The 104255-nt window shown below is 39.1% G+C and overlaps 3 protein-coding genes across 4 annotated transcripts; 2 read left to right on the forward strand and 1 right to left on the reverse strand.

The window, feature by feature from the left end:
- Positions 1–11695: 11695 nt before the first annotated feature.
- Positions 11696–23524, forward strand: CTHRC1 (collagen triple helix repeat containing 1). Its single transcript, XM_003408428.4, has 4 exons — positions 11696–12049; positions 17347–17568; positions 19692–19908; positions 23367–23524. Exons 1-4 carry the CDS (start codon positions 11897–11899, stop codon positions 23507–23509), a joined length of 735 nt encoding a protein of 244 aa, XP_003408476.1. The 5' UTR covers positions 11696–11896; the 3' UTR covers positions 23510–23524.
- Positions 23525–42612: 19088 nt separating this feature from the next.
- On the reverse strand, positions 42613–68096 carry SLC25A32 (solute carrier family 25 member 32). The gene is made up of 7 exons (XM_003408265.4): positions 67828–68096; positions 50377–50527; positions 49804–49889; positions 48369–48529; positions 46713–46826; positions 46258–46403; positions 42613–45253 (listed from the first exon to the last, which is right to left on the reverse strand). The coding sequence occupies exons 1-7, from the start codon at positions 67979–67981 to the stop codon at positions 45115–45117; spliced, it is 951 nt and encodes a 316-aa protein (XP_003408313.1). The 5' UTR covers positions 67982–68096; the 3' UTR covers positions 42613–45114.
- A 43-nt stretch (positions 68097–68139) lies between these two features.
- DCAF13 (DDB1 and CUL4 associated factor 13) lies at positions 68140–102580 on the forward strand. 2 transcript variants are annotated; one of them, XM_010588440.3, is made up of 11 exons: positions 68446–68580; positions 75207–75406; positions 75989–76096; positions 78840–78929; positions 80674–80829; positions 84951–85028; positions 87510–87592; positions 91402–91566; positions 95085–95220; positions 96453–96616; positions 97701–102577. In XM_010588440.3, the coding sequence occupies exons 1-11, from the start codon at positions 68511–68513 to the stop codon at positions 97786–97788; spliced, it is 1338 nt and encodes a 445-aa protein (XP_010586742.1). In that variant the 5' UTR covers positions 68446–68510; the 3' UTR covers positions 97789–102577. The 2 variants fall into 2 exon arrangements, with proteins under 2 accessions (XP_064124056.1, XP_010586742.1); XM_064267986.1 differs by lacking the exon at positions 84951–85028 and having other exon boundaries at positions 68140–68580; positions 97701–102580.
- Positions 102581–104255: the final 1675 nt, after the last annotated feature.

Below are 104255 nucleotides of genomic sequence, written 5' to 3' on the forward strand. Positions count from 1 at the left end.
GGACAGATCGGGCACAGAAGAAAGCAGGCACAGATGGAGGAAGATAGATGGGACGCCACGTGAACATCACCAAGGAACTGAGGACAGAAGCTGAAAGAGGCAAGGACTTTCCCCCAGAGCCGACAGAGAGAGAAATCCTTCCTCTACAGCTGGTACCCGGAATTTGGACAGCAAGCCTCCTACACTGTGAGAAATAAATTTCTGTTCATTAAAGCCACCCACTTGTGGTATTTCTCTTATAACAGCACTAGATAACTAAGACACAAACTATGGACAACCGTTATTTCAGAAGAGTGATATTATGTTGTTGTTCGGTGCCGTCAAGTAGATTTTTGACTCATAGGAGAAAACTCCCACTCTCTGCTTTATACACTGAGTTTTTCAAATTGAGCATACGCTATTCCCCACCCTAGCCCAAAATGGGGGAGTGGGGAACATAAAACCTCAAAATGGTAAGAAAGAACAGCACGTTTTGCAACTTGTTTAATTAATTTGACATTTCAGGTAAATGAACACATATTGCAGTTCAAGATATATACATCAATACGAAAATAAGCAGCTTTATGAATTTAATTATCTTCTGTATGTTCTGGAACTTTCTAATTATTGCCTACCAGATAAACATTTCCTTTTTTCAATTATGTAAAAGACACAATATATATGCTCCTGGAACATGACATATAAAATTTTATTAATTATATACATATATATATAAACGTCAAAACACATAGCTTGTTTTACCTCCTACTGTAACTTCGTCTAGAACTTAACTTTGATGAGTTCTCTGTGTCTCTGGATAGGGATCTTAGAAATACATCACAGTTTTAGTCTATACTGAATTCTAAGTTAAATATTCCAAGGCGGCTTTGGTCAGCCAAGCCCGACGGCTGGTATGCAGACATGAACGAATCACTAAAAATAACAATTAAAACCCTTACTCTGGATAGGCAGCTTGGAAGCCAGCGTATCTGCTGAACATATTAACAATGAGTCATAACCACATGAGTTAAACATACTGAGAAATTAAATGTTTAGCTCATGATTCTGGATATGCTGAGGTCTGGGATTATTGTAATTCAAACAGAAAATTGGGATTGAATTAGACATTTTGGACTTGTTGCCTTCTGCCTTCTCTTTTCCAGGACTCTGTCAGGCAAGAGGGAAAAGTATCTTCACAGGAGCCAGTGGTGTGATTTTGCTGATGCAGAATCCAAGTGTCTCAGAACAAAAGGAGAACTTAGTGACAAAATTAATTCAATTTGTTTCGGACTCTGATTTACCCAGTGGAAGCAGCGGGGGAGGAGGGGAGTATGGTGGGTTGCTCACTGGCACACTATCCTCTTTTCTCAGAACATTTCTGGCCTTCTGGGTCATCCTTCTGTAGTGGGAGCACTTGATAGCTCTTGTCCCCTCTGGCTTTCTCTGCTCTCTTCCTACCAAAGCCAGCTCTCTGGAAAGGAACTGATATACTCACTCTCCCTAGACTTTAAATGGCTGATGGCCTGTAATCCTGTCAGGTGAATGGATAAGCAAGCTAAAAGACAACCGTATGTCTTCATCTCCCAGGGCTGCCATAACAAAGTACCACAAAGTGGGTGGCTTTCAAGAACAGAAATTTATTTTCTCACAGTTCTGGAGGCTAGAGAAGTCCAAATCAGGGTCTCAGCCATAGATTCTTTCTGGAGTCTTTGCGACAGGAGCTCTTCCATGCCTCTCTCCTAGCTTCTGGTGGCTGCTGACAATCCTTGCATTCCTTTGCTTGGTATAGATGCATCTCCCTCTGCTGTCACATGGCATCTGTCTTCCCCTTGTGTGTGTCTCCCTTTCTATAAAAAATCACTCAGAAAAGATTAGGACCCGCCCTGCTCCAGTATGATGTTGTTAACTGATAACATCTGCAAAGAAAAACCCTGTTTCCCCAAACAAGGTCACAATCACTGTTGCAGGGGTTAGGACTTCAACACATCTTTCTGGGGGACACAGTTCAATCTGTGACACCATAAAATGCATATCGCTGAGTAACAAAAAGAAAGAAAGAAAAAAACTACTGATACACGGAATAATAGATGAATCTCAAAAACAGTATACTGAACAAAGGAAGCCAGACACAAACAAGTACACAAAGAGTACATAGTCTGGAGGTGAGTGATGAGGCTAGACCTGCTAAGGGGTGAAAGCAATGTATGTCTAGCTTCTCTCTGTAGAATGTGCAGGTACACATCACCTAGTTTGGCTTTATCAAAGTTTTAAGAGGGAATAGGAGCAGTCATCTTTAACATCCTGTTATGCGTATGTTTTCTCAACCAGACTCTGTTGGTTACCAATTCAACATTCATTCTCATCCTTCTTCATTGTCGTTGTTGCTAGGTGCTGTCGAGTCGGTTCCAACTCATAGTGACCCTATGCACAACAGAACGAAACACTGTCCAGTCCTGCACCATCCTTAAAATCATTGTTATGCTTGAGTTCATTGTTGCAGCCACTGTGTCAGTCCACCTCGTTGAGGGTCTTCTTTTCCACTGACCCTGTACTTTGTCAAGTATGATGTCCTTCTCCAGGGACTGATCCCTCCTGACAACATGTCCAAAGCAGTCTCACCATTCTTGCTTCTAAGGAGCATTCTGGTTGTACTTCTTCCAAGACAGATTTGTTCGTTCTTTTGGCAGTCCATAGTATATTCAATATTCTTCGCCAATGCCACAATTCAAAGGCATATCAATTATTCTTCGGTCTTCCTTATTCATTGTCCAGCTTTCACATGCATATGATGTGATTGAAAATACCATGGCTTGGGTCAGGCACACCTTAGTCTTCAAGGTGACATCTTTCATTACAGAACCCCAATTTACTCAAGAGGCAACCTTTCTTCTACATGAGGAAACTAGCTCCAAGAGTTTCTTCTTGATTTGTCTAAGTCAGTTGTGGTTATCTCATTACTCTGGCTAGGGCTTATTTTAAGGTTGGGCATGTGGCCCCACTTTGGCCAATGAGATGAGAAGAGGGTGTGGGGGGCTTCTGGGAAAGATTGTGTTCCTCTTATAAAGAAGACACTACTAGAGATGATCCTCATCTTCCCCTAGACATTACTACATCCAGCAGAGACGCCTGAATCCACTGTGTCCCCAGGGGAGATGACGGCTGGGACAAAGCCAAACCCCTGAGAGTGGCAGAGCATAAAAATGGAAACCAGCCAGAATCCTTGATTAAGTGATGAGTCACTGAAGTAACTAACACTGGAGCAGCCCTCCCTCTGAACTTCTTGTTGAGAAAGAAAATACATTTCCTTATTATTTAAGCCACATTGAGTTGGATTTTAAGTTATTTGCTGCTGAAAGCATCTTAACTGATATGACAGCTCCTTGGGGGGTGATACATATCCTGTAATGCAGTGTCTATCATGTAAAAGGCACTCAATAAATGCTTATTGCAATATTATAAGAATGCATATATCAGGCCCCCTCGTGACCTCAGCTAGAGGTGGATCATTCCACCCAAATAAGCCCAAATTTGATCTCATTTATATTGCAAAATGAGTAGTAAAATAAGAGGACATGGTAGGACTCATATGGAGTGAGTACATCTGGGAATCACTGATGGTCAAGAGTCAGCAACAGTTAACAATCTGTCTGGAGAAATGTGATTTATGCCTATAGGAACTTCAACCCTCATTGTGAAATCCCTCTGTAAATATGGGAGAACGATGGTGGAACAGGATAAGAAAACTTTTCCCAATCTGAGGTCTGCTGAAAACTAATCAGATAGATACTGAGCCTCTACAACAAAAGCTCTGAAGCTAAAGTTTGGTTGTACCTTGAGTTCCTGTACTCTTTTGTACTTAAGAGAAAGGACACGCCTGATGGGTCTGGTTTATACACTGTCACAGCCAGTGATTTCTGCGATGGAAGCAATGGCAATTCCAGGAAGACTTTGCTCAAAGATGAGCCAGAGCCAGGATTTTGTGAAGTCTTTAGTTAACACTATAGGGTCGCTTTGAGTCAAAATCGACTCGACGGCAGTGGGTTTGGTTTTTGGTTGGTTTTAGTCAACACTGCACCATTCCACCCATTCATACTGCATTTTGGTAACAGATTTCAAAAGAGATTGACCCTCTTTCCAACCTGATTCTATCTACCTGTTCTAGATGCTCTGAAACTTACATGACAATAAGGCTAGCATTTCAGTTCCATGCAATACCTATTATTTAACATCTGTTAGGTGCCCAGCACATCGTTTTTAACACATCTAACAATAGAACGTGTATATTTTATGTGATAGTGTTTCCTTCTTTCTTAAAAGCTCATAAGACCATTAAAAAAAATTTTTTTTAATTTTATGGGTCTTAAAAATCCTATAATCAACAATTTCTTATTAAAAGGCTCAACAGTTTTAATAGTTTATTCTTTTTTTTTTTTTTTTTTAACTTAGAGCATAATGAATATACTTATTTACCTACATCAAAAAAAACCCAGTGCCATCAAGTCGATTCCGACTCACAGCATACCTGGGAGTTAAACACCCTTACCTGAACCAAAGCACTTCTACCATGCTGTGGCACCATTTGATAATCACAAGATTAAAAAAAAACACCAAAAACCAAAAATAAGTCTGTAGTATATTAAAATTGCACACTTAAATATATAACATGGTGGAAAGCATCTTACTGTTTTGAAAATGTAAATTTCACCCTTGGTGTCTCCTCCTCTGGATGAGCTTAATGAGTGAATCGTGTTTAATAAAAACAGGATGAAACCAAACAACTGATGACCCTTTGGTGCCTATGTCAATCATTATGTGGCTAATTTACACCTCCCGTTACAGCTACCACCACCACTATCACCCCCACTAATCTCTCCGCTCTGATCTTTTTTTTTATTTCTGGAAACTGCTGCTAAGCAGATCCTTCCCCCCAAGCTATGGTGCACGCACTTGAGTGTTGTATCAGCTCTCTTCCAGCTTTGGGTCATCTAGAAATAGAAAACCATGATTTCTACAGAATTCACAGATAAATGAGGGGTAGAGAGTGTCATAAAAATAGGAATAACTAATTTAGCAAAGAGTTAGAATGAAAAAGTGGTAAGAGGACATTTCTGATAATACTGATAATTCTGATAATAACATCAAATTACCTGATAATATTGCCAAAGGGTTATTTTTAAATCATGGCAAGGGAGTTTGCCTGGACTTATCCATAATTTTATACACAGTGATGAGCAAGTCTTACAGTAGGTAACTTCTATGCATGATTCCAAAAATAGCAATGAAATATTCGGTTAATGCTTATTCTACCCCCCACCCCCCACACCTTTGGATAGTTATCCATTTCTTGTTTTGTATCTATCCATACCTCTTAATCTCTTTCTCCTTCCTATCTCCAGTCAATTCCCTTGTCATCACTTTTTATCATTCTTTATTGGAGATTCTGGGGAGAGATGAAACCGAATTCAGCTTGCTTTGTCATTTGCCAAAAGCACTGGTCAAAAAAAAAAAAAAAAAAGAACAAAAAATCATAGCAACCCTATAGGACAGAGTAGAACTGTCCCATAGCGTTTCCAAGGAGCGCCTGGTGGATTTGAACTGCCGAACCTTTAGGTTAGCAGCTGCAGCACTTAACCAGTATGCCACCAGCGTTTCTAAAAGCACTAGTAGGTGAGGGAAAAGATTAATATTACTCCCTAGTCTTGATTTCCATTGCAATAACCTGATTTTATATCAACAAACAAATCATGTGTGTAGGAGTCAGGAGGAGTTGGGGAGAGAATAACAAGAAACCAGGTTTAGCTGATGGGGCTGGAGATTTCTGGAAGGAGAATGGGGAACTGGATGTATTTAGTAAACCTAAATGTTTTAACATGTAATTCAAAAATCCTGCTTACTTTGGCTTCCTTTTTTCACAAAACAGACTGTTCTTTGTGCCTTAAAGGAGACACATAGGCTGTGGAGAGTCATCTGGACTGCCTAGAAATATCTTTAAATCTTGACCATTTTCAAACAGATTTCCATGGTGAACAATTTTCTGAGAAATTCTTATAATGCAGAGTCTGTTCAGAGGATGCTGATTTAAAAACCTGTGTACACAGAACATAATGAAGGGGGGAAGAAAATGAACAGCTTCCTGTAACTTAATAAAAAGGAAGAAAATTGAACAGGAAATGAAAGACTACCCAGGCTGAAAGCATGTAGCATGCTATGATTCAGAATAAGTGAAATGTAACTCTTCCAGGTCTAATGCAGACCAATGCAAACACTGTAAAAGATGTCAGCTTCCAATAAAAGAGGATGCATGTAGTACATACTTACCACAATCACAGGCAACAGACTTTCATATCTTTTTCCTACCATTTAGGTTCTACAATTTTCCATCAACTTTTATTCTCTTACTCATTGTTATCGAGCTGATTCTGACTCATAGTGACCCTATATGACAGAGTAATACTGCCCCATAGAGTTTCCAAGGAGTGGTTGGTGGATTCGAACTGCTGACCTTTTTGTTAGCAGCCAAGCTCTTAACCACTGTGCCACCAGGGCTCTTAGACTATAAAAATTCCTATTACTCATGAGCTGTTTGTGCTCATGAGAAATCTGTACACAGATCAAGAGGCAGTCATTCAGACAGAACAAGGGTACTGGGTAGTTTAAAGTCAGGAAAAGTGTGTGTCAGGGTTGTATCCTTTCACCATACCTATTCAATCTGTATGCTGAGCAAATAATCTGAGAGGCTGGACTATATGAAGAACAGGATATCAGGACTGGAGGAAGACTCATTAACAATCTGGGTTATGCAGATGACACAACCTTGCTTGCTGAAAGTGAAGAGGACTTGAAGCACTGAGGAAGATCAAAGACCACAGCCTTCAGTATGGATTACACCTCAACGTAAAGAAAACAAAAATCCTCACAAATGCACCAATAAGCAACATCATGATAAACGGAGAAAAGATTGAAGTTGTCGAGGATTTTATGTTAATTGGATCCACAATCAACAGCCATGGAAGCAGCAGTCCAGAAATCAAAAGACACATTGCATTGGTCAAATCTGCAAAAGACCTCTTTAAAGTGTTGAAAAACAAAGATGTCACCTTGAAGACTACGGTGTGCCTCCCTAAGCCATGGTGTTTTCAATTGCCTCATACCCATGCAAAAGCTGGACGATGAATAAGGAAGACTGAAGAAGAACTGATGCCTTTGAATTGTAGTGTTGGCGAAGAATATTGAATATACCACAGACTGCCAAAAGAACGAACAAATCTGTCTTGGAAGAAGGACAGCCAGAATGCTCCTTAGAAGCAAAGATGGCAAGACTACATCTTACATACTTCGGAAGTGTTATCAGGAGGGATTAGTCCCTGGAGAAGGACAATATGCTTGGTAAAGAAGAAGGCCATAGAAAAGAAGACGACCTTCAAGGAGATGGACTGACACAGTGGCTGCCACAATGGGCTCAGGCATAACCATAATTGTAAGAATGGCACATAGGGTTCTGTCGTACATAGGGTCACTGTGAGTCAGAGCTGACTCGACAGCACCTAACAACAACAACAACATGAGCTGGTAAGTGTGGTATATAGTTAATGTCTATCAATACTAACAGAGGAGCCCTGGTTGCTCAGTGGTTAAGCACTCAACTGCTAACGGAAAATTTGGTGATTTGAACTCACTGGCTGTTCCTCGGGAGTAAGATGTGGCAGTTTGTTTTCATAAAGATTACAGACTTGGAAACTCTATGGGGCAATTCTACCCTGTCCTATAGGGTTGCTGTGAGTCAAATCGGCTTGGCGGCAACTTCATTGTCTCTATGTTTACTTCTTACCTCCATGGGTTTGCAAGTCACCTATCCTACTACCTCTGGAATTTTAATTAACGTGGTCCAGCAGAGTTTTTTTGGCCTAAAACTTAGTCCCGTTCTACCATTATAGATGTTAGTTCCAGTTAGGGATTACAAATAGTTTCTGGTTGTTGTTGTTGTTAGCTGCTGTTGAGTCAGCCCCCGACTGATGGTGACCCCGTGTGTTACAGAGTAGAGCTGCTTCATAGGGTTTTCTTGGTTGTAAGCTTTACAGAAGCAATTCACCAGGCCTTTCTTCCGTGGAGACACTGGGTAGGTTCAAATCACCAATCTTTAAGTTAGCAACTGATCAAAAACGACTCGTGCCACCTAAGCTCCTAGTTTATGGTACTGGGCACTATTTCCAGAATGATCCAACCCAAGCCATAGATACACAAACTGAGCCTATCTTAAGGAATTCCAACACATGCCTTTCAGATGGGAATTAGTATTGTAACCCAACACAACAATGTCTCCTGAACATATTTTAGGATGTATTCTTACCTTCCCCACCCCCCCTTTTTATGAACTGCTTTTACAATCTTTAATCATCAGATTAGAGTTGGTTAGCTTGCCAATAAACTCATGCTTTGGGTTCATATATGCAGTGTAATGGTTTGGAAATCAGCATGGAGGAGAACAAACAGTATGCTATTTAAAGTAAAATGGCCCAAGTGTGAGGCTCAGAACTGCTGCTCACTAACAGTGTGACCTTGTGAAAGTCACTTTACCTCTCTGAGCTAACGGTTTAGTTATCTGCTAGCTAGTGCCAATATCACAGATAGAAGCTGATCCAGATTTGGGGGTCCTCTTTATGAAAAAGAATACGAAATTATGTATAAAAGAGACTATTTCAAATTAGGAAAGAAATCACAAGTTATATATTTTTTTAAAAGCTGACAAACCATAAACATTACAAAATCCAGAAAAATGTCATGATATTTTTAATTAACCACCTAACCCACCTCTATAATACTTTTGTTCCTATATTTTTTGGCTGCTTAACCTCCGATTGACTTTGATATGATAATGATTTTATAAGGTCATTTTCTATAGCGAGACTAGAAAGACAATTCAGTCTTTCCTGTAAAATAGTTGATGGAAACTTTTTCATTATTAATGGTTGGGATGGAAAAAACATGTGACTTTACACACTGATAAGCTCACTATTGGTTGTACTATTACAGATTTGTGTCCTAAAAGCACAGAAATTCTGACTGTATTTTGTGTGATTCCCAACAAAAAAGATAAGATATATATGGTGCTTATTATTGTATTCACTGCATTACTGAGTATATTCCTTATAGGACAGGACTTCCATTTTGACTAGATGTTGATGAGAATTCTCTGCTTATATACCTAATGACTGGAAAATTTTTCCACAGACTAGCTTTTGGCTCCACCTATGAGAAACCTTGTTTCTCCTCTGCTACCCACATACTTCTGAGCCAGGCACCTTAGGATACGATCGTATCATAACGCAACCTCTAGCCTTGCACCTTCATGTTAAAAAAGACAGGTGAATTGGCCCAGTAGACAGTAGCAACACCCCTAGAAGCCATCCCTACACCTGGACAACTAGCAGTAACAAATCTGGAATATTTGCAGCAATTCCAGTGCCACCTGAGAGGCGGTGAAATAGAGAAGTGGAAAGAGAGAGCAGTCTTAACAAATTGTGGCTACAATTTTTACTTTTGCAAATTTTATAAAGCAACTGGTAAGCACATGGTAGGACCTCCTTCCAGGGCCTTGGAAAGATACCGAGGAAGTAAGGGGACCTGAAGGTTAAGCTGCATCCAAAAACAAACAAAAAAAATCTGCTATTGAATCAATTCCGATTTATGGTGACCCCATATGAGTCAATTTCAACACATGGTGGCCCTGTGTGTAGAACTGCATGCCATAACATTTTCAAGGCTGTGACCTTTTGGAAGCAGATCCCCAGGCCTCTCTTCTGCAGTGCCTCTGGGTGGGTTCAAATGGCTAAGCCTTACTGTTAGTAGCTGAGCACTTAACCGTTTGCACCACCTAGAGACTCAGCCCCCAGTAAATCTGCCTCAGTGTGCCAGGCTAGCTGAGGGAGACAGGGTATGTGAAAGTCCCCTGCATACTGTAAAGTACTTATATTTCATTATATGTTATCTTTGAGATGTAGCTGATATTTGTTATCTTACAATGTAATTTGATTCATTACGTGAATGTGCAGTTTTAAAATGCTTGGATGTTAAGCTAGGATTAGCTCCTTGCTGAAACCCCTTCTGGACCCCAGATTTACCGAGGAAGTGACCACCGAAGTCACTGGATGACTGTAGCAGCAGCCACAGCAGCAGGAATTGGGTCAAGGCCAGATTCCTGGGTGGTGGTGCCCTCCTCTCCAGCCTGTGAGACTGCTGCCACCACAGTGGTTTGGCTGCAGAAAGGTACCAGCTGGGAAATCTTCATGGGTGTGCAACCTGTGCAGTCACACAGGGCTCCACACTTAGAAGGGTCCCAAGCTTGATTTAATGCTCTGGTTTGGTTTAATTATTAAATTCTTTATAATTTTGGGCAAGGGCCTTGGAATTTTCATTTTGCACTAGGCCCTGTAAATTATAGAACTCATTTGGGTTTGTGCTTCTCACACGCTCAGCAGACTCTGACCTAGAGAAAGGCATGCAACATATGCAGACTTTTTAAAAGACGTAATGGTTTTTGAAATTTACCTGCAGTTAGGTGCTGGCCCAGGAGTGAACATTCCTAGAACTGACCTGTCTTTGATATCCATCGACTGGATCTCACTATAATTTCCGGGAACCTGGCTGGGTCTCCAAAGAGAGCCTGCTGAGTCGAGTTTGACCTCGGCAGCATTGCCCTTCTGTCAGCAGCCTCAGTGTTGTTACAGGTGTGGCAAGACTTCTATTCCACCTGGCTCCACACAATGATGTATAAAGGAGCTGGAGACTCCTCTTGACCCTTCGGTTGGGTGGTCTGGCTGCTGGAAGACACTTTCTTCCAGAATGAACGAAGTAAAAGAGGTGACTTCCCTGTCTGAAAGGGAGCAGGTTCCAGTGTTGACATAACAGGAAAGCCTCTTACACCAGATTGTGACAGAGTCTCTTAGTTCTCTCCAGTTTTGTTAGTCCAAGGAAAAGAGACTGCCCGTTCAACTCTCAAGAGGTACTTCTCACCGCAGGCACTGCCCCATGTCTTTGTATTTAAAACTTCCACAGCAAGCGGAAGACAAGCTTAGAAAAAGAAGATATCCGTTACAGGTCAAGACTGAGTACTCAAAAGTAGACTTCTACTACTGAATGTTGATTAACCTCCATGAGTCTCAGTTTCCTCATGCGTTAGTGGGGCTGCAAAGGAGCTATCTACCCCATGGGATCGCTGTGAGGACAGGGTACACGTAAAAGGCTGCATGGTTCCCCGAGCTTAGTGTGTGTTAGCACTTATTATTAAGAATGCTGTTCTTAACCATTTGGGCCAGTGGCCCTGTGGAGGACATGATGATATCTATGTCCCAACCCCCAAAACGTCCGCCTCCCCGCCCCTCCCCAAAAGGCTTGCCCACAGTTCCAGGGATTGAGGACCCCAGAAGCCGGTTCCTGGGCACAGGTTAAGACACGTGTCTCTAAAAGATTCATTTAGGCGGTGCCCGCTCCACTTTAGTCGCGCCTCCACATGTGGCTCCCCGACGACGGCCACGCGGCTCGGCCCCTCGGGCAGGTCCTCCGCCCAGTCCGCACGGTCCCCGGAGGGTCCTGGAGGGCCGCGCGGCAGCAGCCGCAGGGGCGGGCCCAGCTTTCGGCCCGCCCCGCGCCGGGCTTGGGGTGGGGGCTCCGGCCTATGATAGCACGGAAACTCCGGTGTCCTGGAGAGAGGGAGAGAGGGAGGGAGAGCGGGAAGCGCGGGTGAAAGGCGTATTGATGCAGCGGGCGGCGGGCTCGGAGGTTGGCGGGACCAGACGCTGACCACGTCCCGGCTCCCTCGACCTTCTCCTCCGCCTCCTCCTCCCGGTTCTCCTGCTCCCGCTCCGCGCCCCGCGCCCCGCGCCCGCCGGCCCAGCTCTGCGCTTCCCGGGCGCCGCGCGCCATGCGCTCCCAGCGCCCCGCCGCCACCTCCCCGGAGCGGCTCCTCGGCCTCCTGCTGCTCCTGCTGCTGCAGCTGCCGGCGCCGTCGAGCGGCTCCGAGCCCCCCAAGGGGAAGCAAAAGGCGCTGCTCCGGCAGAGGGAGGTGGTGGACCTGGTGAGTGCGGGGAGGACGCCACGCTGCGCTGGTGGAGGCTACAGAGCGGCGGACGACGCGGGGTGGGCGTCTGTCTGTACGCTGGAGGGATATCTGTAGGGTTGTGTGTGTGTGTGTATCGTGCGTCCGCCTGGGTGTCCTGCTTTTTCTGTGTGTACGTGTAAGAAAGGACCCTGGCAATACGTGTAGTGGAGTCCGGAACTCGGACGGGAAACCAAAATGACAGGGCCCTTGGGAGCAGAGATGGGATATGGATCCGGTGGGACGCCCCAAATTACAGAGTCGCTTAATAGCTTCTGGTCTCAGAGGAACCTCCTTGGAGGGCAGAGAGAGTTAGGGCGAGAATGAGAGTAGGCTAGGGGAGCTTCGGTAGGTTAGAACCTAGGCCTGGGAGTTGCTTGGGAGACCCTCGACTCCTTTGATCCTCTGAGCCAAGGCCATGCTACGTGTCCTTTGTCGGGGGCGGTGGCTACATCTGACTGCAGAGCCCTCACAAAGCGTCTGTCCAACTCTGTAACTTGAAGACTATGAGTCACGTTGGGTCATCTTCCTAGGGAGCATGGGCTGCAATTTACTTAGCTGGACGACCACAGCTGGGGCCAGGAGTGGTTCAGAGGGTTTAAGACCGGAAGGGGAAATGAAGGGTCGGTCCCACTCTAAGTCTCCCAGGACCAGTTTCATTTTTCTATTTAGTCCGGATAGTTGGTCCTTCCAAACAGTGACCTGTGGCCACAAGGAAGGAACATCAAAGCCGAGTTAAGGGAGAAGACAGCTTCCAGAAGAAGGGATAGCCCAACTGCCTTCTGAGGGGCAAATCTATGAGGTCTGTTTGCTTAAAGCTCTTACCTTCTCAAAGTCAACAAAACCAATGGAGGGCAGAGAGCCAGGAAGAACTCCTTTCACAACTACTTATTCCTAGGCACAAAATAAATCTCAATCCTTAGACCAATCTTACCTGCAAATAAATACGGTTTACAGGCATTGCAACAATAAGAAGGAGCGGCATTTTTGATTAAAAAAAAATTGAATTTGTTCAGCTGCCATTATAAACTGAGCTAGTTAGTTCTATGCTGGATTCAAAAATACTGGAAAGAATTTCTGCCGTTTCACTCAGCATTTTTTGGTGATGTGCTGTGTAATTTTGTTCTGCAAAAGTAGACTGTGTTTTCAGGGCTGCAGTTCTATTTTAAGTGTCTAAACTGTTTTAAAAAACCATACTAAATGAGTGTGGTTCATGTGCAGTTTGCATTTTATGAATTTGTAGTTATGGTACACAAAATATCCCTTTTCCCCATAAAGCTAGCATTTTTTTTTCTTTTCCTCCAAGGATTTCCAATACCGTAGTTTCCCACAGCTCTAGCCCCACTTGGAAAAGCTTAGTGTGCAGGCAGACTCAGGTACATCCTGTAGATTGGATTTGGTTTTGCTGAAAGAAAAAGTCCACGTAGACATTACGAAGCTTTCAACAGATCCTCTCAAGCTTCTTTGTACAGGATCTTTCAAAGCGTTCCTTTTACGCTTTCAGCAAGCTCTGCCCCCTGGTGGCCAGGGAAAAGAACAGTTCTGCAGGGGTATAGAAAAGTCTGGGCTTCCTTTTTTTTGTTGTTGTTTTTGGTTCCACAGATATTGATTGAATCCCACTGGGTACTAGGCATGTTCTGGGTTAGCATTTTAGCGTGAAAGAAGACAGATGGAACACCTGTGGAACCGGATCCAATAAAGTTACATAGTGTTTGGAATACACCATTTGGGTGAAAAAAAAAAAAAACAAACCCAAACCCGTTGCCTTCGAGTCGATTCCCACTCACAGTGGCCCTATAGGACAGAGTAGGACTGCACCATAGTGTTTTCAAGGGGCGCTCGGTGGATTCGAACTGCCGACCTTTTGGTTAGAAGATGTAGCTTTTAACCACTACACTACTAGGGTTTCCTTTAGATGAAAAGCTGAATAAAAATTTCAGTTTCTAAACCTTAGCATTATCGATGTTTGGGGCCAGGTAATTCTTTGTTGTGGAGGCCCATCCTGTGTGTGTAGGATGCTTATCACTATCCCTGGCTTCTGCCTACTAGATGCCAACAGCAGTCCTGCCTGTCCCCTCCCAGTTGTGACAATCAAAATGTCTCTAGACATGGCCGAATGTCCCCTCTGGGGCAAAACTGCCTCTGGTTGAAAACCATTGTTAAATAGGAAAATAAAACATAGTCTGTATAGTGTCTTACTCCAGGGGAATAATAATGGAAAAAAAAAATCAAAAAATGCCAGAAGAAACCTTTTTTCTTCTCCCTTTCCACTTTATATGTCCATACATTTCCCGTCTCTAGTGAAAGTGCTTGAAAATACTAACATGAAAATTAAGTCTAAAATAAAACTAACCTGTTTTTAAACATTTTTTTCCTTTGGCATGTCCTCATATACTTTTGCAAATATTAAATACTTTTATTATTTATCTTCATATTATTTACAGTAAATAAATAGTGTCTTTTTCCCTTACAATCAGAAAAAATGGCAATGGTCAAAGTCATAAAAATTATTTATCAAAACAAAGATCAAACTAGTAATGTTAGAAGCCGATTGGCTGGCAAGCGTTAGTCTAGATACATAAAGATCCTTTCTGGGCAGCGCCATTATTGAATTTTATAACCTGACTATTTTCAAACCCGAAACTGAAGTTAAAAGATAAGCTTGAAGATTATTTTAATATATAAGGAACATTGCTTTGTTCTCACTGAATATTATATTTATACAGAATGATGGTATTGAACAATTTACACAAACCGGAAAATGGTTAAATAAAAAAATTAAGTGGATTGTGTTGGGGTTTAAAGGGTCTAATAACTGGCATGCCTGTTCCCACCTGAACTTATTTGGGGGTGGACATGGGAATTGGACAGATGGAGATTAAAATACCACCTTTATCACTGATACAACTATGTTGATGTGTGTGGCTTATGTGTGCAGGTAACAGGCCTTGCTCTCTTTCCCAGGTCTTGTTGCATGCCGTCAATTCCAACTTACAGTGACCCTATATGACAGGGTAGAACTGGCCCATAGGGTTTTTGAGGCTGTAATCTTTACGGGAGCAGATGTTTTCTCCCACAGAACCACTGGGTGGGTTTGAACTACTGATTTTTCTGTTAGCAGCCCAGAGCTTAAGGTCTAGACCCTGGGAAAGCTCACTCAAGGGAGTGGACATACTTACCCAGGATTACTGCCTCCCACTGGTCCTGAAGGAGTAAGAATAATAATGGTTGCCATATGCTGTGTTTACTGTGTGTCAGGCACTGTTCTATGCACATTTTATTTATTACCACATTAAAATCACATAATAAGCCTAAAGGTGAGAATCTTTATTATTATTCCCATTTTACAGATAAGGAAACTGAGGCACTGAAAGGCGAGTAACTTGCCTTATCTCAGATAGCTAATAAATGTCAGAGCCAGGATTTAAATCCAGAGAATCTAGCTCCAGAATCCATGAACACCACCCAAAAAAACAAAACAAAAAACAATCGTAGTTAGTACCTAAGTCTTTTTTTGCACTTACAGACTTTGATAAATTATTGCCACCTTACTGAGGACCAGTGGTCACCCACAACCAGATCACTTACCTCCTCAGGGAGGAGAGGTGGAGTTGGCAATCGGGAGTGCTACCTTAGTGACATGTCCTCCATATAAAAATAGGGAGGGTAAACGGGATACGCGTATCCACAAGAGCCCTGCTGGTGCAGCTGAAAGGCTGGTGGTTTGAACCCAACCAGTGACTCTGAGGGAGACTGACCTGGTGATCTTCCTCTGTAAAGATTACAGTCTAGGACACCCTATGGGACAGTTCTACTCTGTCACATGCAGTCACTGAGTTAAAATCAACTCAATGGCACTTAACAACAACAACTGTATATCCAGCTTACATATATTGCCAGCGTAAGATAATTATTGACTGTTAAAATTTTATAATTATATTCCTAGAAATTTATCTTAGAAAAATAATTCAAAAAAAGAAGAAAAAAGCTATATGCATAAAGATTTTATTACAATAACATTAATGATAGAAAAACAGGAAATAACCTAAGTATCTGTCTTTTATCTGTCTTAGGCTGGGTTCTCTAGAGAAGCAAAATTAGTGAACATGTATATACATATATACAGAGAGAGATTTATATCAAGGAAATGGCTCTTGCAGTTGTAGAAACTGGGAAGTCCCAAGTCTGTGGGTCAGGCTGGAGTTTTCTCCCGACTCATATAGCTGCAGGGGCTAGCAAACCCAAGATCCAGACTGCAGATGCTGATGCATCCCAAGACTCACAGGCAAGCTGCTAGCTCAAGTCCCAAGAACCAGAGGTCAGATGAACAGGGGCCAGCTGCAGGATCCAGAGCCAGCCAAAGCCCATGAGCCCTGCCAGAAAGTTCACCTATATTGGATGCAGGCCACACCCTCAAGGAAGCTCCCTTTGAACTGATTAGCTACTCTCAGCAGATCCCATTGTAGAGGTGATCACATTATATCAGATCTCATCCTGGAGATGATTACATTATTATAGGACTTCCAAACTAGAAAGAATCGTGGCCCAGCCAAGTTGACACACAACCTTAACGATCACAGTGTCCAAAAATAGTTCAATGTTTGCATAAAACTATAAAAGTGTAATTATGAAATCCAAGTCCTTTTATAAGATATAGAGTTAGATGTAAAAAGCAGAACATCAAATTATATCCACCTTAGGAATATAACAACAAAAACAATAACAGGAATATAGCTATTTAAAAATTACATATGCTTGCAATAGAAAGGAGCAAGGCAAATGAAAACATTTTGTCCCCGTGATTGTGTGTGTGTAGGAGCCCTGGTGGTGCAGTGGTTAAAGTGCTCAGCTTCTAACAGAAAGATCGGTGGTTCAAACCCACCAGCTGCTCCGTGGGAGAAAGATGTGGCAATCTGCTTCCGTAAAGATTACAGCCTTGGAAATCCTATGGGAGAGTTCTACTCTGTCCTATAGGATTGTTATGAGCTGGAATCAACTGATGGCAATAGGTTTGGTTTGGTTTTTGTTGTGTGTGTGTATTCTGCAATTAAAAAAAAATGTAGCAAAGAAATCTCAATGTTTTAGTAATCATTTAAAAATGAATTATCTAAAGAAAAAATGAATTATCTATAATAAATCATGTAGAATACCATGGACAAGTGAGATGAAGGGATGCTTGGCTCCAAGGGCTCAAAATAATGCAATTCTAATCAGATTGAGTCTTTGGATCTTACATAAGCGGTGAGAGTTTATCCCCCTTTCCTTTCTCCCTGTAGTATAATGGAATGTGCTTACAAGGGCCTGCAGGGGTGCCTGGTCGAGATGGGAGCCCTGGGGCCAATGGCATTCCTGGCACGCCTGGGATCCCAGGTCGGGACGGATTCAAAGGAGAAAAGGGGGAATGCCTGAGGGAAAGCTTTGAAGAGTCCTGGACACCTAACTACAAGCAGTGTTCATGGAGTTCACTCAATTATGGCATAGATCTTGGAAAAATTGCAGTAAGTAAAGCCTGGTTTTTTTTTTTAAGTTGAATCAAAACTTGGGTTTTCATATTTGACTGTTAACTTTTAGGTGGGATTTCATTGTTTTTTACTGAAAGACTTAAAAAAATAAAATATAGGCTAGGTACAATGTGACTATTAACTTAAAAGTAATTTTAAAAATTGATAACATCTCAGAGTTTCATAAGGGTATTTCTAAGACACATAAATCACCATATCATTTTAACCATGATGCCTATAATAACTTACTCTTTTTTAAAAAACATACAAACAAAAAAGAGAGCATAGGTGTCTGTGTTGAACGGTAAACAACTTTCCTATCTTGTCCTAAAGTGAATGTAAATTTTAATTAGTCTAAGAAACTTGAATTGTGGTCCCAGACGTAAAGATGGGAATAAATTTCCACATGATTGGGATTGTCTGGAAGTGGGAAGCCAATTGGTATTTGCTCTTACTTTAGGTAGCCAAGCTAAAAACAAACCCATTGCCGTTGAGTCAATTCCCACTCATAGTGACCCTATAGGACAGAGTAGAGCTGCTCCATAGGGTTCCAACGAGCAGCTGGTGGATTCGAACTGCCGACCTTTTGGTTAGCAACGGAGCTCTTAACCACTTCACCACTAGGGGTCTGTTTAGGTAGCAGGCCTAGCCTAAAAATGCTGAGTTCGAGAGAAATGAAATGGACCAGATGGGATGCATTACAATGGCCATTCTAGATTATTCTCAACATTCAGGGGAAAAAATTACTTAGCTTGCCTGGCAGTGCATTTTGATTAATGATTCAATCACTTTGACCTTAGCGTTTGTTTCAAATGTAACTGGCAAGTCCACTGGGAAAGGATAGAGTTGAGGTTGGTGGTATTTTTAAGCCTCTTTCTTTTTCTGTGGACTTTACATGCTTCCATATCTACCACATGTTACTTCACTGTTTCAGCTGCCATGATCCCCAGGCAAAATAGAAGAGATTTTATTTTTATAAAATTTGAAGGTTTGAGATACGGTTTGTGGATTGTATCTATTCTTCTCAGCTCCTTAAAGCATTTAGGCCTCTGCTCTATACTCTCTACAAAAGAGCTTGAAACTTTCTTGATTTGATTTTTGTACGATAGAATTTCCACAGTTTTGGGAACTGTGACCTTTTTTATGTTCATGTGTGATTTCTAAGAAAGCATCTTATTAAAATGTTGCCTAGCTATTTAAACAGCTGACGTTGATAGACTGGTAACTTATTTATAGTCTGTCAAAAGTTCCTGAGTTCTTTGTAAAAACTATCGTTATATAGACTCTAAATTGTTCATGTGTTTTCAAGTTCATTTTAGCAGTGGTCAGAATGGGTATGGTAGCCTTCAGCAAGTAAAAGATAAGTAGGACTGTGAGCTAATAGGCAGGGAAATTTTGCAAGGACCAGTTAGAGAAAAAAACCTGGGCCTTATGATTGTGTCATGTACGTAAAGACTAAGAACCAGGTGGGTTAAGAACTCCTGACCCCCACCTATACTTTACCTCCTGATAGTGCTCACTGTTGCTGAAAAAGAAACGCCAACCTATTGTGTCAAGTCAATTTCAACTCATGGCGACCCCATGTGTGTCAGAGCAGAGCTGTGCTCCATAGGGTTTTCAGTGGCTGATTTTATTAGGAAGTAGATGGCCAAGCTTTTCTTTAGAGGCGACTGTGGGTAAACTTGAACCTTTTGGTTTAGCAGCCAAATGCAATGAATCATTTGCACCACTCAGGAACGCCTCAGAAAGAAACAGGTCAAAAGTAAACCTGCATCTGCAGTGTCTAGTACATGGTTGGGGCTCAGTAAATATTTTCTGAATGAAAAAAATGTATAGATTGGTTGGTCTAAGATACTGAAGACTAATTGTTTTGGTAAAACTGAAAGATGCATTCAATGGGTCAAATAATTCTAAGAAAGCTGTAATCTGATTTTCTTAGAGTTCCCATATGAAAGTCTGTTACCTATCTTGCACAGAACCTCTCTCTGTAAAAGTTAAGCTTTTTAAATGTGGAGTGGAGAAAAGGATAGTAAATAAAATTCACAATACAATTTGAAAGCATATTTTAATCAAATAAAATGGAAAATGCTAATTAAAACCTATTTCTGTGTTTGTGATAGGAGTGTACATTTACAAAGATGCGTTCCAACAGTGCTCTAAGAGTTTTGTTTAGTGGCTCACTTCGGCTAAAATGCAGAAGTGCATGCTGCCAGCGCTGGTATTTCACCTTCAATGGAGCTGAATGTTCAGGACCTCTTCCCATTGAAGCTATCATTTATTTGGACCAAGGAAGCCCTGAGATGAATTCAACAATTAATATTCACCGCACTTCTTCCGGTATGTAGCAAAATGACACTGCCTCAGATTTTCGGAGACTCAGGATTAGTTTTGAATTCCACTATCATATTTGCTCACTAGCCTGCTCCAAGGGGAGGTTATTGCAAGTTTTCAGTGCATGATTCTCCACCATGGTTTCACTTTAGAATTACTTGTGGATTCTTTAAAAAATATACCGTATTTTTACACAATTCCAACTCATGGCAACCCCATCTGTGTCAGACAGTCCAGAACTGTGCTCCATAGGGTTTTCAGTGGCTGATTTTTTTAGGAAGTAGAGGACCAAGCCTTTCTTTCCAGACAACACTGGGTAGACTTGAACCTTTCAGTTAGCTGCCAGATGTGTTAGTCGTTTGCACCAACCAGGGATGCCTCAAAAAGAAACAGGTTAAAAGTAAATATGTATGAGCACCACTGGTCTAGAATGTAAGTTCTAGACCACATTATTAGGCATGTTACGTGTTTTTTTTTTTTTTTTTCCGCCAACCTCACAACACTCTCCTTACTTTTGCGTTACATGTGAGGGTGCATTATTTGTGAAAAAATACAGTATATGTATGCCTGGGTCTCATCCCTGACCAACTGAATCAGAATCTCTGGGGTCAAGACCCCAACATCTGTATTTTTTTAAATATTCCCTAGTGATTCTGAGGTGTCCTCAGGGTTGAAAAATCACTGAGTTAGATGAGATGGCAAAATAGTCAATAACACCACAGAGCAGTGGTTCTCAGTCTTGGCTGCACATTGGGCTCACCTGAGGAACTGTAAAAATTACTAATGCCTGGTACCACCCCGCAAGGAGCCTGATGCCATTGGTCTGGGTACAAACTAGGCAAGGGGACTTTCGTAATATCTCCAGATTATTCTAATGTTCAGCCAAGGTTGAAAACCACTAGCTTAGACTGGTAAAGTGATGGATTTCTCTGCCTTTTCCTTAAAAGGGTGGAAACGTTCTGCTGAATTTATAAAAGACAAAATTCCTGTATCATTCCTGCATTGTATTTTTTTCCTACCCAGTATAAGAGAAAAGACATTCAATTAAACCACCTATTTTAAGATTCATTAAAGAAAGTTTAGAAAATACCAAAAAGTAGAAGGGAAAAAAATTCACCCTATAAGAAAGTATGTCTAATGTATGTATTTATATCTATAGCACATTTATCCCTAGGAAATCAAGGGCATCCCTTTCACATTTTTTCTGAAATCCTCACAACATCCTAGAGAATATAGGGAAAATATTTTAACTCTGTTTACACATAGAGATAATAGAGCCCAGGGAAATTAAGGGTCTTACCCAGGAGAGAAGGTGCCCTGGTGGTACAGTGGTTAAAGCGCTCAGCTGCTAACCAAAAGGTAGATGGTTCCAACCCACCAGCCGCCCTGCTGGAGAAAGACGTGGCAGTCTGCTTCCATAAAGATTTACAGCCTAGGAAACTGAATGGGGCAGTTCTACTCTGTCACATGGGGCCACTAGAAGTCAGAATCCATGAAACAGCACACAACAACAACAGCAGGAGAGTAGAATCAGTGTTCAAGAAAGCAGAACCCTACTCTTTTGTCTCCCAAGTCCTCTTTTAATCAGATTTAGAAGCCTTTTCACTACCTCCTTAGGTATATGTACTGAAAAGGAAGACATGCTTTCCATCTGAGAAACAGTCTCTGAAATAAAGGAAGCCTAGATATAAAATATAACATTTGATTAGGAAGTGATACATGTTTAAATAGTAGTTGATATAAGCAACCTATTTTCTGTTATATGATCTTTAAGGTGTATGTTAGTATCTTGCTATAATGTAAGCCCTTAGGGCCAGGAACTGCATCCCGTACATACATATACTTAATAAATTATTCAACGTAGCATTTTTAAGCCATGGTGTGGAAATTCATTTGATGTGATCAGTTGGGTGGAGTGTATGTAATTTCTTAATAGCAGTTTTTGTATTAAGGTGGATTACAGGTTACCCCTATAATACAATCAGTTTCTCTTGCACACTAATGCTCTTTTTTGAGGGAAAGAAAAGGGGGTGTATTTATAGTTAGCACGTCAGAGGTTGACTTAAAACCTTGGATATGCCCGTGGGAGTTTGATGAATATTTGAATGCCATCTGTTACACAGGTCTAGGAGGAAAGCAGGTTGGGAACCCCTAAGCCAACATATCTTAGGTGCTTGATAAGATGCAGTACTACATTGTCCGAGTAAATACTACGTTATGTAATGCAATACATTATTCATTCAACAAACATAATTTCATTTGTCAAAGACCATGAAGTGACCATTCATCTCTCCCATGTAAACCTGATGCTAGACCCAAGCTTGTCTGACTTCTTGAGTCAAAAGGCTGTAGGGTGATGAAGCAGGTTTCTGGGTCACTGATGTTAAGACTTTGGGGACACATGTTTATTTCTGGGCACTGTCATTTGACATGGTATGAGAATGCCAGATTAAATGGGATAATGGGCCCACTGTTTAGCTATCCAAACTTTGGAAAGGGCTTGAACCACAGCCAGGTTGCTGGAATCTGAGGGACCGCCCTACAGCCACTGATGTAATATGATAGCTGATGGAAGCAGATTGCTTCAGCCCTACATCCCTGGGGTTCAACTGGAATGCAGTAACCTCTACCACACAAGAAATCTCACCAGTCACATGAGGTCATCCAGTGTACTCCTCATATGTCAGGATTCATTTTCTTAAAGAGTCTACCAATCTGCACAGTTCCTTTCCTCCTTACAAAGGCATCAAAGGTGCCATATCTTTTTGCCTGTTAAAATGACCACTGGGGAAAATTTGTTTTTTAACATAGGAGAATCACCTTGGTAAAGTGGAATGCAAGTTGTATGTTAGTATGTTAAAGTCCAGAAGACATGTGAAGAAGGCATGTACTTATAAAGCATAGAACACAGAAGGGCAGTCTGTGTTTCATTTTGTTTTATTGTGAGGAAATTCTGTGTAAAATTTGATTCCCAGATTGAAGGTCTGGTAAAATGATTATGCTAGAACTTCTTTGATTGTTAAAAAAGCCTTTTCTTTTAGGAAAGCATCAAGTGTACAAGTGAGTGCTGGAAAGGGCTTTATTTAAAAAGACTTGCATATCAAACCAAAGTCTTGTCTTTTAAAAGAACAACCATCCTTTGGTTTGGTTTAGTCAAATGATTTTTTTTTTTTTAATTTTAGGCTCTCTCTGTAATTCAATAAATTCTGTTTTTATGACTGAAACCTGTAAGCAAACTGCTTAAGTTTATATCATAGAATGGAGAATATATACATATTATATTCATTTAAAATATTTATGTACCAACTAAGCAAAAGAGAATTTACCTTTATTAAACCCTTATAAGCTATTATAATTTTTAATTAGTTATACATTAAACAGATTTATAATCTAGCTTGCTAAAGTACTACAAGTTTTTGCTTTCTCTTCTAAAGAAAGATGTAACTTTGATCTTTGTTTTGCAGTGGAAGGACTTTGTGAAGGAATTGGTGCGGGATTAGTGGATATTGCTATTTGGGTTGGTACTTGTTCAGATTACCCCAAAGGAGATGCCTCTACTGGATGGAATTCAGTGTCTCGCATCATTATTGAAGAACTTCCAAAATAAATTCTTGAAGTTTCACTCCCTACCTCTTTTTTATTATACTATTGAATGGTTTTTCTTAAAAATGACATTCTGTATCATGTTTATGTATGTATCTGAATGAAAATCAAAGCTAAATGTGTTTACAGACAAAAGTGTGATTTCATACTGTTTTTAAATCTAGTATTATTCATTTCACTTCAATCAAAAATAGGTTCAGGATTTTGTAGTTGATTAGAATACTTTCTTCATGTTCTCATTCCTTGGACCTATAATTTGAATTGTCATTGTGGCCTTGAGTTTTACCTATTCTTTTAGTATAGCATTTTAAAAATATTGAAGCTACCAGTCTTTGTACAAGTTGTAAATGTTTAAAATTGTTTTATATCTGTTAAATAAAATGTATTTCAAACAACTTAAACTAATTGGCATTAAAATTAGAATTTATACTACTTTATATCCAAAAAGCTTAATATAAACCTAATTTTCTATTTCTTCATTTAGCCAACATATATTAATTTTTAGTACATGTATAGTACTGTTCCATATTTTGGAAGATACAAAAAGAAAGGGTGCTTACATGTCAGGAAATATATTGGCACTTTAGGAATTTTATCTTTATTTAACAAAGAGTAAAAATACACAAAGTCTGCCCTCAGATTGCTTACCATTTAGTAAGAATATCACATATATAAAAAAATCAGTAAATCAGAGATTAGTGTGTTGATAGGAGCCTGGGTGGTACCAGCAGTTTGCAATCAGCTGCTAACCTAAAGGTTGGTGGTTCAAACCCACCCAGTGGCACCATGGAAGAAAAGCCTGGTGAACTGCTTCCATAAAGATTACCATCAAGAAAACCCTACTGAGCAGTTCTACTGTGTAACACATGGGGTTACCATGAATTGGGGGCTGACCCAACGGCAACTAACAACAGCGACGTGCCGATTGCCATAAAATTGTTGAGGGAGTGGTTTAGTTCAGAGGAAAGGAGAGATCAATACTTCTGGCTGAGGTGGTCAAAAATAATTCAGGAAGGAAGTACAAGTGTAAGACTGATGAAGTCGAATAAATCAGTGTAGTCCTGGACTTGAATTAGAAGTATCAGTATGAGCTCATATTTTATTTTAAACAACTGCAAGACAACAACAACAAAATTTCCTAACTTTGTTTAGTGAAAAGGTCTAGAAACAATGACCAATTCAGTAAAGCCCAAATTATGATCTTTATGTATCATTTCTCACTGAAAGGAATTAGGGCTCTTTGGACAAATGGATGATTTCACCTCTGGGGCAGGAAATGTACAGTATGAGCCTGGAACATCTTGTTATACTGGAAAACAAGGCAACTGAAAAACAACTCAAAAGAATTCAACAGCCAACTTGAACAAGTTCCCATTGGCAAAAATGACACACAATGATTTGAAACCCATGAAATATGTTTAAATGTATGCATACTGAAAAAATTGGTAAATAGAAAAAAAATCATTTATTCAGCTTTCCGTATATGAACTACATGAACTGAATCTCTAGGTAAACAAATCATTAAGGAAGGGAAATTTCTCTTCATAGAGGGAAATGTAATAGCAGAGTAATAGAGTATTATGTTTTTATAGTAATTGGCATATTGATATAGGTAACAAATAGAATGACAGAATTAAAGTATCACCCTTTTGCAACCCCTAATGAATTAAAAAGGAGCCCTGGTAGAACAGTAGTTAAGCACTTAGCTGCTAACTGAAAGGTCAACAGTTTGAACCCATCAACTGCTCCACTTGACAAAGATGTGGCAGTCAGCGTCTATAAAAATTACAGCATTGGAAATCCTATGGGGCAGTTCTACTCTGTCCTATAGGATCTCTGTAAGTCAAAATCCACTCAATGGCAATTTTTTTTTTTTTTAAATGGGAATGAATGAAAGGATCTGGCAATGATCATCACCAACTGGTAACATTCCAAACAGACCAGAGAACGTGCCTCCTGGTGAAAGTATAGCCAAGAAACAATCAAACTTGGATAGCATTAAGCTTCCAGCTCTATTAATTATTAGGAAATACAGGTGATAAAGGAACATGGATGTCACAAAGATATGATCAGCAAAATCCAGACTGGGGAAATTCTAAAGACAACTTGGTGTTTTCAACAGATAAATTGCAAGAAAAGAGAGGAAAAAAAAAAAAAAAGCTTATGAATTGAAAGAGACTTAAGATCATAACAAATTGCAATGTTTAGACTTTATTGGGATGCCAATGTAAGCAAATTAAACACAAAACAAAAACAAAATCTCTTTGAGATAGTTGAGGACATTGGAACACTGAATGCATAATGATACTAAAGAATTATTTTTTAGGTGTGATAATAGTATTGTGGCTTTTTAAGATAGTTCTTATCTTTAGAGATACTGAAATGTTTAAGATAAAATAATATCATGTCTGGAATTTGCTTCAAAATAACCTGGAAAGGGGAAGGGAGTCTAGATGAAATAATAATGGCTGTGGGTAGAAGTTAATCAAAATTGATCAGAGTTTTTGCCAGGTACCTTAAAGATGGCCCCTGCACCATTATTGCAAGTACATACCTGTGGTATGCAGAACGATAGCCCACCAAAGATGTCTATAACCCCAATCCCTGAAACCTTGTGAACATGTTAAGTTACATGATAAAGGAGAATTTAAGCTTCAGATGGAATTAAGGTTGCTAATCAGTAGACCTTAAAATAGGGAGATAATCTTGGATTATCCAGGTGAGACAATGTAATCATAAAGTTCCTTAAATGTGGAAGCAGGATTCTGTTTGACAGGACGTAGTATATGCTTTGAATCAGAGACAATGAAATAGCATTGTCCTTCCCACAGCCAGAATACAAGGAATGGAATTGGGAGTGGCTTCTGTCATTATTACACCTAATTACCCACTTGTAGAATTTTTACTTCCTCTATCCTGGCAACTTTGAGGTGTGCTGGTTTGGAGATCTTGGTTCCCAAGAGAGGAATGCGTCCACCAGAGGACACAGAAGTGGTTTCACTGAACTGGAAGGTTAAATTGTGTATTAGTTTTCTATTGCTGCCTAACAAATTATGACAAATTTAGTGGCTTAAAACAAAACAAATTTTTTTTCACAGTTCCTGTGAGTCAGGAGTCTAGGCACAGGTTAGCTGAGTTCTCTGCTCAGAGTCTTAGCAGGTTGAAATCAAAGCGTCGACCAGAGCTGTGATCTCATCTGAGACTAGGGATCCCCTTCCCAGCTCACATGGTTGTTGGCAGAATTTAGTTCCTTGCAGTTGGTGTGATTGAGGGCCTGTTTCCTTGCTAGCTGTCAGCTGGGGATAGCTCTCAGTTTTTACAGGTTGCCCTCAGGTCCTTGCACTACCATGGCCTCTCCTCTCAAAATATGGCTGTTTTCCTTCCTGACCAGCGGGAGAACCCTTCTGCTTTTAAAAGACTCACCTGATTAGGTCAGACCTACCCAGGATAATCTTCCTTTGATTAATTTACAGTCAGCTGATTAAGGATCTTAACTGAATCTACAAAAGTCCTTTTGCCATATAATGTAACATAATCATGTGGGTGATAGCAAATTATATTCACAGGTCCCAACTACACTCAAAGGGAAGAACTTATATAGGATGTATACACCAGGGGGCAGGAATCTTGGGGTTCATCTTAGAATTCTGCCTACCACAGACTGCCAGCCGGCCATTTGGCATTGCTTATACCACTGAACCAACAGGTTAGGAAAAGGGGGATTATCTACCAGCTGCAGTAACTGACCCTAATTACCAAGGGAAATTGGGTTGCTGCTACACAGTGGAAACAGGGAGGACTATGTCTGGAACCCAGGAGATTTTCTGAGGTGCCTCTTAGTACCTCCATGTCCAGCATAAAGGTTAATGGAAAACTATACCAACTATAAAAAGGTAGGACCCTTCAAGAATGAAGGTTTGTATCATTCTACCTGTTAAAGAACCCAGAGATTCTGGCTGTGGGCAAGGGAAATACGGAATGGATAGCTGAAGATGAAAGCCGTAGATATCAATTATGACCTCATGGCCCGTTACAGAAACAAGATTGGTAGTAGCATTTCATATGTTATTTTTTGCTTGTTTGTGTTTACATATCTAACCATTTTCTTCTTTCCCCTCCCTCCCCTTTTTATTTTATCTACAGTTGTTGGTTGTTAACTTTACAATTTAGTTTTTAGTTAACAGAATATTCGGTGGAACCATGACTGAATTTGAGGAGTAATTAACCTAGCCAGCAATGAATTCAATGACTGTTGGGACTTCGTGTGTCTTCTCATTTTAAGGAAGAGTGAGAACTTTACTGATAAGAACGTATGAGTTGCTTGTTGTTGTACAGCAGTTCAAATGTGTGTAGAAGGATGCACCTGGAAACTAAGTAGCCAAAGGCGTGGATAGAGGCAGTTATCAGTTTATTTCTTCTCAGCTCCAAATTTATCCTTCAGTCCTTGCCTGGAGATAGTGGACTGGACTCTTCAAGCATTTCTCCTTTAGGGTAAGCATGATGTTAAGCTTTGTCAGTAAAGGATGCTGGAGGGACATTGCTGAGGAAGGAAGCTTCTCTTGCTAGTTTAAGTGTGGTGAATTTCGTCTTTTCTTGTCCCTGCTGCGTGATCTGTCAGTGGTATGTGTGGACATCTGGTAATGCTCTTCCCAGTCTCACACCCAGAACAAACAGTCCCTTGACTACCTCGCAGCCCTGGCCCAGGCCTGGTGACCACCTTGTTGCAGCCCTCTTGACACGTACACCACGTGTTCCTGGCCTTGTGCTTGTAGCACTGCCCTATCTTCCTCTGTATACCCAACCAGCAGTCTTGGCTTGCCTGCCTCCTGGAAAGTTGTTCCCAACGCCAGGGGTCCTCTCAACGTGGAGAAAGCCTGCTCTAGGTTTTGTATTTGCAGGAAGGCCTTATTTCCCTCTGCACATCTGCCCACCAGCCTTGGATTGACTGTGCCCCAGAGGATTGCTTCCTGTTTCTGACAAGATTGTTAACCAGCTCTGGCCTGGGCAACCCAGCCAATTTCACCATCTAGTGGTTAGTGGTCTGCAGCCACATCTTCTCCAGTGAAGTCTGGACACCGGGCATAAGGAGGGGGGCTCTCTTCCAAGTTTGTCCTCCCTGGATACTTTCCCTCAGCCTAGGGTACCATTTAGAGTTCTCTTAACATGTTTACTTTTTTATGTAGAGTGGCACAGAGGTTAAGTGTTTGGTTGCTAACCAAAAGGTTGGCAATTCAAATCCACCAGCCACTCCTTGGAAACCCTGTGGGGCAGTTCTACTCTGTTCTATAGTGTCGCTATGCGTCAAAATTGACTCAACAGCAACAGCATTTTTTACCTCCTGATAATACTCTCCTTAACAATTCTTTAAACTTCTGTTTAAATTAATATGTGGTTTCTGTCTCCTGATCGGACCCAGACTGATACAGCGTGATTACTTGATTGATGAACTTAGGGTAAGCAAGCAGGAGTAACATTTTCTCTTCCCCTCCTCTCTATTGGAAACAACTTGTTCACAGAGAATACACATTCTGCCCTATTCCTCCTTGCCATAAATTTTTATAGGAGCAGGCTGTTAAATAGTCTTGGTCCAATGTTGTCTGTTTATGGACAGGTATGTCTGTATGATTCTGGGGCTTGGCATTAGGGAGCCCACTTTTATACAGATACAAGCCACATTCTCCAATTTCAGCTGTATCAGTAACGAAGGAAATATCTCAGGCTTCATTTACCTCTTGTCTATTTCTGAATTAGTTTCAACCTGGGTGGGCAAGAGGTTAATGTGAATCACTTCACAAGAAAAGTCTGTTGCTGTTGCCTTTGACATGCTGAGTGTGAATTGGTTTTATCTTTTTCTAGCTTTGAACAGAACAAGCATAATGTCACAATTAATACATACTGAAATTTAATACTAGACAAAGTTCTGTAATATTTGATCTCAGAAAATACACTAGGGAGAACTTTCAAATCATCCAACTTTTACTGGGCCTTCTATTGTAAGCAGATTTTTGGTTTGTTGTTCTAAGTCCTCCTGAAAATCTTCTTCCTTTTTGTTTTTCATCTTCAGTTGAATAATCACTTTAATTTTTATAGATATTAAATAACTCATTTTCTGTACTACTAAAGACATTTTGAAGAAACTATGTGACCACAGCATACACAAGGGTTCTGAAGTGCTTTTTACAAAAGTGACATCAATTTCCATAGAAACATCATGGCAGCTGATGGGAAAGTGACATGCAGACTTGAGGATCTGTATCATAGATTCTCTGTCACTTAAGAAGCTTTCCATTGTAGCAAGCAGTAGAAAAGCCACACTAAGACTTGCTTTAAAAATAAAGAAAATTTATTAGTTCACGTTCATGTGATTAAAAATTCTGGAGGTAGATGTTGCTGCTGCTGAGGACTGATCCAGAATCTCATATAATGTGACTTAGGACCCAGTTTCTTTGCTTCAATTTTTGTCACTTGTTTCGTGTTGACTCCATTTTGGACAAACTCCTTCAAGACCCTAAATTGGTTTCAAGTAGCTCTGAGAATTATATGAATCCTCATTCATGAAACAGCTCAAGAGAGAATCTGTGTCAGTATTCTCAGAAAATTGTCTTAAGAGTCACTCTGATTGGATGAGCTTACATAATTTTGTCCATTCTAAACCATTCACTAAGAACATGGATGGCATATGCAGACTGGCTCTGCAATGCAGGGCCCATCCCTTATACTGGTGAGGTTTGTTCTATCTAAACTGAAAATGTGAGAATAGAAGGAGGGGCAGTAGGTTCCTAAAAGAAATTCAAGCTACTATTCCAAGAAGCCACCATGTATCACTCAGCTTGTTGTACTTTGATGGCTTGCATGTTGCTGTGATACTGGAAGCTATGCCACTAATATTTCAAATAACAGCAGGGTCACCCATGGTGGACAGGTTTCAGTGGAGCTTCCAGACTAAGCAGACTAGGAAGGCAGTCTACTTCTGAAAAAATTGCTGGTGAAAACCTTATGAATAGCAGTGGAATACTGCCTGATATACTGCCAGAAGATGAGCCCCTCAGGTTGGAAGGCACTCAAAAGACAACTAGGGAAGAGCTGCCTCATTGTAAAGCCTTAATGATGTGGATGGAGTCAAGCTCTCAGGACCTTCCTTTGCTGATGTGGCACAACTCAAAATGAGAAGAAACAGCTACAAATATCCATTAATTATTTGAACATGGAAGGTACAAAGTATGAACCTAGGAAAATTGGAAGTAGTCAAGAATGAAATGGAATGCATAAAGGCTGATATCCTAAGCATTAGTGAGCTGAAATGGAATGGTATTGGTCATTCTGAATCAGACAATCATATGGTCTACTATGCCTGGAATGACAAGTTGAAGGGAAATGGCGTCACATTCATTGTCAAAAAGAACATCTCAAGATCTATTCTGAAATACATGCTGTCAGTGACAGGATAATATCCATATGCCTAGAAGGAAGACTATTATTCAAATTTATGCACCAACCACTAATGCCAAAGATGAGGAAATTGAAGATTTCCACCAACTTCCGCAGTCTGAAATTGATCAAACATGCAATCAAAATGCATTGATAATTACTGGTCATTGGAAAACAAAAGCAAGAAACAAAGAAGAAGGATCAGTGGTAGGAAAATATGACCTTGGTGATAGAAGTGCTGCCAGACATCAAGTGACAGGATTTTGCAAGACCAACGATTTATTCATTGCAAATACCGTTCTTCAACAACATAATGGTGACTATACACATGGGCTTCACCAGGAGAAAACACAGGAATCAAGTTGCGTGCATTCATGGAAACAGACAACGGAAAAGCTCAATATTATCAGTCAGAACAAGGCCAGGGGCCGACTGTGAAACAGACCATCAACTGCTCAGATGCAAGTTCAAGTTGAAGAAAATTAAAACAAATCCATGAGGACCAAAATACCTCCTTGAGTATATCACACATGAATTTAGAGACCATCTCAAGAATAGATTTGACACATTGAACACTAATGACTGAAGACCAGATGTTTTGTGGGATATCAAGGACATCATATATGAAGAAACCAAAAGGTCATTAAAAAGACAGGAAAGAGGTGCCCAAGATGGTGGGATAGCCAAGTGCTTCTGGCAATCCCTCTTATAACAAAGGCCCCAAAAAACAAGTGAAACGATTATATTTATGACAAGCTAGGAGCCCTGATCATCAAAGGCAAAGTTATAAAACGGACTGAGTGGCAGGGGGACAGAGAAACAGTTCAGAAGCGGAGAGGAGTTGCCAGACCTGAATCACTGGGGTCCTTCGGGCACCATACCTGGGAGTGACTGCAGCAGGATGGTAGTAGCATTCGGCCGCAGTTTCCTCAGGGAGAAGCAGTCAGCCGCATAGCCTACTCACACCTCTGGAATCAGAGAATAGCAGAGCTCCCAGCAAAAGCTAAGTACTTGCGTATATTTACTACGCCCCCTGAACCCAAGATGGCTTCAGTGGCTGTTGAATTCCCTGGGCCTGAGATACGTCCTCTTGAGTGCCTTGAGCCATTCTCCCGGCCTTGGAGAAGGATTAAATTCACAACTGGGGGAAAAGATAATTTGCCAGCTCCACTAACCTGGGGAGCTCAGGACAGAAGCAGCTCCTGTCCAGGCATAAACAGTCTGTGGACTTTCAATACTTTCCCCCCGTGCATGGACCTGTGTCGGCCCATTTCAGGAGAACAGGCCCTTGCTGGCAAACTGCAACTGTTTCAGCTGTGTGGTGGAGATGTGGGTCTTTATGATTTGACACTGCTTTGCCTATTAAACAGGGTCCTTACCTACCCACATCAGGGACCTAAGGACTGGTGGCTCCACTTAGGTCACCCAGCCACCTGTGACAGGGGTCCAAAGATAACTGGTACTTCCCAGTCCTTACAACCAAAAGCACTGGGTGCCCATGGTCCATCTGCATGACCCACCCACCTGTACGCTCCAGGGAACAGGGATGTGCTTTCCTCAGAGACACTTGGGAGATGGTTCTCAGCCCCCTCCCTTGTTCAGAGGGTGGCCCCCTGCTGCAACCAGATACCAGTACCTACACCAATCACCCCTGCCCCTCTAAGACTGTAGGACAGAGCCTGTACCACACACTTGATGACCAAATACCTGGGCACCTCAGCTGAATCCATACAAGAAAAGTGAATGGACCCCTATACTGATATACCTGATAACAGCTCTAGCTATCTGGTGACAGGACGTCAGAGCTCCAAAGGAAAAAATAATCAAGCTAGCTAACTCAAGCTCACCCATCTGGGCATATCAAAACAAAACAAAAAGCAAGAAGCTATGATGCAGTAAGCAAAAATAAAATAAACTAATACAATAACTTATAGATGGCTCAGAGACAACAGTCAATATCAAATCACATAAAAAAACAGACCATGATCGCTTCAACAAGATCTCAAAACACAACATCAAGGGATCTTCTGGATGAAGGTGTCTTTCTGGAATTACCAGATGCAGAATACAAAAGATTACTATACAGAACCCTTCAAGACATCATGAATGAGATTAGGAGAAAAGGCAATATGCAGAACAAGCCACTGAACACACAGATAAAGCAGCTTAGGAAATTAAAAAGGTTGTACTCAAGAACATAATGAAAAAATAAGCTGCAAAAATCCATACAGAGACAGCAATTAGAAATTCAGAAGGTTGACAATAAAATTACAGAATTAGACAACTCAATAGAAAGTCAGAGGAGCAGAGCTGAGCAAGCAGAAGGCAGTACTGGTGAGCTTGAAGATAAAGCACTTGGCACCAATATATTAGAAGAAAAATCAGATAAAAAAATTTAACAAAGAAACCTTAAGAATCATGTGGGACTCTACCAAGAGAAATAACCTACGAGTGATTGCAGTGCCAGAACAGGGAGGGATAACAGAAAATACAGAGAGAATTGTTGAAGATTTGTTGGCAGAAAACTTCCCTGATATCGTGAAAGATGAGAAGATATCTATCCAAGATGCTCATCAAACTCCACATAAGGTAGATTTTAAAAGAAAAGTCACCAAGATATATTATAATCAAACTTGCCAAAACCAAAGATAAAGAGAATTTTAAGAGCAGCCAGGGACAGATGAAAAGTCAAAGGAGAGTCAATAAGAATAAGCTCGGACTACTCGGCAGAAACCATGCAGGAAAGAAGGCAATGGGAAGACTTATATAAAGCATTGAAGGAAGAAAAATTTCCAGCCAAGAATCATATATCCAGCAAAACTGTGTCTCAAATATGAAGGTGAAATTAGGACATTTCCAGAAAAACAGGAGTTTAGGGAATTCATAAAAACCAGACCAAAATGACAAGAAATACTAAAGGGAATTCTTTGGTTAGAAAATCAATAATATCAGGTATCGCCCCGAGACTAGAACACTGGACAGAGCAATCAGATGTCAACCCAGACAGGGAAATCACAAAAATAAATCAAGATTAAAAAAAAAAAGCTCAAAACAGGGAGACAGTGATGTTACTATGTAAAAAGACAACATTAAAACAATAAAGATGGACTAAGAAATGGAGAGGAAGATAAAGCGATATAAAGAAATGAAAACTAGGTTTAAACTTAGAAAAATAGGGGTAAAAATCTATTAAGGTAACCACAAAGGAAACTAACTATCCTACTTATCGAAATAAAAGAAAATAAAGAGACTAAGCAGAAACAAAATCAACAATGAAGAAGAGGAAAAGACAATACATAAAGATAAACAAATCAACACAAAAAATTAAGTGGGAAAAAGAAACTACCAACAACACACAAAAAAAGACACTGAACTCATACCTATCCATAATTACACTAAATGTAAATGGACTAAATGCACCAATAAAGAGACAAAGAGTGGCAGAATGGATTAAAAAAAAAAAAAAAGATCCGTCTATATGCTGCCTACAAGAGACATACCTTAGACTTAGAGACACAGATAAACTAAAACTCAAAGGATGGAAATAATATATCAAGAAAACAACAATCACAAAAGAGCAGGAGTGGCAATATTAATTTCTGACAAAATAGACTTTAAAGTTAAATCTATCATAAATGATAAGAAGGACAGTATCTAATGATTAAAGGGACAATATACCAGGAGGATATAGCCATATTAAATATTTATGCACCCAATGACAGAGCTGCAAGATAAATAAAACAAACTCTAACAGCATTGAAAAGTGAGATAGACAGCTCCAAAATTATAGTAGGAGACTTCAACACACCACTTTTGGTGAAGGACAGAGCATTCAGAGAGAAGCTCAATAAAGGCATGGAAGTTCTAAATGCCATAATCAACTAACAAGACCTCATAGACATATACAGAACACTCCGCCCAACAGCAGCCAAGTATACTTTCTTTTCCAATGCACATGGAACGTTCTCTAGAATAGCCCACATATTAGGTCATAAAGCAAGACTTATCAGAATCCAAAACACTGGAATATTACAAAGCATCTTCTCTGACCCTAAGGCCGTAACAGTGGAAATCAATAACAGAAAAAGCAGGGAAAAGAAATCAAACACTTGGAAACTGAATAATATCCTGCTCAAAAAAGACTGGGTTATAGAGGACACTAAGGATGGAATAAATTCATAGAATTCAATGTGAATGGGAACACTTCCTATCAGAACCTTTGGGACACAGCAAAAGCAGTGCTCAGAGGTCAATTTATATCAATAAATGCACACAAACAAAAGGATGAAAGGGCCAAAATCAAAGAATTATCCCTACAACTTGAACAAATAGAAAGATAGCAACAAAAGAAATCCTTAAGCACCAGAAGAAAGCAAGTAATAAAAATTAGAGCAGAATTAAATGAAATAGAAAACAGAAAAACAGTTGGAAGAATTAACAAGGCCAAAAGCTGATTTTGTGAAAAAATCAACAAAATTGATAAACCATTGGCAAAACTGACAAAAGAAAAACAGGAGAGGAAGTAAATAACCCAAATAAGAAATGAGATGGGTGATATTACAACAGACCCAACTGAAACTAAAAGTATCATATCAGATTACTATGAAAAATTGTACTCTTAACAAATGTGAAAACCTAGAAGAAATGGATGAATTCCTAGAAACACACTACCTAAACTGACACAAACAGAGGTAGAACAGCTAAATAGACCCATAAAAAAAAAAGGAGATTGAAAAGGTAATCAAAACACTCCCAACAACAACAAAAAAAGCCCTGGCCCAGACGGCTTCACTACAGAGTTCTAAGAAACTTTCACAGAAGAGTTAACACCACCACTACTAAAGGTATTTCAGAGAATAGAAAAGGACAGAATACTTCCAAACTCATTCCATGAAGCCGGCATATCCCTGATACCAAAACCAGGTAAAGACACCACAAAAAAAGAAAATTACAGACCAATATTCCTCATGCAAAAATCCTCAACAAAATTCTAGCCAACAGAATTCAACAACATGTCAAAAAAATCATTCACTATGACCAAGTGGAATTCATTTTTTTTTTTTTATGCAGAGATGGTTCAACATTAGAAAAACAATTAAGGTAATCCATCACATAAATAAAACAAAAGGATCACATGATTTTATCAATTGATGCAGAAAAGGCATTTGACAAAGTTCAACACCCATTCATGATAAAAACTCTCAGCAAAATAGAAAGAGAAGGAAAATTCCTCAACATAAGAAAGGGCATTTATAAAGTCAACAGCCAACATCATCCTAAATGGAGAGTCTAAAAGCATTCCCCTTGAGATCGGAAACCAGACAAGGGATGCCCTTTATCACGACTCTTATTCAACATTGTGCTGGAGTTCCTAACCAGAGCAATTAGGCTAGATAAAGAAATAAAAGGCATCCAGATTGTTAAGGAAGAAGTAAAAGTATCTCCATTTGCAGATGACATGATCTTATACACAGAAAATCCTAAAAGAATCCTCAAGAAAACTACTGAAACTAATAGAAGAGTTCAGCAGAGTCTCAGGATACAAGGTAAACATACAAAAATCAGTTGGATTCCTCTACACTAACAAAAAGAACATCAAAGAGGAAATCACCAAATCAATACGATTTACAGTAGCCCCCAGGAAGATAAAATACATAGGAATAAATCTTACTGGAGATGTAAAAGACCTACACAAAGAAAACTATACAACACTACTGCAAGAAACCAGAGGAGACCTATATAAGTGAAAAAACATACCTTGCTCATAGAAAGGAAGACTTAACATTGTAAAAATGTCTACTCTACCAAAAGCCATCTATAGATACAATGCAATTCCTATCCAAATTCCAACATTTTATACTCAGATGGAGAAATAAATCACCAACTTCATATGGAGGAGAAAGAGGCCCCAGATAAGTAAACCATTACTGAAAAAGAAGAACAAAGTGGGAGGCCCCACTCTACCTGATTTTAGGACCTCTTATACTGCCACGGTAGTCAAAATAGCCTGGTATTGGTACAAGAACAGATATATAGACCAATGGAACAGAATTGAGAACCCAGACATAAATCCATCCGCATATGAGCAGCTAATATTTGACAAAGGCCCAAAGTCAGTTAAATGGGGAAAAGATAGTCTTTTTAACAAATGGTGCTGGCATAAACTGGATATCCATCTGCAAAAAAATAAACCAAGACCCATACCTCACACCATGCACAAAAACTAACTCAAAATGGATCAAAGGCCTAAATATAAAATCGAAACAATAAAGATCATGGAAGAAAAAATAAGGACAATGCTAGGACCCATAATACATGGCATAAACAGTATACAAAACATTACTAACAATGCAGAAGAAAAACTAGATAACTGGGAGCTCCTAAAAATCAAACACCTATGCTCATCCAAAGACTTCACCAGGAGAGTAAAAAGATTACCTACAGACTGGGAAAAATTTTTAGCTATGACATTTCCGATCAGCGCCTGATCTCTAAAATCTACATGATATTGCAAAAACACAACTGCAAAAAGACAACCCAATTAAAAAATGGGCAAAAGATATGAACAGGCACGCCACTGAAGAAGACATTCAGGTAGCTAACAGATACATGAGGAAATGCTCACAATCATTAGCCATTAGAGAAATGCAAATCAAAACTACAATGAGATTCTATCTCACTCCAACAAGGCTGGCATTAATCCAAAAAACACAAAATAATAAATGTTGGAGAGGTTGTGGAGAGACTGGAACACTTATACACTGCTGGTGGGAATGTAAAATGGTACCACCACTTTGGAAATCGATTTGGCGCTTCCTTAAAAAGCCAGAAATAGAACTACCACAGAAATAGCAATCCAACTCCTTGGAATACATCCTAGAGAAACAAGAGCTTTTACACGAACTGATACATGCATACCCATGTTCACTGCAACATTGTTTACAATAGCAACCAAGGTGCCCATCAACAGATGAATGGATAATAAATTATGGTATAGTCACACAATGGAATACCACGCATTAAAAAAGAACACTGATGAACTCGTGAAACATTTCATGACATGGAGGAATCTGGGAGGCATTATGCTGAGTGAAATTAGTCAGTTGCAAAAGGAGCAATATTGTATATGACCACTATTATAAAAACTCTAGAAATAGATTGAACAGAGAAGAAAATATTCTTTGATGGTTACGAGAGAGGGGAGGGAGGGAGAGACAGAAGGGGGTTTCACTAATTAGTAGATAAGAACTACTTTAGGTGATGGGAAAGACAACACATAACACAGGAGAGGTCAGCACAACTGGACAAAAGCAAAAGCAGTTTCCTGAATAAAGCAAACGTTTTGAGGGCCAGCATAGCAGGGGCAGGGGTTTGGGGACCATGGTTTCAGGGGACATCTAGGTGAATTGGCATAATAAAATCTATTATGAAAACATTCTGCATCCCACTTTGGAGGGTTGGCGTCTGGGGTCTTAAACGTTAGCACGCAGCCATCTAAGATGCATCAATTGGTCTTAACCCACCTGGAACAAAGGAGAATGAAGAATACCAAAGACACAAGGTAATAATGAGGCCAAGAGACAGAAAGGGCCACATAAACCAGAGACTACATTAGCCTGAGACCAGAAGAACTAGATGGTGCCCGGCTACAACCTATGACTGCCCTGACAGGGAACACAGCAGGAAACCCCTGAGGGAGCAGGAAAGCAGTGGGATGCAGACCCAAAATTCTCTTAAAAAGACCAGACTTAATGGTCTGACTAAGACTGGAAGCACCCCGGTAGTCATGGTCCTCAGGCCTTCTGTTAGTCCAAGACAGGAACCATTCCCAAAGCCAACTCTTCACACAGGGATTGGACTGGACAATGGGATGGAAAATGATACTGGTGATGAATGAGTTTCTTGCATCAAGTAGACACATGAAACTGTTGGCGCCTCCTGTCTGGAGAGGAGATGAGAGGGCGGGGGCAGGGTCAGAAGCTGGGCGAATAGATACGAAAAGACAGAGTGGCGAGAAGGAGTGTGCTGTCTCATTAGGGGAAGAGCAATTAGGAGTAGATACCAAGGTGTATATAAATTTTTGTATGAGAGACTGGCTTGATTTGTTAAGTTTCACTTAAAGCATAAAAAAAAAGGACAGGAAAGAAAAAAAAAAGGATGTCAAGAGAGGCTCTGAAAGTTGCTCTTGAAAGCAGAGTAGCTAAAGTAAACGAAAGAAAAGATGAAGTGAAAGAGTTGAACAGGGCATTTCAAAGGGCGGCTTGAGAAGGCAAAGTAAAGTATTATAATGAAATGTGCAAAGACTTGGAGTTAGAAAACCAAAAGGGAATAACATGCTTGACATTTCTCCAGCCGAAAGAAGCAAAGAAAAAATTCAAGCTTTCAGTTGAAGGATTCTATGGGCAAAATATTGAATGATGCAGGAATCATCAAAAGAAGATAGAACGAATACACAGAGTCACTGTACCAAAAAGAGTTGGTGGACGTTCACGCATTTCAGGCGGTAGCATATCATCAAGAACCAATGGTACTGAAGGAAGAAGTCCAAGATGCACTGAAGGCATTCACGAAAAACAGGGCTCCAGGATCTGATGGAATATCAATTATTTCAAAAAATGGATGCTGCACTGAAGATGCTCATTTGTCTATGCCAAGAAATTTGGAAGACAGGTGTGTGGCCAACCGGCTGGAAGAGATCCATGTTTGTGTCCCTTCCAAAGAAAGGTGATTCAACAGAATGAGGAAATTATCGAACAGTATCATTTATATCACCCACAAGTAAAATTTTGCTGAAGGTAAATCAAAAACAGTTGCTGCAATACATTGATAGGGAACTGCCAGAAATTCAAGGTGGATTCAGAAGAGGATGTGGAAGGAAGGATATCATTGCCGACGTCAGATGGATCTTGGCTGAAAGCAGAGACTACCAAAAAGATGTTTACCTGTGTTTTATTTATGCAAAGGCATTCGACTGTGTGGCTCATAACAAATTATGAATAACATTGCAAAGAACAGGAATTCTGGAACACTTAATTGTGCTCATGCAGAACCTGTGCATAGACCAAGAGAAGTTGTTTGAACAGAGCAAGGCGATACTGCATGGTTTAAAATCAGGAAAGGTGTGCATCAAGGTTGTATTCTTTCACTATATTCATTCAATCTGTATGCTAAGCAAATAATCCAAGAAGCTAGACAATATGAAGAATGCAGCATCACAATTTGTAGAAGACTCATTAACAACCTGTGATATGCAGATGACACAACCTTGCTGGCTGAAAGTGAAGAGGACTTGAAGTGTTTACTGATGAAGATCAAAGACTACAGCCTTCAGTATGGATTACACTTCACCATAAAGAAAACAAAAATCCTGACAACTGGACCGATAAGCAAAATCATGACAAATGGAGAAAAGGTTGAAGTTGTCAAGGATTTCACTTTACCTGGATCCACTATCATCACCCATGGAAGCAGCAGTCAAGAGATCAAATGACATATTGCATTAGGCATGTCTGCTGCAAAAGACCACTTTGAAGTGTTGAAAAGCGAAGCACTAAGGTGCATTTGACCCAAGCCATGGTATTTTCAATCACCTCATATGTATGTGAAAGCTGGACAATGAATAAGGAAGATCAAAGAACTGGTGTATTTTAATTACGGTGTTGGCAAAGAATATTGGATGTATCATGGACTGCCAGAAGAACGAACAGGTAGGTCTGTCTTGGAAGAAGTACAGCCAGGGTTCTCTTTGGAAGCGGGGATGGCCAGACTTCATCTCACATTTTGGACATGTTATCAAGAGGGACCAGTCCCTGGAGGGTGTCATGCTTGGTAAGGTGGAGGGTCAGTGAAGAAGACAAAGACCCTGACAAGGCAGAAGGACACAGTGGTTGCAATGATGGGCTCAAACACAGCAACGATTTTGAGGATGTTGCAGGACTGGGCAGTGCTTCCTTCTGTTGTAGACAGGGTTGCTACGAGTTGGAGCTGACTCAACAGCACCACTCCAGAAGGAAGAGGAATGGATACTGGGCAACCAACAACAGGATTCATTACAGGTGTTCCAAAGTCCATTTCCTCTTCACTCTTTAAAAATAAATTGAAGACTTTAAGTAGCCTAAAACTTCACATATTTTCAGCATGTTACCTAACACATTTTCAGAAAACAGGCATAAATTAAATGTTGTCATTTCACAGTATTTTATTTCTGTAACTTATAATTGCTAGAAGAACTTGTTGTGAAAATGGTAACACAATCTTTATGTAAAGGATTTTATGTTCAAGAAAATGTCCACATTCAAAGGAAAATTCTAACTGTTGACTCATAAACTCAAACATGCTTCTTTAGCAGATGTTTTAGTGTAGTGTTTAAAAAAACATGACTTTTCTATATATCGTCAGACCACAAAAGCACATATTGAAATGTAATAGCCTTTTCACAAAGCATGGCGCCCATCATCACCTTTGATCACATTCTACCCTATGTTCTCTGCAGCCTAGCTTCAGCAAGCCTTCCCCCCTCCCCCCATCTTTTTTATCTTCAAGTGTTCTCTGTTTAAGAATTCTGGCTTTCCCTGGGCCAACCCCCTCCTTTCCCACCCCTCCTTCCACTTCCAGTACTTTTTCAAATTCTTCATTTGTTCTTTTTATGCTAAAACCCAGGAAAGAGCCTAGAGTGAAATGAATACTTGCAGTTCACCCCACCTCAGTTGCTTGCAACCTGTCTTCAGCCTCTACAATGTGAGTCTGCTTAAATTTATCAGTAGCATTAGTCTTCACCCTGCTGAAATATTTACGTGGTTCTAACCCCCTCTTTTTTGAGCTTGCCCCTCTTATCTGATTGGTCTTTCTCTGTCATCCCTAAGATATAGTCATGTCTGTTATATTAATTACTCTCATTCTCTTTTATCCATCAAATAAAACCCAAACAGGTTCAGTAAAGCTCTGAAAGTTCTCATTATCTGACTCCAATCTTTCAGCTTTATCATTTCTTCCTTTCATTACCATATTGACTGGCAACTCACTATTCAAGAAATGTCACCTGTGTTTTTTCCCCAAGTTTCCTTCAAAGTCCAGCTCAAATATTTTCCCGTCCATGAACCCTTCTTTGCTTCCCTCAAGCCATAAATGACTACTTCCAACTTCATCAGTAGGTCTAAGCTATCACCAGCTCTTGATTAGACAACTGCAGAAGCTTCTTAACTAGTTGATACTTGATTCTTGCCTTTGTTTCTCCATACGATCACCGGAATAATCCGAACTTTACTTCGACTGATATAATCCTGTCAACAATACTATGAGCTATGGACGTTTTTGGTTGTTAAACATTTTCAGGTGTATAATTTAGTGCTATCAACTACATTAATCACGTTGTGCAACCACCACCCAAAATTGTTGCCAAATTTCCCATCAACATAAATCAACCCTGCTTCCTAAATACTGGGAGCTATGAACTTTTGAAATCTCCATTTGCAGCAGATACTACACTCAGATCCCTTTTTCAGGGCCGGTACACTCATACTCCAGCTGCTGCTAACAGCTCTTGCTTCCACCCTTCTTTGGAGGACTGCCCTGGGCTGATGAGAGGCACCTGCCCACTCCCAGTTCTCCCTGCCCCCCCGCCCCCCGCCTTCAGCCTGTAATCAATGACTAACTGATATGGGAACACACCAACCAAGCCCCCTTGCCTGAAAGGCAGGACAATGTCTGTGGTGCAATTCCCACTGCAGAGTGCTCCGTATGACCAGGCTGAGACTGCATTTCCCCAGAAACCTCTTCCCCTGCCCTATCCTGGTTTTTTATTTTGTTTTGGTTTTTTGCTTCATCGCAGAGTTCTCATAAGAGCATTCCTTCAATAAATCACTTGCCCAAGAATCCCCATCTCAGATGTTGCTTCAAAAGAACTGATCCAAGGCACCATTTATAAATGAGGAAAGTTGAGATAGGGAGATGAAGTGATTTGCCTGAGATCAGACAGCAAATGGGATATTTGAAACCAGACAGTCTGGCTCCCAAACTTGTGTTTTTACCATCATACTGTATTGGCTACTTTTCCAACCTCTTCTCTGGACACTGTCCTCGATTATCCCTTTGTTGTTGCTGTGTGGCGCTGAGTCAATTCCAACTCATAGGGACCTTATGGGACAGAGCAGAACCACCCCACAGGGCTTCATAGGCTGTCATCTTTACAGGAGTAGATTGCCGGTCTTTTCTCTCGAGAACCTCTGAATTGCCGACCTGTCAGTGAGTAGCTGAGTGCTTAACCACTGCACCACCAGGGCTCCTTATGCCCCTCTAGCCAAGTTAATTTGAACCTCAGGGTCTTTGCACTTCTATTTTCTCTGCCTAGAATGTTCTTTCTCTAGCTTTTTGTGGCTTGCTTCCTCACTCCTTTCAAAATGTTTTAAATATCACCTCCTCAAAAAGGTCTTTCCTGATCCCAACCACTAAAACAGCATCACTATCTTCAACTCTGTTTTCATTTTATTTATAACTTTTAGTATCTGAAATTATATTATGTACATATTTGTTGTCTGTCACTCATACCAAAACGAAAATTTCACCAGAGCACAGGTGCTGTCTGCAGTAGTCAGTGCTTGGAGACCTGCCCGGCACAGGGTAGGAGCTCAGAAAGTGTGTTGTTGAATGAGTGAAATGCGTTCTTTTTATCCAGAATCCTAGAGGGCTCTGTAGAAATCTCCTTGCATTTTCTTAATCTAAGCTATACGCATTTAACGCACATTTTATTCATTCTGTTAACTGGCATGCTCTGAGAGGACAGGAATTGTTTTATTAATTGTGGGGTACGAAGGAGGCATTCAAATAATGGTGCTACCTCTGAAATTCCAAATATCAACTGCAGTTTGCCTTTCCATGTAGGAATCAATATCAGGATTTCACATAAGTTATAATCCAGAAATATGAAAAAAAAGTCATAATTTATAAAGCATTCCTATGCATAAGAGATTTTAGAAAAAACAGCTAGGTATTTATCATTTCATCTTTATTTTAAAAACAATATCATTTTCAAAATATAAAAAAATAGACCTATTTTCAAAGAACCATTGAAATATGGCTTTGAAAGCCACAATATTTTATTTACAACAAATAGTAGTGCAACAGCATTCACGTTTATGATAAATAAAAATATAATTATTTTTCTGGCATTCTGGCAGGCCTTTATATTTTAGATATCTACAAAGACTCATAGAAGTTAAATCAATAATGGCCATTAATATAATCTGTATCTAAACCTGAATTTGAGTAACCAACACAGATTTACCATTTATTTGGGATCAGGACCCATATATCTTAAAGAGAGTATTTTTAAAAAGGAATATAGCCTCATTTCCATAGTCTGTCAACAAACATATCCCAAACATTCCAGCAGCTGTATAACAGGATCTATTAGCAACTCCAATCAGTGATTTATAGCCATACATGCTAAGGAAGGGCCAATAAAGCTGGATCCAAGGAGTTCAGATCTTAGATACTTAAAATACACTAAGTGCCTATGTCAAAACACATGAACTAGACCCAGGAATACATTTCAAATTATGCGAGACCCTCTGAAAACAAAAAAATTAGCAATGGAATGACAACAGATGTCAGATATTTTTTAAATTAAGAAATACTATAATTTCCCACATTTCGCTAGTTAGTACACTCAAATGAAATTAAAGCTAAAGCCCATTTCTTACCAAAATTTCCTGATTGTAAAAATGTCTGGATTTGGGCAACAACTTTCCCCCTAATTCTTAAAGCTTAATTTACCCTTGACACAGTTATCTTCTTACTATTGCACAGAGGTCAATTTTAAAGCCAATTCAGGCAAATGAGTTTAGAAAAAGAGGCAAATTCATCTAACCCATTTACTAAATGTTGCAAATCAACTTCTACTTGAACAATGAAATGGACGAATTTATGAAACTCTACGCCTGATGTCAGTTTTAACGTTGTGTTGATGGCACCAATTTCAGGAGGAGGTAGCCAAGCCCCATACACGCAGGAAGACAAAAAGCAGAAGACACTGTGAAAACTTAGCAGTTCTTCGACTTCTTCTACCAATTACAGACAACTTTCAATTTTGAACCATGTTGCTGTGCAGTATTCTTCTGAATTTTACATCTCAAACACAAAGGAAGATGTTACTGCCTTGGGCAGATATACTGGAATTATCCTCTTTTAGCTTACTTTGTTTTCTTTGAGGTCAAGTAAAAAATGTAAGACATTTTCATATACCACAAAGGTAATACAGCAGGCTGGAGTCACTCTAATCAAATTGGGGGCAATTCCCTTGTAAAATCCACCGATGCCTTCTTTCCTTTAGAGGGAAAAAGAGATAGATACATGCTTAGTTTCCTACATGGTTAGCCTGAAAATACAAATGTTTAACTGACACAGGGCATGGAGCAGTCAAACCTCACTATGATTTAAGACCATGTTTTCAAGATTGTGAAATAATGTAGTTTATGACCATTTGGAAGGGCTTACATTCTTTTTGTGCACTGATTGAGAAAGAGAAAGGACACCTCAAATCTGAACTTAGAAGTGCTTTAATGATAACTGTCATTCAAATGCCTTTAACACATTAAAAATCTCATACTAATGCATTAAAAATCCCATTACTATGAGATTTTTAGTGCATATAAATGCTCAACAACACTAAGTACAGCACACACAAAAAAAATACAATCTTATTTTTCCTTAATGCCTAGAATAAAGGATATGGCCTAAGAACCTGTCATTTGGGTTCTCAATAAATATTTTCTGAATTGAACTAAATTTAAACATTTTAAATACTCTGCTCTGGGCTTTTTACAATAAAAGGGAAATACGGGGATGTTTACTTCTAACATTAGAAACCCTGGTAGCGTAGTAGTTAAGTGCTATGGCTGCTAATCAAAAGGCTGGCAGTTTGAATCCACGAGGTGCTCCTTGGAAACTCTATGGGGCAGTTGTACCCTGTCCTATAGGGTCGCTGTGAGTCAGAATCAATTGAACGGCAATGATTTTTTTTTCCTTTTTACTTATAACGGTCTAACTATTCCCATGTTAGATGCTGAAGAACAAACATCTCTTCCATACATGGAAACAAGTGTTCGCAAAAGTTATGATACCAGTAGCAAGTGTGGGCTCTTCTGAAATTTCTTAAACTGTTTTTTTTTTTTTTTTAATTTTAAGGTGTAGTAAATGGGAAACCAGGGACCACCAATCATCTTTTCATCATAGCCCACCGGTCTTTGCTATAAAACAAGTACCAACTAGACAGTGTACAACATGTGAAGTCCCTTCTAAGACCAATCTGGATATACCCCATGCTCTCACCTCCACGTCCTTGTGATTACATCTAATACACCCTTGTAAAAAACGTGTTGATCCTGAAGACGAGCTCTCACGACTTGATATGGGTATGTTGCTGCTACGGCAAATATCTTGGACAATGCTGCAACAGATATATATTCTACTGTGCTCTAAAACGACAACACATGACGTTTCTGTTTTTCTTTAGAAATATAAAAGTCAAAATTATATAGGAAAACATTTAAGTGGATCTTTAAGTGAAAAATACTGTTCCCCTCCCCTTAACAATTAAGGGGTTCTATTTTTTATTTTTAACATTTGTGTATCATTAACCTGTAATATATTAAATTGTAAATTCAATTAGTAGCAGAGTCAGTACTTATAATCATAGCAATACTACCAAAATCATGCATGACAAAATCCCTACCTATAAAATGCCCATAAAAGTTAATGATACCGTTTTTCAAGAATCATCTTACCAACTGGGCTTCTGGTAGTCTATTGATATGCTGATTATACTTCAACTTCAATAATTCATATGCCATAAACTGAAGGGCACCATGTGATGTTCCAAATAGTCCAGGAACAAATCCCTAGAAGGGAACCATTTTTTAAAAAAACAAAAGCTAAACCATGTACTTCCAAAGAAATATTTTCTCTCCCTTCTTAGTGTAATACTTTAAGCAAATTCATTTATTGTTTAACTTTTGCATAAATCATTTCTGTATATGGAATTTTAAAAATGTATTCTTTTCTACTTTAAGGCTTGAATTTTCATGTCTTAGCCTTTCTTTAAACAGAATACATAAAAAAAAAAAAAACCCACACTAAAAGGTCAGGGAGCCCTGGTGGTACAGTGCTCAAAACCAAAAGGTCAGCAGTTCGAATCCACCAGCTGCTCCTTGGAAACCCTATGCAGCAGTTCTACTCTGTCCTATAGGGTTCTCTATGAGTCAAAATTGACTCAACGGCAACAAGTAAAAGTTCACAAAAACTGAAATTTCTAACCTGAACCAGCTCTGGAATAGAAACCATGACCGAGTGTTTTAGATCTGTATTTGCTAACACTATAACAACTTTGAAAAAATTTTCAAGTATCTTCCATCTTTGGTTCCATTATCTAAAAAGTCAAAATGTTGGATTGGATGACCCATTCTAGGAAACCCACCTAGTATACTGAAAAGAAATGAGAACTCTGACTCAAGTGGTTCTCTTGTGCTCATTAATGTTTAAAACATCTTTCTACACTATCAAGAACTGGCACGTAGGTAGGAGATTAACTTCTGGAAAGTTAAGAAAGTAAAGGTAATGGTAATTCAATGGACCAATTATCAGTATTCTAAAAGAATGAGGCAAAAAATGATGAATGATATACTGAATGATGTGTTTCCAAAAGTTCTGCTCATAGGTCAGTAATCCCTAACACTAATCTTATAACGCTAATGATTTCAAAAGCTATTACAAAATTTTTGAAAAACAAACTAAAATTTAATGTAACTAATTTTTATTTTAAACTACGTATGGGGGTAAACAGGAGGTAGGGATAGGAGTTGGAGAAGGGGGAAACAGGGAAAGAAAAAGAGTTATCAAATCAGAAAACAGATCTTACTGCTACTAGGAAGAAATTTCAAAAACACTCTGATAAGCAAGGGGATATTTTTGCTGTTGTTCTTTAATTCATGTAAGACCTGGTCAAAGGTATTCCGTTCAGACAGATTAGAATTGTTAATTATACATTTGGTACACTGACCATGAGGTCAATAAAATCTCCTAAGTTCCTGTTAGACCCACTCATCTCCTCTCCCCATTAAGTTATCCTAAGTTCCCAAGAGACCACAGCTTCCAGGGAGGAGAGTAGAGACTGAATGACCTGGTTGTGTGACCTAGTGAAAACGTCCTGAACATAGTTTTTCTCACACCCACCATTGTCATGATCATATATACCTTATAGTAACGAGGATAACAACTTAAAGTACAATGTCAACATTGTAAACTAGATTTCAGTTTTTATTGTGTCTTACTTAGAATTTGACTTCTTTTTAGGACTGATTATAGGTCATTCATATCTCAGACAATAAAACCAATGGAAGTTACATTTTTCAGTCATTCAAAATATATCGATAATAAGTTATTACCTTATACAATCCACGCACACCTTCATACTTATGTATTTTCACAAGTGTATCAAACAATCCTTTATACTGTCGCTGTGGAGCGTTAGCCTCACTCTCATACTGTAACATAAGGCGAGTTTTTGCTACCCATAATGGGTTTGTAATGCAGAGGGTCATGGCTCCTAAAACCAGATTTAAATAAGATTACTCAGTGTACAGGCTCTTTCTCATTTCTGATCACCCAAATTAAGAAGAGTCCATTTATATAAAGAATGGGGTCACACAGGGGCTGTACCTGGAACACTGAGATATGGTCTCCAAGCCACGGTCTTAGATTTGCTGCTGCTATGGTTAGTTGCTGTTGAGGCAATTCCGATTTGTGGCGACCCCACAGGTGCAGAGTAGAACTGCTCCACAGGTTTCCAAAACTATGACTTTTCGGAAGCAGTTCGCCAGGCCTGTCTCCCAAGGCACCTCTGAGTGGATTTGAAATTACCAACCCTTCAGTTAGTAGTTCAGGGCTTAACTGTTTGTACTGCCCAGAGACTCCTCAGTCTTAAGGTAGACATAGTTTTTTTGTGATTGTAACAAGTTTCTCAAGTGATTGGTGGGAGGCAAATTAAGAGAGAGATGGAAATGTGGAATACTTTCCCTTTGAGGTGTGAGGATAGGTGTGTGTCCTAAACAATGTTAAACTGTTCTGAGAAGCAGGCTCTAAGGAGTCTTAGGAGTAGGAGATGCGTATAAACCAAAGGGATTTAAGATTTCGAGAAGACCAGGAATTCAGCATCTGCATACATACATTCATCACAATCTTCTTTAAATCCGTTCAAATTAGCTATTACTCCTCAAAAATAAAGTAACTGTGTAATGTAATAAATAAGATTTTATATTCTCTATTATAGAAAGTTACAATTTTTTTTAAATTGGCTAAATTTCTTGTTTGCTGAGTGTCCTAGAGGTGTAGTCATTTATTCAACAAATATTGATTGAGCCCTGTTGTGGACTCTGCAAGCAGTTTGGTATTCAAAAGGGAGTATAAAACCCAGGGAAGCAAGGTATCAAATTAGGAGTTCTAAAGACTTACGTGTCTTTGTGCTTTTCCCTCTGGATATTATACATGCATGAGGCAATCAAACAGGATACTAACTCATATAATTTTAAAACTGAAATTACACTTTAATTAAACACTCTTTTCAAATCATCTTAAACTATTAATGAGTTCATAACTTTGCTCAATTTTACCACCTTTTGTGATAAGTAAAACTCTTGAAATCTATCCAGAGTAATAAAGGGAAATATCTGCTTTCTAGGGAATTTCACATGGTAACTGAGTAGTACAGTTAGATGAGCATATTTAAACTCTGGTGTTCAAAGGAAAAAGGGAAAATAAAACCAAAGATGAAATAAAAATCAAGTCAAAAATTGACATTTTTTATTTCATACTTTGCCTTACCAGCTTCAGCAGCTGAAACAAGGTATTCTGTTGCCTCTAACCGTTCAGCTTTTCCTTCTGTCTTGTATGATTTGATGGCATTATAACTAAAAATTTAAACACAGAAGTTTGATAAATATTTGAATAGGTTTCATAAAATGCTAAAGTCTGTTTGAAAGCACGTTAACAACAGTACCTGAAAATTAATACATAGTGCAACCACAAACTGAGACCTTTTTCAAGAATGGATTTCCTGAAAATGGTTTACTATAAGGTTATAATATATCAATATTAAGCTTACAAAAGTAACCAGTTAAGCATTTCACCTTCCTGAATTCACTTCACTGAAGTGGCTTCTGTAAGGGGTATTTCTCCATCTCATCCGCTTTCTTCCTATTAAGAACTTTCATCCAGAACAAATGCCTGTGGTACCAGCTAACAGAGAATGAAACTAATAAACTATCTTGCTCTTTCTGACACTTCCAATTTCAGACAAATTAAATGAGTCATCTTGCTTTATCAACATGTAAAAATCACTAGAAAAAAAATTCACTTTTTCTTATTATTGTTAAAATTTTTTCCAAGATTACTCACAAGAAAAAGTAGAGTCCCCAAGATAAGCCTGCACCCCACACATTTGGGGTTACTCCTTGATAAAGTCCACGTAGTCCATCAAGTTTCCAAATAGTAGTCAAACAATGAAAAATTCCTTTATATTTTGGTCTCAATTCCAATCCATCACTCACTGCATTAAAGGACAAAGTTAGATGAGAACAAATTTCTAGCTCTAAGTCACATATAAACATAGATATCGTACAGTTACATAAAAAAGATAAATTCAGAAAAAAAAATTTTAGGTAGAAAAAATTATTATCTACGATTACTTAGTATTTTTAAATTAATATATTCATGTATTTTACATAAGTATTTGGAGACCGGGTGGTGCAGTGGTTAAGAGCTATGGCCGCAACCCAAAAGGTCAGCAGTTCAAATCCTCCAGCCACTCCTTGGAAACCCTATGGAGCAGTTTTACTCAGTCTGTCAGGGTCACTATGAGTGGGAATCGACCCGATGGCAATGGGTAACAGAAGAAATGTAAGTATTTACTGAGGGCGTACTAAGCACTCAAATAATATTGAAGAAAGTGTTGGGGTCCCTTTTTTTTTTTTGTTTTTGTATTTTATCATATGTTTGGTGAAAGCAGACACAACAAAACAGGGTCCCACTCAACAATTTCTATATACACCATTCAGTGACATTGATTATACTCATTGCATTGTATCAACGTTCTCATTATTTTCGTTGTAGTTGTTCCGTTCCCATTAACCTAGTCTCACTGCCCCCAACCTTCTCATCTATCCTTTAGAGTAACTGTTGACCAATGGTGTATTCTTTATGGCCTAACCTGCTATTTTGCTAAAAGATGACTTGAAGGGAGTTTACAGTCAAGGTTTAAAGAGTTATCTGAGGGCAACAGACTCAAGGATTCCTCTAGACTCAATGGGTCTAGTAATTGCAGATTTGTTGAGAATTTGAAGTTCTGTTTCATATTTTTCTCTCTATCAGGATCCATCTGTTGTGGCCCTGATCAAAACGTCTGGTAGTGGTAGCAGTAGCCGGGCACCATCTAATTCCTCTGGTTCATATAGACAATTAGTCCTGTAGACTGATTCCGTCACTGAATCTTGGGTTTTCTTCTCTCTCTTTTGCTCCAGAGAATAACAGCAGTATCTTAAATGACCTCTCACAAGCTTTTAAGACTCCAGATTTACTCACCAAACTAGCATGTAGAACATAAACTATATCATGCCAATGTACTGAGTTGTCCCACAAGACTATGACCTTAAGTCTTCAAACCAAGAAGAGTAATGCTGTGAGGTGACTGGATATGTTTAAGAAATATCAGTTTCTGTGACCCCTATTTGTTCTATACACACTATACGTACATATATATATGTTGCCGCAAGATTATATGTAACATAGCATTTACCTAAACATCCTTTTTCTTGTGTACAACTTGGTGGCATCAGTTACCCTGGTCAAGCTGTGAATATGTCACCCACACAGATTCCCTCTTAAATAATCAAAAAGATTCTTAGGTAAATAGGTCTCATCACTTATTTTCTTTTTTTTGTTATAGTTACCCAAAATTTCTGATTAAAACGCTCAAAAACATTATTAAAAAATAAACTAGAGGAGGCAGAGCCAAGATGTCAGAATAGCCAGATGCTTCCGGCAATCCCTCTTACAACAAAGGCCCGAAAAATCAAGTGAAATGATTATAACAAGCTAGAAGCCCTGAACATCAAAGACAAAGTCAGAAAACGGACTGAACGGCAGAAGCAGAGAGAGACGGTTCAGAAATGAAGAAGAGTTGCCGGACCTGAATCACTGGGAACCCTCAGGCACCATTCCCGGGAGCAGCTGTGGTGGGCTGGTAGTAACGTTCAGCCACAGTTTCCTTAGGGTGAAGCAGCCAGTCGCACCGCCTACTCACACCTCCAGAACTAGAGAAGAATGGGCGCTCTCAGCAAAAGCTAAGTACTTGCATGTATTTTACCATGCCCCTCGCCCCCAACCTGGCTTCAGAGGCTGTTGATTTCCCTGGGCCTGAGATAAGCCCTGTTGAGTGCCCTGTGCCAGCTCCCGGACTTGGAGAAGGAATAAATTCACAACGGGGGGAACAGATAATTTGCCAGCTCCATTACCCAGGGGAGCTCAGGACAGAAGTGGCTCCTGTCCAGGAATAAACGGTCCATGGACTTTGAATACCTTTCCCCCCTGCATGGACCTGTGTGGCCTATTTCAGGAGAACAGGCCCCTGCTGGCAGACTGCAACTGTTTCAGCTGTGCGGTGGAGAGGTGGGTGTCTGATATCTGACACTGCTTTGCCTATTAAACAAGGTCCTCAACTACCCACATCAGGGGCCTAAGGACTGGTGGCTCTACCCAGGCCACCCAGCCACCCGTGACAGTGGTCCAAGGATAACTAGTACCTCCCAGTCCTTACAACCAAAAGCACTGGGTGCCCATGGTCCCTCTGCAGAACCCACCCACCTGTATGGTCTAGGGAACAGGGATGCACTTTAATGAGAGACTTGGGGGATGGTTCTTAGCCCTCTGCCTTGATCAGAGTATGACCCCCTGCTGCAACCAGATGGTACCTACACCAAACACCCCTGCCCCTCTAAGACTGTAGGACAAAGCTTGTACCACACACTTGATGACCAGCTACCTGGACACCTGATGTGAATCCACACAAGAAAACTGAATGGATTCATAAACTCATACACCTGATAACAGTTCTAGCCATCTGGTGAAAGGATGTCAGAGCTCCAAAGACGAAAATAACCAGGCTAGCTCACTCAAGCAACCCATTTGGGTATATCAAAACAAAACAAAGCAAGAAACTAGGATACAGTAGGCAAACAAAATAAACTAATACAATAACGTATAGATGGCTCAGAGACAACAGTCACTATCAAATCACATAAAGAAACAGACCATGACTGCTACAACAAGCTCTCAAAACAGAGAATCAAAGGATCTTCTGAATGAAGGTGTATTCCTGGAATTACTGGATGCAGAATTCAAAAGATTAATATACAGAGCTCTTCAAGACATCAAGAAGCAGATAAGGCAATATGCAGAACGAGCCAAGGAACACACAGATAAAACAGTTGAAAAAATTAAAAAGATTATCCAAGAACATAATGAAAAATTTAATAAGCTGCAAGAATCCATAGAGAGACAGCAATTAGAAATTCACAATATTAACAATAAAATTACAGAATTAGACAACTCAATAGAAAGTCAGAGGAGCAGAGTTGAGCAAGTGGAAGGCAAGTAATGGTGAGCTTGCAGATAAAGCACTTGGCACCAATATATTTGAAGAAAAATCAGATAAAAGAATTTAACAAAGAAACCTTAAGAATCATGTGGGACTCTACCAAGAGAAATAACCTACGAGTGATTGCAGTGCCAGAACAGGGAGGGATAACAGAAAATACAGAGAGAATTGTTGAAGATTTGTTGGCAGAAAACTTCCCTGATATCGTGAAAGATGAGAAGATATCCATCCAAGATGCTCATCAAGCTCCACATAAGGTAGATTTTAAAAGAAAGTCACCAAGACTTATTATAACCAAACTTGCCAAAATCAAAGATAAAGAGAGAATTTTAAGAGTAGCCAGGGACAGACGAAAAGTCACCTACCAAGGAGAGTCAGTAAGAATAAGCTCAGACTACTCAGCAGAAACCATGTAGGAAAGAAGGCAATGGGATGCCTTATATAAAGCACTGAAGGAAAAAACTTGCCAACCAAGAATCATATATCCAGCAAAACTGTGTCTCGAATACGAAGGTGAAATTAGGACATTTCCAGAAAAACAGGAGTTTAGGGAATTTATAAAAACCAGACCAAAATGACAAGGAATACTAAAGGGAGTTCTTCGGTTAGAAAATCAATATCAGGTATCAACCCGAGACTAGAACACTAGACAGAGCAATCAGATGTCAACCCAGACAGGGAAATCACAAAAATAAATCAAGAGTAAAAAAAAAGCTCAAAACGGAAACAGTGATGTTACTATGTAAAAGAAGACAACATTAAAACCATAAAGAGGGATTCACAAATGTAGTCACAGACCTTTCACATGGAGAGGAAGACAAGGCAATATGAAGAAATGAAAGCTAGGTTTAAACTTAGAAAAATAGGGGTAAATATTAAGGAAACCACAAAGGAGACTAACTATCCTACTCATCAAAATAAAACACAAGTAAAAAATAGACTCAGCAGAAACAAAATCAACAACAAAGAAGAGGAAAAGACAATATATAAACTACTCAACATAAAAAATTAAGTAGGAAAAAGAAAACTGTCAACAACACAAAAAAGGACAACAAAACAACAGCACTAAACTCATACCTATTCATAATTACGCTGAATGTAAACGGACTAAATGCACCAATAGAGAGACAGAGAGTGGCAGAATGGATTAAAAAACACGATCCATCTATATACTGTCTACAAGAGACACACCTTAGACTTAGAGACACAAACAAACAAAAACTCAAAGAATGGAAGTAATATATCAAGCAAACAACAATGAAAAAAAGAGCAGGCGTGGCAATATTAATTTCTGGCAAAACAGACTTTAAAGATAAATCCACCACAAAGGATGAGAAAGGACACTATATCATGATTAAAGGGACAATATACCAGGAGGCTGTAGCCATATTAAATATTTATGCACCCAATGACAGGGCTACAAGATACACAAAACAAATTCTAACAGCATTGAAAAGTGAGAAAGCAGCTCCACAATTATAATAGGAGACTTCAAAACACCACTTTCGGTGAAGGACAGAACATCCAGAAAGGAGCTCAACAGAGACGTGGGAGATCTAAATGCCATAATCGACCAACTTGACCTCAGAGACATATACAGAATATTCCACCCAACAGCAGCCAAGTATACTTTCTTTTCCAAAGCACATGGAACATTTTCTAAAATAGCCTACATACCAAAATCAAACCAAACCCACTGCTGTTGTGTCGATTCCGATGCATAGCGACCCTATAGGACAGAGTAGAACTGCCCCATAGAGTTTCCAAGGAGCGCCTGGCAGATCTGAATTGGTCACCTCTTGGATGGCTGCTGTAGTACTTAACCACTACGCCACCAGGGTTTCCACAGCCGACATATAAGGTCATAAAGCAAGTCTCATCAGAATCCAAAACATCGAAATGTTACAAAGCATCTTCTCTGACCATAAGGCCATAAAGTAGAAATCAATAACAGAAAAAGCAGGGAAAAGAAATCAAACACTTGGAAACTGAACAATACCCTGTTCAGAAAAGACCGGGTTATAGAAGACATTAAGGATGGAATAAAAAAAATCATAGAATCCAATGAGAATGAATACACTTCCTATCAGAACCTTTGGGACACAGTAAAAGCAGTGCTCAGAGGTCAATTTATATCAATAAATGCACACATCCAAAAACATGAAAGGGCCAAAATCTAACAATTATCCCTACAACTTGAACAAACAGAAAGAGAGGAACAAAAGAAACCCTCAAGCATCAGAAGAAAGCAAATAATAAAAATTAGAGCAGAATTAAATGAAACAGAAAACAAAAACAATTGGAAGAATTAACAAGACCAAAAGCTGATTCCTTGAAAAAATTAACGAAATTGATAAATCATTGGCCAAACAAAATAAAAACAGGAGAGGAAGCAAATAAACCAAATAAGAAATGAGACGGGGGACATTACAACAAACCCAACTGAAATTAAAAGAATCATATCAGATTATTATGAAAAATTGTACTCTAACAAATTTGAAAACCTAGAATAAATGGATGAATTTCTGGAAACACACTACCTACCTAAACTAACACAAACAGAAGTACAACAACTAAATAGACCCATAACAAAAGAAGAGATTGAAAAGGTAATCAAAAAACTCCCAACAATAACAACAAAAAACCCTGGCCCAGATGGCTTCACTGCAGAGTTCTACCAAACTTTCAGAGAAGAGTTAATACCACTACTACTAAAGGTATTTCAGAGCACAGAAAAGGATGGAATACTCCCAAACTCATTCTATGAAGCCAGCATATCCCTGATACCAAAACCAGGTAAAGACACCACAAAAAAGGAAAATTACAGACCTATATCCCTCATGAACTTAGATGCAAAAATCCTCAACAAAATTCTAGCCAATAGAATTCAACAACATATCAAAAAAATCATTCACTATGACCAAGTGGGATTGATACTAAGTATGCAGGGATGGTTCAACATTAGAAAAACAATTAAGGTAATCCATCGCATAAATAAAACAAAAGACAAGAATCACATGATTTTATCAATTGATGCAGGAAAGGCATTTGACAAAGTAAATACCCATCCATGATAAAAACTGTCAGCAAAATAGGAAGAGAAGGAAAATTCCTCAACATAATAAAGGCCATGTATACAAAGCCAACAGCCAACATCATCCTAAATGGAGAGAGTAAAAAAGCATTCCTCTTGAGACTGGGAACCAGACAAGGATGCCCTTAATCACCACTCTTATTCAACATTGTGCTGGAGTTCCTAGCCAGAGCAATTAGGCTAGATAAAGAAATAAAGGGCATCCAGATTGGTAAAGAAGAAGTAAAAGTATCTCTATTTGCAGATAACATGATCTTATACACAGAAAATCCTAAAAGAATCCTCAAGAAAACTACTGAAACTAAAAAAAGAGTTCAGCAGAGTCTCAGGATACAAGACAAACATACAAAAATCAGTTGCATTCCTCTACACTAACAAAAAGAACATTGAAGAGGAAGTCACCAAATCAAAACGATTTACAGTAGCCCCCAGGAAGATAAAATACTTAAGAATAAATCTTACTGGAGATGTAAAAGACCTACACAAAGAAAACCACAAGACACTACTGCAAGAAACCAGAGGAGACCTAAATAAGTGGGAAAACATACATTGCTCATGGATAGGAAGACTAAACACTGTAAAAATGTCTATTCTACCAAAATCCATCTATAGAAACAATGCAATTCCGATCCAAATTCCAACGACATTTTTGAATGAGGTGGAGAAACAAATCACTAACTTCGTATGGAAGGGAAAGAGGCCCCGGATAAGTAAAGCATTACTGCTAAAGAAGAACAAAGCGGGGGCCTCATTCTACCTGATTTTAGAACCTTTTATACCGCCACGGTAGTCAAAACAGCCCGGTATTGGTAGAAGAACAGATACACAGACCAATGGAACAGAATTGAGAATCCAGATATAAATCCACCCACATATGAGCAGCTGATATTTGACAAAGGCCCAAAGTCAGTTAAATGGGTAAAAGATAGTCTTTTTAACAAATGGTGCTGGTATAACTGGATATCTAACAACAAAAAAATGAAACATGACCCATACCTCACACCATGCACAAAAACTAACTCAAAATGGATCAAAGACCTAAATATAAAATCTAAAACCATAAAGACCATGGAAGAAAAAATAGGGAGAATGCTAGAAGCTGTAATATGTGGCACAAACGGTATGCAAAACATTACTAATAATGCAGAAGAGAAACCAGATAACTGGGAGCTCCTAAAAATCAAACACCTTTGCTCATCCAAAGACTTCACCAGAAATCAAAAGATTACCTACAGATTGGGAAAAAGTTTTTAGCTATGAGATTTCCAATCAGCATCTGATCTCTAAAATCTACATGATACTGCAAAAACTCAACTGCAAAAAGACAACCCAATTAAAAAATGGGCAAAGGATATGAACAGACGCTTCACTAAAGAAGACATTCAGGTGGCTAACAGATACATGGGGAAATGCTCAGTATCATTAGCCATTAGAGAAATGCAAATCAAAACTACAATGAGACTCTATCTCACTCCAACAAGGCTGGCATTAATCCAAAAAACACACAATAATAAATGTTGGAGAGGTTGCGGAGAGGTTGGAACACTTATAAGCTGCTGGTGGGAATGTAAAATGGTACAACCACTTTAGAAATCGATTTGGCACTTCCTTAAAAAGCTAGAAATAGAACTACCACACGATCCAGTAAACCCACTCCTTGGAATATATCCTAGAGAAATAGGAGCCTTTACACGAACAGATATATGCACACCCATGTTCACTGCTGTACTGTTTACAATAGCAAAAAGACAGAAGTAACCAAGATGCCCATCAATGGATGAATGGATAAACTATGGTATATTCACACAATGAAATACTACACATCGATAAAGAACAGTGAGGAATCCATGAAACGTTTCATAACATGGAAGAATCTGGGAGGCATTATCCTGAGTGAAATGAGTCAGTTGCAAAAGGACAAATATAGTATACGACCACTGTTATAAAAACTCGAGAAATAGTTTAAACAGAGAAGAAAATACTTTTTGATGGTTACGAGAGGGGGGACGGAGGGAGGGTGCGAGAGGGGTGTTCACTAATTAGATAGTAGATAAGAACTACTTTAGGTGATGGGAAAGACAACGCACAATACAGGTGAGGTTAGCACAACTGGACTAAACTAAAAGCAAAGAAGTTCCCTGAATAAACTGAATGCTTCGAAGGCCAGTGTACCAGGGGCAGGGTTTTTGGACCACGGTATCAGGGGACATCTAAGTCAATTGGCATAATAAAATCTATTAAGAAAACATTCTGCATCCCACTTTGGATAGTGGCGTCTGGGGTCTTAAACACTAGCAAGTGGCCATCTAAGATGCATCAATTGGTCTCAACCCATCTGGAGCAAAGGAGAATGAAGAACACCAAAGACACAAGGTAATTATGAGCCCAAGAGGCTCATAAGAGCCACATAAAGCAGAAACTACATTAGCCTGGGACCAGAAGAACTAGAAGGTGCCTGGCTACACCCAATGACTGTCCTGAGAGGGAACACAACAGAGAACCCTTGAGGGAGCAGGAGAGCAGTGGGATGCAGATCCCAAATTCTCATAAAAAGACCAGACTTAATGGTCTGACTGAGACTAGAATGACCCTGAAGATCACGGTCCCCAGACCTTCTGTTAGCCTAAGACAGGAACCATACCCAAAGGCAACTCTTCAGACAGGGATTGGAGTGGACTATGGGATAGACAATGATACCGGTAAAGAATGAGCTTCTTGGATCAAGAAGACACATGAGACTATATTGGCATCTCTTGTCTAAAGGGGAGATGAGAGTGTAGAGGGGGTCAGAAGTTGGCCAAATGGACATGAAAAGAGACAGTGGAGGGAAGGAGCGTGCTGTCTTATTACAGGGAGAGTAATTAGGAGTACATAGCAAAGTGTTTATAAATTTTTGTATGAAAGTCTGACTTGATTTGTAAACTTTCATTTAAAGCACAATAAGAATTAAAAAAATAGTAAGTAAATAAACTAGCTAGAAGCCTCAATTATAACAATAATGCTATCAAGTCCTGAGTAGTGCAGCAGGAAAGAAACAATGTGGATACAGTAAACTTGTTTTGGGCAAAATTCTCCACACACACCAAAATCAGAATTCATATACCTTTTTCTTATTCTCAAGAGCTCTAAATTAATAAAATATGATAGATTAAAACAAAAACAAATTTATATGACTTATAGTTTGTATTTCTTAAATAATGGGAATTGAAATTTGTTTTCAAAGTTCGAAAAATATCACTTATTTAACTAAATAATTTTAAACTTCTATTTGGCAAAAGACCACAGACAAATAAGAAATTGCAAAAAAATATTATATCTATATATATATATAGATATATATACCAAATGGTTAACATATCTACTACATAAGAAGCACCCACAAATCAATGAGAAAAAGACAAACAGGCCCAAAGAAAAATGGGCAAAGATATGAAGTCAATTCACAGAAAATACAAATAGCCAAGAGGCATTGAAAAGGTGCTCAGCCTCACAGATAAAATAATTGCAAAGTAAAAGAAGACAGCTCCCCCTGCCCTCAACATTTTTTTTTTTTTTTGCCTTCCAGATTGAAAACAATTGTAATGTTTGTCAACATCAATTGCTGGTGAGGGTGTATGGAAATACGTACTCTCTTGACCTTTTGGAGAACTATTTATAGCGGTTATCTATTTAAAACTTAAATGCGATTATCATTTGACTTACCAGTTCCATTTCTAAGAATATATTCTATAGAAATACTAGCCTAATTATACAAAGATGTGTATGGAAGGATGTTTACTGTAGTATTTTCTGTATACCAAAAGTAAAAGTAATCTCAATATTCATCAATAGGGAAATGTTTAAATAAATCATGATACGCTGTAGTATGAACCACCGAATATATTTAAAAAGATTGAGGTTGGTAGAAAGATGTCTGACTATATTAAGAATAACATGGATATGACGAACTTACGTATTACAGTAAAGAGGCAAACAATCTGAAATTTCAAAGCAACTAATTTTATTTAAGGAATAGAGCTAACAGTTTGAACTGGGACAATGCAAAACAAAAGTAAATTTGCACGTGCTTCCAGGGTGGCAAGTTCAGCAGGGAGTTTATATAGTAAAATATCGGTCAAAAGGCAAGCAAATTTCCTATTGGTCCACATTAAAAAACATCCCAGGTAAAATCACATTTTAAAATAACTTGCTGCTACATTCTGATTGGTTGACATTTAAGTAATTACTGTGCAGGTAGTTTCAACAATACGGTTTCTTGGAACATTCAGATTACGTGATTTCAGAGAATAGTTTGAAATGAACAGTAAACAACAAGATGGAGTTTGGTCTACTCTCTGAGCCAAGAGACTTCTAGAAGCAAAAGCTTGGAATTCTGGTATATTTGAGATACCCTTCCACATTAACAGTAGCTAACTGTAGGGAATGAGATTGGGAGGTAGGGGTTATAGGGAGAGAATAATAAAAAAAAATTCAACAATACAAAATAGAGGAAGTAAAAACCAAACAAAGATGACTTATTTTATATAAAAATAAACAAAAGGAAATTAAAAAAAAAAATTTTATTTATTTCTGTTCTCTCATCCCAGGAATTTCCAGATCCTTTGTATCTCCAACTGACACTGAAACAGAGCAACAGGATAAAAACCCAAACCAGACCCAGTGCCAGCGAGTCGATTCCGACCCATAGCGACCCTGTAGGACAGAGAACTGCCCCACAGAGTTTCCAAGGAGTGCCTGGCGGATTCGAACTGCCGACCCTTTGGTTGGCAGCCGTAGCACTTAACCACTATGCCACCAGGGTTTCCGGAGTAACAGGATACCACTTAAAAAACCTTTTCATGTCATAAATACTGAACTAGCATACAATCATTAAAAATAGCTTTTTAATAAAAGCTATATATGTGTATGTGTACTGTAGAAAATTTATAGAAAGGAATAAAGAAGAAAATAAAATCACTGACAACGCCACACTCAGAAATGACTGCCCTTACTTTGGTTTATTTCCTTTCTTTTATGACGGTAGATATACATCCAGTTCTTTATCTCTAGAGCTTTTTGCTGATTTTCGGATCCATACAGATATATATATATTTTTTTTACTATGCAACTATCAAAATTGCAGCAGGATATTCCAATTACACATATCCAAAACTGAAGTAGTTGTTTTCCCCATCCTTGCTGAGGCTGCTCTTGCTCCAGTATCTCGCACAGCTCAATAAATCGCACTACTATCTACACATGCTCAAGCCAGAAACCTGGGTACTACTCATGAATCCAGCTCTCTTCCCGCCCCCTTTTTATCAATTAATAAGTCTGTCTGATTCTATTAGGACCCCTGATGGTACCGTGGTTAAAAGCTTGGCTGCTAACCAATAGGTTGGTGATTTGAACCCATCAGCGGCTCCTCAGGAGAAAGATGTGGCAGTCTGCTTCTGTAAAGATTATAGTCTTGGAAACCCCACTGGACCACTTCTACTCTGTCCTATAGGGTCTCTATGCATTGGAATTGACTTGATAGCAAAAGGTTTGGCTTTTGGTTTTGATTTTATACCATGAATCTCTCTTGGGCCTCTCCATGTCTCTCACTCTCCACTGTCATTACTTCAGGACAGTACCATTCCTCACCCAGCAACAGCACTGAAACTGGCCTTCTTGTCTCCAGTTTTGTGCTAAGCTCCTGGCCTTTCCACTCCACTCATTTGTTACACTGCAGGTTGAGTAATCTAAAACACACATTTCAATAGGCCACTTTCCTTAAAACTATTCTACAGCCCGTATGATAAAGAACACGTTCCATAATATGATATATATGACCATCCGTCACTCACTCCCGCCAAGAACCCCAGTCTCTTCTCTATACTCTCCTGGCATTCAATGAGGCTGAGACAGAGCTTGAAAGAGCTATGCATTAAGAATCCTGTTTTCTCCGCTTGGCTTCCCCCCCAGAGTGATGCACTAAAAATCCTGTTTCTATTGCTGGGCTTCCTCTCCCTTACCTTTGCATTAAAATCCTGCTTTTGCTTTAAAGCTATATGTAAACTCCACTGCACCTATGACTGATTAAGTATGATTACGAATGTTGCTGACATAACATGCATGAACTTCCTACTTGTAAACCCCTAGGGGAGCAGTCTGGGGGACGGCAGCTCCCACTGACTCCTTTTCCTTGTGCAATGAAATAAAGGTGCCTTTCCTGTTCTTACACTTGTCTCTTGTTTATTGGCCAATACGAGTCATGCCAAGGAAAAACCTGGGGTTTCCACTCAGTAACAAGGCTGCCACATTGAATTTACTACACAGTGGCTGGCTCATTAAAGTTTACACTTTTAAACAATTGATAAAAATTGCTGGAATGTTCAACAACTTTCAGTTCTTATACTATATGTCTGACCTTAAAGCTTTTGCACAGGTCATTCTGCCTGTCAAGAGCATTCTGTCTTCTCACACACACCTGCTTGTCCACACAGCCACACAGCTAACTTTGATTCCTCTTTCAGGTCTCGATTTAATAACCATTTTCTTTGAGGGTCCTTTTCTTAACCCCTAGATGAGGTCAAACTTCTCTGATTCCATCACATCCCATATCTTCCCTACTATAATAACCTACTCTTTATTGCAATTATTTGTGGGATTTTTGTTTGTTACATTATTCTGGCTTCCCCGTAGGGGGCTGCTCTGCTGTGAGGACAGAGACTAACACTCCTTCATTGCAATATTTCTAATCCTATCATAGTGCCAGGATACTACATTATTCCTTGGGGTTTTCCTACAACTTGCTCATGCCTTTGTAAATATTTGTTTTATTAACCACCATCATGCCCGCCCCATACACCTCTTGCTGTCGAGTTGATTCTGACTCATAGTGACCCTACAGGACACAGCACAGGGTGTCCAAAGCTGTAGTCTTTATGAAAGGAGACTGCCACCTCTTTCTCCTGTGGAATGGCTGACGGATTCAAACTGCTGACCGTTTGGTTAGCAGCCAGCGCTTAAACACTGAACCACCAGGGCTCCTTTCTCATGCCCCATAACTATCCTATTTTGAATGTGCTTTCTGTTTCTTACAGGGACCATGGAATTAAAAAAGATGCCAATGTATAGTCTAGGTTATATTTTTAAAAATTGGTACTTTGCTACACATAATTTTGTATATTCCTTTTTTTCCATAAGAATATATTGTGAGCATTCACCTCATAATTAAACAGACTCAAAATATGTTCTGTACAACTATTCTTATTAATAAGATTCTTATTAATAATAATTCTTGTTATGTCCTTGAATTAGCTATTAGCAGGGGAATTAATAAGGGTATAAATTTAAGGTTACAAATGCACACTGAAACTGAGCTCCAGATACAGTCCCATTAGCCACATGTAAGCATACTCAGTTGTCAGGGACTGAATTATGGCCCCCCAAAAATGTGTGTATCAACTTGGTTAGGCCATGATTCCCAGCATTCTGTGGTTGTCCTCCATTTTGTGATTATAATTTTATGTTAAAAAGGACTAGGGTGGGATTTTAACACCATCCTTACCCAGCTCACACCCCTGATCCAACGTAAAGGGAGTTTCCCTGGGGTGTGGCCTGCATCACCTTTTATCTCTCAAGAGATAAAAAGGGAAGCAAGCAGAGAGTTGGGGACCTCATACAACCAAGAAGGCAGCACCAGGAGCAAAGCGCATCCTTTGGACCTGGGGTCCCTGTGCCTGAGAAGCTCCTCGACCAGAGGCAGATTGAGGACAAGGGCATTCTTCCAGAGCAACAGGGAGAGAAAGCCTCCCCTGGAGCTCACGCCTTGAATTTGGACTTTCAGCCTACTTTACTGTGAGAAAATAAATTTCTCTTTGTTAAAGCCATCCACTTGTAGTATTTCTGTTATGGCAGCACTAGATGACTAAGACATCAGTTCACTGTCCTTACTTTCACTGCCAATACTTTACTGCATATAATGGAGCATGGGAGAGAAAAACCACTGACTGGCAAAGGGGAAGAAGTCAATTTCTTTAATCATTGACCTGACAGTGTTATACCATCAAATGAGATTAAAGTACACTAGGGTTTGATATCTAACTTCGCTAATTAGCTATATGGTCTAAACCCTTCTGAGCTTCAGCATCCTCATTTATAAAATGGGGATTAATATCTCACAGTAAAAGCAGGTAGGTATACACTTGTTTCTCTGTCCACTGTTCATCAAAAGTCATACACATCTTTAACATGCAGAATATTAAGCTTTTGGGTTATTTTAGCAAATAATCATTTTTATTCCCCCTTTTTTGGGCTCTCTCATCACTCTTGATGATTTAAAATCACATTTTAAAGTCAGAAAGGGTCTCGGCAGTCATCTAATTCAACTTTCCCACCCAACAGAAGGGTATCTTCTAACTTCTGTCACCCAGTCTCTGTCTGAAGCACTTCCTGTCATCACAAAGCAGCTGTTTCACTTCTGAGCACCACAACTTTGCCAGGCCAAAATCTGCTTCCCTGGAATTTCCACCTAACCTAAGACTGCCTTTTGGATCCACTCACAATGAGGCAGCTCCCTGTCCCACATGGCAGTTCTCTGAATATCTTAAGGTTTTTGTTTTTCCCCTTTAACTAGTGTCTCCGATCATTTTCTCCCATGAAATGAGCTCTAATCTTTCTAATGCCATGGATGCCTTCTTCTGAATGGGTTCCAATTTGCACCTGAACTCAATGAAAAACTCCAGGTTTAGCTTAGTGGTACATTCAGGACTAACAACTCCGGTCACTAGGTATTACAATTTTATCAAAAGGGCTTAATTATATGAAAGCATAAAAACTACAGTAGGTCATTTCAATATTGATGCTGATAACCAATCAACTATTTTGATCTCAGTTACTCATCTTCCTGTATTTTCCTTTTTTGTATCACCATTCATAGTCACACTGTGGGCTTTATTACTACAAAGCTCTGCTTTGACTCCTACTACAAAGCTCTGCTTCGATTCTTTAATTTAGTCCTCTCGTTCAGTCTCAATCTCTTACCTGTCACCTAAGCCCTACTCGTTTCCTAATGCTCTCCCCATTTCATCAAGATTACCAATCTTCTCAGGCACCAAGAATTCTTTCTTCAGGCATGGTTTGCTTCTTAGCACTACCTTAAACTCACAGGGTTAACCATCCTATTCCTCAATGATCATCTCAACTGTCACCTCCTCTGCTCCTAGGATATAAAACACTGCTGAAGAGAGACACGTACTCATACATGCCTGCACCTGCAGCCAAGTCTAAAATTCTTTTCTTCATGTTCAGTGGTATACCAGGGGTTCCTAGAGGTAGTATGGTGAGTGATTAAGTGCCAGAGAATTCTACAGTTAGATTGTCTCCTGGGTTAAAATCTCAGATTCATCTTTTACAAACTTGTGACTCAGGTAAGTTAGCTAACTTCTGTTATCCTCATCTGTACAATGGGGATAATGAATTCACAAGATTGTTGAGAGCAGTAAATGAGATAATACAGGTAAAGCTCTTAGTTCGTTCTCTAGCTCCTAATAACGTTCAACGAATGTTCCCAAAACCACTGCCAATTCCAACTCATAGCAACCCTGTAGGATGGAGCAGAACTGCCCCATAGGGTTTCCGAGGCTGTAAATCTTTATGGAAGCCTACTGCCACATTTTTCTCCTGTGAAGCAGATGGTAGGTTTGAACTGCTGAACTTTTGGTTAGCAGCCTAGTGCTTAACCACTGCACCACCAGAATGTTACTCATCATAATTATTATCTGGGCATGCACTATAAACTCCATGGAAGTATATGACTTTGGGGAGGATTTTTTCTAGGGAGACACTAATTTTAGCTGATTTTCCTTTATAGAAAGCTTCTTGCCTCCTCTCCAGCTACCAAAATGCTAGTCCTTTTAATGGGGGAACTTCAAGATCTAATCTTCTATAGAATGCTTACAGATAAATATGACCATCAACAATCTATAATTTTCTTGATAGTCTACTATCCTAGTATTTTGATATTTGGATTTATTCCACTCTGCCCTTGATTTCATTTTACCTAGCATTATCTGTTTTATGTGACCAACTTTCAAGCCTGCGATTAGACTATAAGCTCCTTAAGAGCTAGAACTTCATTAGGTATTTGTGTGTCCCATACAGCAGTCCACAAATACTAACAGTACTTATCTGGTAAATTGAATTATGTAACTCTTCATGATGAACCACTGCTGCAGGTCTAATTCTCAAGGCAGAACTTAATTTGTATTAAGAATACTAGAAATTAGTTTCCAAACAAAGTTATAAAGATCATCCATGAAACTATCTTTTCCAGAATTTGTGGTTGGGTTTTTTTAACTTCTAAAATGCTGTTAACTTCAATATACTTACCTCAATTAACTCAATACATTTAATTCAATAAGTTAAAAAAAAAAAAAGGAAACCCACAGTATTTGGATCCCGGCTACCAATTCCATCACAGCAACTTGTACCATATTATAAACGCTAAAAAAAAACCAATCAACCTTCAAGAAAATTCCATCCTAAACCTACTCCCAACAACCCGCTGAGAGTTATGCTCCACCCCTAAGTGTCTGCATTTTCCTTTCAGCAGAGCTGCCGAACACGTGTTTCAAAGTACCTCCACGGTGTGGGGTGGTGGCTAAGCCCTTAAATATGACAATCCTTTCTTTACATCAAGCTTTGAGTCTCACATTCTACACAATGAGGATTCTTCTCAGAGTTTTCTACTCACACTTCATATCTTGGGGGGGGGGTGGTGGTGGTGGAGGAGACAGCAGCCACACACCTTTACCTCCTCCTCAAATCTAGTTCTAGGTGAGAGAGAGCAAAAGCATCTTCTCCAACGCTCTCCTCCTCACAGTACGGAAAATGCAGAACAGACCAAGGCATTCTTTTGAGTGTTTACCAATTGGTTTAGATGATGGTGCAGTCAGAGACCTCTCCCACTTCCCCAATCCCCGCCTTGTCCGCCGTCCAGCAAGGACAACGCAGTCAGGGACTCCGAGTCCGAAAGATGAGAAGAAATGAATCGCTGGAGCTAAGAGTCGGGGGCAATCCAGGAATGGGGGATGACAGCGAGGGGAAGGAGCCCGGGGTCTAAGCAGGTTCTTACCTGCGAAACGTATTTTCACGAGGTCTAGGGGATGCAGCGCGAGATTGGACAGCACCCCACCGCTCACGCCCGCCACCAGGTTCTCGTATCGGACATGGCGGAATATCGTGCTCCACGCCGACGACCCAGTCGCCGACTGGCCCTGGCCCGTCATAGGCTCTGGACCCGCTGACACCAGGGCGCCCAGGGCCGCGGACGTGGGACGATACGCAGTGGCTGCCACCGTGGCGACGGTAGCTGCCAGGAGCAGAAACCGAGGGGCGCGAGCCCAGTTCCGTGACTGGCACGTGGTCTCCGACGCCGGGACGCGAGAGTAAAGTCCCGAGACCCGGATGCAGATGGGGCATTAGGAGACGCAGCTGCACGTGACGCTGGCGGAGAACGCAAGGGAGGCGGGACGCCTGCCTCCGCCTAGACCCTGTCCCACCTCACCGCCGGAGGCTGCAAGCCCCGGGTAAAGATCGTGGGTGAGAGCAAACAGCTGAAGGACCGCCCACTGCTAACCTTTGCCCGCGAAACTACGGAGCGCCTCAGGACCCAGCTGAGCCGCGCGCTTAGGCTCCTTGAAGTCATGTGACAGGAAGTAGCTTTGGAGAAGCGGAAGTCGAATGTGCCGGAGGAGGCGGTGGTAACAGGAACCGGGAGGCGAAGGCTCGTGGATTTGGGGAGAACGAGCCGTCAATATGAAGGTGAAGATGCTTAGCCGGAACCCGGACAACTATGTCCGCGAAACTAAGTTGGACATACAGAGAGGTGAGTCCAGTTGGTAGAGAGAAAGCTTACCGCCAGTCCCCGGGATGTAGCCTCTGTTTTCTCAGGGTAAAGCCAGGGGGGAGGCTGGTGCTCCATTCTCATTTCTTTGTTCATCTGTGGGACTGACTAGCAGATAACTTCCCCTCAAGCCCTTTTTTAGAATTTTCTGTAGTGGTAACTGGGAAAGAGTTAACTGTGGAACGCTTTTACGTATATATGGGGGGACTCTTCCAGCTGTTGGTCTCTAATTGTTCTCGGGCTCTTATTTCTGTTGAGAAGCGGAACTTGAATGAGCCACACTCGTGGATTGAAGGGTTTAAGCGTTAAACAGGCTTCACTAAACCTCCCTACTGCTCTGATTTCTGGCCGCTTTATTACTTAAAATTAGTTATTACTGGATGTGGAATGTAAACCCTGGCGGTGTAGGGGTTAAATGCTATGACTGGAATGTAAACCCTGGCGGTGTAGTGGTTAAATGCTATGGCTGCTAACCAAAGGGTCGGCAGTTCGAATCCGCCAGGCGCTCCTTGGAAACTCTATGGGGCAGTTCTCCTCTGTCCTATAGGATCGCTATGAGTCGGAATCGACTTGACGGCCCTGGGTTTGGTTTTGGTTTTGAGTGGATGTGGAAAGAGACAAAGATGAAACCTAAAGCCACCGGTTTTCTCTTAGTAGCAACTGTTTTGAAGAAGTGTAATGAGGGAATGGTCAAAATGACATTAATTTTATTTTTCCATTCTGTCCTGTTTCCCATTAACATGCTTGTGAGACCCAAATGCCAAGGAACAAACTATGTATGAATAGAAAATTCCAAGTGAAGGGAATAACAAGTGCAGAGGCCTTAAGGGCAATGTGATCGGAGTTTAATCAGGGATAAGTGATAGAAGATGAGGCTGGAACAATATGTCAATATTTTGATTGAGTAGTAGAGATTAGCAACATATATGAGCATTGCTATATAAATGTAGCCTCTGCGCACAAGATGTTGACAGATTAAGTAATCAGACAGTAATGTTTCTAAAATGAAAATTAGGCTGTCACCTTCCTGCTTAAAATTCTCTAAGGGCTTGGCAGCATCCCTCCTTGAACTGCTGGTCCCATCTTCTTCAGTTTCACCAGTCACTACTTTTCCACAAGTAGCTTTCTTTTGGAATTCCTGGGTGGCACAAATGTTTAAGCCTGGGCTACTAGTAATTGAAAGGTTGGAGGCTTGAACCCACACAAAGGTGTCTTGGAAGATAGGCCTGTCACTGTGCTTCCCTAAAGTCACAGCCTTGAAAACTCTGGAGTGCAGTTCTCCTCTCACACGTGAGGTTGCCATGAGTCAGAATTGACTGGATGGCAGCTAACAACAGCTGACTTTAATTCCTGTCTATCCGAATGCTTTCCTGGTGTTCTCTTTCAGACTTCTGGCACTCACCCTTATTTACCTCAGCCCCTTCCTCTGAGAAGCTTTCTCTAAACAATCTTTCTATGTTTATCTCCTGCCACTTGTTACACTCCTCTTCTGCCATCCCTTCACATATGTATATGGGCAGTCTCCTGGTTAGGAACGTCCGACTTACAGACAATTCATACTTAAGAATGGACTGCCATAAAGCCTATTGTATTAAAAATTTGAGTTAAGTGCAGTGGTTTGTGATAACAAATGCATGCACTGCTTTGTGGCACTCAGGAAAACATTGCATGGTTTGGAAGTGTTTCTTCAGTGCTTTATATGCGTAAAAAGGTAAAACATATACTGTGTACTAAGACGAACGTTTCACTAACTGACATTAAATAAAAATCGTCTGTACTTGTTCTGACTTACTTACAAATTCAACTTAAAGGCAGACTTAGGAATGGATCTCATTTGTAACCCGGGGACAGCCTCTACTTCTATCAGTATTTATCACATTGTCTGATAATTATTTTGATTATCAGTCTCTCCCATTAGACTGTGCTTGCAGAGAGAAGAAGAATCATGCCTATTTCTACCACTGTGTTTAAAAATGTACATTTGGCACATAATAGTTGTTTTATGTGCACTTGGCACATAGTAGTTGCCTTATGAATGTCTGAATGAAGGCATAAATGAGTGAGTGACAGGCTGAAGAGGTAGATTGAGCCCAGATTGTAGAAGACTAGAAGGAGCTTGAAACTCATTGCATAGGTCAAACGATAGCAGGCAGGCTATTCATTGAGGTGTGGGGGGGGGGGGAGTAATTAGTACTTCAGTTCATATTCTTCATCTTAAAAAAGAAATTTGTATGATATTTGGATTGGCACTGACATCCTCATTTGGGCCATGTGGTAAATGTTATTAGTTTCAGTCAAGTAGATTCCAACTCACGGCAAACCCACGTGTGCAGAGTGGAATTGCTTCGTAGGTTTTTCAAGGCCGTGACTTTCAGAAGCAGATTGCCAGGTCTGTCTTCTGAGGTGCCTCTGGGTTAAATAGTCACATATTATATATGGTACTAAAGGTATCCCAAGCAGAGTGGAAAGGTTGACAAAGGCTTATATCTTTAGGATATTGTAACATACTACGTTATCAGGGATTTGCTTTATCTTAAAGTAACAGAACCTTTGTCAGTAATTTGTAAAGCGATAGAACCAAACCCAGTGCCGTCGAGTCGATTCCGACAGAGCAGAACTGCCCCATAGAGTTTCCAAGGAGCGCCTGGCGGATTCGAACTGCTGATGCTTTGGTTAGTAGCCGTAGCACTTAACCACCACACCACCAGGGTTTCCAAGTGATAGAAAGGACCATGGAAATCTTTTTTCACGCAGAAGTTCCTTAGTTCTATCACGGTAAAGTTGAAGAGTTGTTAGAACAGTTGGGGAAGGGCATGATGAATAACGCATTTTTTAAAATTTGCTGAACTTTTCTGTGGCTATGAAGATGAAGTAAGAGTTTTTTGCTTTTTATTTTCTTAGAAAAGAATAAATATCTGCCCCTTCAAGGCCCATTACTTAAAAAAAAAAAAAAAACTTGTGCTATGAGATCATTGTGAAAACATATGTTTGATGATGCTTCTATCATTTAAAAAATTTTATACTGAAAATGATGTCGGTACCCTAGCCTATAAAATTCCTTTTTCCTACATGAAAATAATTGGAAACAGAATTGTCTGTCTTGTTGGGTTTTTTCCTTGTTGTTTTGAAAAACCATTTGTTAAAGTTATTAAATTGCCATTTAGTTGTAAGAACAGCTGTTGACATCAGAGTAGATGAAAATTTTCTAGACACACTTAGAAATAATATTTTCAGTACTGGTGGATGGGATTGAAAATTAAACGTAATAAATAAATGCAACCAACTCTGCAAACCTTCTCTTTGAATCTGCTGGTCTTTGTGAAGTGCACGCAGCCTTCACTTTGCACAGTACCATATTAACCGATTCTACACTTTGACAGGGTCACAGTGACTGAGCTTAAGTGTGTTACCATGGAACCATGCAAAGCGAGAAATTGGTTCCAGTATGCTTGCTGTCCTATCAACATGGTATTGTGCAAACAAATATTACCTGTATCTTTCTTACCAGTGGCAGCCATTAAAACCAAAGATTGAAATAAATTGAAATTAGAACCTTTGAATTGCCCTATTACAGTGTTAAATGAGATTTTAAAAAACAAGCATCTTTAATCACAGGTTGTTAAGTAAATATACAGGTATACCTCGTTTTATTATGCTTCACTTTATTGCACTTCACAGGCACTGCGTTTTTTTACAAATTGAGGGTTTGTGGGAACCCTGCACCAAGCAAGTTTATTGGCGCATTTTTCCGATAGCATGTGCCCACTTCTTGTCTCTATGTCACATCTTGGTAATTCTCACAATATTTCAGACTTTTTTATTATTATATCTGCTGTGGTGATCAGTGATCTTTGATGTTACTGTTGTAATTGTTTTGGGGAGCAATGAACTGCACCCGTTTAAGACGGTAAACTTAATCGATAAATATCGTATGTGTTCTGTCTGCCCCACTAACCGGCCGTTCTCACTGCTCTCTGCCTAGCCTCGGGCCTCCCTGTTCCCTGAGACAGTACTGAAATTAGGCCAGTTAAGAACCCTACAATGGCCTGTAAGTGTTCAAGTGAAAGGAGAGTAGCACATTTCTCCCTTTAAATCAAAAGCTAGAAATGATTAAGCTTAGTGAGGAAGACATGTTGAAAGCCGAGGTGTGCCGAATGCTAGGCATCTGGCACCAACCAGTTAGCCAAGTTGTGAACGCAAAAGAACAGTTCTTGAAGGAAATTAAAAGTGCCGCTTCAGTGAACACACGAAGGATAGGAAAGCAAAACAGCCTTATTGCTTACGGAGAAAGCTTTAGGGGTCTGGAAAGAAGATCAAACCAGCCACAGCATTCCCTTATGCCAAAGCCTAATCCAGAGCAAGGCCCTAACTCTCTTCAGTTCTGTGAAGGCTGAGAGAGGTGAGGAAGCTGCAGGAGAAAAGCTGGGAGCTGGCAGAGGTTGGTCCATGAGATTTAAGAAGAGAAACCACCTCCATGACGTACGAGTGCCGGGTGAAGCAGCAAGCGCTGAGGTAGAAGCTGCAGCAGGCTCTCCAGAAGCTCCCGCTGAGGTCACTGGTGAAGGGGCTGCACTCAACAGCGGATGGTCAGTGTAGATGGAGCAGCCTCGGACTGGGAAAAGGTGCTGTCTGGGGCCTTCACGGCTGGACGTAGAAATCGATGCCTGGCTTGTGAAGGGGGCTGCACTTGACAGCGGATGGTCAGTGTAGATGAAGCAGCCTCGGACTGGGAAAAGGTGCCGTCTGGGGCCTTTACGGCTGGACGTAGAAGTCGATGCCTGGCTTCTGAAGGGGGCTGCACTCGACAGCGGATGGTCAGTGTAGATGAAGCAGCCTCGGACTGGGAAAAGGTGCCATCTGGGACCTTCACGGCTGGACGTAGAAGTCGATGCCTGGCTTCTTAAGGACAGGCTGACTCTCTTGTTAGGGGCTAATGTAGCTGGTGACCTTAAATGGAAGCTGGTGCTCATTTACCTTTTTGAAAATCCTAGGACCTTTAAGAGTTACGTTAAATCTACTCTGCCTGTGCTCTATAAATGGAAGAACAAAGGCAGGATGACAGCACATCTGTTTACAACATGGTTTACCGAATATTTTAAGCCCACTGTTGAGACCTGCTGAGAAAAAAAGATTCCTTTCAAAATATGATGCTCATTGACAGTGTATCTGGTCATCCAAGGGCTCTGACGGAGATGGACAAGGAGACTAATTTTTTTTCATGCCTGCCAACACAGCATCCATTCTGCAGCCCACAGGTCAAGAAGTGATTTCGACTTTCAAGTGTTATTGTTTAAGAAATTCATTCCATAAGGCTATAGCTGCCGTGGTAGCATAGTGGTTAGGTGCTACAGCTGCTAACCAAGAGGTTGGCAGTTTGAATCTGCCAGGCACTGCTTGGAAACTCTATCAGGCAGTTCTACTCTGTCCTATAGGGTTGCTATGAGTCAGAATCGACTCAACAGCAGTGGGTTTGGTTTTTGGTTTGGGATATAGCTGCCGTAGATAGTGATTCTGCTGATGGATGGGTAAAGTAAATTGAAAACTTTCTGGAAAGGACTCACCATTCTAGATGCCATCAAGAACATTTGTAATCATGGGAGGAGGTCAAAATATCAATACTCACAGGAGTTTGGAAGAAGTTGATTCCAGCCTTCATGGATGACTTTGAAGGGTTCAAGAATTCAGTGGAAGAAGTAACTGCAGGTATGGTAGAAATCACAGCAGAACCAGGATTAGAAGTAGACCCTGAAGATGTGACTGAATTGCTGTGTTCTCATAATAAAACTTTAACGGATGAGGAGTTGCTTCTTAGGAATGCGCAAGGAAGATGAGGTAAGTCTCTTGAGATTGACTCTATCCTGGTGAAGATGTTTGGTAACACAGCACGATAGTGAGAACGTGGATTCTGGAGCCAGACTGGGTTTGAATCCTAGCCCAGCCACTTAATAGGCAAGTTACTTGGCCTCTCTGCCTCAGTTTCCTCATCTGTAAAGTGGGAGATAGTAATAACATTTACCCCGTAGGGTGCTGAGGGGATGAAATGAATTAATATAAGGTCTTTACAGTGGTGCCTGCCACATGGTAAATTCTATGTATGTATGTTTTAAGTAGCTAAACAGGAAAATGCTCAATAAATGGTAGCTGTATAATATAGTCATAATTACCACATCGTGTGCCTGTCAGTATAGTGTTGAGCACCAAAGATTGATGGTGTTCCCTGCCCCACAAGGAGCTTAGAGTTTAGTTGAGCAAACATCTATCGTGCACTTGTTTCATGCTAGGCACAAAGAGTACAAATGAAGAATGGACAGGCATCTCTGTCCCCGAAAGCTTATAACCCAGTTGAAGAGTGTGATCAGGATATATAAAAGAAAAAATATATATGTAGGTTCTAATTATTTTGCAAATGCAGCGTTCCGTGATTTCCCAGTAATTTTGAAAAGAGTTCTGGGGGACAAGTCTTTCACTTTTGTATTCTTTATGAAGTGCTGGGCATAGAACAGGGTCCCTAATAAAGGCTTATTGCAGAATAAACTGATTAGCTGAGGAAGACCACAGGAAGTACTAAGTATGAATTATTTTATTTAGTGAAGTCATTCTTATTTCAGTTCCAAGAAACTACGATCCCACCTTACATCCTTTTGAGGTTCCACGAGAATATGTAAGAGCTTTAAATGCTACCAAACTGGAACGAGTATTTGCAAAACCATTCCTTGCCTCCCTGGATGGTCACCGAGATGGAGTCAATTGCTTGGCAAAGCATCCGAAGAGCCTGGCTACTGTTCTTTCTGGGGCCTGTGATGGAGAGGCAAGTGTCACTCTAAACATTGATATTTTAAAGTAAAAATAGTTATGTTACAGATGTTTTTCCTTTAGTTTTTAGTAACTGGGTTTGACATTGATTTCATTCTTTCTGTATCCTTTTTTCTTTTAATCCTCAAGACTAAATTCTTTTTGAAATAGTAATTCAGTAGTTTAGGTCTTGACTAAACCTAAGAAATTATAAATGCAGTAGACTCGAGACTCAGTTTAACAGTAAATAAAATAATAAATTATGTTTATAATAGAGGTATTTAAGTGTGAGTTTTTTTTCACAGAGGGTGTTATTAATGATTCATCACAATAATTTCCCACTCTGTTGATTTTGAAAAAAGAGCTTTGAAAGCTAGACTCAACAGAGTGTTTGACGGATTGAATTTTCTGCTTGTTGATAATACTTATCCATACGTATTATATTATTTTAATCCAAAGGATTTTGTTTATAGCTGTCTAAAAGAGTGATTCATAGCCTTTTCAATGTTGAATTTATTTTTCTTGGAATGTAGTACTTCTGTGCCTGAACATTTTATATTTATAATTCCCTGAAATTTCCTGTTATGCTTTATCATAGGTTAAAATTTGGAACTTGACTAACAGAAAATGCATTCGTACAATACAAGCACATGAAGGTTTTGTACGAGGCATATGTACTCGCTTTTGTGGGACTTCTTTTTTTACTGTAAGTATAATGCTATTAAGTCATTAAAACTTTGCAACCTATATAAGACTGATTTTCTTCTGAGTTCATTTATTTGTTCCAAGGCCCTTTTGGAGCTTGACAATGCAAAGTAACTTATTAAAACCTTGAAAAGTCATAGTTTTCTTTATGTAATCCAGCCCTATAATTCCATTTTGAGTTACTTGACATATTATTGAACTGATCTTCTATAGAACACTGAGAAATGATTAATGGGAGGTGAGGCAAGAAAGATAGTTGGGCTTATTCTGGAGGGTTCTCAGTGCTGGGATGAGGAATTTATACTTCGTTTGGCAGAGAGTAGGGAATCACTGAAGGTTTTCTAACGGGAATGACAATCTGAGCTTTGCTTTGAGGTGATTGATTTGATAGCAGCGAACGATCAGTTTGGGGGCTGTTCAAATAGTTTGGGTAGGCAGTAGTAACGTGCTGTGCTTGGGAGTGGAAACAGAAAGAAGTGGTTGGGTTTAGAAACATTTATTTTGGGGATTTGGCAAGCTTGATAACTAAGTGAGAGGTGCTGGGGAAGATAGTGGTTCCTGTTACAGAAATAGGGAAAACAGGAGTTTCAGCAACTTTAGAGGAGAGTGGGAGTGGCAAGGGTAGGTTGTGATGAGTTGGACAGTCATTGGGCTCTTAGAGTGAGGCTGTCTATCAGACCTTTAGAGATACAGGCCTGGAGCTTAGGAGGGAAGTCAGAGCTAAATGTGACATCGTCAGTACAGAAGTGCTTTTGATTGAAGCCATGATATGCTGTCATTGGGAGGAGGTAGGAAGGGAAAATGTAGAAATACAAAGATGTCAGGGAAATAGACATGGGGAATGCCTGCCTTTAAACCCAAAAACCCACTGCCGTCGATTTAGGAAGTGGAAAAACTGGGAGAAGCCTATGAATGAGCATGGTGTCCCAGGAGGACGGGATAATCGGTTGTGTGAACTACTCCAAAGGATGTTTAGGATGGAGATTGAGGAAAACATTTTAGAAATGTAGACATGTAAAACATAGAACGTTGAAGATAATGTAATTCTACTCTTTCCGTTCTAGCACTGTTCGCAGTTTGTTGTATATCTTTTTAAAATGCAGCAGTTCTTACACTTTTTGTTCTCAGGGCCCTTCTACACTATTCGAAATTACTAAGGACCCCAGAAGGCTTTAGTTTATGTGGATTGTATCTACTGATACTTACCATATTAGAAATTTAACTGAGAAAATTTAAAATATTTATTTATTAAATTCAGTTTAAAAAGAAATCTATTACGTAGTAACATAAGTATTTTTGTGAAATAACTAAATTTTTAAAAACAAAAAAATAGCACAACGAATGGGAATTCTATACATTTTTGCTGATCCTTTTCATGTCTGGCTTAATAGAAGACAGTTGGATTCTCATATCTGCTTATCCATTCAGTCTGCTGCAGTATGTGGTTTGGTTGAAGTGTATGAAGAGAATCTGACCTCACATAGATAGGTAGTTAAAAAAGGGAAAGGTGTTCGCATAGCATTTTCAGAAAATTGTGAATATTCTTTTTTTATACTACACCAAAACTTGACAAGGTTTACCTTTTAAAGGTTGCAACTAACATAAATTTAAAACTCTATCAATAAACTTTACATAGTTACATTAAAATCCTTTGAACTATCTCACACTTTGAATATATCTTTTATCCTTGAATAATTTTGTAATGTCATACATTGATCATGTGGAAAGTACTGGTTCACTGAAATACACAGATATTCTAAATATTAACACTTTATTGTACAGTATTTAGAAAAAGAAAATCACATGTTACTATCACCACTGACCTTAGCAGGAGTCTTTAAGTGTTAGGAAGCTGTCAAGTTCATGACAATGGATATAGGTTTCCTAAATTTTTTATTTTTTGCTTGAAGGCTTAAATTTTCTCATTGGCAACAAGTCCTGTCAGTTGTTTTCCTTGAAGTGACAGGATCACTTCTTCATTTTTGAGAAAATCTCTGCCAAGTAAGCAAGGCTGAATTACCATAGTTTGTTGCCACTGCCTTTATGTGTGCTAAGGTGCCAACACTTCTACTTTTTCGCTGTCTGTGCAAACGTCAACACGACAAAAAGGCAAATAATGTCTTTAGTAACATGAAAATAGTTTTGGTCTTGTAGATGATTAAGATCTCCAGGTCCTCCAGGGGTCTGCAGACCACAGTTTGAAAACCACTGAGTTAATCATTTCTAGAGTTTTGAGTCAAGCATGAAAGGGCTTTATCCATTCCAAGATTATAAAATGTCTTCTATCTAGTATTTTTAGGTTTTTTTATGTCATTTTTTTGCATATAAAATTCTCTGAAATTTTATTTTCATGTAAGACATCACATGGGACTCAAACATTTTGAATGACTAACCTGATATGACAATGCCATTTCATTGTAATCCACTTTCTTTTCTTCCTAATTTAAAATGCTGCTCTTATCATAATAATGCATTTTTTGGGCCATATTTATGACCCAACTTTGTTCTCTCTCTCGTTTTTCTTTTACTCTATTCATACTATTTTTAACTTTATGTATTTGTGACATATCTTTACTATAACACGGTGGAGTATAAATGCATTGGTAAATGTGATACTAAAAGCATATGTTATGTGTTATTTCTGTAACTGGGATTGCTTATAATTTAATGTATGTGGTGGCAAGTGTATAGTTGATACCTATTGTTTATCATCATCATAATCATAACGAAACAATTATTTCTAGACTGGTGACGACAAAACTGTGAAACAATGGAAGATGGATGGACCAGGCTATGGTGAAGAAGAAGAGCCATTGCATACAATATTAGGAAAGGTACAAAATGATTGACCCATTACCTACTAAAAGTCTTCTCTTTTACTTAAAATTGTTTTATAATTATAATTTTCCCCCAAAAAATGCAAATAAGAAATGAGAGAGAAATTAACCTTAGGCTGCAATAATTGGCTTATTTTATGCAGTATTTAATGCAACTAAGGTCCTTTGCAGCTAAAGCTCTTTGGTGTTCATTGTAGTAGGATTTGATACCTGTTTTTAGCTAGAGGATGCAATGAAACATTTCCTATAGCAAAACCATGGGGGAAATTTATAAGGTCAGGAAAAAAGTGCCTCAGCTTCTGTCTAATCTATATCATCACAGTTCTTACACAAAGCTAAGAATTTCTTTCTAGAAAGAACCCATTAGGCAATGAAGAAATGTAATGATGTGATGTGTTTACATTTCTTACAAATTATTCTATGAATCAGATAATATGGTTTAGTCATAGCTTAAGTATAATTCATACTATTTAGTGTAACAAGTAGAATTCATAATGTTTTATAGTGGTTACGTTTTGATATTAAGCAAACAAAATACTAAAATTAAACTTCAAACTAAATATATGCATTTTTAAAATCACTTTGTCATTTCAATATATGGTTAGAATATACTAAACTTGTGCTTTTGATACTTCCAGAAGTTTTAAGTATTCTAAACAGGACATGGGGGTGTGGAATATGGGTATGTGATGGAGTTAAATTCAGATGGTAACAAATTGCTTAGTAATTCCTAAAACAAAATTGGTTTCATTCTTGTAAAATGCCTTTTCTCAGGGAGTTCCAATAGTATTTTGAAGTATTTAGTCTTATCCATGTCTCTGTAGTATTGAGGAGTAATTTTTATCATAGAATAGTTTGTAGGAGTTGCCTTCGTGAATAGAAAGTCATTAGAAATCTGCAGATGTTGCCAACAGTTCTTAAAAGCTTGAAGTGTCAGCTAAATATTTCCCTTTAATTTGCTTTGCAAACTTTTTTTTTTTAATAGTACAAAGGTAAACTTTAATCTGCTTCTGAGCAGATGAATCACACATTTCAAGTGAATAATATCAAACTTGGAGATTTTTTTACTTTTAATAATATCAGCATCCATTTCCCCAGTCTTTCTTCGCTCAAATTCTAACTCAGTTGTCGGTGTCTATGTTTCCATCCTGGGCACGATACTTTATGTTTTAAACGTAGAATTAAGTTTTTAAGAATTCTTTTGCATTTCATTAGTTGGTTCCAAAATTCAGTAGTCAGTATTTAAATCACTTCAGTAAAAGTGATCTAAAGGATTTGAAGGAGTCTTGGTGGCGCAAGGGTTAAGCACTCAGCTGCTAATCGAAAGGTCAGCAGTTTGAACCCACCAGCCCCTGGGAGAGAGAAAGATGTGGCAGTCAGCTTCCATAAAGATTTATAGCCTTGGAAACGCTGTGGGGCAGTTCTCCTCTGTCCTACAGGGTCAGTATGAGTGGGATGGCAGTGGGGTTTGGTTTTTGTTTTTTTTCTGTGAAATGTATTGAAACTTAAATATGTGCCATGTTAACATTTTTTTAATTCTCAGAATATGTGATAAGAAATATCACTCCTTATAGTACTATTTTCCCCTTTAAGTAAAGGCTTCAAAGAAGTTATTTTGTGAACAGAGTTTTTCTCAAAAAAGAAAAAAAAAGATTGTTTATAAATATATTGAAAATATTTTCCTGCAGATTTGCAGTAGTAATGAACAGACTCATCTATAACAACCTCTTTGCTTTCAAAGACAGTGTATACTGGAATTGATCACCACTGGAAAGAAGCTATTTTTGCTACATGTGGACAACAGGTGGACATTTGGGATGAACAAAGAACCAGTCCTATATGTTCAATGACCTGGGGATTTGACAGTATAAGTAGTGTTAAATTTAACCCAATTGAGGTACTGTTCCTTTTTAAAATATATTTTGCTTATGGTTTCCTTATTATTTGTTAATAATATCACCTCTGTTTAGGAAACGTGAGTGCTTGATGCCAGAGTCTTTGGAATTTTATTGATGTTCGGTATTTGGTTAGTTTCCAGATTATAGCTAGCTTATGATACCTTTGGTCAGATCTCAACATGTTTGTCCACCATTTAGTCCCTGATACCCATATTAAGCATCATCAGAGGAGGGGTGTATGTATACATGTGCCCATGGGAGCAGAATCTAAGCAAGTACTGTATTGTTTACGTTTAGTTTTACTTGTGCCTTCAACACTCAAGCTCCACAGATTATACTTCTTCACCCTGTTGGAGGTCAGAATAGGGAGCACTGAACATTGTTTTTTCTAATTATTTGTAAGTGATCAAACCACCAATGCTGCATGATAATATGCATGATAATTTTGTACTTCATGATAATTAGATGTGGTTATTTTTTTTTGCCCTGAAGTCTGAATTGTGATTCCTGGTTCCACTAGGCCTAAGGCAAGAGTTGGAGATTGACCACTACTTACTGTCTATTCAGTTCTGAATTTAGAAGAGGACACTGGCCTGAAGGCTAAGCTAGCCTTTGAACTCCAGACCTTTTCCTGAACTTTTCCTTAATACACAACAATAGGTGAACTCACTGACCAGCAAGCTCAGTAGTGACACCTTTTCCTGCCTGTGTAAAATCAGCTTATACAGGCAATGATGTTTCCATCCTGGAAACGGTACTTTAGGTGTTAAATGTGAAACTAAGTTTTTTAGAAATAGCTTATATAAGCTGCTTTTAGGATTTATTAGAAGACTATCATGTTTTTTTTTTTTATCATGTTAGGTGGTACTTCCCTGTGATGGAGGGTATAAAGAAAAAGTCCTGATGTGTAAGTTTTGCACTTTCAGAAGCCAAAGAGAGGTTAAGTCAAAGTAGCAGGGTATAAAGAATTGTTTGTATGATGTATTGGAACATAAGTTGCTTCAGTGGGATGTGAGCTTGGATTGGAGGTGCTGCTCAGAAGTCAGAAGACATCCCCCTACTCCCAGTACACACCTACGTACACTCCATGGAGAGGCTACATGTCTAGAGCAGAGGCTGGCAAACTGGGGTTTATGAGCCAAATCTGGCTTGTTACCTCTTGTTTACTGGAACGCAGCCATGCCTGTTTGTTTATGTCTGTAGCTGTTTTTGCATTACAGGGGCAGAGTTAAGTTATGGAGATAGAGACCATATGGCCCACAAAACCTAAAATACACTTACTGTTTAGCCCTTTACAGAAGTTGTTTACCGATCCCTGATCTAGAGTATACATTTTTATTATGTCTTCTCACTGCATCTCCCCTGTGTTTCTCCTGGTTGTAGGAGTGAGGTATTGCAGGGAGGAGCAAGTCAGCTTTGCAGAGCAGGACCAAGAGGATACTAAGCAGTGGCAGGCTACGGACACAGGCGATTTGTAGGAGCAGTCTAGGTCCTACATGGTGTGGAGCAAAGATAAAACTGTATTTCCTGACATCATGCCTTTGCACTGACCTTGTATAAGTCACAATTTCTCTCTGTATTTGCTGCTTCATTTTTAAAATGAGGTTAATTATACCTCCCAGTGTACTTCATGGGTTTGTTGTTGGTGTAAAATGTGATAATATATGTGAACATTTTTTAAAAGTGTGACCCCAATTCAAGGTGATGGTGTTATTACCATAAAAAAAAAAACCCAGAAGGAACAGACAAGTATTGATTCCTACTTTTCCAAGGGACAAGGGAGCCCTGGTGGTGGAGTGGTTAAAGCACTTGGCTGCTAACCAGAAGATTGGTAGTTTGAGCCCAACAGCCACTCCACGGGAGAAAGATGTGGCAATCTGCTTTTGTAATGATTTACAGCTAGGAAACCCTGTGGGGCAGTTCTGCTCTGTCCTATAGGGTTGCTGTGAGTTGGAAACAACTTGACGGTAGGGATTTTGGCTCTCTGAGGAACAAAAAAGATCTTTTGCTTCTCTGTTTTGGTGAGTACTTGTGTCAGAAGAGCTGATGTCCAATTCTAAAATCATAATTTATCAGTGATTACCTGGTGACCATGTTGTTCAGACTTGGCAGTTTAACAGCCTATTTGTACAGCTGTTTTTTTTAATTAACCCTGTGAACTGACTTAATGGTGAAAACATGGTGTGCATGTCTCTAGCCTGTATTAAAATGGAAAGGGCATGTTCCTGTGAACAAACAGCATATTTGTGTCCTCTAATCATTAATAATTAATTTTCTGTTAAAATATTGAAGCCTAGAATTCTGGTAAAGCTGAAAGTTAATGCTGAGCATTGCCACATTTTAGTGTGAAAATCAGCTTTTAGTCTAGGTAGAATTTTTTGCTTTGCTCAGATCAAAGCCTTTGTTTTTAGAAATGGAACCTGGTCAGACTATAAAGTGACATAATGTGAAGCCAAGAGGAGCCACCAACTAGAGGAGAGTCCCAGGCTGTGACTAAAAAAGGCAGGTTTGAGAAAGGACTGAGGGGAGGTCATGATGTCACATTAGCTTTGCGATGCTTTATTTAAACTGTGTACAAACATTTACTGTAGTAGCAGTTAGCTGCCCATACCACTGTCTAGTAAATAACTCTCTCTGTTCTCCCTACGCTTGTAGTAGGAAGCAATAGTAGGCAGAAACCAGGCGTTGTGTGTCAGGAGCCATGAGTGAGGAGGAATGGTGCTTCAGAGGGTGGGGTTCAGGGCTTCCCTGGTAGGTAGAGGGTTTTTTTTACATAATACTTGCCAAGGGTTGTCTGAGTATCTTGTACATTTATAAACGACATACAAATAAATATTTGAAACATCTTGGAATGATTGGACAAAGGGCAGGTCTAATTTATTACAGAGAGTTAACAAACAGAAACTGACTATTAGAAATCAAAGCAATAAATTTATGTAATTAGGAAATATTGTCATAAACTTCAAATGAGATTACCCAACGCTGCCCAGGTTGCAGTAAAATTGGCATATTCCCACATGGTGGTGTGTACACTGGTACAACTGTTAAAGCAATTAGCCGTAAGCACTGGGCACTGGGTATCAGAAACCATAAAAATGTTCATGTCTTTTGATTCAACAATGCCACTCCTGAAATTTTATCCTAAGTAAATAATTCAAATGAAGAAGAGCTAAATGTATGAAAATGTTCACTGAAGTGTTTTTTATACTAGTGAAAAACAGAAAACATGAGTAAATATGTTCTATTATAAATTTGTTGTCGTTAGGTGCCGTCAAGTTGGTTCTGACAGCAACCCTGTGCACAACGAAACAAAACACTACCAGGTCCTGTGCCATCCTCACCATTGTGGCTATGCTTGACCCTATTGTTGTAGCCACCGTGTCATTCCATCTCATTGAGGGTCTTACTCTTTTTCGCTGACCCTCTACTTTACCAAGCATGATGTCCTTCTCCAGGGACTGATCCCTCCTGATAGTATGTCCAAAGTACGTGAGATGTAGTCTCGCCATCCTTGCTTCTAAGGAACATTCTGGTTGTACTTCCTTCAAAACAGATTTGTTTGTTCCTTCGGAAGTCCACAGTATGTTCAGTACTCTTCATTAACACCACAATTCAGAGGTGTCAGTTCTTCTTTGTCTCCTTATTCGTTGTCCAGCTTTCACATGCATATGAGGTGATTGAAAACACCATGGTTTGGATCAGGCCACCTTAGTCTTCAAGGTGGCATCTTTGCTTTTCAACACTTTAAAGAGGTCTTTTGTACCAGATTTGCCCAATGCAGTGCATCTTTTGATTTCTTGACTGCTGCTTTCATGGGTGTTGATTGTGGGTCCAAGTAAAGTGAAATCCTTGACAACCTCAATCTTTTATTATGTTACAAATTGTGACATAGTATTATCTGAGCACTATCCTTACAGGTTTCTAAAATACAAGAATGGGATTTAATGACGAAAATACTTAGGGTGCTGAGATTGTGGATGATTTATTACCCCTCCTTAAAATGGACTTTAATATTATAACTTTATATTTTAACTTGAAGAGTGATTAAATTCTTCATTGAATGGGAAAGGTTTGTTGTTAAGCTTGGCTTTTAACTGGTGATTGTTACACTGATTTTTAGACATTTCTCTTGGGAAGCTGTGCTTCTGACAGGAACATAGTGCTCTACGATATGAGGCAAGCTACTCCCCTGAAGAAGGTACGTTTCAGTTTTGCCTTCTGCTTCATACAGTTTTTAATGCATTCATCTGTAAATCAGAGAGATTGACAATGTGGAGCCAATGTTTTTTCAGAATTAAATTCGTTTTTCAGAGATGGTCTTGAGAACCTAAAGTGATGACAGTGACATTCTCTCAACTCCCATTGCTTTTTAAAGACTCTTAAATTTCCACTAGATACTGTATCCTCATCATCTTTGTGTCTTCCATAGTAAATTTTAGTCATCTAGTTAGTACTTACTGAATTGAAAGTTTTTAGATTAAAAGTATTGCTGCACGTTACCTTGTTTAGACGAGTGCTATCCTGTTCAAGGTGACAGACTTCCCAATAGTTGTTAGGTTGTTGCAGGAGTTAGGTCTATCAAAGCTAACACAACTTGAAGCTGACTCTCAAGAGGGAGGGAAATACTGTCGGTAAAGAGAGGAGTGCCGTTGTAAGTAAACGTGCACGGAGTCCTGATTGCAGGTACTAGAATTGTGAGGGCACAGGGAGGGCTAGATGCCATTTGTGTGCCATGAGCCCGTTGTCATAGTCCTCATGTAAAAGAAGGGCTTTTAATACTTGTTTTTCTTGTTCCTAAATAATTTTTATAAAATGTATTATTTCAGAAACTTTAGAAATGGGCTATGTTCATTGATATTTGAGACTCACAAATCGATTAAGAGCTCAGGGGCTGCTAACCAAAAGCTTGGCAGTTTAAATCCACCAGCAGCTCCTTAGAAACCTATGGGGTGGTTCTACCGTGTCCTGCAGAGTCGCTATGAGTCAAAAACTCAATGGCAATGAATTTTTTTTTTTTTCTCTCCTTTAATCATTTCATTCATTCATGTGATATAGTAGGAACATCCTGCTTGAACTTTGGTGTTAGGCTGTGAGCAGGTAATGTAATCCATGTTTCTCCTGTGAAATGGTGATGTTAATAATTATCTCACAGCACATTGGTGAGAATAAAACATGATGTAGTCTATCTTCGTTATGGATTTCATATTTGTGAATTTGTCTAGTCACTAAAGTTTGTATATAACCACCAAGTCAGTATTCGTTTTCACAGTTGTTTGTGGACGTATATAGAACAGTGAAAAATTTTAATCACCCAACACACATTTCCAGCTAAGGTAGAACACGGTGATTTCTGCCTTCTTGTGTCAGCTTTCATACTGTAAACAAGTGTCCTTTTCATAGTGTAGTGCCATGTTTTTCACATTTTTATACTTTTAGGAGGGTGATTTTGCTGTTTAAAATAGTCCCCAGGTGTGCTGAAACGCTGTCTTAGCGTTCCTAAGCTTAAGAAGGCTGTGATGTGCTTTATGGAGAAGATACATGTATTAGATAAGCTTCATTCACGGTGTCTTTAAACGGAAACACATGAAACAAACTCATGTATTAATGGGTTGATGAAAATGTTGTGACCAGAGGCTTGCAGGAACCTAACCTTTTATTCCCTCTAAGAGCAGTGGGTCAGTATTTGCTAATTCAGTTTCGTGGCAACTTTGTAAAACATAACTACTGCAAGTAATAAGCATCGACTGTATTTAAAGCATTTAGCAGAGAGCTGACAAAAAGTACTAGTTTAAAAAATTATAGTTTCTTCCTGTCCCTCCCTGTTTTCAGTTTTTAGTGGTGTTCCATTACTTTTAGGTTGAAGAAAAGAACTATACTCTTAACTTGCAAGACCCCCCAAAATGTGGCCCCAGTTTGTAATCCATTTATTTATTTGTTTGAGTCAGTAAGGCAACATTTAATTAGGTTTTGTTACATACTGTCCACCTTGATAGATGCAGAGATCATTAGATATTGCTATTTTCTGTTGTTTCCCTGCTCTATCTACTATACTATCAGTGTTTCTTTTATCTTTCTCCTATTAAATGCTGTAGCTTAGAAGAAGCTAGACATTTAGAAATGGGAGAGGGGAATTTTGGAGGCTGCTGCTGACATTTCATGTGCACGTATCTGAGAGACTAACCATCCTAGAGTGGACAGTTGCACAAAAACAAAAGATTGTCTTACCAAAAATGCCAATAGTGCTGCTGTTGAGAAACACATTAATATACTGGTCTTTCACAGATCAGCTCAAATCGTACTTGCCTTTTGAAACCTTCTCCGCTATATCACTGAGCTCACATCATTAATTTTGTCTCTAATCTGATAGTTATTGGTTTATTGTTTGTGTTTTAATTTTTCTAAGGTATGTCACATTTTTCTGACTAAACTATAAGTATTTGAGGTCAAGGGACTATGTGTTAAGCATTTTTATATTTTTTGTTGTTTACCACTCTATGTGTTCAGGAAATGATTGATTGATTTTTTTTTTTTTTCTTTACCCAGTGGAGTACTGTGCACATAATAGGTGTTTACTAAATATTTGTATAAATCAGTGAAAAAGGAAATAAAGGGGGAAATTTGTCCATTTTAGAGGCAATTAGTTTCATGGTAATGGGTTAGTACATATTTCCTTTTTCAGGTTATTTTAGATATGAGAACAAATACAATCTGTTGGAACCCTATGGAAGCTTTCATTTTTACTGCAGCCAATGAAGATTACAAGTAAGTTTCCCCTCTCTTAAAATTTTATTTATGTGAGGAATGGTTCACTTGTGTATGTCTTACTAATGAAATCTGTTTCACTGGGTAGCATGCCTTCATCTGAATGTTAAAAATTCATTTGATTTGTTAAAACTATTATTTCCCAAATTGGAGAAGAGCTTCTTAGACAAGTACTCTCAGCTTTCAGAGTACCAAATTTGGTCTGTTGCCTGTTTTTGTAGATAAAGTTTTATTGTAACATAGTCACACCTGTTTATGTATTGACCACGATTGCCTTTGTGCTACAGTGGCAAACTTGAGTAGTTGCAACAGCGACCATAAAAAACCCATTGCTGTGGAGTCAATTCCAACTCATAGTTACCCTGAAGGAGAGATTAGAGCTGCCCCATAGGGTTTCCAAGGAGTGGCTGGTGGATTCGAACTGCCAACCTTTTAGTTAGCAGCCAGGCTCTTAATCACTGTGCCACCAGGTCCCTAACAGCAACCATATGACCCTCAAAGCCAAAAATGTTTACTGTCTGTAGTCCATCAAGTGTATGATACTCATGTAGTTATGTTATCAGCTGTTGCTATTACTTCAGTAAGACAGAAGGAAAATTATAGTTTAAATTTTTAGTTTAATATTTACAGATATGTTACAGTGTTACCATGTAAAGTCGACTTAACAGCCTTATGTTCTTGACCTAAATGGAGTTTTATATTTCCTTGTATATAACTTGCTGAAGCGGTTCACATAAGTCTTTCTAGTATCCTCGTAAGTTGGGTAGGACAAGTATGTTATCTTTTTAAAGTTTAGGGTATTGAAGCAGGGAGGGTAATCTCGAAGTGAGGGAAGAAGTATCTTATTCATCTTTCTTTAAGCAAAACATTTATTGTAGTGCTATTTATATGGTAGATTCTTAATGCATGTTTTTTTGAGAAGGTAAAAGTTTGTTGGTGGATTGAACTTTAGATCTTCTGTTTTTATGTTTTTTCTATCATATGGACCTGAAAGAATACATAATAGTAGTTTTTGCTCATAAAGGGAATTTGTTATGTGATGTCTCAGCGGTACCAGTTAGAAGCATCTGTTATGGCTATGGTTATGTACTAAAAAGAAGTTGAGTTGAACGCTACATTGAACCAAATAAATGGAAGTTGTTTTAGGCTTTATTGACACTTTTGAGATTAAAGGACATTGTTCCAGTTAAAGGCAATAAAAGAATGTCCTACCAGCCAATCTTATTAAAGTTTTTAAAGTATGTTCTCAGGAGCCCTTGTGATGCAGTGGTTAAGTGCTTGGCTGCTAACTGAAAGGTCGACTATTTGAACCCACTGGCCACTTCGTGGGAAAAAAAGTTTTTTTAAAGTATGTTCTAGTTAGCTACTTTAGCGAGATGTCTTTTTTACGGAGTATCCCTGGAATTTCTTGTTTCCTGCCTTGTTAAGAACTACACATGGCACCTGAAATAAAGAGTGTATTCTTTGTAAGAAGTAACTGTTAGAGTACCGTATTTGCTCTACTTGAAAGTGACTTGCTGCGGTATCCTTTTTTGTATTTATACATATTTTCTTCTTTTATTTGCCCTTTAAATATATTATTCTGAACTAGAAACTCAAGTTCAAGTCTAGACCCAACAGTAACTACTGTAGAAAGTTTGACAAATCGTTTAAACTCTCTGTGTCATAGTTTCAATATTGAAGATAAGAGCTTTGGAATGAATGATTACTAAAGAATTCTGTAACTCAAAACTTTATTTAAAAAATTACCCCCCAAATGGGTAGACTTATTTGGAATTTTAATTATTTTCCTTTTTCCTGTGTAGAAATAAAGCAGAATTTACTAAAAAAAACAAAAGTTGCTTTTTAAAAAAACCCTGGCTGAAACCACTCCTCTACACAGGGAATATAAAGCAGTTGTCAACTCAGAAATTTAACTTCAGAAATCAGTGTGACCTTGGATGACAATTCTGTGGTGTGTTGGAAGATTAAGCAGGAAAATAATGATTTGTGTATTGAGAATTCCATGGCAATTGGGGTATTTTATCATTAACATCAATGACTTTTTGTACTAATGGTATTAAAAAATGTTCTTGAAGTGTTGGTTTTTTTAAACATTTTATTTTGAAATAATTTTAGGTTTACTGAAAAGTTGCAAAAATAGTACCTGCAGTATTACTTCCCCTCATGTTAACACTTTACATGACCATAGTGCGATTAGCAAAACCAAGAAATTGGTACAATACTGTTAACTAAACTACAAATTTTATTCCATCACCAGCTTTCCACTAATGTTCTTTTTTGTTCTAGAATCCCACGCAGGAGCCCATATTGCATTTGTCATATCTTCTTAGTCTGCTCAGTCTATGACTGCTTTTCATTTTTTCTTTGCCTTTCATAACCTTGGTACTTTTGAAGAGGACTTATCAGTTATCTTGTAGATTGCCCTTAATTTGAGTTTAACTGATGGTTCCACATGATTATATTGAGGTTATGCATTTTTGGCAAGAATACCACAAAGGAGTGTTCCCTTCTCAGTGCATCATATCAGGGGGGATACATTATGTTAATATGTCTTAATACTAGTGATATTAACCATGAACATTGGTTAATGTGGTGTCTGTCAGATTTCTCTACTATAAATTTACTATTTTTTCCCTTTATAATACATATCTTTGGGAAGATACTTTGAAACTATGTAGATACCCTGTTTCTCCTCAGACTTGCACTCACTAATGTTATATCTTCAAGTCTTTTGATATTAGGAACTTAGTCACAATAATCCTGTATAACGGTTGGCCTTTGTCCATGTTAACTTATCTGGGGCCCTAGTCTTTTGGCTGGTGATTAAGAATTTTTAAATCTTGAAAGTCCTCAAGTCGTTATTTTTACCAATTGTATACAAGCGTAGTTTTCTAATATGGGCACACCTTTTGAACATCCTTGGAAACCCTGGTAGCATAGTGGTTAAGTGCTACGGCTGCCAACCAAAGAGTCGGTAGTTCGAGTCCACCAGGTGCTCCTCAGAAACTCTGTGGGGCAGTTCTACTCTGTCCTATAGGGTCACTTTGAGTCGGAATCGACTCAACTGCACTGGGTTTGGTTTTGAAAATCCTTGCTTACTCTTGTATGTCACTGATAGGAGTGTAAATTAGTGCAGCTTTGTTGGGTAGTGACTTGGCAGCTCGAATCAAGCCCTAAATGTGCTTATGTCTTTGAACCTAATCCTACAGATATCCCTTGTGAGAATCTGCCCAGGTTTAATTGAATCTGTCCTATTCAGTTAAAGATTAAATGTCAAAAATTTAAATGTTGGGGTTTCATTTAAGCATTATTCGTAATAGTTAATAATAAATAAACAGGTGGAAACTATATCAAAAATAGGGAAATAAGTTACTTTAATACATAAATAAATGTGAAGCCATTAAAATCTTTTCAGAGATTATTCAGTGATATGGATAAATGTTCAATAGCATGGTGAAAAAGGTTAGAAATAATTACACTACACTAAGTTTCTCTGTGGTGGAATTAAAGGTAATTTTTGTATTCTTTGCACTTGTAAAATTTCTGTGTTTTCTATAATGAGAATTATGTTTATAAGGAAGAAAGTGTGTGTGTGTGTATAAATAACCTTAAAGAATAATAAAACTGTTGATATTTTTCCCTGTTCTTCATCTGCCCTTGTAAAGAATTGAGCTGTTTACATAAAAAAAAAAAAACATAGATATACAGTATTTAGCTGATGGGTGTTATTTTCACTAGCGTCTCTTAGTACTGCATGGATCTTTTTCCTAGAAATTTGTATCAAATATTTAAAAACTATTTTACAGCTTGTATACTTTTGATATGCGTGCCCTTGACACCCCCGTGATGGTACATATGGATCATGTGTCTGCCGTGCTTGATGTGGATTTCTCTCCCACTGGGAAAGAGTTTGTGTCTGCTAGTTTCGATAAATCTATTCGAATCTTTCCTGTGGCCAGAAGTCGAAGCAGGTGCGTGACTACCGATAAACCCTTTATTTTGCTTTCATTTTTCTGTTTCTTAATCATCGTTGGAGCCTGGTGGCACAGTGGTTAAAGTGCTCTGCTGCTAACCAGAAGGTCAGTGGTTCAAACCTGCTAGTGGCTCTGCTGGAGAAAAATGTAGCAGTTTGCTTCTTATACAGATTTACAGCCTCAGAAACCCTATGGGGCAGTTCTGCCATGTCCTATAGGGTCGATATGAGTTGGAATCAGCTTGACAGTAGTGTATTTGCTCATCATTTATATTTTCTGAGAAATCGACTGGCTTTGTGTATATGATGCACTCACACCCAGGTATGATTACTTGGAGTACTGATTCCATGGGATCATCAGTGGGCAAGTGTCAGCCAACCATGCAGTTTCTTTCATTGAACAGGATATGATGTAATTTGCCTCCTTAAAATTCACACTGGTGGCACCTCACTTGGCTCACCCTAGTTCCATCCCTGTGTTCTAGTACCAAAAGATCTTTCAAACAGTGCCTTCTCTTGAGAGTCAAGCAGCTCTTCATATGTTTTTGGTAATAACCAATCTTCTTATCTCACTCCTTGGTGTTTTTCCACTCTAATTTGAGGAAGCCATACTGATTCCTAAACCTTGTACCATCACTGATTGCCAGAAAATGGTCGTCATCATCACTTTTTCTCTCATTACAGAGGTGTTTGCCTTTGCTTAAAAGTGTCCTGACTAGAGTGCTCTGATGACTTTGGTCTTCATTCCATCATCTCTAATATAGAACTCCTGGTGCTGGATAGCTTTGGTTCCGGTGGCTTTTGTTTCCTTTGCAACTAGATATTCTCCAAGCTGTCATGAATGGTTTGTTTGGACAATTCATTAAGACCCAAGGCAAGACCAGTATGTTCGATTTATCTTACATCTATGGAAAATTTTGAAAATCAAGAGAATATGGCCTTCCATCATTTTTTTCTCACCAAAAACCTCCCAAGGTGGTAGGACAGTACTTTTCTGCATGGTGTCATAAACAGACACAAAGAATGGGAAAAGAACAAAGAAAGAGAAATGGGAATGTATAGGTATCTATGAGTAGTCCTGGTGGTGCAGTGGGTAAGTGCTCGGCTGCTAACCGAAAGGTTGGTGGTTTGAACCCACAAGCCGCCCCATAGGAAAAGGATGTGGCAGTCTGCTTCCATAAAGATTTCAGCCTTGGAAACCCTATGGGGCAGTTCTACTCTGTCCTGTAGAGTAGGTGTGAGTTGAAATCGACTCAGTGGCAGTGGGTTTGGTTTGGTTTTTGGTATAGATACCTACGATCTCAAGGGCCTGGCAGCTGAATTCAGACTATTCACAGTTCAGTTATTCCACAGTCAACTTAGGCAGCTAAATGCAAGTGTAGGTAGCAAGCTCAAGTTATTCTAAAATTGTATAAAGTAAGGAGTTCTTATACCCCAATACCAGCAAATTGTCTCTTGGTGTTATTTGGAGGTTTTATCATCACAATTGTGTTACATCCTGTTAGGTTTGGATATGAATAGCATTCCCTCTGGCCTTTGCCTTCATCTACTTGAAACTCAGTTCTAGTTCGTTTCTGTGGTCTGCTGTAGTTTCCTAGCATGGCAAGTATCAATTTTTTTTTTAGGCAGTACTTCAAATAATCAGTATTTTAAAAATACTTGCCTTTGAGAGACCTTAAAAAGGTTAAAAAGTTTATTTTTAAAGTGAATTTTGAGTAGATTTTTAGAAATACTATAACTAAATCAATATTTGAAAGTAGTCTTGTATTTGAAGTTCACTCTGTTTACTAAGCAAACAAGTAAATCAATAATATTTGTGTGGAATAATTTGTTTTGATTATGTATATAAAAGTTCTAAGTTTTTTAAATGGTATATCTTCTAAAAATAACTGTTGGTGAGCTTTATAGACCTAGCATATGTGCAAGCATAAACATATCTAGAGGTTAAAACTCTATGGGGCAGTTCTGCTCCGTCCTATAGGGTCGCTATGAGTCGGAATCGACTCGAGGGCACTGGGTGGTTTAGGGGTTAAAAACGATGCCTGGTTTACCATTAAGGAGGATTCTAAGTTGCCTAAGTGGTTAACCACTGGATTAGACTGGCCTATTGCTCGTGAACAGGTTATTTGTAACGATTATCGAAGCCTGATTGAATTTCCTAATATTTAAACTCATTGCTTGGGATAAATGGGCCTCTTAAACAGATAGAGACAGGAAGACATGAGTCTTGTAAAAGCAGAACATTGAGGAGAAGAAAAAGCAGTCTGTCTCATCTAGTTCTCATTTTAATAGGATGTTTTTTCTAACCACTCTCCCTTTTTAAAAGTAAATTTCACATGGTTTATTTACATATTTATGTATTCATGAGGTCAAAATATATAGAAACAGTGTAAAAGACTAGCTTTGCAAGTGTACTTTTAGTGATATTATTTATAAATTTGAGTGTTTTAATTTGGTCATTGTGTGTGGGTTTTCTTTTTACTGTGCATAGTTTGTTGAGCTTGTTTCTTTTTTCTTGTGCATCTGCATTTTGAATCATTTAATCCAGATATGGAAATTTTATTTCTCCAGACTTCTCATCTTTTTACTTTTTCTGACCTTGTCACTTACTTGTTTTTTAATGCTCTTCTTAACACTTCCCAATATAGTATCTTCTGTGAATTCACTTAGCGTGTTTCACAGCCTTTCCAAATAGGTGTGCTATTTGACATCTCCATCTATTAAGTGATGCTTAACTCACCAGACACTTCTGCAGCCCTCCCCTGCTTTTCACCCATGTAAATCATCACCTTCCACGTCAATTAATTAAGCTTTTTAAACAATTTGACCAAAACAGAAATCATACATCATTATCAACACATCAGGATGTGGTCTTTAAAGGCCATTGAATTTATTTTCTATTAAAATGGAAATGAACGTGTGATTGCAAACCTGGATTGATTTGGGGGGAGCTTAATAGGAACAAGCCGTTTCTTATTGCAGAGTTACTCCAGTTTTCTTGTTGTTGGGTGCCATTGAATCAATTTTTAACTCATAGTGACCCCATGTGACAGAGTAGAACTGCCACATAGGGTTTTCTAGGCTGTAATCTTTATGGAAACAATCACTAGGTTTTTCTCCTTCAGAGCCACAGGCTGGGTTCGAACTGGCAGCCTTTCAGGTAGCAGCCAAGTTCTTAACCACTGCACCACCATTGCTCTCATTATATTTTACTTGGCTTATATGTCTTCAGTTATTTTGTGAATGTTTTTCCATCTGATTTTGCTTAGTTCGTTGATATTTGTTTATCTCATAGAATTTTAAGTTCTTGGAGGGAGGGATTTTTGTTGTTGTTGTGGTTCCCCAGCACTTAGTATGTTGTTAGTTGGGCTTAATAAAGATACATTACAATGAATGTGAATTTCCCTTTTATACCCTCAGAACTCAAAAGTGGTATCCTGATCATTGACAAGCAGTGGTTAGTTATATAAAATCAGTACCAAAATTAAGGATTTTAACTTAATGCCTCTTCACTAGGGAAGTATATCACACAAAGCGAATGCAGCATGTTATCTGTGTAAAATGGACTTCTGACAGCAAGTACATTATGTGTGGATCTGATGAAATGAACATTCGTCTGTGGAAAGCTAATGCTTCTGAAAAATTGGGTGTGGTAAGAGACCTCATCTTCTTTCATTGTTGTAAAGCTGCTTTTCAGTTTTATTGGTTATCGTTACTTTGTGAAGAGAATTTATTTGAAGTACTTTAGGTATTTTGATCAAATTGGTATAGCTGTGACAAATAAGTTAGCAACAAAACAGACAAGACTGTGTTGAGGTGTCCCCCCCGCCCCCACCATGTCAAAGGCACTTACAGAGTACCTTTGTTAATTCAGATGTTTGATAATATTTGAGCTTTCTTGATTCTTTGTGCTTTTCTTGAGGTAGGGAGAGAAGATGCAGGGACTAGAAGCTTAGAACTTAGGAGAGCACATATTTCTTCTGTTAGATGAATAGTAATCAAATAGATCAAAGACTGCAAGTCCCTGTGAAGTCTTTTAATATCAGACACAGTGAAACATTTAACAAAAAATTCAGAAAGCTTCAGACTTTTAAAAAATTCAGTGAAAATATAAAAAGTATTATCAGTGGTTAGCCACCCCTGGTTATGGGCTTACGGCTTATTTTGTTTTGTTCTTGATGTTTTTCTAAATGTCTCATGTTTTCTAGAAGAAACATACAGAGCTTTTATATGAGAAGCAAATAATTATATTTAAGAAGGAAAAGGTTAAGTGTGAGTTATTTCCTACTTGGCCCCAGTAGGAAAATCAAGATATCATAAACCATAATTAGAGACAATTCTGTTTTAGTTAAATGATTGGTAGATACTGCACTAAGCCTAGGTTTGAATTCATTGTTAAACATTCCTCTAAATCATATCTTCCTTAATATTTGGCAAAGAAAGGCCAGTTATTATAGAAGCAGTCTCTCTCTCTCTCTCTTTTTTTTTTTTTTCCTCTTATTTTCTGTTTGGATCATTATTTTTATAGAAAAAAAAAAAAAAACCTCCAGGAGTCAGTGATTTAGGTGCTTTACCTGTTATTTATGCCTAAGGAGAGTCTAACTCAGTGACCACATAGTTCTTTCCCTCGGCACTGCCATTTTTCACTAGTGGCATCTATTTGCATTGTTGGCTTGGTATCTAAGAAGAAATTGAGCACTTGCAGACCTGTCATTGCTAACATAAACTTGTTAAGGCAGAATTGCGTTGGCAATTAGAGTTGCATGTTACGAAGGTTTAGGTTTTTTTTTTCCCCCTTTGCAAAAGGATGCTCCCTTGCTATGTTACACTAAAGCAAAACAAAGAACACATCACTCATTAAAATACCAAAATGCATTCTTTCAGCTTACATCACGAGAAAAAGCAGCCAGGGATTACAATCAGAAATTGAAGGAGAAATTTAAGCATCATCCTCAGATAAAACGTATAGCTCGTCACCGACATCTACCAAAATCTATCTACAGCCAGATCCAGGAGCAGCGCATCATGAAAGAAGCTCGTCGACGAAAGTATGTTTTGGGGCATTTGACTCTGTTTCATTTGTTGTTGTTGTTGATTGCCATGGAGCCGGCTACAACTCCTAGTAACCCCATATATGTAGAACTGTTCTATAGGGTTTTCAAGGCTCTGATCTTTTGGAAGCAGATTGCCGGGACTGTCTTCCTAGGCATCTCTGGGTGGGTTTGAATTGCCAACCTTTTGGCTTAGTAGTTGAGCTCTTAACAATTTGCACCACCCAGGGTCTCCTTTCTATGTTAACACCCTTTTCTCACTTCTCATCTCACCAAAAACAAACAAAAAATTGCCTTTTAAGGGAGTAGTTTCTGTGTAATAGTACATTAGAGATGTTTCTGAAGACATCGCTAGGCTTTTCCTTTTCCTGCTAAAGAGGAAAGCATTGATCATCTATCTGAGTGTGAAAATTTACATCACCCGTTTTTGAGAATATGTTTAGAGGATAAACAATGAAAATGAATTATATCAAAATAAGAATGTGCTTCTTTACCAAAACACTAATTGTAGATAGATAATGTTTAAAATGTATTTCTGATATAGCTGGAATTAAGAGGTGTATTTTCCAAGTTAAAGAATGCAACGAACCCTTATGTAGAATTCTTAAATAAGAATTTTTCTGACACACTTTATCATAACGTTTGAGATTTAACATCTTGTATCTAAAGCAGAGCTTCGTCCACACCCCACTGTTTCCCCTGTGGAGTATTCTCTTTGAAACCTTTGAATTTATACAAAGTATATAGAAATTCTAAGAGAGCTTTTTTTTTAATTTAGACTATACAAGTGACTTATTTTGTTGGCTTTGAGGTAGATGTTGGGTTTGAGTCATTTTAAAATATCTTAATAACTGGCAAGTTTTAAAACTTAGTAAAATGTACTGATATATAATGGGATAGAAACAATTATAATAAAAGTTAATTTCTACCTACTTTTTATCTGTTCTCATTATGAAGTCTTTTTCAATAAGTGATTTTATGGAGAAGGAATACGCTTTATTATTTTTCTGAGAAAGTTCTCTTTGGTTAAGATGATTTCTTGTAAACTTGCTTATATTTCGTGTAATTTGTTTCTTTGTAGGGAAGTGAATCGTCGTAGACATAGCAAGCCTGGATCTGTGCCAGTTGTATCAGAAAAGGAGAAACACGTAGTGGCAGTTGTGAAATAATATTTGGTACTCCTACCAATCTTGATATATTGATTTGTGAAGTCTACAGATAAAAGTACTCCTTCCAGTTTAATAATGAACATTTCAGTTATTTGTGTAGAGCTTTGTTAGTGCTCATTTTGGCTGCCTTGGAAAATTATCCTTAAAGGTGACCTGGTTGCTAAGACTACCTAGCATTTTATCCTTCATCTGCTTTCTTATTGAAGAATACAGTATTTGCAAGCTAACTTAATTTTTGCTGTTAAAAATTGCAATTATCCTTTCTCTGATCTGTTAGGGTCAATGCTATGTATTTGGATTTACATTTAAGATCAGACACTCTTTGTTATCCTTAATATTAGTCTGGATAATGATTGCAATGATTCTTTCTTTGATTCCACACAATATGTAGATCTAAGTACTTTTTCAACAGAATTTATTTTCTGTGCTTTATTTATATTTGGGCTTTTTGAGACTTTAAAGGTGATAGGATTAGCCTGCATTTATGTAACTTTTGTAAAAAATTTTAATTGTAATTCATGGTCAAGTCAAGATAATAAAACATCCTTTTTCTTAGTATTGAAACTTTGATCCATTTCTGATAAACAGTTTCTCTTTAGTCTCGCTAAATCCTCAATAGTTCTATGTGACATAGGTTGATTTCTTGCTTGTGTTACAAGGTTAGGAGTCTCTGGGTGGCACAAATGGTTAAGTACCCAACTATTAGCCGAAAGGTAGGTGGTTTGAACCCACTCGGGTGCCTCGGGAGAAAGGCTTCCCAATCTACTTCCAAAAGGTCACAGCCTCGAAGACCCTATGGAGTGTGGTTCTTCTCTGATAAACATTGGGTCACCATAAATCAGAATTGACTTGACGGCAACTAACAACATTATACGGTTCGCAAAACTTTATTATAAGATACTCGTTGCTGTCAGCTTGATTGCAACTCATAGTGACCCTATAGGACAGGGTAGAACTACCCCTAGGGTTTCCAAGGAGCACCTGGTGGATTTGAACTGCTGACCGTTTGGTTAGCAGCTGTAGCTCTTAACCACTATGCCACCAGGGTTTCCTATTATAAAGTACGTAAACCCAAATTGTAGGAAATTTTAAGTAAAGAAGTGATTAAAAGAAATCCTAAGAAAAACCATATGCTATTTAGGAATACATATATTTGTTGTAAAAATGTAAAAAAAACGTGCACACGAAGGACAAAGACCAAAATCTGGAGAGTGGGAGGAGGATACAGTCAGGGTGGGGTGCACAGGGGACTTCAGCTGCATCAGTAAGGTTTCATTTCTGAAGCTGTGTGTCCATTATCTTTTTATACTTTCTTGGATGTCTTGAATATTTCACTGTATTTCTCTTAAAACAGTGAGATCATAGGAATGTTGTAAGATAGCAGCTATCTACCTTTTAAGCCTAATGATCTACTGTAGGCCTCAAATTGCTTGATTTTCAAGGTGAACCAGGTTCTCTTGTGTACCTGTATTTCAGTTAATTTGGGTGTGATCTCAAAGAAAACATGCAAATATTAATCCATAAATATGAGTTACCAGGTCAGTTTGGGTCCTTCACAAAGCAGATGCCTAGATAGGATTAGACTTGCAGGAAGTTTATTGGAGGGAATCACCTGTGAAAGTTCAAGGGGAGGGAGCAGGAATAGACAGAGCTTCAGATCATACTGCAGGCATGACATCTGTAACAAAAGAGAAGGAAGGAAGGAGGATTGGGTCCGAAGAATATAAGACTGTGTTGCAGTTCCAAGAAAGTGTCAGCCAAGCCCGTGGGGAGTCCTTAAGCCAAAATGGCCTGTTAGAGAAGTCCTGCATCCTACAGTGATGGCCAGCACTAGTTCCTTCTCTGTGCTCAGTTGTTGGCTGGGAGCAGCCCCAAAAAGTAGCCTTGGTGGGACCATGGTGGTGGATCCAGACGGGCAGGTGGGGCACTCAGTCAACTATGCTCCCCACTGCTGGTTCTCTTGAAGGTGATGGGAGCAGCATGTTTCTATGGCTGCCACACTACCCACTTTCATACCCATTATCACTTGGGCTTTAATATCAGTATTTCTGAAGAGGATGTCTCAGATGGCTTAATAGGTACACAGGAATTTTTAATTATCCTGAACTTAATGTAAATGAAAGTGTATTTCATTTGTGAAGTGCTATTCAGATATTGGTCATAATGATATTGAATTGGAAGTGAAGATGAGAGATAAAGGAGCCAAACTCAGCACTTAGCACGTAGTAGATGCTCAATAAATGTCTGTTGACATGAAATAAAACCCAGACTTATGTTCCTGGTAGAATGTTTACTGATTATTTTAGTTGTATATTTTCATGACTTAGCCCTTTCCCCTAATTCCTTTCTCTCCCTTCAGCCTGGGTAATGCAAAATGTCCCTATTTAAGAAAAGTACCTTTTTAAAGTATGTTTTTTCCTGAAATATTAAATAATATTTTGTCCGATGTACATGAGTAAAAACTTGACTCAGTTTTTTGATGGGTGGCATAAACGGCTAAGTGCTGGACTACTAACCAAAAGGTTGGCGGTTCAGACCCAACCAGAGGTGCCTCAGAAGACAAGCCTGGCAGTCTGCCTCAGAAAGGTCACAGCCTTGAAAACCCTGTGGAGCAATTCTACTCTGCACACATGGGGTTGCCATGAGTCAGAATTGACTTGACGGCAACTAACAACAACAACAAATATAAAACAGTTCATTTGATGAAAATGAAAATTTGAGTAAATTTCTGCTTCTGTCTTCTCTCTTGCCATTGAACGCTATCGTAACTGGTTAAATTCACCTTTATGGAAATATTCAGGCTATTTTCTGTCATCCACACCATACCTCAATTAGTTGAAAAAAATTGATTCAAATAATTGAAAATGTCACCATACATAAAAATTCGATCATTTAAAGGTAGACCATATGGATTTTTTTTTTTTGGATGTTACAAAATACTTTTCTGATTTATTATTTTGTTGAAGAGTAATCACTGTAACCGAAACAGGGCCCAACTGTTTGATTCTCAAGAGACGAAGAGTATGAAAATCAGATTGGGTAGTTAAAAAATAAAGCCTCAGTTTTTCTTTTGCTTGATCACGTTTTAACAATGATATGTTTTTTGTTTAATTTCACAAAACAGATCTTGTGCTTACTGAAGGGGTTTTTAAGTGGTGGAGAAACATTAATATAGGGTTCTGGCCTATTCACAGAACATCTGACCACTTTTGAAAGTTTAGATATTTTGCCATCACTCTTGTTCATTTTACTTGAGGGAGGTGCAGAACGGAATGTTGGGAGGGTAAGTGGTCACGGAGCTTACTGTCATGCATGATGACTGAGTTCTCAATCTAAAAAGTATATATCAGTATGATGAATGGACAGAATAAACATTTTAAAAACAAAACATTGAAAAACAAAACAAAAAATACTTGGCACATATGTAGCAAATATCCGAGAAGGGAGATCACTTCTGATACGAGTCTTACTCTGGCATTGAAGCTTAGGCGTTCAGTAAAGAACTTACTGTTTTCCTTAAAAGTGTTTATGAAGAGTCTGGATTCACAGCTCCCAATTACCTGGGAGCAGGGCTTTTTACCTAGAGTCCAGTGGTTCTCAACTGGGGGCAGTTTTGTCCCCCAGGGGACATTTGACAATATTTGGAAACATTTTTGATTGTCACACCTTGGGGGCAGGGGAGAGGGAATTTCCTACTGGCATCTAGAAGGTGGAGGCCAGGGGTGCTGCTAAATATCCAGCAACAGTCAAGACAGTCCCTCAACAAAGAATTATCTGGCCCAAAATACCAGTAGTGCCATTGTTGAGAAACCTTGCTTTAGTCAAATTTAGCCAAGTCACCACAAAAATAACAGATCCTTTTTTTTTTTTTAAATCAAAATTCAAAACTGCAAATTTTAAGCAGTTTATAACTCAAGGGAAAAAAAGTCCAGGTAAGAAAACTTTTTTATTATCTAGCAGTGTCTTACCCTTACAGGCAGCAAGAATGAGCCTAACATAGGAAAAAGCATCTTTCTCTTACAGCACCCCCCTCAGTAATCAATTCCGTTTACTGAGGGTAATTTTCAAGTGTTTTACAACATTGAGTGGAATGAAAGTTTACTTAACTTTTTTTTCTGTTCCCTTTTACCACTTGACTCTGATCCTTCTCTTTTTATGTTTTTCCTGCTCTGTTCTGATGATCTAAAATCTGGTTGCCCCATAGCCTCGTGAAACTTTGATCTATGTACCACCTAAAAAATGAAACAACCATAGTATGGTGTTTGGCTGACAACTCGTCAGAGCATTGTGCAGTACTCACTTGAAGGGAAGTACCACCTGCTGAGTCGTTGGCACTACCTCCTGCTACAACCTGTGGTTTCCATAGTGATGTCTCTGATTTGCACACAACAGAACCTGACTGGTTAAAGACATGAGCAATTTCCTGCAATATGAACCTTTTACTAATGTAGAAATGGGAGCATGATTTTGACCATTTTGAAATACAGCTTTACCAGTCAAAATCTTTTGGAATAAAATGCACAAATGTGTCTTTAAGAAATGAAATTGTTAGGATAGAACCCTGAGGAAGGAAATAAGGATGGTGGTGATGCTGAAAGGGTTACTCCAGAGGATAGAGAAATGGCAAAGACAAAGATTTGAGCCCTGGTGGCACAATGGTTAAAGGCTATGGCTGCTAACCAAAAGCTGGGCAGTTCAAATCCACTAGCTGCTCCTTGGAAACCCCATGGGGCAGGTCTACTCTGTCCTGTAGGGTTGCTATGACTCAGAATTGACTGGATGGCGTGGGTTGTTTTTTTTTTTTTCAGGAAATAAAAGTTTCATCAGATGTCTTGTTATTAAATCTTGCTACTTGGTCATTACTACAGCCTTTACCTTTGATGGAACCAGAGGAAGCAGCATGCTATGCAACCTATACTTTTATAATCCCCACTCATTTTTAAAAAAGAAGGGAAAAGAACAATCAGTTTCCCTGTCTGCTATCCATTTGGTGATGTGGACATAGAACTGTCTTTTTATCTCTCTCCCTCCCTCTCTTCTTGCCTGCCTGCCTCCCTTCCTCCCTTCCTTCCTCCTTCCCTCTTCTGTTTTTCCTCTTTGCCTCCTGTGTTTTTACAATTACAGAATAGAGTAGGGAGTTTTTTGTTGCCCGTGGATTTTTACTGTACTTTAGATGAAGGTTTCCAGAACAAACTAGCTTCTTACTAAATAGTACACATGTTGTTTTGTGACATTGGTTACCAACCCCACAACATGTCAGCACTCTCCCTTCTCGACTTTGGGTTCCCTATTACCAGCTTTCCTGTTCCCTCCTGCCTTTTAGTCCTTGCCTCTGGGCTGGTATGCCCCTTTAGTCTCATTCTGTTTTCTGGGCCTGTCTAATCTTTGGCTGAAGGGCGAACCTCAGGAGTGACTTCATTATTACTGAGCTAAAGAGTGTCAGGGGGCCATACTCTCGGGGTTTCTCCAGTCTCTGTCAGACCAGTAAGTCTGATCTTTTTTTGTGAGTTAGAATTTTGTTGTACATTTTTCTCCAGCTCTGTCCTGGACCCTCTATTGTGATCGCAGTCAAAGCAGTCGGTAGTGGTAGCTGGGCACCATCTAGTTGTGCTGGACTCAGTCTGGTGAAGGCTGTGGTAGTTGTGGTTCATTAGTCCTTTGGACTAATCTTTCCCTTGTATCTTTGGTTTTCTTCATTCTCCCTTGCTCCTGACAGGGTGAGACCAGTGGAGTATCCTAGATGGCCACTCACAAACTTTTAAGACCCCAGACACTACTCACCAAAGTAGAATGTAGAATATTTTCTTTATAAACTATGTTATGCCAGTTGAGCTAGGTGTTCCCCAAGACCATGGTCCCTACGGCCCTCAGCCCAATAATTCGGTCCCTCAGGGAGTTTGGATGTGTCTAGGGAGCTTCCATGACCTTGCCTTGTACAAGTTGTGCTGGCTTCACCAATATTGTGTACTGTCTTACCCGTCATCAAAGTTACCACTTATCTATTGTCTATTCAGTGTTTTTCCATCCCCACCCCTCTCCTCCCTTGTAACCACCAAAGATTGTTTCTTTTTGTGTGTAAACCTTTGCATGTGTTTTTATAGTAGTGGTCTCATAAAAATATTTGTCCTTTTGTGATTGACTCATTTCATTCAGCATAATGTCCTCCAAATTCATCCATATTGTGAGATACTTTGCAGATTCATCATTGTTCTCTATCATTGCATAGTATTCCATTGTGTATAGGTACCGTAGTTTGTTTAACCATTCATTTCTTGATAGGCACTTAGGTTGTTTCCATCTTTTTGCTATTGTAAATAATGCTGCAATGAACAAAAGCATGCATATGTCTATTCATGTGACGGCTCTTATTCTTCTAATATTCCTAGGAGTGGAATTGCAGGATCATATGGTATTTCTGGCTTTCTAAGGAAGTGCCATATTATTTTCCAAAATGCTTATACCATTTC

Source organism: Loxodonta africana, chromosome 14 (assembly GCF_030014295.1).
Source record: "Loxodonta africana isolate mLoxAfr1 chromosome 14, mLoxAfr1.hap2, whole genome shotgun sequence".
Classification (NCBI taxonomy): domain Eukaryota; kingdom Metazoa; phylum Chordata; class Mammalia; order Proboscidea; family Elephantidae; genus Loxodonta; species Loxodonta africana.

Bases quoted from the DNA above. Each gene is read 5' to 3' on its own strand.
- DCAF13 (XM_010588440.3), top strand. From the start codon at position 68,511: ATGAAGGTGAAGATGCTTAGCCGGAACCCGGACAACTATGTCCGCGAA. The intron at 75,407-75,988 runs GCAAGTGTCACT...GCTTTATCATAG, and splicing joins CTGGGGCCTGTGATGGAGAG to GTTAAAATTTGGAACTTGAC. The intron at 80,830-84,950 runs GTACTGTTCCTT...ACTGATTTTTAG, and splicing joins TTAAATTTAACCCAATTGAG to ACATTTCTCTTGGGAAGCTG.
- SLC25A32 (XM_003408265.4), bottom strand. From the start codon at position 67,981: ATGACGGGCCAGGGCCAGTCGGCGACTGGGTCGTCGGCGTGGAGCACG. The intron at 48,530-49,803 runs GTAAGGCAAAGT...ATCTGGTTTTAG, and splicing joins TGTTTCAGCTGCTGAAGCTG to GAGCCATGACCCTCTGCATT. The intron at 45,254-46,257 runs GTGAGAGCATGG...TTCCCTCTAAAG, and splicing joins GTAATCACAAGGACGTGGAG to GAAAGAAGGCATCGGTGGAT.
- CTHRC1 (XM_003408428.4), top strand. From the start codon at position 11,897: ATGCGCTCCCAGCGCCCCGCCGCCACCTCCCCGGAGCGGCTCCTCGGC. The intron at 17,569-19,691 runs GTAAGTAAAGCC...TGTTTGTGATAG, and splicing joins TAGATCTTGGAAAAATTGCA to GAGTGTACATTTACAAAGAT. The intron at 19,909-23,366 runs GTATGTAGCAAA...TTTGTTTTGCAG, and splicing joins TATTCACCGCACTTCTTCCG to TGGAAGGACTTTGTGAAGGA.